General features: G+C 32.7%; 9 protein-coding genes across 16 annotated transcripts; 6 read left to right on the top strand and 3 right to left on the bottom strand.

The window, feature by feature from the left end:
• Window positions 1–7,582: 7,582 nt before the first annotated feature.
• On the top strand, window positions 7,583–14,815 carry LOC126839049 (sodium/potassium-transporting ATPase subunit alpha-like). Of its 2 annotated transcripts, none has more exons than XM_050573984.1 (2): window positions 7,583–7,994; window positions 11,194–14,815. In XM_050573984.1, exon 2 carries the CDS (start codon window positions 11,579–11,581, stop codon window positions 14,591–14,593), a length of 3,015 nt encoding a protein of 1,004 aa, XP_050429941.1. In that variant the 5' UTR covers window positions 7,583–7,994; window positions 11,194–11,578; the 3' UTR covers window positions 14,594–14,815. The 2 variants fall into 2 exon arrangements, with proteins under 2 accessions (XP_050429941.1, XP_050429943.1); XM_050573986.1 differs by lacking the exon at window positions 7,583–7,994 and adding an exon at window positions 8,590–9,045.
• A 1,404-nt stretch (window positions 14,816–16,219) lies between these two features.
• On the top strand, window positions 16,220–25,113 carry LOC126839050 (protein obstructor-E-like). Its single transcript, XM_050573987.1, has 5 exons — window positions 16,220–16,697; window positions 20,445–20,753; window positions 22,256–22,456; window positions 23,109–23,304; window positions 24,757–25,113. Exons 1-5 carry the CDS (start codon window positions 16,661–16,663, stop codon window positions 24,899–24,901), a joined length of 888 nt encoding a protein of 295 aa, XP_050429944.1. The 5' UTR covers window positions 16,220–16,660; the 3' UTR covers window positions 24,902–25,113.
• Window positions 25,114–27,338: 2,225 nt separating this feature from the next.
• On the top strand, window positions 27,339–29,970 carry LOC126838031 (protein obstructor-E-like). Its single transcript, XM_050572114.1, has 5 exons — window positions 27,339–27,472; window positions 28,300–28,494; window positions 28,983–29,189; window positions 29,298–29,511; window positions 29,732–29,970. Exons 1-5 carry the CDS (start codon window positions 27,418–27,420, stop codon window positions 29,787–29,789), a joined length of 729 nt encoding a protein of 242 aa, XP_050428071.1. The 5' UTR covers window positions 27,339–27,417; the 3' UTR covers window positions 29,790–29,970.
• Window positions 29,971–31,870: 1,900 nt separating this feature from the next.
• LOC126838228 (protein obstructor-E-like) lies at window positions 31,871–36,287 on the top strand. Its single transcript, XM_050572488.1, has 5 exons — window positions 31,871–32,006; window positions 32,120–32,338; window positions 32,422–32,625; window positions 34,888–35,101; window positions 35,435–36,287. The coding sequence occupies exons 1-5, from the start codon at window positions 31,964–31,966 to the stop codon at window positions 35,484–35,486; spliced, it is 732 nt and encodes a 243-aa protein (XP_050428445.1). The 5' UTR covers window positions 31,871–31,963; the 3' UTR covers window positions 35,487–36,287.
• Window positions 36,288–39,318: 3,031 nt separating this feature from the next.
• Window positions 39,319–43,284, top strand: LOC126838112 (protein obstructor-E-like). Of its 2 annotated transcripts, none has more exons than XM_050572250.1 (6): window positions 39,319–39,434; window positions 39,501–39,617; window positions 40,841–41,068; window positions 41,645–41,842; window positions 41,923–42,115; window positions 43,071–43,284. In XM_050572250.1, the coding sequence occupies exons 2-6, from the start codon at window positions 39,569–39,571 to the stop codon at window positions 43,093–43,095; spliced, it is 693 nt and encodes a 230-aa protein (XP_050428207.1). In that variant the 5' UTR covers window positions 39,319–39,434; window positions 39,501–39,568; the 3' UTR covers window positions 43,096–43,284. The 2 variants fall into 2 exon arrangements, with proteins under 2 accessions (XP_050428207.1, XP_050428206.1); XM_050572249.1 differs by having other exon boundaries at window positions 40,838–41,068.
• Window positions 43,285–44,576: 1,292 nt separating this feature from the next.
• LOC126838716 (protein obstructor-E-like) lies at window positions 44,577–54,268 on the bottom strand. The gene is made up of 4 exons (XM_050573369.1): window positions 54,126–54,268; window positions 48,325–48,558; window positions 47,684–47,872; window positions 44,577–45,750 (listed from the first exon to the last, which is right to left on the bottom strand). Exons 1-4 carry the CDS (start codon window positions 54,178–54,180, stop codon window positions 45,134–45,136), a joined length of 1,095 nt encoding a protein of 364 aa, XP_050429326.1. The 5' UTR covers window positions 54,181–54,268; the 3' UTR covers window positions 44,577–45,133.
• A 5,345-nt stretch (window positions 54,269–59,613) lies between these two features.
• Window positions 59,614–64,093, bottom strand: LOC126838908 (male-specific lethal 3 homolog). Of its 3 annotated transcripts, none has more exons than XM_050573688.1 (11): window positions 63,778–64,093; window positions 63,642–63,710; window positions 63,464–63,595; window positions 63,154–63,400; window positions 62,900–63,045; window positions 62,321–62,479; window positions 62,158–62,240; window positions 62,023–62,092; window positions 61,778–61,947; window positions 60,992–61,076; window positions 59,614–59,841 (listed from the first exon to the last, which is right to left on the bottom strand). In XM_050573688.1, exons 2-11 carry the CDS (start codon window positions 63,683–63,685, stop codon window positions 59,733–59,735), a joined length of 1,245 nt encoding a protein of 414 aa, XP_050429645.1. In that variant the 5' UTR covers window positions 63,686–63,710; window positions 63,778–64,093; the 3' UTR covers window positions 59,614–59,732. The 3 variants fall into 3 exon arrangements, with proteins under 3 accessions (XP_050429645.1, XP_050429644.1, XP_050429646.1); XM_050573687.1 differs by having other exon boundaries at window positions 59,616–59,841; window positions 63,464–63,573; window positions 63,778–64,092; XM_050573689.1 differs by lacking the exon at window positions 59,614–59,841 and having other exon boundaries at window positions 61,765–61,947; window positions 63,464–63,573.
• Window positions 64,094–67,180: 3,087 nt separating this feature from the next.
• On the bottom strand, window positions 67,181–106,626 carry LOC126838352 (uncharacterized). Of its 3 annotated transcripts, none has more exons than XM_050572705.1 (13): window positions 106,407–106,626; window positions 97,229–97,337; window positions 76,505–76,597; window positions 73,762–73,896; window positions 73,526–73,690; window positions 73,336–73,464; window positions 72,916–73,245; window positions 72,590–72,850; window positions 72,279–72,532; window positions 72,069–72,219; window positions 71,938–72,004; window positions 71,588–71,836; window positions 67,181–71,505 (listed from the first exon to the last, which is right to left on the bottom strand). In XM_050572705.1, the coding sequence occupies exons 2-13, from the start codon at window positions 97,316–97,318 to the stop codon at window positions 67,682–67,684; spliced, it is 5,748 nt and encodes a 1,915-aa protein (XP_050428662.1). In that variant the 5' UTR covers window positions 97,319–97,337; window positions 106,407–106,626; the 3' UTR covers window positions 67,181–67,681. The 3 variants fall into 3 exon arrangements, with proteins under 3 accessions (XP_050428662.1, XP_050428664.1, XP_050428663.1); XM_050572706.1 differs by having other exon boundaries at window positions 67,182–71,505; window positions 71,588–71,833; XM_050572707.1 differs by lacking the exons at window positions 97,229–97,337; window positions 106,407–106,626 and adding an exon at window positions 78,471–78,684.
• An 8,167-nt stretch (window positions 106,627–114,793) lies between these two features.
• On the top strand, window positions 114,794–117,573 carry LOC126838207 (sepiapterin reductase-like). Of its 2 annotated transcripts, none has more exons than XM_050572407.1 (6): window positions 114,794–114,811; window positions 114,941–115,200; window positions 115,342–115,773; window positions 115,841–116,007; window positions 116,260–116,486; window positions 117,142–117,573. In XM_050572407.1, exons 3-6 carry the CDS (start codon window positions 115,579–115,581, stop codon window positions 117,324–117,326), a joined length of 774 nt encoding a protein of 257 aa, XP_050428364.1. In that variant the 5' UTR covers window positions 114,794–114,811; window positions 114,941–115,200; window positions 115,342–115,578; the 3' UTR covers window positions 117,327–117,573. The 2 variants fall into 2 exon arrangements, with proteins under 2 accessions (XP_050428364.1, XP_050428366.1); XM_050572409.1 differs by lacking the exon at window positions 114,794–114,811 and having other exon boundaries at window positions 114,934–114,949; window positions 115,034–115,200.
• Window positions 117,574–118,931: the final 1,358 nt, after the last annotated feature.

The raw sequence follows: 118,931 nt of genomic DNA, 5'->3' as shown, positions 1-118,931 counted from the left end.
GCGGTTGGACCTAGCAATTATGTAAGTCTGAAATCGTACCTGAAAGGTACTTTATTGGGCCAAAACTTTAAAGAGTTCACCTCTTATCCTTCAAAATTCGGAAAAGCACTCTACAAATTTTTCAACTTAAAATTATGGCGCTCTATAATTTTTATTTAAAAACCGTCAAATGGATCGCAAGCTGTTATTATAGCTTCGAAGGGTTTTTAGTTTCAGCAGAGTAACTTCTATAGAGTCATATTAATTATTGTATTGTGAAATTTTAAGCATCGTTTCGATACGCGAATATGATTTTTCTGGCTAGTGGCTTGCTAAAAATAAGGTCATAGTTTTCGACAGTTTTTCTGGGACAATAAAAAGGTATGTATGCGAAACAAACCGGCTGTTTTTTTTGTACGGTTTAGTATTTTATAATTTTTTTTAGTTCACTACCACATGCGTTCAACTTTCCCTGTGGCCACTTTATTTCTCATTTTGCTTCATTATACGTCACTACTGAGCCAGTTCCGCGTACATCACACCCCCCTATAACAGTGTTGGGCTACCTTTCCCTGCGGTAGCATCGCTTTACGACCTCAGGGAGCTCACGATGATACCGCCTCCCCTTTGCGGCCACCGTTCTCTGTTTAGCGTCTGTACAGGGCCTCTAGGCGCAGATATACCTAAATACATTGGTACTTATAATATATTAGGCACGTTTTATTGTACACACACGTGGAACATTATTATCACGAAAGTCTCGAGTAATATGTTTGATTATTTATTTAGATAATATAATAAATAATAAATGCAATATAAATCATAACGTATTAACGTCTAAGCTTGTGGTGTTATATACAGGTGTACATGTCAATGAATGCAGTTATCAGCTATTTGACATGGTGCATTTCTTTGTACTGTTATAATATAGGACCTGGTGATGAAGCGAACGTCGAGCGGAACACTTTTGAGTTGATCACCCTGTATTTGTGTAATTTGATATAGGATATTATGTATTGCTTTTGGGGCCGACGACGGGTAGAAGCTGGTGCGCAAAGCCCTATACATGACCGTCTCGACAATCGTGTGATCGGTACTGGGCGCATGCGGTCGGGGCGTTAAAACCGTTTTGCCCAGCTCGGATATTTTATACTATCGATTCTTCACCCCTGCCGTCAGGCTCTTGGGCCACACCTGACTTCCCCTCGCGAGACCTGAAACCACGTGGGTTCTCACAGCGCGATTATGCAATGCTGTCGTGTATGCTACCACTCTACCATCGCTCCTCTTTGCGTTTGCGTGCGTTTTACACTGTTACGCGAACGATATAAAAGCCGTTACAGTTTTTACATCAGTCTGATAGATTGTATTTTATACTTACCGACGAATTGAGCTGCATAAATCATACATGTTACAAATCAAATTTTGTGTGTGTTTGCATTTGATGAATAATATAGTTATGCACGCGTTATTAAATTGGTACCTACAGGCTATTAATACGGCACCTATCCGTTAACTTAAACTAAAGTCACACATTATTATAACTTAAAATGCCGGTATAGCAATTGATTCGGACAGCTTGATAGTTAATACTGTAAATCGTCAGCTTACGAATTAAGCACATTATGCTCAGCATTGACCTTCAAGTTTAATAAACCCAAATTTGGCAATACAAACTATGATTTAAAAAAATTGGAATTATTTTGAAGTGGGTTGTTGTTTAAATACGATCCATACTGATCATACAACAATTAATATGGCGGAATAAGTTATTTTAATCATTCACTGCCATAGTTTTTTTTAGTTCGTCGTTCAAAAATATATATTTTATTTATCGTTGTAAGCCCTGTTAAAAAGTTTACTGTTACGATATATGGTATACACAATGTCTCACAAGAGATAGGTACTGCCCAGAAAAAAATATCTACTACGTGAATTAATTTTAAATATTATATTTTTCTATTTTTCTCTCTCAATACATCTACGAAAATGTTTAAAATTAAAATTATAAATCTATAATAATGGTAATATCTATTTAATTTAAATCGTTCTAATTAAATTAATTTTTCCAATTAGATAAAAAATATAAAAATATACAAAATAAAGTTATGAAGTGTAGGTACTCATAGTAATTTAATAACGTATTAAAACATGTTTGTCAAGTTGTTTTACACATATTTGATTTACTTATAAAACATGTAGACAAAAAAAATTTACTATAGTATATTTACTATGATACCCAAGAGGATTTTCTTTGATTGACTGTTGCGATATCTGTTACCTAAATGATACCGGTTCACGGCCCCTTAGGCGATAATTACTACAAATGTTAAGCAATTATTCTTGTCTAGAGTTATTTGCTCTGAAATGTAATGATCAATTATAAGTAGATCATAATTAACTTTTAGGCAGGCGACTCCGCTTAAAATGGTAAATTTATAATATTATGTGTTTATGTAATAATGAATTTTAACTTGGACATTTCCTGTACGTTGGTAATTGTTGTACTTACTGTAGTTTGCCTGTTTCCAAAATGCAGATTTTAAGTTAATCGGGTCAATCAATAGTACCTAAAAAGTACGCCAAGCTGTCCTAGGGATGGAGTTTTAGAATTGTTACAACTTGGTTTGGTATTTTATTTGGGAAAATATCTACTACTCTGAAATATAAACTAGTTTTTTTATAACTAGTTAGCTTGTTAAAATCGGGTATTGAATACATTACCAAAATTACACAGATACAAAACAAAAATTATTTCTTTCTCTATATACATTATAAATTTAGTAACGTTTTTAATACCTGGTTAAAAAGGTCTACCTTTATTTTTTTTTAAATATAAATTATACAAACAAGTGTATACACTATTTTATAATTATGTACGCATCATAAAAAGTATTCAAGTGTTAAAATAAAAAATTCATAGGTACGCATACATCATGTCTTAACTATTATAGTGGAGTATGTTAAAATCGTATTACGTCGTTTAACAAAATGCTGCACTAAAATAAATGTATAACACATTTTGTCTAAAAATAAATCAAGCTACACTACGGCGTCATTGACAATTTTACTTTTTACGTTTTAATTTTGATAATAATTATTTAGTTACCTATGAAATATTAAAATGATTTTTTCTTTTTATATAGTATGATAACAGAAGTAACAGTCTTACACACAAGTTCTACGTATAATTTACTTTGATTATGTATGTATACAGTATACACCTTTGATATATATTTTTAAAAATAATTGATTGTTTAATAAAAATACCTACCTTTTGTTGGATTGTACAACATTTAAAAAAATATTATTTTTATCATTTATGCATGAAGCATTGTGGTATATACCATATTTACATTTTTAAAATACTTATTAATCTTAGTTTTACAGATTTTCTAGCATAAAAATGATAATTCGTTTTAGTAATCATATTTAAAAACTGTATTTTTCCAATTTTGGTGTAATGAGAGTTAGATAACCTGAATGCTTAGTTTTATTAAATTATTTTTATTATTTCAAAAAAATGTCATTATCGGCTGCAGTTTTATTCCACAACTAATATAATATAGTATATAATTATTCATAATATAGTAATGTTATACATTTATTTATTAGTGGTGGTTATAAATAACCTAATAATAATCCTTTTATCTTTAAAACAACCTATTTTTATTCAGATCTAGATCTCTTTAACCACCTTTCAAATTAGATAAATTTCCATGATGTATTTAATTTTTATTAAAATTCATTATTATGTAACTCACAAAAGACATTTCGAGTGATTCGATCCGTGTTGCAATATCGAAATAGTCCTATGTGTTTCAAAAAGAAGCCATGTAGCTGCTTAATGATAATATTTGGTAAAGCCAAAAGTGATTGTGAGTTGTCTTATTTTTATAGTAATGAATGTTGGTTACGAGTTTCAACTTTTTTAGTTTACTTCAAATTCGTTTTTTTTGACGGACTCAAATTAATTATTTTATTATAACCTAATATCATGATATTACACGGAAGAGTTTATTTATATTGCACATTGCTTATTGCGCTAGACCTGATTGTGAGAAGTCCGTGTCGAGGTAACACATTGCATAGTATGCTTAGTCTATTGCACTTTGCGTATGTACGCGGCACTGTTCGGAATGGTACGCGCGCATTATATACAGTAATTTATTATTATAACATATAAAATACATTATTTTTATAAATAATATGTATAGTGTAAATAAAAACAGTCAGCGGTTTTTGTTAGGAATAAACTTGAGCTGAAGGGTCAAGTTATTAGCCTGGTTTTAGAAGCTGTATTGATTTTATGATGTCGGAATGTCCTTGTTGTTCAGCCGTACCAACCAACTACGTGTACAGCTGTTACTGTCTACGGCGGCTAACGTATACAATGCGTAATGACGGATACAAACAATATCGCTTTGGCTGCCGTTACTACGTCTGTCGGTGCAGGGTGAACAAGAAGTTGGGTGGAGTAAAAAAACGTGAATACAATATTTATCTGACAGGATAAGAATGCGCTTAAGTAAATGGTAAAGAGCATAGTGCATAAGCTCAATAATGCAAATGAAAACGATAGTGTAAAAGCCTCTCAGTTATAAGTGCATTACACAAAAAAATACACAAACTAAAAAAAAAAGCAAAAGTAAAATTTCTGAGAACGGTCATTTGAAGTGTTTTCTTAGAGCAAACATTTTGAATTCGTTTTGCGACACCACCGCGCTCCATATCGTTAAATTTAAAAGAGACTTTTGCAGATATTTACTCGAAACGTTTAACTTAATAGAGTTTCGTTTATGCAAACTTACAGGTTCGTTTAGGTGTGTAAAATTAACTGTGTGCTTCATTTTCCTCCTTTCCGATTACAATAGCATTTCAAAACCTATAGTTTACGATAGACATGGTTTATGACATAAGCTATTTTTTAAAACATAATCTTACTATAACTACCATCTTTTGAATTTTCAGAAAAATTCGATCGGTATTTAAAAGACAGCCGCTATATGTTTAGTAAAACACGAAAACTTGCATACAAAAAAAAAAGTAGTATGCAAAGATATTACATTTTTTCAACAAGAATTTGTGCATAAATTATGTTATAAGTTCTTATTTAATTAATAGGTGTAACGTTGTTTTAAAAATAATCCTTCAATACACATGTATATAAATTTACATTCCAATAATGGTGTTTTAATTTAATACGTTTCAATAAAATAAACTAAAATATCAACTTTACTTGTTATGAAAAGTTCAAATGTAAAATGTTTTTTAAGATATTTATATTCTGTGTCCTTTATACACTTAATCGTTTTACGAATTTAAGAATAATTAGTTATTATCCCTATGTTTCAATTTTACAAAAGCAAAATATTAAAATATCGTTTTATTAAATGTTTTACATATTTTTCAACTTTGGTGTAGTGATGGAAAAAAAAAGAATCTAGTTATTTTCTCCGCTCTACATAAAAACATTAAATCATGGATATGTTATCTCTTATTACTTATTTTTTATCATTTGTATCTTATCATTTCTCTCTTATCACTTTTATATTATTTCACATCATTTATCACTTATCTCTATTCTTTTACCACTTATCTTTTATAATTAATCACATCACTTATCTCTTATCTCGTATCACGTAAATTTGTAATGCGAAAATGGTGACATGAAATTTCTTGTTTCCAGCTCAAACACATATCCGTGTTTTAATTTGTGTGTCTTACAAAACACGTGTTATTTATATTTTGTGTATATACTTTGTTCTAGGATCTATTTAACACACAATTTTGTAGTATCTATTAAAATAGAAAATAATAATTAGTTGATAATTAATTCAATATAAAGTGATAAACAATTTACAAACTATGCACAAATCATAAAATGTTGCTTATATAATATTATGTAAATCAGATATAGATTAGCATCGACGCTTAAAAAATTACCACTATGAAAAAATGTATCTTTTTGAATCTTGATCCAAATCGTAATTTTTAAAATAATATTGGTACTGAATGTTTTCTGTAGATAAGTGTATTCGTTTTTTTGTCAAATATGCAACATATACAGTAGACATTTTTTGTTTTATTCGGTGGGACATATAATTTGTAATTAATTATAAATAATATTCATGAATTATTTTTGGTTGGAAAATAAAATAATTATTTCTGCAATTTATTACAATAAACTAAGTGACGTGTCACAAACATGCTATTTAATTTTATTTGCAAGACAGCGTTATTTATTCGTTCAGTTCAAAGTTATTTACATGAACATAAATAAACGTAATAAACGTAGAAACTATAAATAATGATATTAATTTATTTATTTCGAGAACATTACAACTATAACGATTTAATTTGATTTGATCCTAAAGTATTATTTTGGTGAACAAAATAATTGAGTTTATAACTTTATATTCGTTATGTTACACAGCCCTGGTTATTATTTCTCGGGATCTAGCCAAAAAACTGTTGGTTAAATACCAAAATGTATTACACAACACATTGCGTATTCCAACTCTTAATATGCCTATTGCGAGACGCGTATAAAAATAACTTGGAAAAAATATACAGTAGTTTATTATGCACCAATAAAAAGGAATTTCGCACGGCGCTCGGCGTATGCAGTTTAACGGCGTCGGTGTGTCCATCGACAGTTTTTTGCCTATCGGCAATAACGCGTTTAATGCTTTATTTGTTTTACCACCAGCAGTCTTATGTTCATGGCACTGCCGAGTATTTCGCATTAAACGTTATAGTTACGGTCTCTGTTCTCCAACATAAACCGACAAAATATGCAATTGGTCGAGCCGGAAAAATGGCCTTGCGGGGTTTTTCTAAATGAAATTAATAAGATAACTGAACGCACGTATACCATTCAAGAGTATTATACATTAGCATGCACAATGTGTTCTGTGTTTGGCGTGGCCACCGGAAATGCCAGTATAGTGTGGCGTTTGGGAATCGGTAATAAACATATAAAAATATACAACTGGCATAGACGATTCTGTCAGACTACCTTTCAACATTGCATTATTGTCTCCGACACCGCGACAATGACCGAAAGCGTCTTTGACACATACAAACGCACATACCTTAAGCGGAGCTCTAGGACATCAATTACAAACCCGATGACAAACAGCACGCGGCCGTTGTCTCTTATTCTCCCCGCTAGGTGTATTTACCTTTCAACGGTGCTGGCGTCTATTACGGATAGGTATTATTATTATTAAGAGAATTCCGCAGTTAAAACTGAGTAGACCTGTCCTATACCCTCCGGTGCCGCAGGAAGTGTGAAATATGTCTAAAAAAACATTGAGACGTTTGAAGCGATGAACGTGAGGCCGACAGGTTCGTGCAGGACGCGGTAAGGGGTGGTAGTGGACTGGTAGGTAGTGGAGAGTGTACGGACATGGTAACGCGGTAAGGGGCCGGTGCGCGATGCGGAATGGCAACCGCGCCTGGCGCCTGGACGCCCGACGGATCTATAGGATCGCCGCCGTCGCCTTTACTCCGACCCCGGCGCAGAAGGGGCCGCGCACGCGCGTCCCAGAATAGAACTTTACGGGACAAGCCCGCGTCGCCGCTGCCGGGGCCACCGGCCCGAAACGTCGTTCGAGAGGAGTTCAGCTGCTGCCGCCGTGAGCCGCGGGACCCGCGTTATTGTACCGCTCTAACGCACTGGACAGATTTTTCTGTCTTTATTTTAAAACCACCAGACGGTTTTTCTTTTCTTTCTCCCCCTGTTTTTGGTCTCCCTCCGTTGTCCATTCACTCTCTGTCTGCCTTTTCACCCCGATCCTTCTGTTCCCACGCCGACATCCAACCGGTCTGGTTTTCCGAGTTCGTCTTAAGTGCCTAAAAAACTCGTGAATAAGGCGTGTGGTTCACCACAGCCGTGTGTACATTTATAACATCAAAATTCGTCCGTCGACGACGACAACGATCATACGCGTTTCGAGTGCTCGCTGCATACATAAGGATTACATCCGTGTTATTGGATACCCTGCCAAGTGAGTTATACGTACACAGACGTTGCGAACTCAATAGTTTTATAATAACACGTAGTTATATTATGTAATAGGTTTGTGAATTGTGTGTAATCGCTGTGTGTCTTTTTTTACTTAGGTCATGCACGTTTTTACGTAAGACATTTACAGTCTAGAATCATCCGCGACGTGACTGTATTTACTACTATTATTATTATTATTATTATCATCATCATCATCATCACAATTATATTTATTATCATTATTATTATTATTACTATTATTAATATTATTATTTTAATTTTATTTTTCAATCTAGTATCCTTGAAGTTATATTGTTAAAAGTTGACGTGTTATGCGTGCGTGTGAGTGTTTGTAAAAACGGTGTGCTGTTATCGAACGGTGGGCGCGCTGGTGCCGGAACGGGTGGTAAAATAGGTCGCGACGGTGGGCGAGTGCGTAGAGGACGTGGCATTAGCAGAGTGGCAGGGCGGGGTGACGGGACTTTGGGCGGACGAGAAAACCGAGGGGATACGAGATAGAGGCGAGGCGAGCACGTATGGGGTAAACGTGCCGTGTAGGTCCGCACTGCGGCTGAGCCGGCGGTACTCCGATTAATTTAAAATATAGTTATACATAATGATCGTTTTTTGACGGTCGGCTTTAGTTTTCCGTTTCTGGAAAAAGATAAAAACCGCGAGTTGTCCGCTTCCGAACACACCCCGTTCCGTTATCGTACACGTTTTCAGTGCTCTATCAGACGGGTGAGCCGCACCACTGAGCGAGGTCAGGTCATTCGGTCACCAGCTACGACCACCGAATCCATATCGTAAACGTGATTTGACATAATTCGATTTAGTTTCTTCTTTAAAAACCACTTTCGTTCGCGATAATACAGTTGGAAATAATTACACCGACGTTTTCCAGGACTTCACCTAATACATTAGTCAACAATACTGAGTTCTTAAGAACAGATATCAATAACTTGTCCGTCGTTCGATTATTCTATTAATATTTGTTATGCGAAACTCTATTCTCTACTTTCATTACAACTAACTGGGAAAACAATTAAGGCGTAAGTTTTTGTTTTTTAACACACATTGTTTTCAATATAGAACTCGATTTCGGTGTTTAGTTATACATTCGTTTTGTTAACGTTCATAAAACTGACGAAAAGTTTATATTAAACTTTACTTTACTAAGCAATGAACTGCCCTATTGCGGGTTATCGCTTAACTCAACAAACCAAAAACCAATATGAAATACATAATAAAACTCAGAACTTTGGTTATGATAGTTTAAAATAATTGAATTAGTAAGCACATAGTGTAATATAATACAATTGTAAGCGAATCTAAAAAAAAAAAATATTTATAGATTTTATAAAACCAAATTTTTTTTTGGTAAATATCTTTAACTATTCCGTTATATCATTTACGCAGCTCTATAAATTAATTATATGGGCTTCCCTAACTTATTTTACATAATGATATCGGTTCAGCGACTTAGGAGATTAGTAGAACCAAGCAAAACACAAAAACCCATTATTATTAAAACAATACCTTCTCAGCTTAAAGCATTACAAATCTTAATAAAAATTACAGAATTCAAATGTTATTTGCTAAAAAAAACAATTATTTAAATATATTTTAAAAAAACTTTTTTCATTTATTTTATTAGAAATAAAAAAGTCAAAATGTAATAACAAAATTAAGTCACATTAATAAGGATATCGATTAACATACAATAAAATAAATAATTAACAGTTATGTGCCTACATACATTTTATTTTATTTAACATTATAAAAAAAGATTTAATACTTTTATTCGAAATATGTTTTGCGTATTTAAACATCTATTATACACAACTGTAGTAATATATACGGAAAAAATAAATTTCAAAATTTGATTTACGGCTTGTGAAATGTTCTAAAATAAAATCCATTTGATTAATACTACACTGTTATTTTTCATTTGTAATTTATTTAAGAATATTGTAAACATAAAAATGTGTAAATTTAAGACATAAGATATGAACTTTTGTCTTCTCCACAAGCTCAGGCTTTCAGAGAAACTTTATTCTTTTATTAATCATATATTGTAAATTTATGTATATTCTGTTTTGAAATAATAATAATAAATCATCATCATCATCAATTGAAGTGAAAATTCCATATGAGATATTTTATACTAAAATCCATCCACACATATTTAAAATAAATATTAGACTAGTTCAAAATTTTATTTTGCGCCTCCACAACAAAAATGCGTACACCTCGGTCAAAAATGTGTCTGATAAAAGAAAATTATTTTTCGTTTAAGAACACACAAAATAGAAATTTACTGGCGTTTAAGAGCTTATGAAAAGACCTTTAAAATTGGTTATAACTATAATTAAGTTTTTACTGGTAATTTAGCCGATAAAATTTTTAGAATATTGAAGACAATTTTATTTTTAAATATTAGTCAACTTAACTATAGCTGTAATCAATATTTCAAAAGCTTTTAAATAGCAGTAGTTAAAACCGCGTGTTTTAAAAATGTACAAAGTTATGAATGAATATGTATGTTATAAATATGTAATTAAAAAAAACATTGTACATCTTGTGTGTTTTTTAATGGAAAATATTTTCCTTTTACCAGACACTTTTTTGACCGAGATGTGTCTATTTTTCATTTTAAAGGTGAAAAGAAATGTTTAAACACATCTAATATAAATACCTAAGGGTGGTCCTTAAATTTGACAAGGCGTCGAATGACCGTCATTCGGCTCCAAATATTGAAAAAGTATTTCTCTAATTTTTTCAGATTTTTATTTGATTCCCTTGGTTCCCCTGTTTGCACATCAAATGTATGCACTTGATGTGGGCTGCCAGGCGCCATTAACCTCCAGGTGATAGTACCGCACTTAAGTATGATTTCGAGTGACAGTAATAAAATCTGAAAAAAATAGAGAAATATTTGTTTAAAATTTGGAGCAAAATGACTGCCATTTATATATATATAATTTATATGTATATGTGTATACTATTATATATATCAATACATATATATATAATAATAATAATAATATTATTATTATTATTATTATTATTATATGTATATGTGTATACTAGTTGTTTTATTTTTGTTGATTATAACATGAAAGATTAACTACTAGACAATGATAAAAAAATTTACTTCTTTATTTCATATTTCATATTTTGTTTTTTTTTTTAAACAGAAAAACATGATGCGAGACAAGACATCTTGAATCGCGCAGATCTGGGATAGCAACAGCACATACACATACACACTTCGGATATCGGAGTAAAACTTTTTTCTCTGTCTGTGATATTATTTAATTAACTTAAAAAATGAATCTTTTAGTCGTTATCGATTTCCTCGACCACATGATAGAGATAGAATCACCTATTTGTAATCAAATGAAACGATCGTTATAAGTAGTTTTTAAGTTGTTGATATAAATTCGTTATTCCAGTTAGTTAGTTTATTTATCTATTTTGTAAACAAATAATAATAACAATGAATTCCTACAAATATTTTTGAAACTATTAACAATTTTTAATTGTATTTTACGCTGAAAAGTCCCTTATACTCTGTCCAATATGGGTTCCAAAGAGGAAAGTAGTAACGCCAAAGCGGCCAAAATGAGTGATCTCAAAAAAGAAATCGATTTGAACGATCACCGGATACCGTTGCCTGAAGTGTATGCGCGTTACGAGACGGATCCTGAGAGAGGTTTAACGACTTCTCAGGCTAAAAGGTTACTGCTTAGGGACGGACCTAACGCACTGACCCCACCTAAAAGGACACCTGCGTGGATCATCCTATTGAAACACCTGTTTGAAGGATTTTCGATCCTGTTATGGACGGGTGCAGCTTTATGTTTTCTGGCATACGGTATCCAGTATTCCACTTCTGAAGAGCCCCAAGAAGATAATTTATGGCTGGGAACAGTTTTAGTGCTGGTTTGTGTAATTACAGGTGTTTTTGCATACAGCCAAGAAGCAAAGAGCTCTAGAATTATGGACTCATTTAAGAATATGGTACCTCAATACGCCAATGTTGTACGGGATGGAGAAAGAAAAAACATACTTAGTTCAGAACTAGTCAGAGGTGATATTGTGGAAGTTAAGTTTGGTGATCGTGTTCCGGCCGATGTCCGTATTATCGAAAGTCATAACTTCAAAGTGGATAACTCTTCTTTGACCGGAGAAACAGAACCACAACCGAGAGACTCGGTCGTATCAAAACTGGAAGTGTTAGAAGCCAGTAATTTAGCTTTTTTCTCCACTAATGCAGTCGAAGGCACTGCAAAAGCCGTTGTTATACTTTGTGGTGACAATACTGTAATGGGTCGTATTGCTGGACTGACTACGAGACTGGAACAAAGAGATACACCGATCGCAAACGAAATTCATCATTTTATGCATTTAATATCTGCTTGGGCTATTTTTCTTGGAGTTTCATTTTTCATAATGGCTTTCCTTCTCGGTTACCATTGGCTCGATGCATTTATATTCTTGATTGGGATAATTGTCGCCAACGTACCCGAGGGTCTTCTAGCTACCGTAACGGTATGTCTATCTTTAACGGCCAAGCGAATGGCATCGAAAAATTGTGTTGTAAAACATCTTGAAGCCGTTGAAACTCTTGGTTCTACATCTACAATATGTTCTGACAAAACAGGAACACTGACTCAAAACCGTATGACAGTTACACATTTAAGTTACAATAAAGAAATAATTGAAGTGGACTACTTCAAAGATCCAACAGGTGTGACCGAAGAAGCAAGGAATACTAAAGCTTACCAGTCATTAGTTAGAGCAGGATGTCTTTGCAGCCGAGCTGAATTTATATGTGGTCAGGATAATACACCGGTGCTCAAAAGAGAGGTTATGGGAGATGCTTCCGAAGCAGCCATAATAAAATTCTCTGAACTTGCCGTAGGAGATGTCATGGCGTTCCGGGAACAACACAAAAAAGTGGCAGAAATACCATTCAATTCTTCTGATAAATTCCAAGTGTCAATACATGCTTTGCCGTCCAAAGGCCAGTTGTTAGTTATGAAAGGAGCTCCAGAAAGGATATTAGCTCGCTGCACTCGAATGCGTTATGGTGACGGGGTTGTTGAATTGGATGAAAATATCAGACAAGAGATGGACGAAATAATCGAACAGCTTGGGAGTTACGGAGAAAGAGTACTCGGATTTTGCGATCTTTTTTTAAGTACAGAACAATTTCCCATTGGTTTCAATTTCACTACAGATCCTCCAAACTTCCCGTTGGATGACTTACGATTTTTGGGATTAATGTCTATGATAGATCCTCCGAGACCAGGAGTACCAGACGCTGTTGCTAAATGTCGTTCAGCTGGCATTCGTGTCATTATGGTAACTGGTGATCATCCAGTAACAGCCAAAGCTATTGCTAAGGCCGTTGGTATTATCACGGAAGGCTCTGAAACTCTAGAAGATATTGCTAAGCGACGTCGCGTTCCGGTATCTTCGTTAGACCCGAGAGAATCTACAACAATTGTCATTCAAGGCTCAGTGTTGCGAGATATGACATCAGAAGAGCTGGAACACGTTCTAAGAACGAATAGGGAAATCGTTTTCGCTCGTACTTCTCCAACGCAAAAATTGCATATTGTTGAAGGCTGTCAAAATCTTGGAGCTATTGTAGCTGTCACTGGAGATGGTGTAAACGATTCACCCGCTTTAAAAAAAGCAGATATCGGTATAGCAATGGGTATTACTGGTTCTGACGTATCAAAGCAAACAGCTGATATGATATTATTAGATGACAACTTCGCATCAATCGTTACCGGAGTAGAAGAAGGGCGACTCATTTTCGACAATTTGAAAAAGTCAATAGCATATACATTGGCCTCTAATGTCCCCGAGATAACGCCTTTCTTATTATTTATTGTAAGTGGTATACCATTACCCTTAGGAGTAGTTGCTGTTTTATGTATTGACTTAGGAACTGACATGTGGCCCGCTATATCATTAGCGTACGAGAGAGCTGAATCTGATATCATGTTGAGACACCCCAGAAACCCAGTTAATGATAAGTTGGTAAATGGAAAGCTTATATTTGTCGCCTATGGTCAAATTGGTGTCATTGAAGCAGTTGCAGGATTTTTCTCATACTTCGTCATAATGGCTCAGTGCGGTTGGCTACCGTATAGATTATTAGGAATTCGTAATGAATGGGATTCGAAGTCTGTCAATGATTTAGAGGATTCATATGGACAAGAATGGACATTCGTACACAGAAAAGAGTTGGAATATACTTGCCACACTGCCTTCTTTATAGCTATTGTAGTAGTCCAATGGGCTGACTTAATCATTTGCAAAACTCGATACAACTCGATTTGTCACCAAGGAATGGACAATTGGGTGCTGAATTTCGGTATCGTGTTCGAAACGTTAGCTGCTTGTTTCGTCTCTTACTGCCCGGGCATGACCGAAGTGCTCAAGACCTACCCAGTGAAAGCCGAATGGTGGCTTCCTGCTTTACCTTTTGCCGTTGTCATATTTATTTATGACGAATGCAGGCGTTTTTGGCTCAGGACTCATCCCGGCGGATGGATCGAACGACACACATACTATTAAAATATGTTAAATATAACAATAAATAAAAAATAATAATCACTATTGCGTCAATGTCCCTGTAAAAAACGAAAATCAATTAATATATAAACGTTTATCTTTGCGAAAACCTCATTGATTAAACAATTTAAATGTATAGCTGTTATTGTTATTGATAGTTTTATTAGTTATTTATAAAAGCGAATTTTTTGAAAATTTAGAATTAAATTAAAAAAAAAAAAAAAACGCTAAATTAAAGTGTCACATGAACGTCATAAGAAATCGATTTGTATAATTAATTATTTAATAAAATGAGTGTTCATTTACCATAGGCCTAGTCTATTAAATATTATGTAAGTAAAAAAATCGTTAAACAATGCATAGTGTTGAATTAGTTATTCATAATATGTTTTGTTAAATATTGTAATAATACATAGTATAAGGCTGATCAAAAGTCATAAGTCATAACTAAAAACCACATCTTAATTAAGAACTTTTGATCTTCCGCGCCTCTACATCTGTAAAATGGGCTGGTTTACGTGCAATTATGCTTTGAGGCTGAGCCATTATGTATGTTTACATTAAACACATTGCCTGTAGAAAATACAATGTATAGTATTTTGTTTTGAAGTAAAAAAAATTAAAACATTAAAAAAATATATAATAGTTATTGCATTTTTAGTTTTGTTATGAGTTTTAAAAATATTATCAATAAAGTTATGTGTTATGCGTATAAATAAATTACTAGGGCAAGGATTGGAATACAAATTACAAAACCAAAATCTCATTTCTCAGTAGACTACTATTTTGTCAACCCAAACAATCTTTTGATGTTGATATTTTATTTACTTCAATAGTTTAATAGCCTACTATTGTAATACATATTATATGTAAACGATTTGTTTTTGTTTTATATGTATTTTTTTGTAATATGTGCCTTATTTATTTTGTTTTTGTTTCCCGGCTAAATCATATTCTTGTATAAAGGTACTTTATTTTAACTATTTACAACTATATGATTATGATAAACATTACTCGTTTTATCTTATTATAGAAAAAAAAAAATGCTTTTCCTAGTTGATTTCACAAGGGCAACATATTTTATCTTTAAGAATAAACAAAATCGTATACTTGTCATTTAAACTACTTAGCTTAAACCACTAAAAAACTAAGTTTTTTATGTAAAACAAAATAATAATAATAGTAATAAATAAATAAATATGTTTAAGGCAGATTTTTTAGTTCAGTCGCAGGACGAAAATGATATAAAATAGGTGGTTTAAAATTGTAATATTATAATAAGCTTTTAATATCCGTTACGTATATTATTTGAATCTAACCATGCATAGCATTTGTTTAAACCAATTAAATCATTGTGAAACTTCGGGTATTTAGTTACTATGTAATGTTATAATTATTGTTCGGATTAAATGCTGTACGCAAGAGCAAAACACGCAAAGTCATAATATTTTCAGAGATTTTATGGTAATGTATGTTCCGAATAAAAGTCCTGTATACAAAGACATTTTATTCAGACTTTTATTTTACGAGGTAACCTACTGTCTTGCCAACTCCTGGGCCTCAGGATTATAATATTATACTGTACATTGTTATTATTATATTTTTACTCCTGCCGCCCAATTTCCAAGTGAAATTCCAATCTACTCTACTGTCTGGTGTTGTTGCGTCGTACTTTTAACGCAACAGTATAATGTTATACAAGTATGACAGGTAAAAGGAAATAAAAAATAAGGTTAGAAGATAAGTGATTCAGGCAGTGTACTGTATACCACAATAAAATTATTGTGGTCAGCTAAATAAAGAACGTTGTCGGCGACGATACTGCTTAAGAAATGGCGTCCTGTTGTTATGAATAATATTTGTTATAGCATCTCCGATGGCTTATAAAATCACGTTTGTATCGCCCAAAGCCGTTATTAATGACCGAGGTGGTTCTAAACGGGAGAACCGAGAAGTGGTTTTCTCGGAACGAAGGTGAATACATAACGCCAGTTTTTTTTTATGTTTGTACCTTCATCGTTCTCAATCATTCGCGATTGAAAGGTTCACAAACTGCACGTACAACACACCATGGACGTAAGACTCGTGGCCATTATTTTGTGTAATAGTAAGTAAATCATTTCGATCAATCATTAAGTAACAACGACTTGTTCAGTTAGTTTGTCTGTAATCAACGCATATAATAATAATACATACTACATACTAGATGTAAAGGTTCGACGATACTAAATATGTATATCTGTTAATATAATTTCTACGTTAGCGCGCGCACGCACACAAACTAGTACTAGTTACGTTATAATTATTTGATTTAGTATTTGTGTGTAATTTTTTAACATTTTCTTATAAAAAAAAACTATGTTATCAAATACTTTATGTTAATATGTATTCATTAAGTGTTCTACATTTGTACTTTATTGTGTAAGCTGAACAGCAAACTATGGCCGCTTTGCTCTATATGGATTCTACATTATACAACCTGGAGTTTCTACTTTAAAAATAGTTATAGATCAATATATAAAAGTGTGAATTATTAAAGTTTTATGAATTTTTTAATTATTTACAATTGTATCCATTAAAATGATGGATGCTTAAAAGTGATTTCAGAGTTCACGGTGATTACACTTTAGACAATAAACTCTACAATTAGTCAAAAACGATAGCGAATAACTGAACATTTGGATGTTTGTAAATATTATATAAATAATGTATGGGGTAGTGAAGTAATTAGATAATTTAGTTCTTTGTAAAATATAATAAATAATATAGGTAACTAATAACATTACATATTTATAAGACAAAAACAAAAAATGCATAATTATTATAACAATTTTTTGTTTTATAAAATGTATATTTTTTTGTCATTTTTAATTGAAAATAGATTAAATATCTTAAATTTATGATGTTTCTATGTTTTTTACAAACAAAACTTTAGTTCTTTTTCAATTTGTACGTTACTTACTATGAAATATTTGTTGTATGTATAAAATAAACATTTTAGTTATAATCATGTTATATATATATATATAGTAGTTTATGTTCAAGTAAAAAATAATTAATTTGAAGAGTAGATTTGAAAGGCATTTTCTAACATTTAATTAGTAACTTAAACAGTTTATTTGTTATTGAAAAGGTAATAGTGTATATAATGATAATAATGGTTGGTCGATAACCAGTTTTGTACACATACCTCTCAAGTTATTAGCATTCAATGGGGTATTAACTGGAGAGAGGTAGAATGTATAATATATTTTGTATTTATTCTCGCCTATAAATATATAGAAATATTTCTTAAAACTAGTTAAAAACCAGTGATTATTTAAATTATTTTTTGTAGTAAATGTTATAGGCTGGATTTCAGTAGTTATTCTCCAAACCTACCCCTTAAGATGATTTTTTTTTATAGAACAACAAAATTCATACTTAATCAATAAAAAAAAAAATTTTATATAACGTATTATTAATGATTGTTTTGAAAAAAATGATAAATATCTTTAAAACTAATGTCGTAGCGTATCGTATAATAATGTAGGTAAATTATTTTACACTAATGATTTCCATGCATAAATTATCTTTTACTTTGACTTAGATACAAAAATACTATAATAAATTAATTTTTTATAACTTTTGAAAACGCGTAATACGACCAAAAACAGATTGGCGACGAATGTCCCTGAATGTCCTGATGTCAGAACTCATTGTCTTATGAAATAACGGCCCGAAGTTCACAGTGTGCTTTTATATTAAGGTAACTATGGGAAACTTATTTCTATAAAAACTCGTAGAATAGGAAAGCCCTTTGACGAACCTATTCTTTTTTAGATCATATATATATAATTTTTTTATAATATGAATACGTTTAACTTAAACAGGCACGTGAATTCGTGACTGGTACCCGATAACTGTTTATAGTTCCCGGCCTTGTACTTTTTAGAAGAGTGAAGGCGCTTGTATACGTGATATAAATCACCTTTTTACTGAAAGAAAATATTAGAGTTGTATTGATTATATAACAATAATAATATTATGTACTCTTCTATAAGGGTTAGCCCGAGTGAAAAGCATAAGCGGTTTATACTATTTATTTTTCTCTTGATCGTTTGTTGAGGGTGTGGTGTTGAAACGTACAGTGCACTGTACAGAGCGAAGTCCATGTATTTTCTCAAATAATAATGAAATCGGCGCATAAATAATATGTCTTAAGGCGGTCAATTAACTTATTTTCACCGTACAGTGTTGCTTTGGACTTCGTCCAAGTAACGCGGCTTTGGAATTTAGGAGAACACTGTGAATTCCTAGCGGCCAGCCGGATGCGGAGGCGATTAAAAATACCTTTTAGACACGAAACCTAATTCAGCTCTGCTGGAGGAAATCGTAAAACGCTTAGTCGGTTACAGCGAATGATCGCGTTTAAAAAAAAAGGTTATACCTACTAATGTCCGACTACCCGAAATTGCTTATTATTTTCTGAATATAGTCGAATAAAAATACTAAAAAGAACACAGCGAATACAAAGAATACGCAGCGACGATGACAATTATATAGGTCGTACGGTATAAAGAGGTTATTTAATGCACAGTTGTAAGAGTATTGCTAGCTGTTGAGTAAGAATGCTTCTTCTGATAGAATTAAAGTACCTGCAAAGTATAAAATACTGTAGTAAAAAGATAAATCATTTATATAACATTGCACACAATTAAATATAGTGTATACACGCCAAGGTTCTCTTAGACACTTTTGTTCTCAATACTTTTAACACATTTGTATTGTACCGCATATGCTTGTCCCGAATTCATCTAGGCATTATTATATCATGTATGGAATTACTTTGTGTGTATGTGCGCGCGCTTAAGAGCGTTTGTTTTCCTCATACAATAAGACTATGCTATAGCGACCAAACAAAACGCTAAAACGTTTGGCGAAATATAATATTGGGTAATATAACATACATAATTACGTTATATAACGAAGGGAACCATTTAATGAACGACTTAGGGTATTTTCTCTCATAATAAGTAATTTTGTAGTAATAAAATGCAAAAGTAATGACATTTTTTAGCCTTTATTGAGCATATAAGCATAGAGAAAAGTGACGTTGTTATTTTGCATTATTATAAAATTAAAAATATACACCTTGTATTGATATTTTATACATCGCTATTAAGTTTTAAAACTGAGATGGTGACGTACAACATTTTATCAACTATAAATTAAGAATAATCTACAGTAAATGTAACATGATGTTAATTACTACATTTTATTTATAAGTTTTAAAGAGATTTATTGAGGAGTTATTAAAGTTTAAAAGTTAAGACAGGAGGTGAGTGGTATTTTAATGCTATAAAACACTAAAAATAATTATTCAAATCTAGTTATCGAACAGTAAATTATTCCTAAATTAAAACGTTAATTAAATATTGTAAAATTAAAACTATTGTATAATCTAAATATTAAATCTACCACTTAATTTTTAGAAGTTAACAATGTCTTATAAAATACCAAAAAAAAAAAATAATAATTTGGAGTTGTATAATAATGTAAAATAATATTAATTTTTGATACACAATACGAAATTTCAATTATTTTTCGAGGTAACGAGTAAATTTAACCTGTATACTCTAACAAGTATGATAATTTTTATATTACAAATTATTTTTACATACATTTTTTAAAGAATGTTGTAATATTTGATAAATCATATATTTTATAAAAAACATATGGGTCCTAGTACATACGCTGAGAAGGTTTTATAAAGTATGTTTCGTTTGAACACTAAGCAAAATTCTCGTCAACACATTAAACCTTAGGGATATATAATATTTGTATATTATTATGTTATGTTTTTCGACCATAGTCGTCCTGCTGAATGGTCAGTCTAACAGAAAACGACCGTCAGGCGGAGGACGAGAACCTACTACGGCCAGGCCACGGACTACCACGGCCGCAGTGGTGGCCATCGAAGAAGATCAGCTGGAAAACGAGTGCCCCGAACCCGACGGTTTCTTTGCAGACGCTTATCAATGTGACAAGTACTACGCCTGTTCGGACGGCAAAATCACGGAAAAGCTGTGCCCGGACGGCATGGTGTTCAACGATTTTAGTTCTGCACACGAAAAGTGTGATCTACCCATAAACATCGACTGTTCGCAAAGACCAGCTCTGCGTAAGTACCCATGCCCAATAATAGGAAGTTTTTGAACAACCTAAAATTATCTACAGTATCAGTTAGCGGATAACGCTAATGTTATGACGTACGGTAGAATTGGAAAAATAACGTTACCGTTCTTCTCTGGCCGATTCTGTACATAATTTTATGTTATGCAAAAACTGCCATACGTATATTGTCTACGCTATTGTCGCGTGTAAAAAATCATATTCGAGTGATAATTGTCGTTAATTAGAGACGTTATCTCACGTGGGTTGGGATGAAAAATACAACGGCCGTGGGGTATCGGATCGATTGAGTGCGACGTTACTGGCGCTCATCCGTCTTCTGACAGTCATCACTGTACAGCGCACGAGCTTGCCTATTTTGCTAAGAAAAAAGGACGGCCGCCGCCGCTTGTGACGTTGGCCATCATATACTTTTAGGCTTACCTTTTTGAGCCGTTCAACGTGATATATAATTATAAACGCGTCTGTCACTATTTTAATTCGGACCCGAAGGCCGTCTGTTATGGGAACAGACAAGTATTGCGTTTCAGTTTTCACATTCAATTTCCTAGTCGGCGATTGCTTATAATGACGTCTGATGTATAACGGTATTATTCATTTCGCCATTTTGGTAATTATTACATACTATCTATTTTGTATGAAATAATAAATGTTTATACGAAATTATGTAGTCATTTTTAATACAGCAAAATAAAATTAACCCCTATATTATATTACTTCATAATTCACTAACATATGTTTGCGAGCTATATGCATTGATACTGAGTGTTCCTAGTATCTTAGAATAAATACTAAATCCTTGAAAACTTGGCAGATATATTTAGCATTATAAGCTATAGCAGACCAAATTTAAATTTATGATACAGATAACTGTATAAAATAATATTATATAAACCTTCGATATGAGTTAAAGCGCTTTCAAAAAATGTTTTAACTTAAAGTTGAACATAACACGTTCCATAGAATATGTTATCAGAAGATCATTTTTTAGACCTTATTTAATGAAAACAATCTTTATGAGCTTTAACTTAAAATTGCTTTAATTTGGCGAAATTTTAAAATATAACAGAACTTCATGAGTAAATTGATGTACTAGATATTTTTGTTTTCGTGAGTATACCGACAGAGTTTACAGTTTTGAGATTTTTTTCCATGTAAATTCTTTCACTCTGTATCCAATCAAGAAACCTAACAAAAATAAAATTCTTCAGAAAAAAAATATTGGTGTTACCTTATAATTTATAACGCACTGTATGGAGTACACTGTACAACATTTTTTATGTATTTAATACTTAACGTCTGTTGCTTGTTGTGCCAAATGAATAATTGACATTATTACTTCTCACGCCATGCAAAATAAATATATAAATAACGACTTACAATATAATATTTAGGCTTCGTCTCATATAAAGTATTATTTGTTCTAAATTATTAACTGTTCAATATATCAAACTTATTGTTGATTAGTTTATCGTTGATTTTTATTTTTAGAGGAACCAAAACCTGCCGAACACTGTCGCAGGCAAAACGGGTACTTCGCTCACGAACAACAAGGCATTTGCGATAAATTCTACTTTTGCGTGGATGGCAAATTCAATGCGATCACGTGCCCGGCCGGACTAGTGTACAACGAAAAGACTGGCATTTGCACGTGGCCGGATGAGGCCAAGAAAAAGGGTTGTTCATCACAAGGTACAAAAACAGAAACCGTACGGGGTGCCACTACTTTCCCTAAGCGCATTAATGGTCATTTCTGTTTTAATTTAGTTTTACGACGTCGAGAAAATTTCCGGGAACGCGTTTTCTATTATATACTTGAGCTGCTATTATTGTCATTGTTCGTATTACTATCGCCGTTGTTCAACATAATGCCGTGTACCGTGTCCGGTAGTGATTCGGTTGAACGATCGCCTCTTCGCCTGTTATTCGAATATCATCTATGAAATGCAATAATGCGTTTGCGTGCGTCCACAGACGAAAACCACGCATAAAACCTCTAAGCGGCTGCGGTTTATAGCGACTCTATATATGCTAATATTTGCTCGGAAGCCAAAAAAAATAAGCAGGGGCAGGGGCCCGACGTTTTTGGAACGGTATCAAAACGCACGCTAAACTCCCACCGCGTCGGCAATTTATGGATTGCTTATTATTTTTGCCGCTCCGTTTCTATCGTGGTTATTTATATTTACGGTCGACCCAGTAATCACATGCGATTTGTGCCTGGTTCGGCAGCATCCAATCACCAACCCTCCCCGGACCCTCCTATGTTATTGAACAAAAATACCTAAACCCATTTGTTATATTATTCATGAATTAACCACAATGATTGTATTTTTTTATGCAGACGTTTTCAATTTCCGCTGTCCAAACGTGACCATGGACATAGCGCAACAGCATCCGAGGTACGCGGACCCGGAGGACTGTCAATTTTTCTACGTGTGCGTCAACGGCGAAACGCCAAGAAGAAACGGCTGTAAAATGGGGCAGGTGTTCAATGAGGCGTCCGGCAAATGCGATTGGCCGAGAAACGTGCCCGAGTGGTAAGAAAACAGACGAACAAAATTTATAAAAAAAAAACTAAATGGCACGGATGTAGGGTACTATTTATAGAGTACCTACGTGATAATATTATTATATTTATACATGCTGCGTCGGTCGGTATATACGTGAGCTTTATGAAACCTGTGACATTTTAATGTTATTTCTAGATTGTTGATATTTTTCTATTAGATAAAAGATTGGTTTAAAATCTTGTTATTACAATTTGGGTACTTTTATTATGTTTTCTTAACTGTCTGGCAATCATTTCATTAGGTACCTGTGAATTTTATACCTTAATGTCAAAACATCCTACGTATTAGATAACGTCCAGCAGTCATTTTTTGGGTTTTAAATAACGTGGTCACTGTTATTATTGAATTTCGTGATGTCTCTTGTCGGCATATATAATAACGGCAACTCAGCTACATATCCATGGGTCCTCATAGAGTATATTATTTTTAAAGATGACTTGTAAACCAAAACATTACACGGTGCTGATATTTTTAAAAATGACTCAACGATTCATCTGAATAGTGAAAATAAAACACTGATTGTAAAATATTTTAATAGATCGTTGTTAGTTGTATGATGTAACATTTATAAATCAGATTGAAATACCTTGTATCTAAAATGTATAGTTAACTTTTTTTTGTACCTCAAAGATATCTTTAATTAAACTATAAAATTAACTAACGGCCTATAATTTCTTTAATGTCTAAAATATTTTATTTATAAACATATATTAGAGTACGTTTTATTGTAATTGTTTTATGTAATAAGATTTATGAGTGATGTAAAATTAAATGTATGGAAACACATATATTTTTATGTGTTTTGAAAAGGATATGTAACTATTAAAGCACGCCTTCTTAGATGTTATGTTTAAAAAATGTGCTGTTTTACTCGTTTTTCTTGTTTGCCTTTTGAGCACAGAATTATCGGTCGCTCAGGAGTAGTGTTGTAATTATTTTAGTCTAGACAGTAGAGAATTCAGCGTGTATATTTCTTACGGGTACTGGCCATAAACACTCGGGATAGCTTTTGTCTTCAAATTATGGAAAATTCATAAAGTTTTTAATTAAACTAAGATTCTTTGTATTTGAGTTAGACATAAAAAGAAAGTTTATCACCATTCACCAGCCCCCTAATTTTAGATGAGAAATAGTCCTATACATGCTTACTAAAACGACTGTACAATAGACGGTTTTGTCTGTTATAGTATATTTTTTAATTCTTTTCGGTTAATCAACAAAGTAATTTTAAAAGTTCAAATACGTCGTTTATAAACAATCGATACATTGTCTTTGTAAATAAAAAAAACATACACAGAGACGCCCGTTTTGGCACTATAACAAAAGTAGTTTTAATTTTTGGTGCTTTGGCACCGTGAATAACAATAATAATAAACACGTTACGGTAATGTTTAACTGGTGGTTTATTGTTTCTTTCAGCACTGAATGGTACAAAGGAGTATTGACCGACGAACAACTTGAAGCTCTCGAAAACCCAAAGCCAACAGAGCCGGCCAAGGAGACGACTAGGAGAAAATCGAATAGACCCACGACGAAAAGAACGTACACGCGAGCCGACGAATAACTCTCATACTATTATTATTCTCAATTATATTTATAATTATACTATGATTAGTATTTTTAAAAATTATATGAAATATAAGTAGATTAATAATTAATAAATTAAATAATAATTGTATTGTATCAGGAAAACTGATCTCATTCCACGTATGGGTACTACCAAATGATGTACCTATAATTATTACCATAATGTGACATTAAACGTACTTAAATCAATTTTTTGTTGTAATTATACCATAATGTATGTATTGTTTATACTATCTCTATTACTATAACTAATGTCGTATATATTTTTTATTTTTAACTATTCGGTTACATAATTTTAAGTCGACAGGAAAGCAGTTTTTTAGCCAAATACCATTTCAATTGCTGTCATTTAATTTCTGTACTTTAAAATTACTTAAAGTACTAAAAGTTGTGTAGATACAGCGTACGCGAGCACTTGGAGGTTAAATACAGAGCACAATATGCATTGTATACAAACAAATGTAATTATCTATTACACTAGTCGCTCAGCAAAATATTGCACGTTATTTATTAACGGTTAAACGACTATAATTATTTTTTTAAAGTCATTGCTCTTGATTTTTTTTAGACCTGTAGAAGTATAAAGTTTGAAATTACGGTAGAAAGTATGGTAATTGAAATGAAAAAAATCTAGACTATGTAACTTTAAGAGCTTGTTGTAAATAGGGAAAAAAACAAAATGCTACATACACACTAAAATTGGAAAGATAGAATATATATAAGATATATCACTAAGATACTAAGCTATAATACAAAGATAATATACAGGTAGATCAGATTTCAAACCTATGCGGTATAATTATTAGAATTTGAAAAAAGTCACCGTGTTACGATCTTATGTAATGCTTAATTTTCAAATTTCTCTTAATCTATAAGATCTAGAAAGTTGATTCCAAGCTCGTTAGAAAGAGCTTGTCAAGAAGATACAGAATATGGACAAAAATAAATTATTTAAGTTTCTTACATTTTCTTATAAACAATTTTAAGCTATTTTTATTTCTACTTGCAGATCTCCAGAACCGATGAACAGATTTTGTTGTTTAGGGTTCTATTAGAAACACCTTGGCTGTATTAGTGCAGAAAAGAGTTTCAGAGCTTTATTTGATATAGTTCATTCACTACAGAGTTTTAAATTAGTATATCATAAATAAACAAATAAATAGTTGAAACGTATACATAAACATGTTTTTAATTAAATGTATTATGTTAAATCTTTTGCCAAAAGGGTCAACATAGCTGTTATTATTAGGCTTTTTCAACTTAATTGATTTTTTAAAAATGCTACACCCTAAGAATGAGAAGATATATACTTGTCTTAGCTTTTATATAAGATAATATTAATATAGGTAGGTTAGACTTCAATACCACCTAAATCCAAACCAGTTAAATACATCTACATACGTCATAAATTAATATCTACTAAATACAATTTGGTTAAATCTTTCTATAATAAAATGTATATTATTTAAATAATTCTCCAAAAATTAAAAATTAAGAAAATCTACCACCGACCTCAACATGGCAAGCGTTTTTTTTTAGAAAAGAAAAATAGTCTTACAAAAATATTTTTATTAAGAGAGTATATCAATTTATATTAATATACTTAAATGTTTGTAATATTTTTAAAATATAATAGTTGGTTTCTTGTAAACATATGAATTAAAATTTTTGTATAATATTGAATTATAACAACTTTTATAAAACATCTGGGATAGATACTAGTCTCTAGTCTAGTTTTGTAATTTACGCTACATATTAAAATCATAAATTGAAAATGTATGGTGAGATAAGATAGCACCAAATGTTTGAATATACCTATTTATATTTGAATGTTGTACCTATGCTACTCGCCAAACGTTATAGGGTATAACTTTTTTCTATTTTCTTTGTAGTCCGATGACAGGCAACACCTATGAATTACGAATCAGTATAATAAACTTAAAATATATTAATGCAGCTAATATTAGTATTAGTATTATATTATTAGTACAGCTAATATTTTAAATTAAATTTAAATGATGTAATTTTTGTATAACTTTTAAGGACCTTATATTTATTTATGTATCTTTGACACTGAGTTGAAGGTCAAGAATCTTTCTCCTATTGGCATTCTATCACGTAACTTTCCCAATCCGGGTAACTCGCATAGCTATGTGTCTAATTTGACGTTTATTTGTTTTTAATTGGTAAGATGTGGTATTTTACACGCACAATTGAATGTTCTTAGTTCATTTAAATATTTTAGTACGATCGCTAGAAGACAGTTCTAATTGACCACGTCGCAATTTCAATATGAGAAATCGATCGAAAGGACGATTTTTATTATTATTTTTTTTTTTTACTATAGATTTTCACGTGGCACGTAGTTATAGGAATACCTTCTCTATAGAATCCGGCTGCTTGGAGGGAGAATCTATGTAACGGCTTCCTGTTCTTCCGCCGAGACCACAGTCGCCTGCTCATGTTATATCATTGCGCATTAAGTTTTCAATTATGGATCACTCAATACTTTTGGTCACTATCATAATCGGAATTTCGCATTTTACAAGTAAGACTATATTCATTTTTATAAATAATACCGCTAGATGCGATTTATAAAACACCCCATTGTATATAATATACAGAACAATTATGTTGTAGAAAAATATTTTACGTTCTATCAAAGGCTGTGAATAAATATTTTGATGTAGGTATTCAGTGCCATTGTAAATAAAATATAACAATAGTTTCCTAACGGCTGGTTTCCATTTTGTGTCGATCATCAATATGCAATAATAAAAAAATAAATATTTTAACACCCACTGCATTTACTACGTACGGTAACAATACAAAATTATTATTTTTATACCTTCCCGAAGCAAGACAAATTCGACATGGAATTCACTTTCACTCTTCTCGAATGCTTTGGTTGGTCGTCTGCATTAAAAGCATCGGTATAGGGCCAATCGCCAACGGTTCAAACTGCAACATATTATACAACAATGAATAATACTATGTTATATATTTGTAATGTAATATTATGTATCTTGAGTCTAAAGTGTCCAGTTTGAATTTTTAACTGTATTAAATTTGAATATTCATCATAATTTATACTCGTATTGCTACTATATTATATTTTGTCCAAAATAATAATAAATATGTGTCACTTAATATTTAATAAAGTTATGTTCATTTAAATTTTAAAGGTATGTGCTGTTATGTAAAATAAAAAATTAATTATACTTTTTTTTTAAGTTTAGTCCAATGTATAATTGGCCTTTTTAGACCTAAAGGGCCTGAATATAAATTATCGTGTCTATAATGTTTTTATCATTTGGATACAAGGCCAAACAAAATATGAAGAAAAATAGTCATGACTGATTTTTGGTTTTGTAGACGGACAGTTTGATTGTCCGAAAAAAAACGGCCAGTTCGAGGACCCGGTGCAATGTGATAAATTCTATGACTGTAAGGACGGTGTGGCCACAACCAAGTTGTGTCCCGACGGATTGGTATTCGATCCATTAAACAGGAAGATCAACAAATGCGACCAACCATTTAGTGTAGACTGCGGCGATCGTACCGAGCTCCGTAAGTATTATGATCTGTATATTTTAGGTTTACGAGTAAAATAAACCAACTTAACAAAGTACAAACACATAATACGGAAACTGATTTCATTCATTCGTAAATGCCACATAATTGAGTGTAATTATATGTGTTATGAGTATGTATATCATATAGTTTAGTCTAAGGATAGTATTTGTTATGATATCATAATGAGAAGTGTATAAGAAGTAGGCACTGAATAACTCAGAATTTAAAAATAACCATGTTTTTTGCTTAAAACCACACGATGCGAAATGTTTAGAAGCCAAAGGGAACATTCTACATTGTTTCGCACTTTATAACTCTTGTTAATAATTATAAATTTGTTATTCCTAAGAATCTTGTATACTATACTATGTTGACTTTTACATCGACCTTTCTCATTTTTACCCAATAATAATCACAATCTCCTAGGTACATAAGTCTGAAATATTATTATTGTACTATTATAATATTTCCGACTTTCACAGAGAACCCACAGTCTAACAACTTATGTCCCAGACGTAACGGTTACTTCGCCCATCCCGACGAAAAGGTGTGCAACATATTCTATAACTGCATCGAGGGCGAGGGCACGGAAATCGTATGTCCCAACGGCCTACACTTCGACGAGTATGCGGGAACGTGCGCTTGGCCAGACACCGCCGGCAGGTCAGGGTGCGGCGATCCGGAAGAATGTACATATAAATATAATACATAATTTATTTTGATAAATAAATCTAGTCGTCTTATCCAATCTGAAATTACGACACGAATAACGCGTTTATTCATTAATCTGTCCGCAGTGAAACTCAAAGACGGTTTCATGTGCCCCAAAGAGAAAACGCATTCGTCTCGAGGACAAAACGTTGCCCATCCAGTGTTTGCGCACCCCGACGACTGTCAAAAGTTCTACGTGTGTCTTAACGGCATAACACCAAGAGAACAGGGCTGTTCCACCGGAGAAGTGTTCAACGAACAGTCTCAGAAATGTGATCAACCTGAAAACGTACCCGGATGGTAAGCATATCATATAAAGACGGCAGTAGTCTTGTTTTATATAAACATTAAAAAAAGGTTGATATAATAAAATGATACGTTCTAAACATTCTTATTATACAACAGGAAACAACAGATTTTTTTCAAAAAAAAAAACATTTAATATTGTCAACTTGGCTTACCGTCTATGACGTTTTAAACTGTATTATAATCGAAAATATTGTTTGTTTTTTTTTTTTAGTGAGGATTGGTTCAAAGACGATCCACAAGTTCAGAATAAAAACAAAAAAAACCAATAGACTTTAAAATAACTAATTTGTATGTATTTAATGTATAATACAACATAATATTTATACATTAAACTAAGTCATATTATTATTACATTTAACTAAAAAATTATGTTTGTATTTTATTTCTGTTTGATATTTTTTATTGATTCTTTTAACTATAAGTTTTCGTTAAATAAACTATCTTCTCTAAAATTATTTTTAATTATTTTTGCATTTGTTTAATAAGTATTTGTGTAGTTAAGAAATCAAATGATTTGTACTAGACAACATTATGATTTATGATACAATTCTGTTTAAATAGATAAAAAGGTATAATATATTATCATATAATAGTATTTTAATAATTTAATTGTTATTTTTTAGGTAATAAGTAATAACTAATGAGAATATTTCAAAAGTCATGACCAATTTTCAGCATGTATTCTAGAGAACATAATAATATTGTACATGTATAAGTTCATTGCTATTTATTTTAATGTTAATAATATCGATTTTATCGAATAGCATTATTTTTTACGTAAATTATAAAACATATCTAATACATTAAGCAAACCGCCATTTTAGTAACGTACTAGGGTTTAGCGAAAATGATTTTGGAGATATTTTAAAGTATTTCCAAAAGGCTATTCTAATGATAATGTATCAATTATTATTAAAACTTTTTTTAATAAGTTCAAAGTAATTAAAAAATAAATTGTATCAAAAATAATATAATGATGAAAAGGAGGCAATGTAGTTACTTACAGTATTTACTAATATTGAGTTAGTCATATTAGCATGAATTACATTGTTTAGCAAAACTAAACTAATGTCTTAAAAGAATTGTTGTTGTTAGTTTGTTGTGTATTGACTATCGTCTAGCTGCTAACAGTAGGTACAAGCGAATAGTCATTATCGATTCAAACAATACATTGTCAAGTATATATGTACGTTTACGAATATTAATGTAAGGAACATCAATATTACGTTATCAATAAAATTAACTGTTTTTTTTTAATATATGCATCATGTGTATGGAATTATTACTATTATTTGGTATACCTACTTCTGCACACCTAAAACTATGTTACTAAGCTTTATAACTAGATAATCAAGTTAGTATAATGCCTGCAGTCCAGTTTCTAATGCTTTCACCGAATTCGTATGTTACGCAGCAGGTTCGCTGACGTAATTATTGTATTATAACCGATTACTCGATTTTTATATAAAACGAACAAAAGTTTGTATAAACTATTTTTCTACTACTCGATAATATAATTCATATTATATAATGGAAATTATACCTATTTCCATTACACGGAGAGCACATGTATATTCTAAATAGAATGTATATGATTACGTATGTCAACACCGCAATTTGGAATAATTTTGTCTAACGTTTCAAAAACAAAATTCTCGACTACGATATTAACAAATTAAAGGCATTTCGTCATTTTTGTGTTGTTTTGCCATTATATATTCTTTTCTGTTAACAAGGGGCTACTACTTATGACACGAGTGACATTAAAAATTATAAAGGTATCGATCTGAAACAGGTATGTTCTATAATGGTCCTCAAACATTTTAATTGAAGTTTGACTATTTGGACCGACATCGTTAAGCAAAAATGACAAATATTAAATGATTTTTTCTTACGTACATTAAATATTTATTTAAAACGTTATGGTTAAGCTGAACAAATACAGGGTATACAGGGTGTCCGTTACGTTGATAATGCTACAAAAGAATTATGTGTACAATTTTCAACACAGCGTAATAAAACTACGCTGTTTATAATTTATGATAATATCCATAGGCCACAGACCATATTGTACCATGGCGACGAATGGACAAAAATATTTCGGCGGATCGGAAAAGTGCCATCCGCGAATATTAATAATATATGTTGTACACAATAAAGCATGTAGAGCACGTAACGCACGCTAAATAATATGATTATTAAGCAATGTATTTTTTTGGTTTCGTCACGTCGGCCCATTGTGAATCCTTGATTATATTAATAATATTTACGGGCTATTGAAAAATCACAAATGTGAAGTGGAGGAGTTCAAAAACCTTTTTGACAGCGCGCACAGAGGTCGCCTCAAGTCGTTTGCGGGGGCTCCGACTAGTTTTTTCCCAGACGACGACGGGTATCCACATGAAGTCTTGTCCATTCGTAGCCCGTTCGCCTTTTACCAACAATGCTTCTGTACGTCCAGATCACCGCTGTCGTATTGCTCGTGGGTAAGTCATCACCACATCGTGTTATTGTACACCAGCAGGTGAAGTTACACATACATAAACTAGCGATTAATTTTTTAACGTGCCTAACATTTATCCAAAACGATCCGTTTCAGGAGCTGCGGTCTGCCAGCAAGGGGGAGATTTCCAATGTCCACAAAAGTCCGGGTTCTATCCGGATCCGGTGCAGTGCGATCTTTACTATCACTGTACCTTAGACGGAGAGCTAGTGGAAAAACTGTGCCCCGACGGCCTACTGTTCGACGATGGCAACCCCAGCCATGAAAGATGCGATACGTCCGTCAACGTAGACTGCGGCCAAAGAACGGCGCAACGTAAGTCACCGGTCTGATTATTTCAATGTATATTATATTGTAAAGGTATTGTGAATTTGTATATTTTTTTTTGTCTGGTAAAGAGGAACCTAAACCGTCGAAGGGTTGTCCTCGAGCCAACGGATTCTTTAAGCACTGGGAAGAGGGTAGCTGTGACAAGTTTGTCCAGTGCGTTGAAGGGGTGGCTAACGAAATGCCATGTCCTCCAGGTCTAGTATACGACGACACGGCAAGCTCTTGTGCATGGCCAGTTGACAGCAAACGACAGTGCGTAACCACCAAAAAAGGTACAAGACATTACCGATTAACAGCATTAATAATAATTTAAAGATTTTAGCATCGCTAAACATTTGTTGTCGTAGTTTTACCTGAATTTCAAGTGTAGAATGTTATATAATAAGTATGTATAGGATAAAGCGGTGACTTAATGCATAAAACAAAACAGTAGACTTAACTTACAAGTTACAACGTATTAAATACTGTAGTTTGATATTATTTGTAAGCAAAAATATGCTTATCAGTATTTTAGTAACAGAATACAATTATTTAAATAAAAATATAAGTTTCAAATTTTCAATCGATTATTTAAATTATTAATACACACTTTCATTGTTACATTATACACGTCAATGCAAATTCCTTTGGTGGTAAATATTTAGTTAGACAGTGTAGTACTTAATTTCATTCACCTGCGTTTACTGATTTATTTGTACTTACCTATTTACTATTTGCAAGAATTAATTGTTATTAAGGGATTAATAATAACAATGATATGAATGTTTCATCATGTTTGTACACTTGGCACCCACTAAAGCGCGATTAGTCATCTTCATTTGTGTGTGATCGTTTTGTTTACAAGTTTATGATATTATATAAAAAAAAGTTTCTGGAAATGATGTACGCATTAAATAGCAAAATACTATTGTGTATTGGTAAATTGTAGGTGCCAAAACGATATGAATCACAAACTAGTTTTGGCTGTAATCAAGTTTTATTAGTAATGGAAATAAATGTAAATTTTATGCTTACGTTACAATTGCGTATGTTAAAGTACCTAAAAATAGGTCCATTGAGATTATTTCGTTTTTGATTTATGGTGGTAGTCACAAAAATATTATAATTTGTACAATTATAAGGGTTGGTATTTTGGCAAAACAAGAATGTGTGGTTCTATTTTCTTAAAATGTATAAATTCAAGTTTGACATTTTTTGGTAATTTATTGATAGAGATTAATAATTGTAAATAAAAATCCAACCTTAAAAGAATATGTAGTGCACTTTCAAGTAATATACTACGGTAGTCAATTCTGAGATATGATTTAGAAAGATAGTAAATGGAAATATTATTACTAAATAGGCAAAAAAAATAGAATGGCTAAGACTGTGGGGGTTACGACTATACTAGTCGTTACCAGAGGCAGATTTGAGGTGGAGTGTTGTTAAGTGACGTCGTCCACACCCTCCTTTCCATCTCCCAATTATCTCGAAAGAAGAAACAATAATAATAAAATATAATTATTCTATCATTATAAAACACATAATTTGAGTTTTTTGAAATCTTGCCGCTTTTTCTGTTGGAACACCTTTAAACCAACATTAAACGTTAAAATTGTATAAGAACAATATTCTTCTTCTGAATACTGAAAAAATTACATGAATCGAGAAATCCTTATCGTTTAGAATAATAAGCCAGTATTCGTCGCACAATGATTTATGAAAATGACTGTCGGAAAAGTGTAGCACACTGCAATTACTGTGTTTGTTTTCCTATCAAATTCAGTACATGAAAGGAACGTTGTACTCCTAAATAAGGTTACTTTCTTGTATAAAAACCATTGTTTAGCAACAACATTTTTTTGTACACGTGCTAGAGAAAAATATGCAGGGGATATTAATACATCATTACGAGTTAATTTGTTATTTTAAGGATACGCTTTTTATAGTCTACCTATACAATATACGTACTTAATTTAAATAAACCGGTCGGCGCTAAAATATTCTTATACTCATTTAAAATAGAAAGTGGTTTTTAAAAACAAAAACTATAATAGAAGCAGGAATTTCAAATGTTTTTACAAATTTTGTTAACATAATTAAAGTTAGGTAAAACTCAGCACTCAAGACAAGTATTTTTATTATACATATTGTTACTAAGAAGTTTGTGTTGACATTTAAGTTTTCGTACATATAATAATAAGGAAGCCAATATAGCTTTCATAATCAGTAAGTGTAGTATTTTTCGAAAGAAGCTACTCTGAAAGTTATTTATTCTTTATTTTTTATTTTTAGTTTATTATTATTACGCATTATCGATTACTATAATGGTCTTATGTTTTAAATTTTATTTTAATATGGATTATAAGATTATCTATGAAAACTACATGTGCTTTTTTTTCGCTCAAATATAATACTCTTAATTTTTTTTCCTCATACATATTCTTATGATCTTAGTTTATTAATTATAATCTCATGTTTTTATAAATTATGAGACTATATTTTGTATTTTGTTGGGTTTTTCAGTCAAATTGTAATTACCTAATAAATTATAGATGTTCTCACCGACGGGTTCTCTTGTCCGGACGGTGATGTGGTCGGACCAAATGGTAGAATCTTACCTCATCCCACGTTTGCTCATCCAGACGATTGTGCGAAATTCTATATTTGCCGCAACGGAGTTACTCCTCAGTATGGTAGCTGTTCCGCTGGTTCCGTGTATAATGAAGAGTCATTTAAGTGCGATGACCCAGAAAACGTGCCGGGATGGTAATTATTTATAAAAATATTATATTAAAAAAAAAATGAATGGTTTAACGGTGAGAAATCCGATCTTTAATATATCATTTAGTAGTGCTAGGGTACTAATCGGACTAAAGCTAATGGTATATAACATATAAACTCTTCTAAAAATGGTAAAACTAAATTTCTTATAATATTTTTAGATTTTAGTTTATACAAAACAACAAAAATTATCATAATTCCCAACAATTTTCAATTTAAAAGAATATAGTGCCAAAAATATTTTAAAAATTAATACAACTTTTACCTTTTGGGTGCTGCATTAAAATATGTTACATAATTACTTTTCATCTGTTTCAGTGAAAACTATTATAATGAAAACGAAGACGACAAGAAAGACAGTAAAAACTAACGTCTTGCATAGTTAAATACCACAAGTACTCATATATTATTGAATTGTATGTTTTTATTAATAGTAGCTGATAATAACGATCACATTATTGAAAACTGTTTATAAAGTTAAGAGAAAATATTAAAAAAAGTAACACTAGATTCACTAAACATTTTTCAGTTACCTAATTTTGAACCTTGACAATTATTTTAATTAGTCATAGTGAAAGTTCATCATATTTTAAACATTTTATACGAAAACTTCATTCTCCTCCATTTTATTTTTAATAAATTTGTATAGCTATATTTTTATATGCCATCAAAATCGCTCATACGGTAAAATTGATTATGAAAGGTAACCTCGTACTAGTTTCTACTGATTATTATAATAAACGTGAGCACACATTGCTAAGAAAATTAAATCATACTAATTAAAGTTACATCACATTTTTCGCATAAGAAAGCATTTAAAATTGTTTTAATGCTATGCGTATTTTTTATACTATAAAGAAACCGTTTGATATCCAACAAAAGTAAATATTTAGTTACTATACAAGACGCCTAAATGCTAAAGGGTACGTAGAAATGGTATCTAACCAAATTATGCCCACATCATAGTAATATGGTGACACTTCTTTTAATTTACAAAATGTGTAGTTTATCATTATTTGTAATTATTACTAAATCAAAATGTTATAAATTTAAAAAAAAGTTGATTGTATTATAATATTATGTCATTTTACAAAGTAAAATAATTTGTATAAGTTAAGTTTTATATAATTAGTTTTTAAATAAATGCACTGTTTATTATGCGTTGTCTAAATATAGTTTGTTTATGAATTATCACAAAGACTAATATTTATTTTATATTCTATTTTGTGTGATTACCGTCCAAATTCCCGAATCTAAAATCGATTACAAAAACAATCAACAATCTACCAATTTACAATCTATTAAAATTGAACATTAGAAATGTATTAAACAAAGTAGTAATGTTAAAAAGTTAGTTTTAATTTTTTAAAATAACCCAACTGCGTACTTTGTTTTTTATATTACATACTTATTATTTTGTCCAAATGACGATTTTTTTTATGTTATAAGTTTTTAAGTAAATGTTAGCTTATGCTTTATAGGATTACATAGGTTAAGTAAGTTCTATAAAGTTATTTTTCGCGGTAAAATAAAATAATACCCGCGGTTTGAGTATTTTGTTGGTTAAATATTGAAAATGTTTAAATGTTTCGCCTGTATTCATATAATAGATAATGTTAAAAGTTAAAAAGAGTGATTTACCAATTCCATCCGTTACTACCCTTACAGACTACATCAAATTCCCGCAAATATAATAATATTTTAATTATCTTGTATTCTATTGTAATTATAAAATATTTTTATTAGCATGGAACATGCTTTAGCCTTGGCCCACCCAGCTCAAAAACGACACAAAATAGCGTCACGAAAGTGTATAAAATGTCTTTTAAGTTGTTAGATCTGGACAATTATTTTATAATAATAATTGTATTCAATGCATGAAATACCTAAATTATTTTATTGTTGTATAAGCTAATTACTTACTTATTCACAGACATATTTTATATAATACATACATTTATATATATTCATATTGTTTTAAGTAAGCCATGAAAGGTATAAATTCATATATTGATATTATTTTTTAATGGGTAACCAAATATTCATCCTAATAAATGAAAATAATAATTTCACAACGAGCATAATTAAATTAATGGTTAAATTTATCCAAAATAACTGACCAAGTGAATGTTGCTATTAAACCGATTAAGGTCAAATATTAAAAATCTACTAAAAAACATTTGGTCATAACATAAAATGAAGACTGATAGTGTAGTCTTAATTTTATATATCGCAAGGAGATTATAGATCGGAAATAATCATTATTGAAGAGCCAACAGACTAAAGTATGTTCCATGTTTTATAATTTTAGCCGTCAGGCTCAAGTAAATTGTTACTATTTTATCAAGCCTAAATCCTAATTGACTCTTAACTAAGTTAAACAAAATTTGTGTACATAATTTTAAAAAGTTAAAAAATTATTAATATGCTCAGCATTGCATGTGTACACATTATAGTTTGCATAACATAGTACAAATACTTATGCATTTTCAAAAAAGGCTTAACTACAAAGTATAATAATGGTTTATATAGAGAGTTAAACATACGTATTATTTAAAATAATGAAAAGTATTTTACAACATTAAGAACCGATAAAATTGTTGTTAATTAATAATAATAATATAGAGAGTTAAACATACGTATTATTTAAAATAATGAAAAGTATTTTACAACATTAAGAACCGATAAAATTGTTGTTAATTAATAAAACATACATTTCCCATTTTAATAAACGATTAAATTATTTAATTAGCTTGTTGTAACTTCAGTCATAGTTAAATCAGTAAACATAGTTTGTATTATATTCTACATGGTGTTTTTGAATTGGATTATAAAATTTTTATAAGATTATTCACATTCTCCATCACGGCTTCTCAAGAACCTTAAAATAAGAAACTAGTTTTCGGGTTTTTTTGCTATTTTTTCTATTTAAAATTTAGGAGATTCCATTGTTACTGCTTAAATAATAAACATAAATAAAAGAGATTACTTGCAAAATGTTCTTACGCAATGTGGGATCATACTATGTTTTACCAAAATAACATTAATATTCCTTATAATGCCTTCCCTAAAATGTAATATTGTTGTAATTCATGATTTTGTGGTATAATAAATAAACTATAAATAAAAGTGAATATTTTGAAATAATACAACATAAATTTATATAGTATTATAAATTATTAATACAAAGAATAGCAAACAAATGTAATCTTTTAATTTTAAAGAACATAGAGCCGTTACACTTAATCAGCAGGTCTTTTAAAATGAAGACGAATATTATCATATTATATTTAGCTTTGTTTACTATTATTATTTTTCTTTAAATAAATAAAAAACTCAAGTTTCTTATAGTATATAATATTACCTTGATTTTATGCTAGGTATTTAATGTTTTATATCAAATTTGACTTAAAATGTACGATATTACCATATTGTTTATTATATCAGAGAAAACCATATTAATTTTATTCATAATAATAATCAAATAATTGTTTAGTTTTGGATTAGTTCCAAAACACTATTATAAAAATAACAGGTTTTCCAAATCGTCCTTGGAATGTTCCATGAAACGTTTTTGGTTAAAATCATTTTAATATATTCCTTAAAACCCTATTAATCGTCACCGTCTATCATTTTGAAATATTTACTGGGCTTAGCCTTGAGGAAAATCGTTTGAATGAAAATTCTTTATTAACGTTGAAACCTAAATAAATAAAAAGCAATCCACTAACAATGGTAACAGCTATTATGAGCAAAGATATATAAAATGTTTAGACAGCGTTTTTCTCAGAAAGAACTATAATTGAATGAACTAGGTGAAACTTCATCACAGTTTCCAGCCAAGGCTTTTTACAATATAATACTACACGAGTTCATTTTGTTTGTACAGACATGGTGTATAAATAAACAATGATATTTAACAGATAACCTTCACATAATCAAATATCCGATCTTTGACCACTTTTTTAAGTTGAAACACTTTTTGGTTCAAAACACACGCTTTGTATAAGAAACAATATCGAAGATTCTAAGTATTATAGTAGATAGTATGTATTATAATAATTCGTATAAAAAATTCCCACCGATGCTGCTGTAACGTCAGTCAAACCCATAATTACTAAATTAGCGAAAAGTGAACTCCAAGGAGAAGGAACAGCCGAATGAAAATACGATTTGAGATAACGGTCAATGAAAACGCAACACCGGGGTTCACACATTAGTCGATTGTATTGCAGAGTGGTTCAAGATCATTTGGCTCGAAACAGACGCAGAATTCGATTGGAGCGCTGTCGGTGAAAGGTACATACTGAACGTACAGGTAAATATTATATTTGTCACGTGTACTTTATTATTATATTTTATTATATTATTATTTTACTCGCAGTACAGTGTACCAGAAGTCGCCGATTGTCTGTCAGGTCGAGTAGGTTTACAGTACCCGACACGTGCACGATGGCCATAATCTGGACAATATTGGCAGTTTTTCTGCTAAAAGCTACAAGTAAGTGCATTTAAATTGATGACGTTTATTTTAATTTCTTTTAAATAGGTATTATAGTATACGTATCAAATCGAAAGAAACATCCGATAATAAACATTTTTTTTTTATATGTATCAATCAAATATATATTAGTTTATTAATAAAACACAATTATAAGGCATACTGCGAGTTATCGATCCGCCATGAACGTTTATCGTTTGGTTATAATATTTTCTAAAATAAGTATTATGATTAGCTATAAGAAGACGACATAATATTTTAAATGATGCGAACAAGGTTGTATGTATATAGTACAGTGCTTTTAATAAGTATATTATACTGATAAAAAATCGTATAAAATGTTAAAAGTCAATTTTCCTGGGATCATTTAACACTATAAATGTATAGGCTAGCTTAGAGAAACGTGAAAGGGTACGAGGCAGAGAGCTACGAATATACACTGTACATGTAGCTCATACTGTATTTACCGTACGTTGCAAGATATATAGATAAATATCACATCAATAGTAGTCGACTAGAATAGTTCTATGGACGTTACATCAGAAATATATTGTGTTCGTTTAGTTATGCAACACTGAAGTGCTGTACAGGTCCAGGACGTGTATATGACAGATTGGAACACAAAACCGTTTTGACTCGAGGCGTTTATAAATTAATGACCGCGTATAAATACGCCGCGCCGGAGGCAATGGAGCACGCCTTGGTATCTGTTAGTAATCGCAAAATAATAATACTAGTGCACGTAGCAAGGCGGTTATTGCTCGGTGAAAGTTGCATTCGTGTGCGGTTTTCAAATGTTCCTCCCCGCACAAACGAGTTTGAATACGACAGAAAAATTAGAGTAAAATACTCGTAAGTCGTAATGACTTAAAAGAGAATTCCACATCCAACAGACATTACAGTCGAATGATAAAAATAAATCTTAAAATCAGGCGTGTGAGACCGACCCCCACACACGTCATGTTGTAGTTGAGAGGGGAAGACCGAGGTGTACCCCGTGTTGTACACATATAGATTTGCAAGTTTTAACCTTTAGGCGTGGACTTATATTTGTAGCTTAATTTTAATGGTACCAATTGGTGGAAATGTTTGACTATCTTTGGCTTAGTTTAAAACTTTTAAGGTGCAAAAATTTTAAACACATCTGAGTTGGGCATCGAAATTTTAAAGTCATGACATACAATTAAACAATAACAATAAAGTCGAATATGTCTGATCAGCAGTAATCCAATGTCAGCAATATAGTGAAGAGCAAGCGTCGCGATGCCCGGAAAAGTACGGCGAACAGACATACCCGCACCCCGAATTGTGTGACCAGTTTTATCTATGCAGTAACGGAACTTTGACTCTTGAACAGTGCGGCAACGGTCTACTATATGACGGCAAGGGAGCCGCTTACCATCACTGTAACTACCATTGGGCTGTTAATTGTGATAAACGCAAAGCCGACCGTAAGTTATTTCTATTAATTACAAATTGATTTAATTGAATCTATAAAGAGGTCATACTTTTTGCGACACAAGTGTGTATTTGTAATGAAAGTTATTGTGAGTAATTCAAATTTATATATACATACATATATTTATATATATATTCACCGATTCCCGCATATACTAAAAAGTGCGTTTCATTATTGCAATTGTTTGATTGATTGAAACTTGGAATTTTTCAAATCATTTAATTGTAATTTTACAGAATTTAATCTAAGTATAATAACTGATAAATGATAAAACAATTTATTAAAAAAGTAACAAGAAGTATCCTTGGATACAAGTTAAAATTCTAAATGTGTAGGGTATACGGAAATAAAAATCACTTTTCTACAGAGTACGCTAGAGTATTAAATTAAAAACACACATAGGTTAAAAAAAAATTGTGTTGCATTCCGAAAACACAAGCAATACTGCTGCAATTGTTTAACTCGACATTTTGTCTTGATTTCTCGTTGGAAAATTCCTTACTCGGGGAGTAAACAACTAAAGTTTATTATTTCAGTTTTCAGTATATAATTGGAATTTGTCCCTTAGTTGTAGCTATCAGCTCTCCTGGATGTGACTATCAATTCGGTTTGTTTTCGGACGGTAGCGCTTGCAGCACCAACTACGTGAAATGCGAACACGGAGAAGCGTATTCTCTCCCTTGTGAACCCGGATTAGCCTATGACGACAGGATCAAAAAATGCAACTGGCCAGATGCGTTGGTCGATGTAGGATGCAACCCAGCAGGTATTTTCTGAATAGCATAGACATAAATAACATTGATTGAAATAAACTATACATCAATAAATTGTTGTGTTTGCTTACAGAAATTATCGGATTCAACTGCCCGGAAAAAGTCGACCCGTACTCGGTATCTGCTAAGTTCGAACCTTATCCGAGATTCGCTCTCCCTGGCGACCCTCACCGACTTATAACATGCGTTAATGGCTATCCCAGGCTGATATCTTGTGGCGAGGATAGCATTGTCGACGAATCGTCATTAACATGTGTGGAACAAGAGTACGCGTAGTATTAATTAATTTTACATAGCTACAAGTAGCCTGAATGACGAGGGTTTTTAAGAAACCCTCGGTGGACTTCCACCAAATGTCATATTGCAAAATAAGTCCAATGTTGTAACTAAATTTTGAAACTCATCCATTCAATAAATTATAAATTTAACTAAATATTATTTAGTTCAATATATTCCACTTAAATTTTCGAATTAGCTTCACTGCACTTACGAGGTAATCAGTTAACTACGCTGCAGCCAATTTCTCTTAAAATTATAGACATTTTAAATTTAATCGGCAACATACATGGTTATTTATTTAATAACAAAAGTTTTCCTAAAAAAAAACTATGACTGGTCGAAAACCAATTTTAACTAATTATTTTACAAATTAATGACATATTAAAGTAATGGCAGAAAGTATTGTATTAGTAAAAATAATTTAAAATGTGTCATTTAAAAATCAAAATTTATAAGCATATTATAATAATTTATTGGGGAATAATTTTGACACATTTGTCTTTAAATTACTCTAACCAGTCAGAAAACTCACAAAAAGAGGAGGGGATGTAAATTCCAAGTGGTGGTGTCAAACACATTTTGAGCTGGCTTCTCAGCTCCTATGTTTTGACTTATAGCACTTATTAACTTTACACTATACTTTGGAAATAAAATACAATTACATATAAAAGTAAAAAAAATATTTAACGATTAATACAATTACCTATTGATAAAATAAAATAATTCATTTTCACTTTTTCCCAGTTAAACGATAATTTAAGATTAAGTTTTAATAATGTTTAAATGGTTTATACTTTTTTCCTATATTAGACAATGAATAACATGATTATATAACATTTGTCTGGTCTCCTCACAAAAACTATACAAATATAATTATATTTAAAAGTATGGATACTATTATGTATTAAAAATAAAATAAAACATTCAATTTATATTTTACAGGTCTCGTTACAGAAACAGAAATTAAATCTTACCCTTAATCCACTTGTGCCATGTTTATAACATATTACATTCGACTCTACGGCGTACAAAATATTGTACAACCTTCGACAGTATGACATACAGCAACTCCCTTACTCATACTCTAACATTTATACATATATGTTTATTTTGGATTATTATACCTGAAAAATACATTTGATAAATTGTTTTTTAATTATTTTTGTTATGTCTAATATAAACTACCTATTTAATATCAGATTAGGTAAGCTAATAGTCGATACAACTTTGATGATGCAATTCTATAATACAAATTTTGAATTATAATGTTTATACACACTGTATCATGTATACTACCTGTATTATCTGTAAAATATAAAATAAGAAAAAATCAAGTTGCAAAGAAAGCAATAAAGTTACGAGTATTGAAAAAAAGCGACTATATATGTAGGTAAATAAAAGAAAATATGTATGTGTTTAATAATGACAACATGTTTCTTTTTGAGAAACACGAGTGCGTTAGAAACGTGGGAGTTTTTCTAGTAAACTAATTATTTATTGAAACCCCAACAATAGAAAAATTCATTTAAAAACAAAGTAAAATGAGCTAATTAATATTCATTTGACAACTACCTACAAAAAATGTCCTCTACAAAATGGTCGAGGTTTTTGCTACACATATATTATTTTTTTTAATTAAAATAAAAATGTACCAAAATTAGTAACATATTTTTTTTTTGAAAAATTATAGTAACAATAATCGATAGACGCAGTTATATTATTTACACCCCAAAACAAAAAAATGTTTTTCACCTATTTAATCGTTTATGCGCCATTTTGAAGTAATTTGCTTTTAGTGAAATTTTATCTTTTCTAATATTATCTTCTTAATATCTTCTTGTAATTAACCAGATAGATAATACTTGTTAAACAGTATAGTTATGTAAAATAATTAATTTACGTTTCATATTCTGTTACTGAACGTAAATTTCTGGATAACAAAAGCCAAACATTTACTTTAATGCTCTTAAAAGTATGCTAAACAATATTTAAGAGACGCACTGATTTTCATTATACATTTTTAAGTATTAAATTAAAAAAGTTGATAGCTTTCGATCAACGGTCAGATTGTTAAAAAAGGTAGCTCATCTTCGCCGTATCGAGTAAATTTATTATGACATTATAATTTATAGTTTTTAAATTTTAGGATATATCTGATTACTTTCTAAGTATACCAGGTAAAGCTTTTATTATACCATTTTAATTATGATAGATATCTGTATTTATTTACTCAAACTAATTGTAGATTTTCGTCAAATTTTTACAAAATGCTTTCTTAATTCTACAATGATTATTCTACCCATAAAACTTACCTTTAAAATGGCATTTATAAACAATACAAATATTGACTTATATTAATAAAAGAAAAAAATAGAATTCTACGTAGTTCATATGTATGCACTGAAATTATACGGAATAGTTATTATTATAGTATCAAGAACTAACAAATACATAATAAGATATTGTTTATTATTAGAAAACTCAGTCCTTTGGCAAGTAATTTCAATTTTGTATCGATAAGTATATAAACATCTAAAAATTACATATTCTTAACTAATTATAATTAATACCTACAAAATGATTCACAGAGCGTATTCAACTAAAATTATTTTTGGCTTTCCTTATTTTTAATACAAATTTGTTTTCTATGTGAATGTTTTAACAATAATTGCGGCATTTGATTTAGAGCGAATCGATTTTTTTTATAGAAAAATCAGTGAGCTTTTGACAACGCCATTAAATAAAAAAATGTTAAATGGTCATTATTTTTACTAAACAAACGGATTTTTTTTTACTTAATAGCGTTAAAATACAAATTAAGATGAGCACTGCTGTAAGCGAATTATTTAAGAACAAATTATAATTTATAACGGTTCCTATTTTACGATCGCGATTTGTTATTATTAAGTATTTATACCATTATAAAACAAAGGAACCGGAATTGTAATTGGTCATTTAAATTGCACTAAACGTAAACGTCGGCGGGATAAAATGGTATATAGATTTTATTGTTGTTGCGCCGAAGAGCTGTCACCGAAACTGCCGTCTTCTCTTCTTTGCGCATCGTGTTGTTGTTGGTCCGGCAACGGAGGTAGTTGGAATTGTTGCGGTCTCTGCTGATTGAATTGCGGTTGAGGTTGAGCTCGGAACTGCTGCTGTTGCTGCGTTTGTTGCGTCTGCTGCGGTTGCTGCAACTGCTGATGTTGCTGCTGCTGCTGTTGTTGCTGTTGTTGTTGTTGTTGATTTCTTTGCTGTTGAGCCTGTCGTTGTTGTTGTTGCGGCTGTGTTGGTCCTCGGTTTTGATGTTGCTGACGTTGGGGAACGTTGACTTTAGACTGCTGTGGTTGCAGAAGTTGATGCGGTTGAGCCGGCACGTTTTCTTCGCCGCCGTCGTCTTCACCGTCGTCATTGTTATTGTTGGCCAAATCTTCCGGAGACGGAGCAGGTGTTGTAGGTACTTCACAGTCCTCGGTTGGGGGCACTACGCACCTCAGGGTTCTCTTGTCGAACACCAACATGGCCGGGCACCGTTGCAACCTGGGGTATCCTCCTTGACACTGCCAGTACCTATTACAAGATTTTCCCAGAGGCACGTTTCCGTTGGCGTCTTCATTGCAAAGAGCTGAAAAAATAATTATAAAACAAATTTAGTATTTTTGAAAACAAAATTTGCTAGAGTACACATCACACTAAACAACCGAGCGGCTTTCGAGTAATCCTTGTATAATGTTTTTACCCACAAACCTTTTCAAGATCACAAGGCTCCCGGTAGAAAAAAAAACGACGCCGTTGTAAAGTCAGAATTAATTTGGTGAAGCGAAAAAGCTTAATAATGGAAAATCCTCCTTAGTACACTAAATGTTTGTTTGAACAAGTTAACGCGGTTAGGGTAGATCCCCAATGCGCAAAAACCACGCTTGCTACTTAGGAACCTACAAAATTGTATTCGTTCGGTAATTTTTATCGTCTCATGTAGTTAGACACACCGCTACATAGTAAACGTTACCCGGTCACGGTCAGATCGTATCCAAATTATTTACACAACGAGGGGAAAATGGTAAACATTTTACCCACGCGCTGCCCTGTGACGCAACGAAATAGTTTAATTTAAGTTTGTATGACTTTATAGTGACGCAACAACTGGTCAAAAAAAAACAATAAATTAAAGAACGAAACGCTTTTGGCTAATAGAAGTTTAATTAAGTCAACATTTTAAATCAATTATGATTTAAACTATGTTACGATCGTTATTACTTATTCCTGTTCGGAGACCAGCTATTTTTTTTACTCGGAAACCCGTCACGAATTCCTGGCTGATCGGCCAGCGTTTAAATAAGCTATCCTAAAGGTATGGTTGTTGACCATTCATCAATAACGATTGACTATTATATGTTTATGAAAGCATGACAACGAATCTTTTAAAATGAATAATATTGTCGGTGGTTTACATAACTCGTCGGGTTAACACATGATTTTAAGTTCAGTCGTTCCATAATTATTATTTATGATACTTGAGCGATTTCACTTTAATCACACATTCACCCAATAAAGAACAATACATTTGACCTATCTACAATAGTAAAATATAGTACAATAGTGGCGATTTTGTTTAAAGAATTTTTATTTTTTTATTTACTATCAAGTTGTCAGGATGATGTGTGGATTTTCCGGTTTAAATCAGCCTGTCCAGCACGCGATCACACCATTCTACTCTAGATATAATATTATGTTTGTTATTAATATTTTATGCACAACAACAAATGTCCAAATTCAATAACGATTTTCGTTACGGTCGGGCGTTTTTAAATACTCAAAGAAAACAATAAACAAAAATACATTTCCCTCGTTACGTGTACGAGACGGTTTTTTTAAGATTTTTTTTTATGTTTTTGTCACTTTTTAAAGGGTTTATGTAATACTTAACCGCATGTCCAGTATGTACAGCGTGTTACGACTGTTATGGCACATTTCACGCATTTTAATCGGGAGCGCGATCGCCGGCATCATTTCAGTGTGAGCAATACAAAATAACAACCTAACTAACGGTCGTATCAGGTTTGTCTGAAAATACCTGTATTATTTACTAACCCTCCTTCCCTAAAAAAACTAAATAAACGATTGTATAGTATACAATTGAAAAACTCACGTATGCTCCTGTACCTAACTTTCATCATAACACATTTATCATTTTGGACTATTGTAAAGGACAAACATTTTTAGAGAGCCAATGAGTATGATATTGGTTTTAACAACAGTTTTATCCGTAAAATATTATTTTTACCTTAGTTGACTCAAAACTGATTAATCATGCTCATTTCACTAATTATATAAAAACATTTCTTTTATATTTTTCTTATAAGTTTAGTTAATTCCGAAAGAGATTACAAAAAAAAAAACTAAAAAGTTAGGTCCATTTTTTCTTTGTGTCAAATTTTCTTTATAAAATCGATAGCACGTTAAAATCTATATCGAGCTTTCAAAGCGCACAAATAGCTAATAAGTCAGTTTATACGACCACAACAATATAATTGACCAATAATAATAATTGTACTAACGATGTTTTTGGCAACCCTCCACGTTCTCGGGCCAGTCGCACGAATGCGTTATCTCATTGTACAACAATCCACCGATGCACAATTGTTCTGTCGCAGTTCCGTTCCAGCAAGTCCAGTATCGGGTGCACGATGTCTCGTGACCGAATATGCCGTACAGCCAGTCGCAGTGCTCGCGAGTTATAGGTCCGTCTGTGAAAAAGTCAAATAACATTAACTGACACCGCGAGGTACAATTGCGGTCACTTTCGCTTGAGACACGGTTTGCTAACGAGCCTTAAGGGCTAACAGCCGGTCAGGTTTAATCAGCTTTGTATTATAAACAAATACATAGCAGAACAAAAGACTCGTCCAATTGAGACACGTAATCGCATATAAAAAAAACTATAGGTGCAAAATTTGAATAGATAAAGTAGAATATGTTTCAAAATAACACTGTCTGTCCACACCATGATTGTAAAGTAGAACTAAAAGCAATATTATAATTTATAATGGTACATAAAATACATATTAATACCATAGTATACATCCGAATTATAGGTTCCTAGAAGGGCCGATAAGGGTAAGATCTTCTATCCTGATTACCCTGTTTTTTTTATCAGACAGATATGTGGAATAGTAATCATATTCAATTCTTTACTCACTGGCTTGAGTTTTGCCGTCACAGTACTTGGCCCTCCACGGGTAGTCACATCCTTCGGTGACACCCCTGTGCTTTCCCGAGTACACCAATCCGTTGGGACAGTCATACAGTTCGGGTTGTCCGTCCACGCATTCCCAATACCGGTCGCAGTAGTTAGCGTCTGCCACAACTTTGTTTTTAGCCTTGCACGGGTCCTCTTGTATATTGGACGATTTCAGTTGCTGCTGGCAAACGCCTGTGAAAAACACAAGAAGATACTTCTTAAGTTAAAATTGTTTTTAAACATTTCAAATTAATAGCAGTACATAATGCGTTTAAAATGTAACTTTTTTGGTGATACTCGAGCGTGTACCTAATATTATAATACATAATAATAGTATTACACTACAATATTAAGTAATCAACAGAACATCCAATTCGACCGGTTTGAGTTTATCGGCGTCCGACTGTACTGGGCCGGTTATTCTGTCGGTATTCAATACTCATTACGCAATGGATAAATAACTTAGTAAAAATGCATTATAATACTAAATAGGCTGTAACGAGCAGTGTTTATTATCATATGTGACATCCTCGCCATTTTAAGAAGATATTAATGTCGCGCGTTGCTTATAAACATTTGATGTAGAGAGATCGCCTTATCAAAGATGTACACCAAAGTAGACATGATACGTAACTTGTTACGTGTAAATAAATAAGGAATTTATCAACAACAAGTGTGGACGTGTATAATAACCTGTCTTTGAATAAATTAAAACTATAAATACAAATACATAGTATACATGAATATTGTCAACTATGTATAAACGGAGGAAAAGTTTTATTTTCGGATAACTGTGAATCATGTAATATTTAAATGCATAATGGTTTAATGATAACAGATCTTTTAAAAATAATATTTCCTTCAAGAGGTATCTAGCATGACTGGTTATTTTCAGTGTTGGGGATTATATTATAGTACAATAGTCGAGATACAAGAAGGCTTAAAAACGCAAAGTAGTTATATATAATATAGCTGATAAAATAAAACATAAATACTGATAATATAAAACAATATGAATGTGTTAAAGCTTTCGTGGATTGATACCTATATCCGAAACTCTTCCAAATAATATAAAACAAGTTCTAATACTGCAAATTAGATAATAGTAATATTATGTAAAACTTTTTATCTTAATCGTAAATAACAAAAATTGTTGCCTAGTACCAAATAGTATAGATCTATTCTTTGTTCGTACGTTCAAATGCACGTCATATCTCTAACAGTGTCTCCTAGAATTGGTAAATATGTATTTTTAAGCCAAGTTCATAAACAATTTGTCGAGACAACCTAAACAAATATGACCCATTCATAAAAAAATATGATTTCCTAAAACGACTTAGTATCTATATTATCGTCTAACTTTTATCTGACACGTAAACTTAATTTGTACTAAGATTGATATAGCCATATTGGAGTTTGAGTTCATACATTTTCGTACTGCTTTGAACCTTGTTTCTTATATTACTTCTACTCAGCATATAGTTAAAGGTCGGTCACCCGGGGTACCAAACAAGTCACTACCTATTTATGTTTTATTTCTTTAGTTATTTGGGCGTACCCTCGACTTTGAAGCGTCACAGAGCTAATTATTACATAACGCTCGTTTGACCTTTATCGGTAGATGTAGTGATAGTGGTGGTTCAACATTTTGTTACGATTGCATAGTAATAACTCGTGAGATCCTGTGCGAGGCGGTGAAAGCGAAGTGTACCAGGTAACGTATGGCTATCGTGATCGGTGTGCGTTTTGTTGTGTGTATTTTCTTCTTTTTAGGAAGAAATTCTATGGGGCCGGGTTACGTCACCCGCGGGAAGGGAAGTAGGGACGGCGGCCACCTTGGTTCGGTTTACTTTTTATCCGTCCCGGCCGATTAGAAAGCGAAAGAAGACTTTGACGACCACGGACGTAGGTAGTGCCGTTGAACTTTCCGATAAACAGACGTTTGGTCGTCGAACGTCTGCGACTGGCATTCGGTCCAGATACAATGGAAGATACCCAAACAAGACAGTGTACAGGCACACACACACATTCGAAGATGACGCGACCGTCGGCCACGTTATGTACTATCCACTCAAGGCGTTAGATAATAATAGAAAGCTGACACAAAGCGAGGGCGGGCGTGGCGTGTTGTCGTTTTGTCGTCAATTTTTTTTTGTTGTGTTGTCCTGAGACCGGGCGCGTGTACTCCGATTTATCATTATAGTTATTGTTGTACGATTATTATCATTATTATTACTACTACTATTATTTACTGTATAGGTAAAAGCGATGGAGACAATTGTTATTAGTCATAGTTGGTACCCATAACATATGTAATCAACAACGGTTGGAAACCAAACAAATTGGAATTAAATTGCCTACGGGACGAGCGTGACGAATGGCTTTAGATTATCCAGCATTCTTATACGCTTTGACATGCCTGTATACGTGTTATGTACGTAAGTGCAGCTCTATTTTGTTATATCGCCGAAGTATCGGGTCTACCCCATAATCACCCTTCGTCCGACTGGGACAAGTACAAATGTTGGTTGAGATGCGAAGAAATCTTTTGAAAGGAAACTTTCACCTTTTCGCTTTGAAAATAAATCGCGTCTTACGTTCTTACGCCTGCTCTGAGATAGTTGAAAAACAATTATCTACTGAGTAATAGGTACACGTGTTGTGTAATAGCTATACGTTTTTATGTATATGAATTGGTACGATTTAAAAACGACATATAACGAAAATAATTTGACATTATTTTCAATAGATTTATATGAAACATCGACTAGTGAATACTTGAGAATAATAGAGAATTACTAGAGAATTTTTAAGCAAAAATGACGATTGACGTCGTTGAAAATTGGTCACCAAACCGGTTGACTCGAAACACCACAACAGATGGGACATTATTGGCCCGTCGACAAAGTTAAACATGTATTATTACAGTATGGACAAGGCCGCGCATAAAGAAAAATATCTATTGACCACTGCCAGGACAGTAGTAAAGGTCAAGGTTTTTCTAGAAGACGCGTGTTTGTAGTTGTCGATTTTCAGTATTCTAATCATACTCAAATATTACAATTCGCACCAAGCTGCTATAATATATTATTAAACCTGTGAATTGATAACCATACTCGGGTCGTGTGGAACAGGGTATTCTTTTAGCGCTTGAGGGTTGCGCAAATCTAACAACAACCGATGAAATATAAAATTAATAATTTATTTCGTTCGCACAATCAGTTGGACCCCCTCCGTAACGGCTTGTAAATAACTAAAACCGGATTGTGTGGTCGCATTCGATTATTATCGCTCCGAGTCCATCGCAATAATGTTGGCGATGCGCTTTAGCATTTCGTAACGTCGACCGACTTCTAATGGTCGCGGGAACCGCCAAGTGGTCGTGTACCCTCGGGTAGACAATAGAGAACATAGGACCTAGCATTAATTGTTACGCCAACGTTATCCTGAGAATGGCATTGTGCCGGTCGCCGCCAACCGCGGCTTCGGGGCCGAAAAGTCTGTGAGAAGATTCGCAGTAGTCAAGTCACGGGGTATTGTGATTGTCCAAAGAGCAACACAAGTATTATAGTTATTATATTATACTCTATTGTCGTCGGTTTTAAGCCTGTGGCACGTGACGCATAATAATTATTACGTTCAACCAAAATATAATCGGGTTAAAGTTCGAACAAATAAATATGTTATGTCATCAATAGACTGTAGTGAATCTTGAGAGTTGAGCGATGAATGTATCCTTTACATAATAAAATACACTTTGCTATCTCTTCTTTAAAAACTTATTAACCCATACTCGAGTATGTAGTACGTAGTAATTGTATAGGTATTGTTTTCCCAAATTAAACATAAAATGTGTACTCATATTCTGAAACCAAACGTTGAATCCGCTAGTGTATGAAAGAAGTCGAAAACAGAAAGAGTAGCTGTTAGCAATATTGTTGTCAGTGGCGGTAAACACTGTGATGAAATCGGGTGATCGCTTGCCTACATTTCGAAAAATATCTACAATTATTTTCAATTACGACAAAGGCGACGATCGACGTATTTAACGTGAGAAAAATAAGCCAAAAGCGTTATAAAGTTTCGTGCAAAAATCCCGGTAAATATATTATTCTTGTAACTAGTTTTTTATTCCGTAGATACTAGATAACTATTTATCATAGTCTTTTAAGACAAATGTTAACTACAATTTAAACCCAAAACTATTCGTCCGAATCGTCATACGTACTCGTGGCAAAATTTAATTGACTCAATTTGGTATGTCACTACAGTAAAATTAAAAAGAAATATTAGAGTAACGACATGGAAACCAAGAGGCAAGAGAAAGCTTAAATCTTCGACAGAATGTTAGACAGTAAATGCATTTTTAATGATTATTAAAAGAAAACACGTCAGATATAGAACAATAATCTAACATTAACTATTACTTTAATTGGAATCGAACGACGAAACTGCTAAGAGTAAAAATTGTTATGTGGCGAAATTTCTGTTGCTATTTAAATAACATTCATAACCCGATGAAAAATCAAGGTAGCAAAAGATTATGTTATATTAACCTTTTTCTATAACAGAGTCATTCAAATAATTGAATTCTCTAGTTCATAAAAATTAAATTTATCATAAAATATACATCCTAACAGGTCACAATATTTTACCATAGTGTTCAATAAATAAAATAAGATTCTATACCTTTCGGATTGCTTTAAACAATTATGCAATAACTCCATGTAAAATAGTATTAGCTAATCAAAGATTTCATTACAAAGACACAAATGTAGAAATATTAGGCATGACATAAGCATTGAAGGCATTAAATAATGTAGTAGAATATAAAAGAAGAATATTAGATATCATAGACACAAGGGCGATTTTGGACAAACGTCAAATATGACAAACTAAGTGTCACTTATAATTTTGTTTTCATCTTATTCAAAATTATGAATAGTCTTATAGTACTCTTCCTTTTTTATTGTTCAACTATTTGGTAATTTATGTACAAATACTTTTATGGGTTGGATACAACGTACAAGGTCGTAAATTGAAAGAATTTAATTTATAGACTAATTTAAAACCATACATTATACAGAGTTTGTTAAGAAATTGTATTAATCATTATATTCCTATATGTTCTGCATTGTAATGTAATATATTATACTATATCAACTACATAAGAGAAAATTAAGAATTAAAGTTGTAACAATTAAATAATAAATTTAATAGATAAAATAGTAACAAAAAATAAATCAATATTATATTTATAGTACCTACGTGCATTAAACGTATTATTAAAACATAATAGCCATACAATTTAAATTTGTTCGCGTATAGATGTAATTTTTTTATCCTTTGAAGGGAATATTCCTAACATTCCCTTGTTTGATTTGAACTATGTATTAGTCATTTTTAACTGATAAATGAATTTTCATGCTAACGAATTATTTATCATTAAACCTATATCTATAAATAAATAAATTATTCAATTAGATTACATAGATAATTATTTGGATTATAAAAAAAGATAAATCTAACACTTTAAAAGTTATGACTTATGTGTATACAAAATGTATCTGATGACTCAATGTAGATAACTTATGTGTATTGCAATTCTGCAGCCTATAAACCTTAGAAGAAAACCAGAAGACTTATTTTTTTCTAAAATAAATTTAATGATATTAAATGCTATTTATCGATCAGAACCCTATAATGTTTTAATAATATAATTATGTATTTTTAAAAACAAAAAAATCCTAGTTACTTACATTGGTGTGCGAGGTAAGTGGTCAAAACCACCCAGAGACATGCGTTGCGCTTCATCGTTGTCGTGGTAATAATAAACAGCAACGCCGGTCAGCGGGTTCGACGACGTCAACAACGTGGAGGCCGTTCTACCGTCGAAGAGAGGAAAAATAAAGTTGAGACAAAAAAAGGGGAGAGAGAATGGCGGATGAAAGTGGGCAAGTGAGACCTTGGTTGGTGGGTTCGCACAACGTTACATCTCACGACCCAGCTCTTGTACGGGATACAATTATTTTTTCAAATCTGAAGCCATATAGTGATTAATGTGTTATTATTTAACAATTAATAATGTTATTAAAATATAATAACGTATTTAATAAAACATGATTAAGTAAAATATTTTTTTTTACTATTTTGATACTTTATGTTTTAAACGTGAGTTAGGTAAGAGGTAATCGTTTTATATCATATAGGTGAAACCCAGAAAACTTTTCCTTCGTTGACTTGTGTAGTATGCCATTTTAACCCCGTTCCGACCATAATATTCTACCATAATAACTAATTTTATGAATATACGTTCAACTTTCCAGGTAATTTTATCAAGCATAAAAAAACTGATTACCTAATATTTCAACTTTGATACGATAATAATACTTATCTTACTTTTCATTCATATTACGTTGTCGATGTACAGATATAAATACATGAAATAGTATTTATTCGTAATCTGCTATTTTACATTTTATTTTGAATGACAAAAAAATAATATTCAAGTTTAGTTAAGAATCTATAAATGTTAAAAGTGTAATAATTTCTTAATATCCTAATTAAAATAAATAATATTTATTATGTTTAACTATTCATACTTTATAATATTGTAATTTGGTTTCTTGGATTATATAACACAAAGTTATTTGAGGAAAATATAATTAACAATTTGATAATAGAAGAAATGTTTAGTCTTCTTCCTTAAAATGTGTCAAGCAGAAAGCAAATTGGTATTCATTTGCCACAATGTAAAAATAGAAAATACCCATTGAAATTATTAATTTTTTAAGAAAAAGTTATACTACTGGTAAAACATGTCATTTTGATGACATATTAGAGGAAAAGAAATCTGTTGAATCGTCTAATATCGTAGAATAATACAATATATAGTGGTAACAAGTTTGCGCACATATAATAATTTACATAAAAATCACAGTGAATATGCATCTCTAAATAAAAGTGCTTGAATAATTATTTACAGTTTGTGACTAATGTCCTAAAATTACTTATAAAATAAACTTAAAGTGGTTTGTCGACGTCGTAATGTTTTAGCAAACGAATGCAAATTTGGCAATTTATATCCTTCCTAGTCTATTAAAAACGTTGTCTTATTTTTCGAGTGTAACTCTGCATTTGACGTTTTTTCCCTTCGCGTTGAGTACGGCCCGAGTGATGTCGTTTCCGTCTGCCAGCGGCTAAGTCAAAACAGGTCTGGCAGTGACGCAATACTACGTGTATTAGGAAGTTTCAAATGAAAGCATATTTTTATTTAACTTTAAGAATGTGTATGTTTAAAAATGCTTGACATTAACCGTATATCTACTAGCAGCTAATTGTTTTACATATTTTGCATAGTATTTCAATAGCATAATACATCTATAGGCGTTCTAGCACTCAAGCGGCTTAAGCTTTGTAATTCCTACCTCGGGTGTTAAAACGATTTCGAACGTTTTGAAATTGTGTAGAAACACAAGTTAATACATACATATTCTACAGCTATAGGCTATAACTATTACTAGCCGTTAGCACAGCCTTATAATTAGAGGCGGGGAAAATACTCATAGTTTGCTATTTAAAATACAGAAATTGTACTTTGAAAATACCTAATCATAGTTGTACCTAACTAATCTGTATTTTTAAAGGTGTCAATTATTTATGCAATCCATATTCATATATTTGTTTTAACAAATAAAAATGATAGAATTCTTAAAATAACATTTAGGTTCACTTTCAAATATCAAATAGCGTTGTAAGTAGATCATTTTCACTTATACATAAAATATCTGTGCTAATTATTAGCAGCTATTACAATAACGGAATTTTGAGTCAAGTTGAAACGTGCATTTTATTTTCATAAGGTAAACAAAACATATCCCGTCCCGATATGTAATTGACTAAGAAATCTTATCGTTAAGCTTTAATTTAGTTAAGCTAAAAAAAAAGCCAGCCCACTAAGATTTCTATAGCATAATAATTATTCTTATGTCATATTTTTAACCTATACTTACATACATTACATACATACATTATTCATAGGTGTTCTATTAGTACAAATTAACATTTTAAGTTTCATAAGAGGCCTCCATAAACAAACTCATAATTAATATATAGGACACAGCCAGTTTTTGTCTTTATTTTTATGTTGGTTTAATAACCGTTATTACACAACCGACAAATATGACATGTATTTACTGCATAATATATATGAATCGCTTCATGCAAAAAGGGCCTTAGTCCTTAACTTTAAACTGTTGGAAAAATTAAAAAAACGTTTGATATGTTATATAAGATTATATGTTATTTTATATTTAAGATGCTTGTTTACAATGGGTTCTAGTAATGGGACTAAAGCCGTTTTAACATGAATCGATGTGTCTAAGTAAAGTGATAACGAATCTGTATTAATCACGTTTTTGATCAAATGCTGACTTAGACCCTTTTGCATGAAGCATTCATATATAATAAGGAATAACTAATAGCTAACATTTAATTAATACATATTATTATATTAAGGTGCGTATATACATTTGCGAGCCGAACTGTTCGAGAACCTTAACGACACCGTCCAAATTTGGTTTGGTTCGCGTTAGAATTGGATTCTTGCGAGCGGTTCGACTCGTTGGTGTTTACCCAGCTTTATAGAACAAACGAATTTATATTTTGTACAGTGGCAACAATAGGCTAGGACAAGTGTACTCCTCAAATTTAGCTTTATCTCAGCATGCCTTCCAAACTTTAGTTGTATATACTCTTAGTACTTATTCTAGGTGTTACTCAAATTTAACCGTCAAAATCGTATCTTCCTTTTTTTATACCGGTTTACTTGGATGTCGCCGTTTTCACTAAAATGACCCACAAACGCTCTCTACTAAAGATTGTATTTCGATTTCGGCCAAAATAAAATAAAATTTGTTAAAAAAATCCTTATTTTTTTAGTGTTCTTAATTTGATTTACGTTTTTTTTTTAAACCTAAAAACCTAATTACACGGTACATCTCACACCGTGCAGCCTACCGTATATAAATACTTAATAATATCAACACGTCAGAGTAATATTACGCGATTATTTATTGTATCTGTATTTATTATTAATTAAAATGCGTTGTTTTTTTATAATTAAAAAAAATATTGATGTGATTACGAGCAGCCATATACAAATTACAAAATACAATTACACGGTTTAGTTGCTACGGAGAAAAGTGCTAAAATTGTTTACTAACAATAATTATGAGCTCGTTAGAATAGAAGAAATCATACGGCAAACCGTAGTTCTGTAGACAGAAAAATTAATAATTCCGCCGGGAAGCGTAAAGCAGTAGAAAATAATAATTTGTGGACTGTGGTCCAAAAAAAAATATTTTTGATATTTTATTGTCTTTAATTGTAATTTTTTTGTACATTTTGATATTTTATTTTATTTCATTCTGTTTTATTGTTTTTAAAATTAATTTCTGTTAACTATGTACGTTATATTGTTTGGTAAACTGTGTCGCAAGGCAACTCACGGGGTGAGCAGTCCGCTTGTTTTTTCAAAATAAAGTTGATTATACATGGAAAACTCGAGTTTAATGGAGATTAGTGTGTAATATATTATTTTCACTTGGTTTATATATAAACCAACAGCAACAGCGCGTATCTCAATTCCAAGTATTTTCAGGAGAAGCAAAATAAGTTATTTAAATGAATAGGTTTTGATATAAGCTGTGTTATCATTTTTATGATTTACAGTGCGACTACAAGTCTGATAAAAAAACACCATTCGGCGGCAAGCGATTTATCAATATTGGTAACAATCTCATTTGGCCAAATTTTGAGTTACGCGCTGTTGCAGTATCAGCGACGTTATGTCTTGTCTTTTAAGTACTTGCGTAAAAAGCCAACATGGAGCACTGACTAACGAAGTAAGACTCTACCAAGTTCATAGATATATATAATAAACTAGATTGCTAACTAGCGATAAGAACTGAAGCCGACGGTCCGCCATTCTGGTGGGATTTATGTGTGTTCCCACCAAGATAGCCGAAAGTGGCTGCTTCAATATTCTCTATTGGTGGCATGTACAGTTCGCAATCTAGTTTATTGTATATAACTGTACCCAAGCTCGACTATGGCATACGCCGTATAGAATTTAGCATTACGATTTTATAAATTTAAATTCAGTGGTTCCTAAAAAACTATTAGATAACACATTTTAATTTATTTTGGCCAGAACGGAAGCTTCAATACACTTATCTACCAAACGAGATACAAATGTAGGAAATACCTGTACTTCCTCTATATGGAATCAGCACTATAACTTATTAAGTTTCATATTAGAAACTTAGTAAACATATTTAATTATTTATTAAAAGCAAAATAACTAAATATCCAAAAGTTAAGCTATAGGTGGCCAAATAAATTGTAAAAAAAGGCCGCCATAGTTTATTGTTTACGGAATGTCGTATTCTTACCATATACCAGTTATATTGTTCACAGTATACCATGTTTTATTCACGAACCGCCCGCCGCGTATGTATCATCAGTATTCTTATCACAAACATATTTATCAGTTATCACGAATAACTTATGTGGATAATAATAATAATATTAGATTAACCATCATAATTTCGTAATTTGCTCGCCCAATTTTTATATATTATAATACTCGTAAGACATTCCTGAATCCGCATAATATATACAACTCTTTAGTCATTCTCTGCGATGGGTTACGAACGATCAGTGAAGCAAATAGATGATGACTTGGATGATATTTGCCTTCAAATGGTTCAGTTAATGAATGACTACTGTCATTCAATTGGACGTTTTGAATACTGTTTGCGCGATGGTTGTGTGCATTTAGCTAAAACTAGGTATGTTATAGGCAACAAAAACGTATCTGATCTTCAACTACCTACAAGTGGCCCTTTTGTTGCTCGTACTTCAGTTATCCGTCAAGATGATGAAACAGTAATGTTGTCAAATAATGATGATGGAAGCGATCCCATTAAAATGTTTGGAGTTCTTGTGCCAAGCAGTTTACGATTAGCTCAAGGGCAGTTTTGCAAATGTCTCGAATCTACTGTAGAAGCAGCGACCATAAAAAGTAATTTAGATAAATTACAGAAAGAGTTTAGAGATCTTAAATACAAAAGGATGAAATCAAAGGATAACTGATAAACAATAATTACAACTAGAATAAGAAAACCATTATATTATAATTATTTTAATAATACTATATTTATAAAATAAAAATAAATTTATGTTATTTAATATAAAAAAAAGGTAAAAGTAATTATATCTTAACAGTAACAATTAAATGTAAAATGAAAGTTCTATAAACATGAAAAATATAAGTGAATTGTGACCTTAAAAATTATTTATTTTTATGATTTCCTATGGCTTCGAACATGAGTACTCGGTTTCACTGGCTCGATAATTTCATTTTTGACATAATACTGCATCCCATAGAGATGGGTTTGTGAAGAAAGGTAACTGAAAAAAAAGATTCTAATAAAATGTATAAATAATAAGTGCTAAATACTAAGCAAGTCATATCACTAAGTATATACAATAAGTTATCAACTAATTATTTTTCAAATTGATTTAAATTTTGTAATTTTTGAAACCAGAGGCAATAAGATTGTGTTTTTGTGCATGTGTGTAGATTGAACACTCGATCCAGGTGTTTTCTTTTGTTTTCAACTAGTAATCATGCGTTTTAGACCAATAAGCGGTGCTAAATTAGACATACTTCCCAATGTTGGATATTAATTTTTAAAATATGTAAGCAATTGTTGACAAATTATCTAGGTTTCTTAAGAAGCCGATTTCCGATTTAAAATTTGGTATGCATAGAATAAATTCAAATGTAATTCAGGAATCATCATTGAATTTTCAAAAATAATAAAAAATAATTTTAAAGGTCTTCAAAAAATAAAATTGAAAATTATAATACTATAAATATATTTTATGCAATTTAAAAAATGTGTTCTAAAGTTCAAATCCCATACAATAGTGAGTAATGACTGTTAAAAATTAAAGTGGTTTAAACAAGTATCATATAAACAACTGTAATCAATTAAAAAAAATCATTCTTAATTTAAAAAGGTTCACGTGTGCTTTAATTAAAATAAAATTAATAAAAAATAATTGTGAAATTGATTAATATTTTTGCATGCAACCCCTAAAAAATGGAGTACTTTTTTGTAGCATAAGGTGACACCTCTTATCTAAGGCTTTATGTATTCAATTTTTAATTATAACTTTAAAATATATTATAATATTATTCGGAAATTAAAAAACAATAAATAACTAGTAATTCAAGCATTATGGAATTTTATATTAATTTTAATTGTTTTAATTAAACACATGCCATTGTTTTGTGAGTTGTTGTCTACAGCTCTGAAGATCAAACTCGAAAAAGTTTTTCAAAACGTGAGAACGAAAAGAATGTCGAATGACATTAATTTTGCAAAAATAAAATGTTAAGAAGTCATAATAACAAATTAGCTTAATTTGAGTAAGTTTTATTTATTTCATGTTAAGTGTAAACGTCACTTTACCGAAATTAGTATTTGTTTTTTGTACAATAACCTCTTTAATAAAACCTCTATGAATATTAGTAGTTTGTATTCATTCTTACTTCAATAATCCGTTAGTGTAAGAATAAACAGTTGAAAGTTTTTCTCCGTCAACTTCTGTATAAGCTAATATTTTTGGTAGATTTTCTAAAATAAAAATAACAACACAAATAAATAAGGGAATAGTATATTAGGAGTTAACTCTTAAGAGGACGTCACACACTCGTTATGTTCTTCAAAAACCCGCCTTGCGCGATTTAATTTTTCAAAGGCTGTTATCAAAACTAAGAAACCAAATTTTCACATAATATAGACAACAACATTGTCAGTGCTCTACCATCGCCCCTTTTTTTAATATATCAACAGTTAATAAATAATTAATTAACTAAGAAAGACTTTTTTTTTAACTTTTTTAAAAATTATGTAGCGTCAGTTGTACTAGGTATATTGAAAAAATACGGATGCTGGAGCACAGATAATTTTGTCATATATAAAATGTATGAATTTCTTTCCTGAGAAAAATTAATCCGCGTAAAAATGTTTTGATGGGAAAAAAATTATAATTTATCCTATAGAAATGACTGTGATAGTCTGACAAAAAAAATGACAATCAACAAAGTATACTCATTACTGTATTAAAAAGTATACATTATAGTTCAAACTCTAAATTAAAATTTTTTGAAAAATTGCCTATACTTTACTCCTTAAAAATGGGCAGTGTGGCGTCCTCTTAATATACTATATGAACAATTGTTTTAAATTTTTTCATTTTCAAGGTTATAACTTATAAATATATTTAATACTAAATTAATATTATTTTTGACAAATACCTAACCTAACTTATGTACCTAAAAGTCGTAGTAGGTGATAAGCTCCATAAACAATAGCTGGCTGCTTTATATCTTCATCATAAGCACTGTCTGGAACAGCTTTCCATGACTCAGCTTTTGACACATATTCATCGCGTACTTTTTCAAACATGTCTTGAACAATTTTAGAGCATTGTGATTTTGTCAAACTGCAATAATCATGCATAAGTAGTTGATTAATCAAATAGTTTATAAGCATTTTACATCTGGCTAGAATGAATTACCTGCAATCTGAACAAGTTTTTTGAGAGCTTGCATACTGACTAGTCGAACTTCGTGTATTTTCTCTTCTAGCTACATTATTAATTTTAGTTATAAGACGTATAATATTATTTAAATATTATACAAAATTTACAGACCTCTTAAATGATTTTTGTTTTCTTGTACATGGTTTTCAATCCCGCCATTTGATGTATGGTCACATTCTGTTCGTTCACCATTACTAAAATAAGGAATTACAATAATTATGTAATTAGTGGCATTTCTTAAAAAAAAATGATTACGTGTAAAAATTGAACATACGTTTCAGAAAGATTATTGTTTTTTACTGGTGCTTGAATATTCATTTTTAATGCTTCATAGTATTGTGCTTGTTCGTCTTCATTGACTAGTAATTGCTTGAATAAAAATGTATTAAAACATATTCGCAGGCCATCCAATACTTCAATGCAAATTTGGTAACTAAATATTTTTTTAAAAACCAATGTAAGTAACACTATTAAATACATTTAGCTTCGATGCACACCTGAGAAGGTATTGTTTTTACAATGATGTACTTTTATTTATTTATTTGATTTTGTGTATTGGGACCCACAATATCTTTTAACCACTAAACCGATATCTTCATGTAGCAAGTCTATATAGTGTATTTCCCGTTTAAATTTTCCAAACCTATAAACCTTAAATTTTTATACCTAATTTTCGAACATATCTATCACAACACTAAATACAGTATCATAAAATGAGGTTACTTTTAACAATGCCTAAGATATTACTTAAATATTAAATGACCTAAGATATTACTTAGTAAATTCTTTGTAAAATTATTAAGGCTCTATTGGAAATAACGGCATTTTACTGTAACTAATATAAAAAACCCACCGTTTTTCTATCTGCTGTTTAGTAAGCACTTCTTGTTGACGATTTTTTTTTTTTGTTTTATTGTCACTAAAATAGTTTCTAGCTAAGTACTTTAAATAATCTTCAAGCAATGTAACTACATTAGGCTGACACGGAAGTTGGATTAACTGAAATTAAATTAGAAACATTAATATAAATATATATACCTACATAATACTATATATCTTATAATCTTATATACAACCATACAAAATAAAGACTAATTGTATTTTTACCATATTTTTTTCATGCGCTAAATGGCAATTATATCCTGTATGATATTTTAAGTTTTCTGGAAACTCAAGATCGGGTAGTTTTCTTTTTGGTAAAAGAATACTGTCACTAGGAACTTGTATCTCATCTTCTTTATTAATTTCGTCCACTAGTGCTGCCTCTTCTTCTGAGTTCCTAACTGGTTCAATAACAGCCTTGGGCTCGACTCTAATTCTTTTCTTACGGTCTTTTTTATATAAATTTCCACCTCTGAAATTAACAGCAAGATTAAATAATGGTGGAAAGTTTTTATCGTGTACATCATAATTTTACGGTGTAAGTTGAGCTTCTTCAGCTAATTCTTTTTGAAGCTTACGATTTTCTTCAGTATCTTTAAGAATGAATTCATCAGTTACATATCTATCCCAAGTAGAGTTCCATCCCTGTAGAAAAAATTGAGTAAAACTAAATAAATAATATACATACTGTTACCTATATTATTAACTATTACCTGAAAATGAATGAGGAACTTGTAAAATCTGCGGCCTTGGTCATCTTTTTCAGGTACAACTTTTAAAACCTAAGAAAAACATAATTGTTTGGAAGCATTTGTAAAATGTACATAGGTACGCCGTATAAAAACATACCTTAGAATCATAGAGGACTTTTGTTTTTGCAGGATCTGGCTCGTAGCACAGTACTTTTTCACCTTCGTCAAATTTACATTTAGTCAATATTTTCTTTGCAGACATTGTTAACAATTGACATCGCCACAGTATAAAAAAGAAATTACTGCTGTAATGTAAACGTTCTTAACGTGTACAAAAATGTAAACGTAACAAATATATGAATCACAAGGTAAATAATATAGTATAACAAAAAAGTACAAGAACGACCTGAACGAGTATAGTAAAACTTAGTTTCATTAAATTATCGTCAATAAACAAAACTCAATTTTTAAAAAATCTGTTATCACAATCACGTTATATCGTTTATCATTTATATAAATCAGTGTAGTCATGTATTGTAACCGGTAACGCTTTTGTCGTGGATAATAGTTGTTCTATGTAGTTTTTAAACCATCCGAATAAGGTATCAATTATTAAAAAATAATTATTAATAATAGTTTGCAGTTCTAAATTTTGTTTAGTTTTAAATTAATAAAAAAAGGTTACAGATTACTTTGATTTTTCGTTGTTTATTGTGTGCAGCATAAATTACAGTGTAACCAACAAACGCAACAAATTAAATCCGTAAGGCGCACTCTAGTAAATGAATATAAAGTATAATATTTACACAATTTGTAGACAAATGAGTAATGGCAGTTGACACTAGATTTGACTCTTACATTACCTATATTTTCTAAAATTGTTGGATCAATTATGAATATTTTTTTTTATGTTTCTATAAGCTAGAATTTATTTCGTTCAGAATGAATAACTTAGGAACTTTTAAGATAGGTAATAATAAAGTATAATAGATACTAACGTATAAACTAACTGTTAAGTCATAGTGATTACTGAATCTTGGACATTTACAAATAAACAAAAATATTTATTAATTAATCATCAATCATCATTTCTCGCCTATGGTTTTATTATCCGCTAAAATAATTGTTGTCAAAGCCAGTTAGGTATTATTAAATTTTTATCGCTTTCGACAAGATTTTGTTGCCATATTAAACTAATTGTGACAAAATCTTGTCGAATTCGATAAACATTCAAGAATCCACCCCCAGAAGTCCGGAGACGTTTGATAGAAGCGACGCACCAGTTTGATGTTGTTTGTTTTTGTTTACATAGTGTACTGTATTGGTACACTATTCAGGCAATCAATAAAATAACAGTAAAAACACACTTAATCATTACTCTAATTACGGGATTAATTAGATCACAAGAAGGTACATCATCACCCCGCACCAATTATTAATAAATCATTAATTAATATTAATGAATTCGATTATTCAAAAAAAAAAAATCTACATCTGAATACGTAAACCTTGCTGAGTAGAGTAAATTTAAATACATAGTAAATAACTCAATGGAATAAACAACGTTATAACCATAGCCTTTTACTCAAAAAGTTAAAAGGTCTATGGTATAAAACTTGTGAATTATAAATTTGATGTGATAATACTGTTATAATTACTAACAACATATTTAAATATATGTATAATAATTAATATAAATATATTTGTATATATTAGTGTTTTTTTATAAACACAGAATGGACTATTTTGTGGTATAAATATGTACATTTCTCTTGTTATCACAAAATTATGTGTAGCACGATTGTATTATTTATTACTAACATAATTATTATAGTTTATAGCTTTAAGTGAAAAATATCCCACTCATTATAAAAAATTCCACTCTACCACTATAAATCACCTGAATCCACAGATATCCAATAATTCTTCTCTTACTCTTCCAAACAATCCTCTTTGTCGATTAAAACGAAATTGGTCACGCGACCTTCTCAATAACTAAAAAAAAAAAGTCAAAACATTTTTTTAAGGAATTCAAAACAATTATAATTATGTAATTAAATCTAGTTGAAGTAGTGTTACTGGACACCCCCTTCTTTCACGTTGTCCTGTCATTGTATTATATATTTTTTTCAAATTTACTTATTGTAACTAATATTACAGATTGTTAATATATTTTTAATAAATAAAAAAAAAGTGAAAAATACCAAAAAGCTAAAAAAAAATCGGTAAAAAAACATACGATTATTTCATTTAATTATTCCCATCACTAGTTTTAACAATGCTTTCAGTTTATACAAGTAAAAAAGTTTTATTCAACTCACCACAAGTAAATTAATCGATTTTGCCCGATGCTTAGTATCTAATTGAATTATGTGTTTTTTACAAAATTGGGTATTACAAAATTTACAACATGCTGAATTATGTATTTATCTATAAAAGAAAATATTTTATACTTTACCCTTGGTTAAGTATTTAGGCCCTTTAGCGGTAAATAATTATTTTATAGTTTTCATTAGTACAATTAAAACACTAATTAATAACTTCAAGACAAAAACATATTTTGGTCAAAACTCAACAACACAATAACATACGTTATAATTATAATACCCATCTATACGAACGACAGTTAAATACTTAACAGAATATAATTAGTATTCATTTTTGTGGTCAAGGGTTTTATAAATATCTAGTTTATTAATTTTATTTTTTTACTACATTCCTAGTGTTGCTAAGATTTTTCTAGATAACTATAACCAGGTCCGTACTAACTACCTCTATAAAATTCAGTGATATCTTCAGAATTTTCTTTTGAATTATTGTTTACTGCGACCTACAAATTGATAACAGTGATCGAAAGGATTATATTTACTGAGACAACAGAAATTTCAGAAGTAGAAAAAGAATTTGTTGGCCCATTTGCATATACGTTTAAATTATTATTATTTGTATGGTATTCGTTAAGTACAAAGTAGGAAACACTTCTTATAATACCTTTTTACGACCAAAAAGCAAATAAGAGCAAGATTAAATATATTTTATATAGAAATATGAGAAATAGGAATTTGTGTCAACCTCCTTGTGATCAAACCTATGACACTCCTTCCCTTTAACTCAGTATAATATGTCTAAATGTCCCAGTTTTTGTATATTTGACCTTACGTTAGGCGCGTGGGGTACAATTGTCAACCATCACTAAATTATTGATTAAATGTAAAAATATTCATCATTTTTTACTTAAACGAGAGGTACTAGAGATAACGACGACGTTAATTGCATTCGATAAGAGTTATCTAATTTTAAAATATATTGAGTGACAGTTGCCAAATACGCGCCTAACGCAGGGTTGAGTAAGATTTTGAATGAAATTAAATCAAATGTTTCGGACAATGTTTTATAGTGGAATTGCAAAATAAGGAACTTGAAGTCCTAAATAATATAAATAAATAAAACATTACTTAAAATACTGAAAAACTAGTTAATATTTTTAATTTAAAAAAACCGAATAGACGACTATATATAAAGTTAATTTATTTTCTAAAAATGGTGGGCTAAATTACACAATATAATGAATAATACATTTAATTAAATCGAACATGGCGCATGTCTCTTAAAACTAAAATAATATTTTTTCTATATAAAAAAAAAAAAAAGGTTTTATTATATTTACAATTATTTACGACAATTAAAAAAAATATAATAATAATAATAATCACATTATAATTTAATTAATATTTAAGTGAGATCACAACAATAACAATATACCTAATATAAATAAAATATTTTAAATTCAAAAAAATTTAAATATAATTTACACGAAAAACAAATATTATTACTGAGATTTATGTATTATTTATAATAAAATTCCACAAAATTAAAAAAAATATATTTTCGATATAATAAAAATATATATGATACATTACAAAAACGTATACAATAATGTCTTACAAACTATTAAATTTCACTACTACTAATCATTATTCTACGTTGTGTACATATCACAGACGCAAAACAGGAGATCTCGTCATTAGCGTATCCGCTGTTGGGCCGTTGTATGCGTGTCGTTAGCACGTGGTCGACTGAGCCTTAGGTTTGAATCTAGACATGTAGAAATCGCAGTCGGAACAATAAATGGACGGGTGGTTGACCAACTTTTTTCGACATAAGTTACAAGGGGAAGGCCTGGCAGGAGAAGCGCACGCTTTGTCTTGTAACCGAGGCGAGGGCGGTTGCTGGTAAACGGCGTACCTGTCGCCGACGACAGCAGCCACCGGTGAACTACCGTTTGGCGTGGTACTCCTGGGTTGTCCCACGACCGCATTGATGGGCCTGCCGGACTGTTGTTGCTGTTGATAAGTAACAGGGGGCGGTGGATGCTGATAGGGCGGCAGTTGTTGTGGAGGGGGTTCATACACGGTCATCGGTCTACGAACGGTATTATTCCGTTGCGCTTGTTGGGAGTTTACTGTTGGACGGCCGCTTCCGGCGTTAGACGGCAAACCGGGGTTGGCGTCTTGTTGCCTGTTGCAATTGGTGTACTGTTGTTGTTGATGCATTTGCTTGCGGTCGAGGGACGACGATGACGATGAGGCGGACGACAGGCTCTGGGTGTCGGGCTGAGATCTTGAAAAATTTGGCTGCGGCGAGTCTTTTTTGGGATGTGCGGGAGGCAAGTGGGTCACGTTATCTGTTCGACCGCCGTAAGGCATCGAATGGAAACCGTTTACCATACTTCGTTGTCTCTGCAACATGCCCGGAGCGTGCAGACCGGAAGGAGATGTTTTGTTGTCCACATTGTTCCGAGGGTATCCGACGGGTCGGCTGTCCGGTTGTTGACTGCTCGACGGCGGGACAGGCGAACATCGAGTTGGGTATCCGTTGCCTCTGGCAGTGTCATAGGGCGCCGGCGAAGACTGCTGCCCCTGTCCGTTGGGCAGGCCTTGTTGGATGTATCCCCCTGGCTTGCTGGCGTCATAATGCTGAGCCATTCTTTCTAGTTGTTGGGCTTGATTAGCCGTTAAGCCTTGTTGAAGATAGCCACCCGGTTTGGTGTTGTTATTTTCGCCAGTATATTGAGATGTAGTTAACCGTTCAAACTGCTGGTTGTTCGGCAACGATCCTTGGTGTAAGTACCTCGTTTTTTCGGCGCTCGCCATGTTTGGAGAAGCGTTCTGTCTATCGCTCTGTGGCTGCTGCTGTTGCTGTTGTACTTGATTGCCAGTTATTCCTTGACTGTGGGATAGCCGTTGGTCGTTGGTTATATTTGGGTGTTGAATATTCGTCTGTTGCGTTTGAACGGGACTGGGTTGACGCCCATAACACGACCGGCTGTCCAACGAATGACTTGAACTGTTATTACCCAATCTCTCGTGGGTTTGAGACTGCAAGTTTTGACCGGGTAGTCCTTGGTTGTAAGACCTGTTATCGTTGATTTGATATTGACTGTTGGGTTCTGTATTTGACGTGTTGGGTCTAATCGAGTTTTGCGGATAGTGCGTTCTAGGAGATCCCAGGTTTCCTTGATATTGGTTAACTTGAGAAGTCGACTCTAATAAAGTCGACCCTTGATTGCCTTGTAGTCTTAGTTGCGATTGACTATCGCCGTTGAAACGAAAATGACCGCTCCTGCCCTCGACCGGTGAATGTTGAGGATAGCAATTCGTCGGTAAACCATTCATTTGCCTGGCTGCTGGGTTTCTTTCTAAAGACGATTGGTTCGATCTAGGATTTGGAGAGCAGTTGAGTTTATTTTCGTTCATTGGTTGATAATTCAAAGACTGCGGCTCTATATTATTCGAAAATGGCTGTTTTTGCTGTACCATCGGTGAAAGGCTTTGATATTGCTGAGGATAATGATTGGGTTGCTGAGAATTCGGATAAAATCTTTGTGTTATCGAAGAAGGTACTGACTGAATGTTGTCAACGGAATTAATCGACAAATTTGACATGGTGTTAACTAATTGCGGGCTAGAAGATTTAAATTTTGATTGTGTAATTGGTGACTGAGCTAACGATGTGATTTGTTGAACAGGTGACATGCGATAGTTTTTAGCGACGGTTTCGACCGGCTTTTGGCTTTGTTCGGGCAAAGGCGCCTTTAGTTTGGGCTGTACCATGGGTGAATGCGGCTGTGGAATTTGCTGTACTGGAGACATGCGATACGATTTTGGCGGCAAATCTTCCCTAACTTCTGCATTATGCTTCTCTTCAGCGTTTTTTTCGAAAGGTTTTAAGGACAATTTACTACGATTGAATTGACCCGAATCGTTTCGCTTCAACGGAATAACAGATTTGGTTACTTCCCGGTTTGGCTCAACAGGCGCGTCTTTATGAAGAACCGATCTCAGCACTCTTTCTAAAATAGGATTGGGTATGTAACTGTCTACCTCGTCTTCTTCGGCTGTAGCAACTAAAACAACTTGTTCGCAAAAAGTAACATTCTTCTTTTTCCCCGATTTTCTTTTAAATTCGTTACTGTCAAACGGACATTTGCTTAAAGCTCCTTTAAGTTCTTTTTCGCATTTTTTTTCTTCGTCCGGAACGACTTCACAAACACTATCGGCTGGTAAATTGTTGATAGCGTGGGTGATTAAGTTATCGATCACTCCTCTTTGTTCGAATCTGCTCTTTAAATTCTGTACAGACGATTTACAATCCAAATCTGGATTTAGCTGTTCGTCACGATTCCACGTCGTTTGCTTGGAATGCAATTCTGGGACCCAACTTTCTTCGTTATTGATTTCCGACTTAACTTCCTCCAAGGACATGCTAGGACAAAATCCGTCTACTTCATCGACTGCCGGAGGTGGTGGTAATGGTGGAGGCGGGAATTCTTCGCTAGGTTGTCTCGAATGATTGACGGAATTTAATGGACTCGGATAAGGCGGTAATGGGAACCCAAGGTCATCGACATTGTTTACAACAATATTGTGTTCAGAGTTATGGTGTACTTGAGCTTGCGTTACCATAACATTCTTATTATCTCTATCAAGTAGTATCCCTCCGTTAGCATAGGTAACCTCTTCTTTGCGTGGGTGAATATATGGCAGAGACTGAGGTTCAGAACACCATTCGTTTTGTTGCTTGTTTGATTCTGCTTTACTCAACTGAGAAGAAGTTCGCATTGGCGGAGGAGGTGGTACTTTAGCGAAATGTAAAAATTTATTTGTGTAGAAGCTCTTTCTCATTAGTTTGCTCCTTAATAAATTGGGATTTCCTGCACTTTCTAAATGCCCTTCCGACAAATAACCACTAAGATTATTATGACTGGTAACAGAATCTACCATAGAATCGTCTTTAGAGATAATTTTTTCCTTAACCACGGGCGTATCTTTTAACTGTAATTCGTCTTCGCGCAAATCTGGCATACTTCTATTTTTTCTTCGAATCAAACCTCCCATTAAAAGTTTTCTGCGAATTTTATGTTGTTTTTTTCCTTGTTTATTCTCTTCAGTTTTTGGTTTTTTGGTTTCCTTCGTTAATGAACTCGATACGAATTCTTTAGTATTCTTAGTCCCACGTTCTTCACTCCTTGCCCTCTTTTCACCTTCCTTTTTATGTGCTTTGCTTTTAGCTTGTAAACTTCTACCAGGTCGTTCGTACATTAAATATTCTTCATCTTCAACAACTTGCTTCGTCTTGTTCGAAGACCGCGACAACAATCCTTTTTTATTTTTTGGCAATGTCGCATAAATCTCAATATTTTTAACAGATTTGTCTACAGGCGAAGTTTGTAAAGATGGTAACTGCTGTGGTATTGAAAGCAATTCTTTACTGTTCTGTCTGCTATGTTGTACCGTTTTATCCTTAGAATTTTGTCGGCTATGTGATCCTTGAGAACCCCTATTACTACAATTACTGCCTTCCCGACTATGTCGTCCTTCGCCATCTATACAAATATTGTTAAAATATTAAAACATTTTCTAATTACAAAATGTAATTTAATAGAAATAGTTGTAGATTCTCCTTACGTTTATTTGTAGAGTGAAGTGGTTCTTCAAGTCGTTTGTGTAAACTACGGGCTCGCATTACACACGTATTATGCTTCATTCTTGCAAAACTAGCCACTTGAGGATTACTATATGGTGCATCCATAGCTGCTCGAGCTTTTCCGGCAGCAGCGTTACATAAGGACAATGCCATAACTAAATCATCAGCCGCTTCAGATTTCCCAAGTAACTGATCGGCTTCGGCACAAAGTCTTTCAACTTCATCTACTGCTTACAATATAAACATAGTTATTATCTCCGGCACTTAAAATGTATTTACAAAGTTGTTATCAAAACAACTTGTTAAAGTTGTCAAATTTCAATGAACTTACTAGAATGTTTTGATCCATTTTTAAGAGTCGTGTGAGTAGTTTGATGTCCTTCTGGTATTTGAGCAAGCTGTGATATAAAATAATCATTTAGAACAACACACACACACACACATAAAATATAGTTCAATTACCTGAAGGTTGTGCTTAAGATTTTGTTGTAAAGGCAAACTATCATTCGAAGATAAAGAATAAGAATCGTAACCCAAATCAAATTGGTTATTTGTCGTATAATCTTTTGGCTTATTAGGACTGCGAGGAGCTCCACCATATGTACTTCCAGTTCTGTAAAATCAAATTGTATATAAATAAAAGATTAATTTTGATGAACTATCAATACCTACCTATTTTGAATTTTCCCAACGAAATATTGGTATGGATTTTCTAATGAGGTAGAAGACGAAGAAGATGCGCTGTTTCTGTCACCACTCCAATTTCCAGAATCTCTTCTGACCAATTCACACTTGGATGCAACTGATCTCGGTGAACCTGGTTGATCACTCAAATCATCCGCATTATATATTTCAGAAGCTTTAGCCATAATTACAGCTTGATAATGAGCTAAGTTTTGATATTCGTTTCCTGACGAATTCAACCCCTAGGTAAAACAAAAAGATTAATTTTTGAAAATCGATTTGAAGTTAATTTAATTTACTGCTTTAGTTATGGCGATTGATGGATCAGGATTTGGAGTTAAAGCTCTTCGATGGCTTTGGTTTGCAAGTGTTTTTTCTGGGCTAGGCGTAAGAGATCTACGACCTTGTGTTAACCCTTGAGCTGCATTCGTGCAAAAAGATAATTTTGTTGCTTTAGTAATGGTTTTGGGAGCAGTTGTCGCATCAATTGGTACACCTTCCGGGGAAGCGAATAGTAGTAGAAGAGGCTGATATCTTCCTCGTTTACATTTTTCAACCACCTAAACACAGATAATTATTATTATTCTATAATCGTACTTATTATTTACGTATTATTATTTCTTACCTGTTCCCATCTAGGCCCGATTTCTCGTACGTTAGCATCATCAAAGTATATCCAAAGCTTCAGTTTTGTATGATAAAAGAACGTGGAATAATGTTTCCCGTAATATGTTACTACTCCGACAAGTTGATGTTGCAATGGTAAACCTCCATCAGGCAAATCAAAAGAACCATGGAATACATCACATAAGCGCAACGACGTACGCAAAGTACTCAATAGAGCCATAATGTGATCTAGAGTTGGTCTGTCTGAGTCCCAAACTATACCCACAGATACTATTTCGGGTCTGTTCATAAGTGTTCTTCGAATTTGAATTTTAGCTCCACATGCACTCTGCAATTATAATATAACAATTTTCATTAAAATGATCGAGAAATTTAATTGGTATGCATAAAGGAAACATAAGTGGACATTTTCACTTACTGGACAGTCTCTTATATCACCCATTCCGCCAGCTTTCTTCAAAAGTTGCCCAAACAAGTCAGCTTGGCCTGTTGATGGAAATTGTTTTACTTGAGCAGTTAATGCGGACGCAGACACATAATGCACCATCTAATTAAACCAAATAATAATTAGAAACGAGTTAATGTTTAGTTCGAGTAATTGCACTAACCTGAGTGAATGGTAAAGGCTCAGACGTAGCTCCACAAGCACCGCAAACACTTTGTTCGACTAGTGTCATGGCAAACTTTTGATGTGATATACAGTGTCCCGCGTTACACATATCTTCAGCTTCTTCGTTGGCAATATGGTAGTGTATACGCAGTAAAATATTTTCCTGGTGGACACAGTCAAACCAGAACTTTAGTCTTTGAACATTTATATGCACTTGTACAAAACAAAACTTACAAAACATTCCGCCGCATCGTCCATAAAGCCCAATTGAAATCTTCTTTGGTCGTAAAACGACTGAGCAAGAGCTTTTCTCAAGGCATCTGGAGGGAGCGCAGTTTCAGAACTGGAACCTAACGCCGTAAATAGTTCCTAAAATAAACCAATCATTATGAATTAGTTGTAAGTTCTCGTATTTACAGTTAACAAAATTAGTAAAATAAATAATAAAAAATTCGTTTTAGGAAACATGTAATATCGTGGTACAGTTGGATCAATGTCGTGAGCTTGTATAGTTACGAATTACGATAGTTTCTGTCTAATAAGTATAACATATTCAGTCATACAACAAAATGAGTCACTGGTCTACACACAAGACTGTGAGAATATTTGAAACAATAAAATATCCGGTCGTTATCTCAGGTTTCCAACAGTTTTCCCATAATAAAATGTATGCATTTAATTATAGTTTTTTCGCTGATCGCGTAGGTTACTATGAAATATTGTATACAAACTATAGTTTAAACAAAGACTTGTGGTGTTTTACTTATGTTCATTAAAATCTGTTTTTTTATATATTTTATTGATAAATTTAGCTCAACGTTAAGTTATTATAAGCGACTGATTAATAACAAAACACCACACGGTAATATAGTTATTGAGAAATGAGTTTGTCACGAAATGTTTAAACAACTATTAGCTTTCTTCAGCCCACTACGCAATCGTAACCTGCACGACAAATTACTAAACGAGGTATAGCTTTATTAGAAAAAAATGTATTAGACCTTGGGCTGGTAGTCTGTAGTATATTTAAAAACACATTAGCAGGTTATCAATAAAAAAACCGAATAAAACAATAGAACGTAGGCAAAAAAATAAATTGTCAGCTGCTACGGCTTACATAGCCAAAAGTAAACCGACCAATGGACGAGAGTTACGATTTCTCGCTCAATACAATGAAAGAAATGAAAGATGCAGTTTCAGTATTTTACATTAATATGTGAGAATTCATCGAGTTCATTTCCATGAGTCACTGGAATCAAATACAAGTACTTTTTTTTTTATCCAACTAATTTGAAAGGTATTTCCGTAGAGTGCTACAATCTAGTTCAACGTTTTCAAATAAAAAGTATAAAATCTAAGTTTTTTACATAAGTCATGTAAATATAATTATTATTAAAACCATCAGGCGTACAATTTTTCTAAATACAAACGTGCGCACAAGTTTTAGTAGACAAGAAAGAATAATTATGACACTTACAATTTTCGTTCAAATAACCATTATTACTAAGTTGTACGGTTAGATTTATGGGACATAATGAAACGTCTTAGAAACTCATAATATACAACTATGTAATCATATAAATAACGCGTGCGATATTATAAACGATTGATGCTATCGGGCAGAGATGTTAACGTCTTTCGCTTAACCTTTGGTAAATTACAAAAAAATTACCAGTACGACATTGTCGACCGGTTTCACGGATGGAGATTTCTCCCGGCAGATACGGTTTGACAAACCGAAATCGAGTAATAACATAAAAAAAACCACAAACGTGGGTACATTTAGAGGGAAAAACAGCAAATATCTAATCACTTTTGGGAGGACGCTAAATAAAAGTACTTATATCATGTATGCGAAGACCTTCGGACGGCAGATCATTTTTCAACGCATGCATTTCGAATCACAAGACACACATAATGTTTGTAAGTAAAGTGAAATCTCTGTTCTCGCTATAATATTACGTTGGACGGTCATTTATCATCTCCGATGGATGATAATAATAATAATAGGATGTCGATCTTTGCTTTGGACGTCAAATACTTGATTACAAACCATTGTGAGTCGCCGCACGTACTCTAATTAAATACAACGGTATTTCGATAGGCTGTCAATATTATATTATTATATACAGATAGCCTCGTCGGTGCCCGCAGGGGGTTATAGGGCGTTCTGTTGTTAACCGGTTCCCCCGAAAAAAAACACACTCAATGCGCCACGTCGAAGACCACGTTCCCGCTTCGACCCCACCACCGACATCAACAACGATCAGTGTACGGACACATAAAATCCTAAGGCCTATCGGCTATCGGTGGAAAACAACGATGTAATACTATAAGATACGCTGTGTTTTGGCTCCAAAATCACGGTTTATGCGTCACGGAATTGTCACGTGTGAAGATAGAAATTAATATTTTGACATTTACTTGCTCCTTAACGTTGTACGTCGTATACGCGAAGAACCCGTCTGGAATAACCGTACTGACGACACGTTTATCGCTTTACACATATAGAAAAACACCAGCAACCGGTTTGTCGCTATTCCACTAAACTATATTATTATGCTTGCGATAAACACGCGTGAAACATCGGTAAGACGTACAAGCAAACGGCGGTGATCGCTGAATGGTTCGATATAGAAGGACCATATACAAAATCCGATCTCACATATACATAAATCGTAAGGATTTATATTTTACTACAGTACTTAATAAACAAAAAAATAAGTTTACTACTGCGTGACTCGTGAGTACAGACATATATCTTATGTATGTAGTACCTATATTATGTGGTGTGTATACTGTAACTGTTTTTTGCCTAAATGTTATTTGCTAAGTAGAGGAGAAAAAATAAAATTACGACATTTATACAGTGGAAAAACAAAGGACATTGACGACCAAAGATAGTATGGAAGGAGAGCGACAAAAAAATTCGCCGTTGTTCATTTGATATTTTCCTAAACTGAAATGTATCTCTCACCTTCAACGCGCAGAAGATGCACGATTCTTCCATACAGGCGTGGCCGTACAGCTCTCTGAAGCTCCGCCTGAATATGTCCAAGTGCCATAGTACCTGTAATACATAAAAAAGACATTGATTAATTACTATTCGAAATGCAATCGTTTATCAGAAAATAGTTTAGGTTCTAAACGCATCGACAAGAGACACGTTTAAGTCCCGATTGACCCACGCCACTTCGAAATGACTTTTTCAAAAATATTATACAACCATAATGAACTGCGCAATCTAACTCTCGATGGTTTATCATCCGTTTTGGTGACCATCAATCACTCGGTTAAATGACAAGGGAGAAAATACCTCCGGATGACTGTTATGGCTGTCATTATTTCACGGACACCTGTGTGCGTTGTTCACGGTTAGTCCGTAAAACGAATCCGGGAGGGTTGAACGGTTCGACAACAGGTCCTACCCAACACACGCCACATGACTCATCCGCCGAGATACAACCGACCCATTGTTTCCTTCTATGCACTTGTTGTAACGAGCGGCTCGTACCCTTCGAATGAGCTGAATTTATTTAACCTCGTATAAATAGACACCTTACTACCATGTTTTTTAAATTTTTTATTAGCCAACTCGATTGGGTTATGACGTTGAGACGTCTTATTACTCATTCCGGGGGTTTATTTTACTTTCATGACAATATTATAACGATACATAAGGCACATGATGATCTCGGTACACATTCATTCGGATCCCAATATTCGTAGGACACGCGAAATATTGAGCCCACTCGTCGTGACCGTTGGTATCATGACTTTCTTCCTGTTTACAAACAAAGAACACAACACTATACGGATCGCTTCATATGACGCTCATTGGTTCGGGGACACTTGCATCAGTCACGGATAACGCGACGTCACAGCGTCGTTCGTAGATAGTCTCTAATACATATACACACACAATAGGCGATATAAGAAATTGGTTTTTTTTTATTATTGCCGCGAACACGTGAAGACTCGTTCCGTTTTAATGTGCGAAATCTAATTACCCAGCGGCAATATGGCAATAGCCAATCATCGACAACACTTATGTTTAAGCACGTAAACTTCGGTACAGATCTTCAACCGCACTGGAACACGATTTCGCGGCACCTGGATTGGTCGCTGTACTATAATCTTGTGATTTCTATAGGCACGATACGACCAACGCACATCACGTTATGGATTTCATAACGATAAGCGACCTACTCGAGTACTATTGTAGAGTATAATGCACGAGTGTAATGCTTAAATAACATACAAAAAGGATTCGCGAAAAATAATAGCGACTAGGTGGACTTATCGTAAAACTCATATAGTACAACATCTAAACATTCCGTGTTGCAACTCGTTAATGTAAAAAGACCATAATGTGTAATCATATAACGTAGTTGCACGTATATTATCATCACTGAAATACAACTTTTCAAATGACTAACGCCGAACGAGAAGTGCAAACATTAACAGTTGTTTTATATTGCACGGTTTAAAATTGGCATATCTATATATATTATATATACATAACACATTGTCATAAAAACAAAAAATTACCTAGACAAAAAATACGCATTAATGAAGTATAAAATGACGTTTGCTTAAATAAAATATACGAATAAAACGATTAGCTAAATATTTCCAACGAAAAGTGATAAACAAAAGCGATAAAACGACCTTATTAGTTATTATTACGGGTTATGATGACGGATGATTAATTAAGTTGATAATAGATGTTATATCATACTCATACAACTCATAAAAAAGCCTAGATCGAATAGTAGAAAGTTGTTGGGTTTTATTTTATGTACTCTCGCGGATGCTGTAAATTCGATCGATGCAAGAAATCAAATCCGTTGATCAAAATGGCGGGCGTCCGGCGAGTGTAGTGACCGGCAACCAGATAGTGCGAGGAGGTACGGTGGAGGGTGTATACACGCTCCTCTTACCTTAGTGATTTGAAAAAGTGCTCGTCTCCTGTACTTGGACTGCACCCGGCGATGTTCCCCTTTATCCATGTTTGTACGATACAAGTCTACGGCCTTTTCTCTAGGAAATTCTGCACACTTACACGTTGTTTAAATGCGCGGAAAAGTGGAAAAACAACGGCATTTCGCGAATAAAGCGACGACAAACAAAACGGATAACCGGCCTAGTACCGCCATTACGATAGACTGGTTGCGCGCCGGGTAAAAGGTAATACAGGTGCAGAGACCTCAGCGCTCCTTCGGCGTCGACTGGTGGGGGAAGCGGTCGTCCAGTGTGACTTGTATACCTATAACGTAGGACCACCTGAAAGACGAACCGCCGTAGAAGGAGTGTAATGGTATAAGGATAGGACTTCTTAGAGTGCACTGCAGCGTATACACAGACGGCGGCGGTACTCCGGAGACACGTATTTTATAAAACGTATTTTTTTCTTTATCGAAAAAAATAATAATTTCCAAAAATCATTGAAACATAAACAAATATTATAATTCTTGAATTTTCATCATTTTTTTCTTGTACAGAAACACCCGTCATACATGAACTGGTGAAGGCATAATATTGTTGGATATATTATAATAAAAAATTGAATAAAAAACCCCCAACAATATATTATAATATATATATACATATGTATAATAGTAGCGATGTGGTGATAAATAAAATAAGGAAAACAATATAATAATGTTCTAGTATAAAATATGTACGAGTATACAATCGAATAACATAATAATAAATCGTGTAAAACGTATAAAACGAATATGGAAACAAAAAAAATAATAGTCATAAGCTGTTTGTAACGCATAAAACAGTTTTCATTTACATGGCAATGAGTTAGGTTCATTGTTGTTCGTGTACAAATCTTTAAATCACAGTCGTGATAAAGTCTTTAAAATTGTTTCTGTCGCAAATGTGAAAAGTCCATTATTTTTACTGCAAGCACAACTGTAATCACGACGGGAAATAAACATCATTTTATTTTTATTGTAAAGATTAAGTCGTTTCTATAATAATTACTACACTTGACGATGATGCGTAATCAGACAGCATTGCTCTATTAAAGAACGTCTTACAATTAAAAAAGATTACTTTATAATTATTATTTATTATCGTATTAACTATAAGGTATCGAGAATGCCGTATGTTTAAAGTTACAGTTGGATCTGTATAGTCGAGTATATAAATTGGATGGATGCAGAATGATATCTAAACAATATCAGTAAAAAATGATGTAGTTTATAGTTAATAATAGTTGTAATTGAATTTATTCTACGATAAGAGGAATCTTTATAGTAACCAATCGTGAATATTAGACGATGACTTGCGAAGGGTAAAAGCGAAACCCGAAAAGTCGTATAAATAACGGTAATGACATTATGGTTGTCGGTCAAATGAGGTAAGCAAATAGTAAATAAAAAAACCAAAACAAAACGACGGGCGAGGATCACTGTCCTGTCCTTGGATTTCGCGTCGCTGTGCGGAGGCGATCGAGTACGTTGGCAACCCTGTACGGCCGGTGCCGCAGAAACCGGTTTCCAGGACCCGCAGGGGATTTACTACGACTTTTACTACACCGTGTTGTTAAGAGATTGTGTATCTGAGTACGCGCGCAGGTAATAAACGTAACGTAAGATAATATTATATAGAAAATAAAAAACCCGCCATAAAAATACACTGCGCCGTACAGAAAACGTACATACAAAGAAACCATTGTTCTTCGTGCAATTCATTTGCATCTCTGCCTTAGTCACCCTCGCAGCAACACAGTCGTATAGACGATGTACCCAAAGCAATAACATAATGTATTGTAACCAATAATAATAATAATAATAATAACAATATGTATGGGTTTTTTACGGCACACAATAAACAATATAGTTACAATATAATTGTATATTGAAAATTTAATAATTACAATATAATAAATTAAATAGTTTAGATTTTTTCAAAGGAAATAGTCCGTTTTTTCTCAAAAAAACCTATATCGTATTATAGTACTTATTTTACTTATTATTTTCATATACAAAGTGATCATTTTATCGTGAACCGCTCAATATCTCATTGGGTTAATAACGGAATTTTTTTTCCATAGTGTTATTATGTAATGTGATCTCAGTTTTCCACAAATTTGTATGTTCCTACCCTCCTCCTAAACTAATTATTTTTATATCAACTTTTGAAACTTATGTGGTAACGCATACATTTCGGTAACTTTTTAAATTGTGATAACTTAGGTACTAACAATTTTGACCGGTCGATAATCAGTTTTGGATAACTATTTTTGAATTGATTGAAGTTTCGAATTTAGGGCAGGAGGAATGGTGGAGGGTAATATTGTTATTATCTGTGCGCACTTTCCAACCACATATTCCCTCCCGTCCTAATTTTTAAACTGTTAATACTTTAAAAATAGTTGTTCAAAACTGCAAACTAGTTATCAACCAGTCAACATTTTTAGTAAAATATTCTTAATTTAAAATGTTAATAAAAAATATACGTTACCTTTTAAGTTTCAAAAGTTGATAAATAATTAAGTAGTTTTAGAGGGGGTTAAAACAAAACAAAATTGTGAAAAAATTTAGCTGACATATTGTACAAAAAAAATAAAAATGATATTTCTTATTAAAACGTATGAGATATTGAGTGGTTCACGATAAAATGATCACTCTGTATTACGTTTGTTTAATTTTTATAAATTCTTAGTTTTTAAGTTTTTTATGTTTTACATCGTTCGCTGTACTCGAACCCTATGAGGCGTATATGTAATCAATAAATATCTGAGATTCAAATAAATAATTGAATCTAAAAAAGTAAATTTTTTTAGACCCTAGCTTTTTTTCTATATTTGTATATAAAGATTTTAATCGTGCTTCATTAAGACGCATACTTCAGAAGATTAAAATTAATGGGTTAATTTATTTCAACAAATTATACTTTATCAATACGATTTTGTAGTTATATAATCTATTTTAATAAAAGACTTCGGTACACTAATAATTTACCAATATGAACGGAATAGTGTACTATTACATCCTCCTAAGTTTTATTTATCATTTAAAAACAATACCAGAAATATTAAAATAAAAGCCATAAGTTTTTACTGTTTCCAGTTAAATAATACCTTTTGTGAGCGAATAAATAAATACGAGCTGACATGTTGTAAATAATCAAATATATGCTATCGTACTTTTAGGTACTAATATCAATCAAGTGATAGTAATTCCCATATGTATTATGGAAACTGGAAAAGAGTGTTTTGATTTTATAAATAATTAATTTAAATACTCAATTTTACGAAACTAGGATTATTACTCAATTTATGTATTTCTTAATATAAATTTTAATCACAAGATTTAATTGGGAGTAAGATGTGTATCACCTTTCCCCTCTTCACTGGTATTTACTATACCTACCTATAGTCGTCTATTCGATTGGGTTTTATTTATTTAGTATTGTATTAATGTGATACTATACCAAACTAGAGAACATAATATTTTCTATGCAAGTGAATCCAGGTGTATACAATGAACAAACCAACACAAAAATTATGACTTCTATTGATCAAGCATGGGTCGTTACTATAGTTATACCTAGCCAATAATAACATTTAAAAAAATAATCCATTCTTCAAAACTTAATGGGAAACTTTATTGACGATTTCTGCTGTCATCGATGGCTTGGCAGTCTTAAAAAATGAATTCAGTCTAATACGATGTAAAGTTTGGTTGGATGACAGCGGGGACGAAGCATAGTGAGGTTGATGTAATCACAGAACTGTAGGAATTATAACCGAGAGTGATGAAATTAAATATTAAAGAATAAGTTTTCACCCCTTACATAAGAAAAATTTCTTGATATTTTTTCTTGTTTATCAATGTATCGTATATCGTATATATTCAATCGATAATATTACATAAAAAAAGTTCCATACAAATTTACAACAAATTGTAATATTTTTTTAAAAAAAGTAACAGCGCGCCGTAGTTATAAGTTGAAATATAAGTATGTAACTTGGAGCAAGAAGAGCCAATGTAAATTTTGTGCTTAAACAAGTAAGTCCGCTAATTGCAAAAATTGAATCTTTCTTTATATACTGTGAATAAATCACACTCTGAGGCCAAAAAATGAATTACACATGAAGAGTTTGATAAAAAAAAAACTAACATAGAGCCTAATGGAAAATAAAAACTTCAAAGCTCATTTTCCGAAAGTTGCAAAATGTGACATTGGCCCTTCTTGCTCCAAGCCACAGAAGTAAAGAAATGGGTGAATTTTTATGACTAATCAAATTACCTTTAAGGTACGATTTTTGATTGCCACATGAAGACATTGGGCGAGCGATGTATTTGAAACATTAATAGCAGTTCATTACTACATATACTACAATAGAACATTTTAAGTACACTATTGAACCTCATTTTAACTGAATTAATCGTTAAGAGTGTAAACAAAAGTACCCAATCACTACCATTCGTTCTAAATCTTAACTTTATGGTGTATTATGATAAGTAAAAAATAGTATATTATACTATAACTGGCCAAAGAAACTAATTTCTATATAATACTTTCACAGCTTCGGAATGGAGTCATTCGAAATCATATTAAATATTCATACTTATGTATTTAAAAAGTTTACGAAAATTCATACTCCCTATTAAAAAGAAGCCTATAATTTATTTTAATGCTACTTAAGTTGAAATCCGGATAACCGCAAATCTCCTGTCGGTTCTGTCAGTATTATTTATATATATTTTGTTTGTCTAACAATCGTGTTATTAAAAACGGTTGTATGAACTTAAACGTCGGCTATTAAATGCGTTAATACGGACTTGTAAATAATCAATGGCTTGAATGCATAATACCGCAATTAGAAGACCGGTTTGTTTTTTTACATTGCATTGCCGATATACGTGCAGTTATAAGCCAGTTTTTACATTCTATGTTAAATAGCAGATACAAGCGGTGTATGCCTTAAAACTATAAATCATTCTGAAAATGTTTTGGTCTCAAAAAATAAATAAATAGAAGAAGCTAATAAACCGTGGTCTAGTCGCTGGACTATCGAACGTTCATGATAATGTTATCTGGATTACGGACAACGACTTAACGTACATATACATTATCGAGACCGGGTAAACGCACTCGGTGTTACTGCGTTTACCACATATTATATAGGTATGTGTATTCGGTCGACGACGACTCACGGGCTCACAAGTCACAATTATCTCCATAGAAACACGAACCCCGGTGTAATTATAATACACACACAGATCCTGCGTGCAACAAACCAAAAGACATAACACGTCGCGGTCCGTTTGGAACGAGCTAGGTAAGACGGCCAAGATTATTACCCCGGTCAGAGCTGAAACGTTGATCTCGGGCCGAAACCGCCTCTGTCATGCGTTCCATAACACCTCGTGTGTTCGGGGACAGCGGCGTGGGCTAGTATTTTAAATATTATGAATACAGTTCGACTGTGTCGCAACAAATGAACAGCGGCAAATAGCCCTCCCCCGGCGCGGCCACAAATATTGATATTCGGGGGCGACGGTCGACGTTTCTGCGTGGTGGCCGGAAAAGTCCTACGTGAAAGACGCGTTCCGCCCACCACCCGACCGCGTCCGTCTTCTTAAAGCACACCAATTAATATGGGCGCCTCCGTCCGGCATCCGTAGGAAGAGACGGTCTCGGATATATTTTTATTATACGGCCAAATTATGTACTTCCGACTATCGGCAGGGGTCAAGGACGAGACGGTGGTTTTGGGCTCGGGGCGGTAAACGTGATGACAGTTTGAACGTTGACCGCGCTCGCGAGTAGCCCGAGAAGACGCTCAACAAGTAATAACAATAATTATATTATTATTCTTACGACGATGATAATATCCGGATAAAAGCCGCAACGACGCGACGCAGCCTCGGCTTAATCCGTCGATATAATACCCGTTGGAAAACACTGAACACAGTATAATATATCGTACCAAACATATAATCTTCTATCGAACAGCCTCCCGTGGACTTGACGGCTAAGGCGGGGAGGAGAGGTCGGCGTGAGTGGCGTGCGCCCGCCAGAGTGTTGTGTAAAGGATGAAACCGGTTTGTTTTGGACGACGACGAGACGCTTACATAGCTGCTATTGCTACCACAACTCCTGCGAGAGGCTGTTGCTGACGACCGTCATGCATACACAAAAGGAGTGGAGACCGCGGCAGCGCTTTTTTAGAATACACAACGAGTCCGAGAAGAAGTCGCCGCACGCGTCCCCCCGACACGTTAATTACCCTTCATACTAATTTCATAACAAAAGGCATACGCACAACGCTCTCATATTGAATTGGTCCTCCGGTTGCGGGATGAAAAGAAATGTGTACACTTAAAAAGTATTGAAAATATTATTACATCAACTACATAATATAGAGACGTTATTATATTATGTTATGTTTGTGTGTACACTGTTCGATTAAGAGTAATTTTATTACAACAAGACGCACACGCGTGACAGAAGGTCAACAAGTGCACGACCAAACCCCAAGCACCCGGTGTGTGTAATGGTGTACACGGGTTAAAATTACTAATTGTCGAGTATAAAAGATAGTGTCGATAAATATATGTGAAATGGTAAAACAAAAGAACGACACTCTCCGAGGGGGGAAGAAATGTATTGTGCCCGAAGGATTTAGTATTGACGCAATTGCGACCTAAGGATCAAGCTCCGTAAGGTTCATAATTGCCGTCGAACGAAATAACTACTTATAAGTAAGTATTTGGGTCGGCCGAAATTTAATTTTAACTAAAACATTTTATTGTGACACTTTACCTATTGGTGTTCTAACAGCTTTCTTCGCGCCCAGCGGTGAATTCCTAACACATGGTACTACGACACATGTCTCTTTTTGTCCTATAGACTTTCTAATATGGATTTCTCTCGCGGTGCAGCTAATTGTTTATTATTATAATAAAACAATTATTGGTACAACAATACAAACGCTTTTATTTTGGGTTAGACTAATAATATTACAAAGACAATAAAAATAAAAATCTTTAGTACTAATAGCCGATAGATAAAAATAGTAACCAAATTAATTAAGCCCGTCAGACAACATGCTTAATACAAAATAAAACCAGAAAGGACATTAATAAAATGCACAAAAAGATACATTCGATATTAATTAATTTCATTTTGCCCCTAATACATAATAATAATGTGTATTTTAATATTTTAATTTATTTTTGTGATAACTAATTAAGTATAGTGGGTCCTGGAAAACCCTAAACATATTTAAAGCTTAATACAACTAAAAAACGAAATTTTTGCTGAATTTCAGGTTACGAATCAGTCTGAAGTGAAGAAAGTTTCAAACTGAACGATCATTGAAAAACAATTATAATTCAATTAAAATATATTAATTAAAATGAATGTGACGGGACCTTTGGTACATACTACACAATTGAAAACATTTTATATCGATCGAGCTAACACGGTAGATACTTATTAATATTTAAAATTAATAATGCGATACTGCTTTGTCTGGCCAAAAAAAATCTAATCTGATAGACAATATTATTAAAATTATGTTACATTTTTTGTAAATCGTCTAAAAGACTCAATTAGCTTTATTAGTTATTACGTTTAAAATAACTACCCTACACAGCAAATCGATAAGTGACAAACACTTACCTTTAAAACGTTTACGAGTCTGATAAAGTATATCTACCCCACCGCTATAATGAGTCTTAAAAAGTAATAAATAAGCGCAAAATGAAAAAACGTGTTTAATCAACGTCCAGCTTTCCAATAAAAAAATTAACATAAATTATAAATCATAAATCATAAATTAATTATAAAATACCTATAAATTAACACGTGCTGCATAAATTAACATGTATAATTAGGCGACCGATAATAATATTATTTATTTAACAACAAAGTAAGTAAAGTGTTTTCGGGGTCACCCTGTACATATTAAGCACTAAATAATATGATGTCAACCGTATAGGCAATTTAAACTCGTTTATGGTCATAAATGTCAAGGTTATTTAAATATGTAACGTCCAAACATTTTTTTTAAATAATACATATTTCGAATAAAAAACAGTGGGATACCTACTGATTTGTTTGTTTAGCTGGCGATATACACGGTTTTGGAGCGTAAGTATATACTATTATGTGGGTTTAGACTTATTGATGAATTTGCATTAGCAAACAACAATAAATATTTTAAAATTTTTATTTCTCACGGTAATACTTGAAATTCTCACGAAAACCACGTCTAAAAACGAGTGTTTTTGCAATTATACAACGCACTTAACTAGTAGGTATGCATTATTATGTGAATATATGGACAAAAATAATAATGGCGACTAAATAAATATCAAAGCACGAGACCGGTCAACGCGTTTTATTATTACCTTTACTATTAAATATTTTTGAGCTAAAAAACAACAAAGAACCAAATCACGAAATCCAAAGCTGTCTTGCGTTTTGGTTGTGCACGATGACTGTCTGTGATCTATCACTGACTAATGGTTCTGGCGGCGGTCGCCGGGGTTAAAACGTCATTGTGTTCGAGCATAATAATTTTCTTCTTACCTAATGCTATTATTCTTGTTATTATATTATTAATCCTATACGGTCCGCCACGCGTTATTTGTCTACCCGCTCTTAATGGACGTCAATAAATCCACATGAAATAATATATTGCTAACGCGCGCGTGATCGGAGCACTTTATTTTATTTTATAAGAACTCGTTCCTGGCGCGTGCGCGGCTGTTTTTTCTTAATTCCAATTAAATTCCAATTTTTTCTTTTTTTATATTTTGTTTTGTTAACAATATACAATAATTATTGTCTCGTGGTAGGTAAACACATGACTCGAATAAATAATATTCCCGGGACGGCGGTCGATTGTGCTGATGCCGAGCCGTCGATTTCAAGTATTGGGTTTCACTGTATACACGCAGACTCAGCCAAAGCATATGGATCTTCGAGAACCGGTAAACGGCTGTGACGCCAACAGCGGCGCAACAGATCGTTATTATTATTATTATTATTGTCGTGGCCACGTCGTGTAATAGGATATAGCCGGTTGTGTATTATAAAACCTAAGTAAAAACTTAATTGTATTGTTATTTTCATAAACGAAAAACGAAACGTCATCCGGACATACGATATATTTTTAAGAGAGTTGACGTAAAAAAAAAAAAAATAAAAGGCCAACTATTATAACCACTCCTAGGCGTCAGCATTTTTCACATAGGCGCCAAACAACAGGACACAGTAGACGAGCCCCCAGCACTCACGGTCAGCGTCACTAACCACACGGCACACCTTGAATAATGTTTTTGCGTTCATACATGAAAATGTAAAAATGGCCGAGTTCGCAGTTCTACCCTATCCCATGTCATTGGTGTTGTTTTTAAGTAAATTATTTAAATAATCAAATATTAATCAAGTTAATATTATTTTATGTTTAATGCAGTCGTTATCGACTTTTGGCCGTCACTGTCACCGCATTGACGGCGTGTCGGTCGTCGCGCTACTGAGCACAATGAGTAATATAAAAAAAAACAATATAATACATACGTTTATTTATATATATATATATACATGCATTACACCTTCAACCGTACTTCCTTTTGGTTTTCAATGTACCTATATTATTTGTTTTGTCGTAATTTTGTATTGCTCATCGGGCTATTAGAAAACGAAATAAAGTACTTGTTATAACCACCAACCAACGGCGCACACAAAATATAATAATTTTCTACTCACGACCAAAACCCAAATGTCAAGGGTTAAACTCTATAGACGTTCGACTCACGCTATATAATTTTAGTGTTTTCCGATTAAGTTTATTAGTTGTCCTCCATCTACTTGTTTGTACCGCGCAATTATACTGTCAGTTCTGTTAGGTCTTATGGCCATACCGGCGGTTGTCTACGCGCCTATGTCTGTGATATTTTATGTGCAGTAACATAAAATAACACAGATATAGGCGCATCTGAATCATCGCAGTAGATGATTCAGATTAATATGAACGTTGTGACGCACGCGATCACTGTGGTCCAATCTACTAATCAAATTAACCAAATAACCGTCCTACTTAATATCGGTCAGTCGATTCTTAACTTTTATGGGTACACTTAAAGTTGACCATTTTACAGGGACCGTTGTGAAAATCCGTTAAAGTTGTAGTGAACACAGACAGCGTACTACATGTTTGGAGCGGTGAGTACAATGCAGAGGGGTACGATATAAAATAAGTACACAGAGATTTGTTTTATTTACAGATAACATTAAAAAAAACAGACAATTTGAAAGCCTATGCACGGATTTTTTCCCAGTCATTATCATGTAGAATAGAATTCGTATATATTTTTTTTACCCAAACTGCACAAGACGGGTTTTTTTTGCTTTGGCCTTGTTTCTACCCTTATTTCGGCAACACAGGTACCCGGAGACCGTATCGCGCTAGTCTGATATAATAACCTCAACGAACCCTCCTTTTTTTTTTTTCTTCGGACACACCTGCACGTCCACACACAACGCATATGGCGCGTCGTATTGTATCCCTAACCGTATATTTGGTGCATATAGGTCTAAAACCGGCACACTTAAGGTTTCCGATTTCAAATAAAATAACGCGCAAAACCACAGTGCCCGGTGCCAAGACGAAGACCAAAATTACAAGAAGCTATGCCCGGCTATATATGACCGATCGCGTGGTTAATTCGGTTGGTATGACAGCCGGTAAATACCACAAAGATAGTTCGATAGAACAAGCGTGCGCGCGCTCCCATCTTACAATCACACTCATTGTTAATATGAAATAACATTTGTTTAATTCTGAAATATTGTGGCCGTTACAGGTTTATATGTTGTGTACACTTCCAAGGCTGTGCCTGTCTCTATCTATGTATACAAATATAGATTATATAAACGTCATTCTGGTAACCTATTGGAGTTCCTCGAGCAAACGCCCCGGGCACAACCAGCCATGTCCTTTCTCCTATGGCCCCCGTTGCGTGTGTACAGTATACACCTATTCACATACGAATAGAATAACAATCATTTAGCGATCTGGGTTAAGCGCGACCTCCCTTCCTCCATCTCACCTGGATAAACCAAAATCAATTGCATTGCCGTTACGAAACCGCAAACCTACTCTACGCAAGTGTAGATTAAGCAAATACCCGTGCACACAAAGGAAGCCGAAAAGTCATTTTCATCCGCTTCCAAGTCGGCGGCTTACAGCGATGTTTTCCCAGCATTAAGCATTTACAGAATAGGTAGCTTGTACACACAGGTCTACTACAATAAGCGTTGAATCACACATCAACGATCGATTTCAACGGCATCACGTACGGAAGACGCGTTTGAATGCTCAGTGGTAAATCGACCTCGATGACCAATACCATTCCATCACGCGTTAAAATCTCTCTGCTTTCGGATACTGCGGAGTTCACGGCACTATGAAGTATAAATTATACTGTCCAGTCGCTGTTTCGATTTGTACAATGCATCAACACGATCCCCATAACCACCGGAATCCGGAGTATACGGTATACCTGATCTTTGTCCTCGCGTTGTTATAGCTGTAGGTATGTAATTAGATTTCGTGACAAAATAGTTTTCGAGAACAAAAGAACTTCAAAAAAAAAATTATAAATAACTGATCAATTTGGTTTTTAGTAAGCAATCAATATCTGATGTTATAATCACAATATACATGAAAAATGAAATCTTTCTAACCTATCCAAACAAAACTTTATCCAACAAAAAAACCACAAACTAATGTACATTTAAACACTTTATTTAAGTAATTAATATTTTTTCTTAAGATAAATGTTGCTATTTGCACAGCGAGTTCAAAAATGCAGTATTACTTCTTCAATTTTAAATTTAAATTTAACTAAGAACTGAAGTTGTATTTTTATTATATCATATAATGGCGTACTTAAACATTTTAGAATATGTTGCAAAATTAAAAAAGAACTTAAATTATCAGTTATTCCGTTATTTTGTATGGTCATTTTATGCAGTCAGGATATTTGTTGTTTTCAGATAGAAGCCAGTAGCTATAATAAAATTATTTTATTTTAACAAATTTACCTACAAAAATCACAGTCAGATACGTCGCTTTTTTCGAACAAGCCGTGTTCCTGTGTGGAAGTACGGGATGAACACCTTATTGTAAGTCACCACGACTGACGGCTGCTGCAGTTCACGGTTCGGCAGTCCCGAAAATAAGAACGGATAAAAACGACCCCTCCAACAGACAACAATCAATTTTGAAAACGTATAATCAGTGTAGATGCATTTAGTTGTGTTGCCTAGATCACTGGGACCAGCACCGTCGCCGTTCAGGTGTTTGGAAACCACACCAACGAGGTCGTATGAGTCCACTATCAAAATGGTTCGACTGTTTACCATATAGGCGAGGTAAGACCTGGATTGTTTGTTTGACCTCTGTCGTGCTCAGGCACGAGCTAAACGCGAACGTATGACCTGCGCCGAGGTAAAACCAGTTTGAATGCAAATTATCTTGAATGCGAATCGAACCGTACAGAAAATCTCTCGCTGTTCGACCAAAAGACCTATAGATCATATTATAATAAAATAATAATATGGAAAAAACGAGATAATCCCGTTTTTTAAAAATATATTCGGAACATACATTTTATAAAACACCGACGGTAGGTACACGGCGGATATGCGGTTTTTTTACCAAAAAATTGTACATAAAAAGAGTTTCGATATATTATAATAATATAATGAATACACAGGAAACGATTAGGAGTTACACGCAGGGTGTCACGCATCGGTTGTTCGCCTTACACACACTTGTAGTAGGCTTCAAAGATATACACTACATATACATTGCAGCTACTACCTATAATACAGGTGGGACTTTTTGGTGAAGACACTTTTTCCCTCGAGTTAATATATGTGTGAGCGAACCGCGGGAACAATAGAATAATATAATACACATTACACCTGTTATACGCTGCCGTTCTCATACTTAAAAAAGCAAATTGGACTTGGTATAATTGTGTATTTATACTTTTGCTTTTTTAGATTTCCCGACTAATTTGTATTCGGAATATACTTCTTCGGGTTCTTCTTCTTCTTAATCTTATTGTTTAAAAGAACTGCACCAAAAACGTAATATACCGCCAACGGTTAACCGTAACAAGTTCAACAAACATTAACGCCCCCCTCAGATCTTATGCGGACAATAATAATAATTACTTTTCTCGCCTTATTTTACCGCTGCAGCGTTATCGCCTGAAGATCAACGTTTTACCGATATTTTAATGAGATTTTATTATACTCGACTGTAATATTATAATAAACAAAACGAAATTGACTCTGTTACGTTTCAAAACGACTCATCGAGCTGCGCCATTTAATGGCGTTTATATTTCGGCAATATTTGCGTCCCACATGCGGCACTATCGTGCTCACGGTTAACACCTATTTTCATACACAGAAAGTGAACACCAATACCGCGAGCTGCGATGAGCGACTGTATTATAATGTTATTATTTACCTGTAGTACAACATATTATGACTAGAAAAACTTCATCGAAGAGCGGTTTGTTGTTTGCTCGTACTGTGTGCGTAAAATATTGATCGAAGTTGCTTCCAATACCGCATGACTTAGACCAGTAAATAATATAAATTGCGTATAGTATTAATGTTTGACAAAAATATTTTATTTATACTGTTCTCGAAACCTAAGACATTTTAAAATTTTTTTTTATTTTAGTTAAGATCTTTGGCTTTTGTCTATACAGAGTATTTAAAAATCAAGCTTGAGAAACCGTTGGGTCGTTTGTGTGAAGTAGAATTTACTTCACGAGGCGTCTTATGAATATCATTAATATTCGACAATCAAAACACTTGACTTTTTCTCGTTAAAATAAAACACCGACAGATCAAGTACTTGACGATCGCCCAGACAACACTCGGACACGTTCCTAACGCTATTATGGCACGTAGGAAAATTAAATAAACTACCCTTTCGTCCCAACTGTGATCGATTGTTGCTATGATATATATTATACTATACACCTGTTAGCAGGACGCCCGCGCAGGAGATTTAATAGTTTATACAATATACACATAGACGCATTTATTAATTATTATCACGGCTAATAAACTGCGTATGGCGCATTTTAAACATACAGTAATGGCCGCAGGTTCTCACATAAGAGCGTTTCGGTCGGTAAACAACTCCCACGGTGCCCTTCGGCTGTATATTATATTTTCACGAGGAACCCTTATGTTTTTCTACGAGAAAATTAATTTTTGTTTCCTTTACACACCATTGTTAGCGTGCGCACACGCCGGAACATTAGTCGTAAGTCGAAATTTCGGATTACACACAATCAAAATAAAATACTACTACCATATAATATGTTAGAAGAAGAAACAACTTTGTACAGTGCCAATGAGTCTCTGCACACCTGTGCCTAAACTCTGTATGACTGTATGTATGGTAACGGGTGGCGTTTTTTAATATGATTTTTCACGCTTCACTTTTATTATATTTTATTTTTCATTCGTTAGCGGTCTAAACGGCCAATTGTCACGTTACCCACCAAAGGGCTATATGTACTGTATAACACTCAATCTACGACCCCTCGCGATGCGCTCCTCGAACCACCGTTCCGTGCTTCCTGCTTCCTGACGATGGCAATGAATCAAAATGTAAAAACAACACCTCGCCGTGCAATACTGTGTCAACCGCAACGATTTTTCGATTTGAAAAAAAAATGAAACCATTCTATTAACTAGGTTACTGTAGTCGTCGATGACCAGTCTACTAGGTCGTTGGTGGTTCGCAGTACTTGCATAGGTACAATTATTTTTGATATGTCTGTTCATAAAAAATAAATACGCTCGCGATACGCTATATTATTTATAACACCGGTCGCTCAGCTTCGCTATAATCTCGTCGCGTAATAGCCTTATACGTTGCGATTAACATATTATTAGTATATTATTCTTAAAAAAAAAACATCCTATAACCCGTTTGAAATTTGTTCCACCACGTAAAGCGTACATATACGTGTTGGATAATATTTATCTACCGTATTTCTATTTTATGTGTCTGAGCGGTTTTATCGGTCTGCTGAGCCATGTAGCACTTTTAGAATGCGTATACCAAATAAATATAATTACTCGTATACTACATACCCCATCTTACATATGTCCCACGCACTTTGTAATATGTAGTTACTTATTACTTTTGTATTATATAATCCTAGCGACACGTACCTACTCGCAATTTTTTTGAACGATAACTTTATTCACTATAAACGTATTTTCTTCTCGAATATCATATTAAATTGTTTATTATTCTAATTCTAGGAGTTGAATTTTTAACGCGCACCACATGATCGATGTTTTTTTGCTTACACATTTACACATGTGTCATGTATTGGCCACGTCTGCATTATAATGTGTTTATTGTTGTCAACGTCTGGTCGTCGTGAAAATTCGAAACACTCGACATTCGACTAATTGCGATTTATATAAACGGAACCATCTCTTATAATTACGGTTTTTTATTTTAGTTTTGATACAGTTGACGGTCAGCACGACGCATAAAAACTTATTAAAAAAAAATTATAATAATGATTTGCAATATTCCTAGTATAATGATAATATGATGAGTGTAATCATATTATTACTGTTTAGTGGTTGTGACTTTGACACGTATCTTCTTCTCAGAATAACTAGTGGACAATAGCCATTTAAAATCGATTGTAAAACTAATTACATTTTGTTTTTAATTTATCTCCCTATTTTGACTTTTTGTCTACTACCTCATCAAGAAGCGCCTTGAAATGTGTTCGGCCGTGTCCTGAAAGATACGATTGCGGTGACTTAGAAATTATAACTATTGGCTATTTGCCCGGCATTCGGATTGAAAAACAGTACACGCATATTTGTTCACACGCCGATTGCCAGCAGAATTTATGATAAAAAAACGCATATAATATAGAGTTTTCGAAATCATAAAGCATATAATATTATACTATAATAAACCTTTAGAATGTTGTCAGCCACCTGTAGCACGCCCTCCCTAGACTCCTGTGAAACTGCTGCTGGTTTTTCAGAAAACATTATTTTTACATCAACACCCCAATACCCCGCCTCATGCAGCGTACCTTAAGTACAGAGGGTTTAAACGATTTTAAAACTGGATTTACATACATAAACATCGGCTTTGAGCGTAATTATCTTGAACTCCAATTTTGTTTGTGTGCTGTAATTATTTGCTCGAGGGATCAAAATCTTATCCAGAACAGTCGGTCGTTTTAATTAAACTGGTTTATTTTATAAAAATCGCAGAAAAGACTCAATGGACGAAACCTGTCTAAACGTTCTCGCGTTGAGCGGATTTCAGAGGTTGATAAAACTCAGTGTTCAGTACACTAGTGACTAGAGAAATCTGTATGTGTATTGTGTACTTATACCGGCATTCATGCTCTATAATATATTTGCTCTCAGTGTTTTAAGTATTACATAATATCCATAGCGCTTGCGGATAACTTAGGTACAACATAAGTTTTAATTAAATCTAAACAAAATTCGAAGATAAAGGATAAGGCGAAAACGAAAATGCCGCAAAACAAAGACTGCAACAATACTACAGTTGTACTAGTGGGTTACTATATATTTTTTCTACTATGGTTTTTAATGGAGTCGGGTACGTTGTTTGTGTCATTGCAATAAACTACACCCATTGTGGTTGATTGTCACTCTCGTTAAATTGTTATGTTTTTTTCCTATTGAAGAATATTAAAAAATTAAATGCATATGTAATTTTTTTATTAAAAACAAGGCTACAGTCGTAGTTATTAATTCGAATCGACATTAATAAGATACCTATAAGGTTACAGCTATTATCGAGCAACATTTCATGATCACCTTACCGCATAATTGTAATGCATGACCGTGATTTTATTGAGTCGTCCTCTTGCTTGCAACGTTCGGGTATCAGAATAAATTTTGTGGTTTAAATTCAGTACTATAGAATACTACTTATTACCTAAACAATAATACATAATCATGTTGAAAAGTAGTTAAAAACAATTTTTTCCTTATGAATCTAGCGACTGACGACAGAATCAGCAATCGTTATGCGCAATAATAATATTAATTGGACCGGTAATAAGTATATTATTATACTCTCGAAAAATCACACTACCGTTTCTCCTGAAACGGCACACCTTATTATAACATTCTCACTGAATGGATAGTTTTAAGGGGTCACGTCGCTTAATTGGGCGGGTACGATTCGAAGCGGTCTGGAATATGCGAAACGTTATTATAATAATATATACATTTTTTTAATGACCATCGATCTCAAGCTATATGTAACCCCGTTTTATCGTCCGGGAAAACAAAAATATACTTCAAGGAACTATATTGTGCTTCATTCAACTTTTACCTAATAGCGAACAAACCGGAATACGCGAGGTGCTACTCCACTTCCGGTAATATACATATTATATTATATTGTATAAGCTGACCACTACATGTATGAGAACTTCCTTCTATTCAAAAAAGTATTTGTTTCCTGTCCAGTTTCTAATGGAAATGGCTAGGCCGTAGTCAGTAAAAAATATAACTAGATGCACTAAGTTTAAGAAGCTTGTGACGACATTATGATGCTAGTCGTGCTTAACTGTGCAAGCATTGACGCATGAACATCTGGCTTACGTTTAAACTCTTTTATGTAATATGTGTACATCACAGTAATACTTCTTTACGGTGTTGTGCAAAATGCTAGTCAGGCAATACGAGCCACACATGTTCGATATTTTTTCGAGAAACAAACGAAAACAGACCGAGAATTCACAGCGTTGTAAGCCTTCTTGGCACTGACCTCGAGTCGAATTTCAAATATTTGCATCGGTTATAACTTATATCACTTAACACCGAAACGAATTATTTGGCATACGTTCTACGGCAGAACTCATTTAAAGTTTAAACCATGTGTAAAGTATAAATTAACTTGTATAACTGAAATTTAATAGTATAAAAACAAATTGCAAGTATGTAGTTTTTATATTTTAGATTCATCGTAGATGTCAGAAGTGATTTATTTAAATGTAATCATTTATTACTGCTATTATTCTTTGTTTTGTGTTTGGACCCACGATAACTTTTTAGCCACTGGGTCGAGGTTATAGATCAGAAACCGTGTACAGGATATGATTAATTATTTTTACAGTTATTAATTATAAAATTCAACAACGAGACCCGAATGCATTAGACGTACATAATAAACGTATGTTTACTAAAAAAGACTGCATAATGCATCATTTGAGTGTCGGTACGTTATAAGCTATTATTATTTAATTTGTTAATCGAATCCAAGTAAAACCATAAATCTTAACTATTGTTTTTCTCGTCCATCGACTAACTATATAACATACTATATTATTATAAGATCTTCGTATTATCGTTGATGTTCTTATAGTTTTACGTATTGGATTACTACTTAATATATAGAAATTGAAAACCGTATGGCTACTATACAACGAACGTTGGCGATTAATTTATTTTTCCCACGCTGTTTCCGCGATTACCACTAACCCCTACGTACAGCCTACGTTATTGCGTTTCGACGACCGGTCCATTTTTAGAAACAAATCAAGTCAAATTCGATTGCACTGCATTGAAAATGTTGACCATTTACCTGTACGGCGCTGTTGAGGAAACAGTTGTTTTGACCGGGTCCGTTTAGCAGGCCTTTGGTGTAAGCCATCGAATCCCTAGACGGTGGCATCTCGGACGGAATAGTTTACCTGCAAACATTAATAAAGCACAAAAATTAAAAATAATAAGTCACGACACGTTTTTAATAAGTGTACAGCGTTTGACTGCAGCCACTGAAATAAATGCATTTTTTGACAACTAGTGATTTTTTCAATACTTTGGTCGAAATTCACATCTATAACATACAATAACTCGATAATTACAATAACACGTCCTGTGTGCCTATTGTCGAATTCCTAAAGGTTCGTGTTCGTGTCATTAACGACTAGTATCGAGGAATTCCTGACGGACATCATGCCAATCCCACAGTGTATATTATTATAATATGTATACTATAACTATACCTAGACTACTAGTTCAATGGATTAATTATATGTTTTTTTACGTCATTTCCTATATTGACGAAAAGTTCGGTTAGGTAATATTCTGTATAGAAAGGAATTTTTAAATATTCAATAAAAATATTTACTGCCGCCAGCCAAGACTGTAGATAGGTATATTTAGTTTTGGGCTGCGCACGGAATATCTAATCAACAAAATAATACGGTTTTCTTATTTTTTACTTCATTCTGTTATGCGTCCCTAACCCCGCTCGGTTCCCTTAAAAACAATACACAATGACATCTAGGCGTACATACGGCTACACATTTTTATGAGCATATTGTTACTCAACTATATGTGTATATTCTTTTTAAAAACACGATTCCTATGCACCATTAATAATATCAACCATGCGCGCGGCCATTGAGGGTACCGTGTGTCTGTTCGGTTTTAAAGACATAGTCTGTGTCGAGTACGAGCGACGACTATTGATGAAGGAAGGTTCGGCGTTAGGAAACACGAGCACGTCTTTGGTCATGGATATTAAACGGCCAATACTACACAAACTGGACACAGTGTTTTAACGATTCTATGTAAAGTACCTTAACGCGAGACATTATAGGCAGATTAGGACGACGCAACAGTTAGTATGGTCTTTTTTGTCGCCAATACATTATTTCGACATGACGTGAATAAGTATCTTCATAGCATGTCTTAAAAAATATATATTTTATCTCCTCACAAGCCGAGTTATCATATGGTCTTTCATCTACTTACAAACAGATTGGTCGAGGAGGATGACGCAGAACCAAATCAGATAATGCGCCGTCCCTATTTTCTTTTATATAATATATTAATATTATAGGTAAGTCTGTGCCGAGCTCCGATACAGTTCCTCGTAGATGACGTGGCGAAACTATAGTTAAGACCGTTTCTTAACAACTAAACTTATATAAATTATTATAATATGTCCTTTTGTCAACCCTTGTTAAGTAAAATCATATAATAACGTCCAGTCATCGCATCATCGGTCACCTAACTTTGCCGTCCGGATGACAATTTAGTATTTTGATTGCATTGCTTAAAAATACTGGTACGTAAATAAAAAAAATACTGAACTAGTTTTGTAATTGAATGACAATATTTAGTTGGTGCAGGTAATGTCGAAGTCGTAGTTAAAAAGAGTGATTCCAGATAAAACGCACACACTTACACGAATAATTGAACAGCTACTCGTTACGAACACGTAATCTATTACGCAAAGAACCTCCCTCAAGAGTCAAGTCCTACGTTAAAGACAGCATCCTCAAAATAAAATAATGGTTATTACTATAAAACGTTTAATTTACACTATATTAAAAAAATTATTTCTAATAAAAAAACTATTAACAACACTTATAGAATTATGTAAATAATTTAAATCTATTGTCAAAAGTCGAGACGAGAAGTAAAAAAAAAAGTTATAATTATTAATGGCATAGTGCCACCGCACAAGAATGCGACCAATATTACTTTATAGCCAAAACGAGTTAGAATAATATTTATAACGCTGTAATACGACATTATTATTAGGCTTTTATTTTAATTACTCAACGAATATGTACAATAATAGGCGAATAAATTGTGTTTGTGTATTATTTTGGGGTAATGTTAATGTCGTATATCTGTAGAAATATACCGAAAAAAACGAACGGTAGAACTAAAAATTGGACAGAAACAAAAAAAACTACTGAGGCCTATAATAAAACGAAACATTTTAATATTTAACGGTTTGTTAAAATATATAGATTTATTTCGGATTCCAATTTTATGTTAAGGATTCTTAACTTTTTACAGATAAACTCATAAAAATTGATAGTAAAAAGGAACCACACCACAAAAATTAAATAAATACTCTGATTAAGAGTTATCTTATATAAAGCCTACCTACCCATGAATACTTATAGGAAAATAAAAACTTTAAGTTGTTTATAAAATGTAATGTTAAAAAAAAACAATAGTAGCGGCCATTTCATGCACAGATTTCCATTAGGTATGGACATATCGTTATTACTTATTACTTATTATTTGATTGACAAACTTATTATAGGTACCAGTCTAAGCGGTTATATTGTATTAATACAACGTGCATATTTTCATCGTGACATTGTATAATTATTTCCGTATTCTACAAGTTCTCCGGTTTAGGTATAACAATCGTTTTTATTGCAGAAATTACAGCCGGTCAATTATGATATTAATTATTATAGTATTAATAACATAGCAGAGCTTAAAGAGCGTAAACACGTTAGTTAATAGTAATAGTACAATACGTTTTTAATAAATCAATTAATTTTTTTTTAGTGCTGCATGCCAACGTCTACTAAAATGCCACACATATAACAAACAAAAATTGGCCGATGAAATTTCCTGTGACCTTATGTCTAGCATAGCCCGAATTCGTGTGAGATTTTTGGCGAGTCACACGCAATTGTTAGGAATTTGTAATCTTCGAGGTCGATACATATACTCGATTAACATCGTTAATTATTTTATTTTACGGTCGACAAAACATAGCCACGATGGTCGCGACCTCATTAATGTTTTGAAAACAACAATAAAATAGTCGTTTTTTTAGGCGTTCAAGTAAATATAATATCGGCCAACGAATTTCTAAAATATACAATAATAATAATATGTAATAAAAGGATGAGTGATGACAAAAAAAAACATAAAAAATCGCTAGAATACTTTAATGAACAGTCAACGAACAATGAACCGGAACAGATTGTGTCAGCTATGTATGTTTACATGTTCTTACGACGCAACGGTGAAGAATGACAAACCAAAGGTACCGTTACCGACAAGGCTTGCGTGTGCGTTACACACCGTGAGGTGGAGCAGTCATAATACGCTTTACTATTATACAAAGTTTACACCGTCCACCGGTCTACGGTGTCCATAGACAATAGTCAGGTCAGACACTAATCAGATTGAGAAACACGCGTCCAATATTGTGTAGACAATTTTATTGCAGTAAAATTAAAACTTAATGTAACTATTATATCATAATACAATTATGGTAATAATATCTTTTTCGCAATAGTTGGACGTCAACATATTTTTGTCATTATTTGTTTTATATTTATTTAAGCTTAGGAAACAATAAGTCAGACATATAGAATATACATAAATATTTATTATATAATATACGTTATAACTCATATATTGTCTTTCGGTTTACATTTTATTTATTTTTATAATATTCTATTTGCGCATCCGCGCTCCTGAAGAGTACCCATTAGTCGCGCTAGGTAGACGTCAGTGTCGCCAGAGGATCCGTTACTGAACAGTCTAAACCAGCCGAATTTATAATATTTATGATAGCGAAACAAAATAATTAAGGATATTGACCGAACATGGCGCATGCCTAATTTTTGCATGATAGACACCCAAAACGAAATTACATCATGCAATAAGTCAAAAAAAAGTTGCGCCTACGCCTTACTCGACGAACAGTGCACGGGCGGTCAGTATAAAATAACTTTATAAGAACTACCTTTACATTACACGGTCATCAACATTTAAATTCATCAGATAATATTATATAGCACATAGCAACTATTATGATGTGTTCGTCAGAAAACATTTTTTCAATTGTTTCGTTTGCTTATTGATTGAAAACAATGAGGAAGAAGTGTCAAGGTTTAACAGCAATTTATTGGCCACACGCATAAAAAAAATACAATATGTATTGTTTGTATTTTGTACCGGCTAATTCTTTACAGTAAAAGTGTATATAGCTCGTGTACCTATTTTCTATCAACAGGAAGCCGCGTTGTATATTGTTTAAAAAATTAATTATTCTGTATTTCTTGGATACTCGGTACTACTTAAATTCAAAAGAATGGTATTTCGGTATGTCGGGTAATTTGAGTAGTTAACGTACGTAATAAACAGAGCCGTAAAATCGACCTTATGCACTGTAATATTTTACATGTCCGTCCCGCCGATGCGTTTGCTGACCGTAATCGAGTGGAGAGTTAATAAATAACACTTATATTAAGAACATTAAGGAAGCTAATCTCCTAAAAAAATAAAATGAAGAAACCGAAAAAAAGGACTCAACATGTTGATTACTATACGGAGATTACAATAATAATACTGACATGGTTCAATAATCAATAGCTTTCCTACATTCGAACACTCCCACATGGAAACGAACCACGCGCGACTAACACTTGAGTCTCCAAGCACCGTGAATTATTATTATTATTAATACCCAACTCTTTAAAAACAATAGAACCGTAAACGATGGCTGGTTGAGAATTAATTTGACATAAAGATACACATTGTTATTTTCTGTAATTTGTAAGGTAATACGGTTGAAGACTCAGCAACAAAACGCATGCTTATTAAAAAATTACTGAACATTATTACCTTAAAATAACTATTGGATTCATATTTTAATATTCATGATTAGTATACACATTTTGTACTCTTAACATTGTACAACTCACACACTGACTGTTAAACTTATTATTTTTCAATAAAATTGTTTAAATTAATAATGTGGTAAAATGACAACAGTTGATACACCACTTTTTGCTACTAGTTATTTTTATTAAATTTAGTATTTACCAAAAATAAGTAATACATCAACTTTTGTTGATCTTACCACATCTAGAACAAACAAATTGTTTAGAAGATCAAAATAATATACCAAGTTAATTTATTGTTATCACTTTTAAAACTATATTATTTTCTTACTTATGACTGTTGTCTTAAGTGCATTTTCTTACAATTTTACAGGAACAAAGTTTGAAAATGTATAATGCTACATCATTCCATGTTATAATGAATTTGACAGGGTCTTAAGCAGCAAAATTTGAGGTTTGTGTTCCCAATAAGTCTTTTTGAATAAGAGTGAACTATGCTATCGATATTTTAACGTTAGGTCTTATGGTATAAAGACAACAATAACATTTTTTTAAATCAAATACGCACTTTAGAAAATTCTATTTCGGTTATTTATTCGGGTAATGGAGTTCGTACGTGGTTTAATCAATGATTTTTTGTTAACACCGATAGCAACCGGTATATTGACGTGTTAATCTTTATCCCATACACGGTAACCATTTCTCCTCATCAATATCTACAACGTTAATCTCGCCCAATGTACGAGTAGCCCAGCAAAGATTAAGATACAGACGTACTATACAGCGGAGTGGTGGCGAAATCGAGGATAGGACGACCTACATCGAAAAATGCGGCCTCAGCATCGCCCGGAGACGTGAACAGCCTCGCGGCACACACAAGATACGGATAGGATTATGCAAGTAGCACACGTATATACACACACTCACGCATGCCACACTCTTATAAACTTACTATAATATTCATACTTCCATATCTATAATTTTAAAGACAAAATTGTTCTTATATCAATTTGTTTTCACTCCATCACTCATTCACACATATCTACGCTATGGCATAACATCATAGCTGGATCATAATACAGAGTAGTATGTTATACTTGTAGATCATTTCCAGTTTTTATGCTTAAGATTAAAAAGGTGTAAAGTTAAAACCTCAGAGAGTGAGTTATATTGAAGTCGTCGAAACTATTATTCTGCTCATCGCCTACAGAACCCACAATAAATAATATACGCCGAAAATGATTGAAAACCCATTAGGAGGCATGGTACGGGGGTCAATAGCATATATATATATAAAATATTATATTCTCGACACCTCGAGCATTTCGTTTCTACACACCGGCTAATTGTCTGAAATGAAAAATCTAACGAGCGAATAGGTTAGTCTCCAGGTACTTCTATATTAGTTAGGTACTTTTACAAGCGCACGCCGCGCAGTTTTGAAATTAAAACTAGCCCGGTCGTTTAATACCGGTCGTTTTACTGTAATTTAAACGATATTAACGGTGCACAAAGAAAATGGTTTTCTACCCAAAATGACACACACGCTCACACACATGGACGGGCAATGACGTTGATCAAACGATACACATTTCTCAAGACAATAGGCGTGTGCCATTATAAGCCACGAGTGTTATTAAGAAAACATCCATCGGTACAATATAATATGTAGGAGTTGAATAATACATACAGGACCTGTGTTACAGGTGGCTGCTGAAAGATGAAAACAAAAATATAGTTGTGTTTATAGGGGACCGATGTTCAAACATATATATTATACTTTTAGTCTATAATATATTTTGCACTCTACTTTCTTACCTACTTTATTTTTGTTTCAATTACAATAAATGTTGTTATTGTTTAATTGTTAACTCACGCGCCATGGGACGTTGTAGGCGTTTTTATTATTATCATACCGGTTAGGTTTTACGGACGGTGTATATTACAAAAAAATTCAAGGATAAAAGCGCATTTGACCCCACAAAAAAATTGACACGCCAGTTTTAGAGTTTATGTTTATCACAAAAATCGCCTTACACATTGTATTTTGTTTTACGCATTCAATTATTTTATTCGATTACGATAGCCTATATATAGAATGCAGTATGATTAGATATTTTGCAGAAATTTATTCATATGCGTTATAACAATATATCTGGTCGTCCTTAAACGTTCCTTTTTATTGGTAGGAGGAGACATCCGATTATATTTTCTCGAATATAGACTAAATATTACTATACATGTAATTTGACGTTTGGGAGTTTTTCGAAACGTGATATTTGAACTTACGTGACTGAACACTGACCGAAAGGCATTTAAAAAAACTACTAAAAGTAATCCTGGAAACAAACTGCCAAACAGGTACGTCTATTGTCGGTGTAGGCGTAATGGTTTATCACCTTAGTCAGGGTGGTTTTTACCTGGATTTCATAGGTCCGAGGACCGAGATTTGTTTATTTTTTCCTATCTACTGTTGTATGTTGTATATTCTCCTATACCGTCACACGTGCAAAATTGAACCCAACCCGAATCGACCTAGGTACGACGGCTCGTTGAAATTTAGGTGTAAATTTTCACTTTACCAAAATCTCTCGTCAACAATAATATAATATGTGCGTCGCCACGCTCGCCATGCACTATATAGAAACATCCGGGATATAGGTGTATCACGATAAGTGCCGAAGAGTATTTACAGTGGTAAAAGAGAATTTCAATAACCGTCGGCTGGTCGATGAATTGCGAGGGGACAGTAGCGATTTAACATCAGCAACAACAGACAATAACGTAATAAAAATATAATAACAAGGGAGAGTGAAAATACAATAATATCAAAAATACATATTTTTCTGTCGTCTCCTGTGTCCACAATTTATTTAAATAGGCGATCGACACAATACAAACGGATTACGCTTGCATATAAATATATAATGGATTAAGATCGAAGATTTCTACTTCAGATATTCATATATAACTATAATAATAAAACAATATTACAAAGGAATTCTACACGAAATTACATGACATGTCGTTATTCAACCAGTGCGTTGTTGATGGTGATGAAGGTGATAAGTACATATACGTTAATACGTACTTACAGCTTGAATGGTCAATAGCGATTGATTCTTTGCCAAAATTACAGTTTATCGCGTATTTTATAAATAAAGATGCACCGCAGAAATCAAGGCTGGTCAAGAAAATAAAAACGATTATTCACACTGATAATTCGCGTAATTAGGTTAGGTAATGTGAGATAGCGGGCTGTGTCATACCGTTAATTGAAACTTAAGTATATAAGACATAAGTACAAGACCACAAACACGGTAATTAAATGATTGTTAGTTCCGTCATCGTTGGTTGTCATCATCCGAACTGTACTTGAGTGTAAATCCGGACACGGCTTCAGTCTTAATAGTTGAGATATTATCGGTAATTCAAATAAATAAAATAATACAAGCGGAAAATGTAAAAAAAAAAGCTGGCGGTTTTGAAACTTTCAAGTATTTCACGGTAAACTGACGCCTAATCTACACAAGAAAATGACCTACTGTAAACAGTATTTATGGTTGACACTAATTTTACCCGATACAATGTTTATAGTAATTTTATGCTCGACTTACAAACACAATAGTGTTGACCCGCAAGTTTCGAATGGTACCCGCAACAAAAATATTGTAATCGAAGTACTAGCACGGATCATTTTATACAGGAAAGAGTGCATGACCGCAGGTCACGTTACACATTGAACCCTATAGAAAATATATCAGTTCCAGGGGCGTCTGTGAACCTCTCTTTTATTATATCACTGCGGGTCTAACTTGGGCGATACATTTAATTTGTCATATATGTGTACAATAACACGATTCTTAACGATTAGCTCCTTATATATCCTTTAGTTTAGATATCTAGATTGTCCAGTTCATGTTAGCTCTCGACTGATATTAGTAAAATCTTTATTATAACTTTTGCCATCAAATGTTTTGGATAATAGGTGTTTTTAAAAACCTCATTCAGTTGAAATTGAGTTTTAACTAACGGTTAACTGGCAAGTAGAGGAGCTATATCATTTCTATCTCATCAAAAATAGATAAGAATATGAACTATATGGTGATGACTTCTGAGATTTATTATGCCTACACATGAGAAATTAATCGAATGTTTAATACGCTTTTGAAAAGAAGGTCAATTTCGATTCTCCTTGTCCCGATCAGTGCTCAGTTCGTTTCTGGTTTAAACACTTGAATTAATTATGTGTAGCTGTTGATCGGTCGAAGGCCGAGATTACAAGACGGGCTGTACGAGTATGTACAATAATATATGTATATTAAATGATAACAACTTTAATTTCACTGGGGCACTTACTGAGAATTAATAATTATATTATCATGTTATCCTTATCCGATGCCGTGTCGAATGATTTCTTGAAGCACAACAAATCCACAAGCACTTTGCCCGGAATGACAATAAACCACAATATTTGTGTGTGTACCGGCGTTAATGTAGCCAAAAGTTTAAATATAATTCGTGTACGGTAAACAGGCACTCTAACGGCGGCAGCGATAACGTTACGAACGGCATGGTGGACGGTCTCCGACTAAACGTGGTGAACGTGAACGTCGGCCGGCCCATGCGAGAGAAATTGGGTGGGAGGTGCAGGGGGGGAGGCGGCCGAACTCGTTTCGACGAGGTTACCTGGCTGTGCAGTGTGTACCACGAACAAGAACAAGACGATGTGCTTAAAGATCAGAGACCATATTTTGTTGTCGTCGAAAACGACATACAATTCGAAATAATAACAATACAATAATAGTAGACGTATTAGTTTTATATTATACGGGTGCAACAAGTCAGATAGTTGTGCTGTCCGAAGATACCCTGCTCAAACGAGGTTAACCCGCCAGAGATTCATTGTTAATCGACGTTAAAGTTATTTATCATTCCGTCAATTTCGCGGCACTCTCGTTCCGTACTCGGTTGCCCAAAATTAATCACTTATATTCTCATGGTAATCAATTCACAATTGCCGCATTGCTTTCAGAAGCGTAAATACCGAGTTAAGTTTGTAAGTGCCAAAATAGATAAATTATTATAATAAATACTTAACCGGGATTCATATATCCTAAAGAGGATAGTAGTCAAAACAATTATTTCACACGAAACGATTAAAAGTGAATAATTCGATTTGTATGTGTATTTCAGTTATACAACCTTCTGACAACTTGAAAAAAATGACCAATTACATGAGTTAATTTTTAAATCCTAACAATATTCAAAATGTTTAGGATTACGTCGGTGGATTAACACTCAATAGTAATTTTTTAGTTTATATATATATATATATATATATATTATACAATCATGTATATATTATTAAATATAAAAATATTATTTGACATAAGACAGATTGTAATTGTATCGGGTTTTTAAAAGACATTATATGTTACAAATAACAATTAATTAAAATAATACATAACAGCAATATAAAGTTAATTTATTTGTATTTACACTACTTTGTACTACAAGTAGTACAAACTACAAATTAAAATAAATATAATTTTTCGTTTGTAACGAAAAAGAGTGTACATTGTAATAATTAATCGATACAAAATCAGGTTTCATTGTATCACAAAAGTATAATTTATTTTAATTTTAAATAACATTTACAATTTGTACATAAAGAAAAATATACAATAAGCAAATATGATAACAATGTAAATAAATGACTTGTAGAGTACGAGTAGGGAAGCTATCCAGTGAGATGACCCTTAAAAATATAATTACTTAACATAAACATATTATTTTAGATATGTTTGATTAATTATTATACAATTATTATTATTATTATTATACAAGGTGATTCTTTTATTACAAGCCACTCAATATCTCATAGGGTTTACTAAAAATTTAATTTTTTTTATATGTTGCTTTTATACAATGTGATCTCAAACTTTCACAATTTTTTTTGTTTTACACTCAGTTTTTTTGATAGCAACTTTTGAAACTTAAATGGTAATGCATATGTTTTATTAACTTTTTAAATTAAGAATAATATAATAAACATTTTGACTGGTCGATAATCAGTTTCGGATGACTGCATAGAGTGGTGCTAGGGGATGCTTAGCACCCCCAGGCTTCAAATGAGCACCCCCAATTACCATGAGTTTTTTATTTCAGTACTTCACAAATCATTTGTAAATTATAGTGGTTTACTGGTTTGATAATACAAATAGTTTACAATAAAAACAGTATTGTGTAAATACACGTTTTAGTTTGATAAAAATAACTAATTATTTAAAATATGTATTACATGGTTACATTTTTTGAAATACTAGACTGTTCATTGTTTGATATATCAGGATATTTTAAAATTTCAACACAAGCTAGTTATCAGCAGAAATGCTGGTATTAAAAAAAAGTCTACCAGCCAAGTTTGAATTTAAAGACTTGAAAAACCAATGTAACCAAAGTTCGTTTCCAAATGTCTGGTTTAGGTAGAACGGAGACAGGAAGAAGAAGACCTGCAAGCGGCAGAAGAGGAGGAAGAGAAAGATGCGTTGTGGAGCTAATCAGGGAAACGATAGACAGCATGAAGGTATTAAACCCAGTCCTCAACACCCTTAGGGGTGAGATTTGGAAGATCGACCAGGAGCTGTTAGATGCGACCAACCGGGAAAGGGAAAAGGTTTACTATGCGAGCAAAACAATTGATGTTGGGGTGTCCACAGATCCCATCACCGAAGAAGACAGAACAGAAGACTCAGTCACCTCCGGAGGTGAATCTCTGGATGAAGACATAGCATTTAGGATGCCAAACAAAGAGGCGTCTCCGGTCATACGGCAGTCAAGGAAGCGTAAGAAAAAAGATGACGAGCCCATTTCGGAGCCGAGCTTTGGGTCCTGCAACATACAGGACTTGGAGGTTTGGGTTTGGTTTTGAGTTTGGGTTAGGTTAGGTTTAGGTGAGGCCGATGCCAGCCAGGCTGCTCTTAAGCTCAAAGCTGCGGCGCAACACTTACTCGGATCCGACATCGGTATTCGAGCATCGTCCAACAAACAGGTTGTGGAGATAAGAGACATCAGCGCGGAGGACGGAGCCGGTGATGTATACGCTGGCATATGTCAAGAAAGTGCCAACATCAATGAAGTTAGTGTTCAGAGGATCACCCCTCATACGGAGGAACACAAAAGGCGATCGTTACGGTGACGGCAGAAGTTGCAAATGACATCTGTAAGAAGGGGAAAGTAAGAATCGGATGGGTCTTGTGCCGTGTTCGACCAGCAGAACGACTTCTGGACCGATGCTTCCACTGCCATGGCTACGGCCACAGGCAAGAGGGATGCAAAGGCCCAGACCGAAGAAAACTTTGCATGACCTGTGGTGGGGTCGAACATCGCGCAAGCGAATGCCAGGCAACCAGACACTGTGTTCTATGTGAGGAGATGCAAAAGAAGTGTTATCATTACCCAGGCAGCAGTCCATGTGAGGCGTTCCGGAAGGCCAAGGCTGGAAGGTAACGGCAACAGGACCCTTGGCTTGATTAAATAGTAGTTTTATTTTTTCAATATTGAATTTTCTTCATTTATTGTATTGTGTTTAATTATTTGTGTTTTTGTCATATTACTTATGTATATATTTTGTAATGTTATTTTGCCACAATAAACGATGTAGGCGGCCCCAAAGTAATGCTTATTAGGCGAGTTCTGGGGCCGCCTATAATTCTGACTTGAAAAAAAAAAAAAAAGGTTTAGGTTAGCTTAGGTTTAGCTTAGGTTTGGGCTACCGTCTGCTGGTGACACTGATCGTACTGTAGTATTTCGGAAAGCTGTAATGCGCAGATACAACTTTTGTGCGGTTAGGTGCCACTGCCACTGAAGCACAGAGTATATACCCCGGAAAGGATACTGACGACGGCATTAGAGAATGTGAGGTCCTGGCTAGCAAAACATGGACAAAAGCTTAGGTATTTAACTGGGCGCGAAGCTGAATTTTACTGAACACGCAAGATATATGGCAGTCAAAACAGGGAAGACAATAAATAATGTAGCGAAAATAATGCCGAACATAAACGCAGCCAGACCCAGAAGAAGAAGACTTAGCTAGTGTTGTACACTTCCAAATGCTATACGGAGCGGAGATATGGTCAGATAAGATGAGCAAAACAGGCTGGAAAGAGATGGGGAAAGATAAGAAGAGAGCAGCGCTTAGAGTGGCTTCTGCATATTGTAATTTGTAGTTTTTGGCACAAGAACTGTACAGGAAATTATATAGTATAGGTATAAAACAAGAATTGACGACATCGAGGATGGATAAAAATGCAATTATTACAGACTACAGCTGTTATTCTATGCCGTAATTCTAACGGGTAGACAATATATAAACGTCCATGTATGTGATATTGTGTATTGTATTTAAAGCCTAAAATTAAAATACATTTAATATACATTATTTCCATAATATTTTGTTTTATCAATATAAAGTACTCGTATTGTAAAATTGTTAAAAGTTTGCAATTAACAATTTATTAGTTTTTATTTAATGTAAACAATTGATTTTTATTTTATTATTAAATTCTTAACTTTTGAACCATTTTCTTTATGTAGGAAGTTTTTAAATCAGAAATCTTACCTGATGTGTAATTAATTGGGCCAAAAGTGTAAAAGTTCACTCTTCAAAATTGAGAAAAACATCCAAAATCCATCATATTTTTCAACTTAAAAATACGGCCCACTAAAACGTTTTTAAATTGTTAAACAATTGTACAAATTTGTATGTAACTTTTTATAGATGGGGTTCTTTGAAATCAAGGAATTTGACATCGGTTTTTTTCACTGGAAAATGTTAATTTTCGAATTTTTCTTAACTGGAAGGGGTTGATTATGACTTATGTCACTCCAATCCTTTTAGATGAGTACCAGACCCGCTGGTTATCTTACATTGTTTATAATACAATTTAAAAACTTCTGTTAGGTAGCTATATAATTTTGATTTTTTTGGCCTAATTTGTACACAATACATTGCTATTACAATATAAGTCAAATAGTTGTTATTTATTAAAGCATAGTAGAATGTAGACAATTTAAAAAAAATATGAATAATGATCCTACAAATAAATGTATAAACGGGTGAAAGCGCAAAATAAGTTTGATTTCTGAAGTAATTAAGTTATTTATGGTTTGCCTGAAATTTCAGTTTTACGACTTGTATAGTTTTGAAATGACCGATTAAATTGTACACTTTAGTTTTGACATAAAACTATGATAAAATAATATTTAAAACACCCTTAACATACTATACACAATAACGTATTTTGGGAACAATGTTGTCATTTACAGCGCTATCACTGCTATACTTCGTATACGCGGAGAGTGTATTATTTTATGGTTAAGGGTGTTTTAAATATTATTTTATTATATATAACCATGAGTTGCTCAAGTTTTTTCTAGATAAAGTTATGATTTAGCGAAAACCTATTAGCTAGTTTACCGACCATTTTTAATTAACAACTGGTCCATATTATGTTGTATAAAAAGTGAGACCATATTTGAAGCGTTTTAAGGTGGTGATCGAAGGACTAAAAGTTTAAACTTCGTTATTTTCTTACAAAGTGATATATAAACAATATTTTTGCTTATGCCTTGTAGTTCAAATATGAACCGGTAGATCGTGCTGGCGTTTATTTTTTAGTTGGTAAATATGTCTATGTTTAGGGCATTTTCACGACTTTAAAATGGAAGGAATACATTTTTTTCTTTTAAGCTTATATTGTTGTATCTCGATTATTCAACGATTCCAACAAAAATTTGATCCAATAGACCGGTTATTTAAAGAAATGTATTCAATAATTAAATTGTTATTGAAAATTTAGGTAAAAAAAAAATCGCATCATGTAAATCCAATACCTATTCTCAGCTAAAATCAAGATAAATTTGGCCTTGATAGCCAACTTCATCAGACATGTCATTACGTAATAATGTAGACAGTATATTAAACTTGTTTGTGGATAAAGAGTCTTTATTAAAGACTACTTCAGTGGTAGGGAGTTCTATAATATGTTATAAATTACATTTTATAAATACACATTAGTAAAAATATTAGCAGTTTGATGAAGAAGATAAAGTTATGATTTTTTTGCGCATCTTGTATTCCATACTCAAAAACGCTCTTAGTTCCTACCATTGTATAAGTACATGAATCGCTAAATACAGAAAGGGCACATGTGCGAATTAATTTTTTCAGAAAAGACAAAAGAAGAAATATATAATTAGGTATACATTTCATCCATATGTAATATGACATGTGCCTTTTCTGCAATTAACGAAATTTATCATCATTTTTTTCGGATACTTATACCTATAGTAGGACATGTGTCCCGTTTGCACATAATCATGTATTTATCGATATTACATATTTAGATTATGCAATAAATTGATTTTTGGAAAATATTGGACATGTGGCCTTTCTGTATTTAGCGATTCACATAGCTTCTAAGGTCGTGTACCAATATTGATTTAAAAAAAAACAGTTAAACGGTGCTTATGTTTTGAAAAATTAGTTTCAGTTATTAAAGTTTAAAAGTTAGAACGAGAGGAAAAGTGCGGTTGAGTAATGAGCGCAGATAAAAACTATTTAAAAAACTTAAGTTCATACGATTTGAACATTTAAGGAATGGGATAATATTTTTAAAAAATATATTAAAGTGATCCTAACTAATAACTATAAAAGTATAAAATAAAACAATTTAAAAAAGTCTAATATCGTCTAAGTTTTGATGTTAATTAATGACTGGGGCATAGTTAACCTATCACCCGGTACATCGGTTAAACAGTATTGATAATAATAACAATAATAATTATTATTACCCATCTCACTGTTTAGTTCTTAAAGAAGTACTACAACAACTATATAATATTATTGCAATGTTAGCAATATAATATTATTAACAGAGTATATTATTATATTATTATTATAAATTATTATTGGGCATTACCGGTATTGGTTATAACTTATAAAATATAATTTGTGTTACAGGTTACATAGTAAAAGTACAGGTAAAAAGTATCAACGAATTATGATAATTTATTTATACATATCATTACTATTATGAAAGGCGTGGCGTTTTATACTTAGATCATCCTTCGATTAAAATGATTATATAATAGTACGATTATGATAATTCATAATAGATTTATAATAATTTCTTATTTCACAAATGCCATAGATTTTAATAAATATTAGTAATAATAATATCATATTATTTATTAAATTTAATTTAATTTTTATAGAATACGTTTTATGTAACAATGAAATGGGTAATTTAATAGGAACATCATAGCGCGTTCGAGATACAGGTACTGTGCAGTCGAAAAAAGCACAGTTTTATTTTAATTACCTGAAATTACAAAGCTCATAAGAGCACACATTATCTGTAAAATGGCACACACCGCTGATCCGGGGGGGGGGGGTCCAAATTCCTCCAAAAATTAAACTTGACCTTCACATTTATTTAAAAACTATAAGGAAACTTAGGTTTGATCGTTTAAAAATAATAAAATAACCCACAGCAATACATCTAGAGTTGGATTTCGAATGATACTGACTAAGGTACCTGAGAAAATTTTACATAAAATATGTAAATTACGTACTGGGTTTTCCATATAAACGCTTAGAAAAACAAAAAAAAGAGGTAACAATTCATAGAAAAGTCGAAAAAAAGGGAAATTATCTTATTTTGACACATAATAATTATTTCAACTATTTTGGTTACTGTAGTTTTTTTCGAAATAATCATGTGAATTTTTTTACTCTGTTCAAATAGATCCCCCTCCTCAAATTGTATCTCTAGTTTTGCGCCTGCATACCAAATTATTATCCGTTAATCAAAACCAGTACATAATATTCAAACATTAACATATTATATTCTTGTAGTATTTTAGTTAACACATAACAAAATATAGTAAATAAAATAATAATAATTTAACAAATAAGATAATTTATAAAACACGAAATAATTAATTCAAAGTCTTTGGAAAAGATCCATTTTTCTCCCAAAAGATTTTAATATCTAGTTTTTTATTTTTACATTCTTTATAAGCTTAATCATAACATGATCTTGCCTTTTTATTTCATGTTTTCTCTGGACTGTGTTGCTTTATATTTTTGTAAAATTTGTTAATATTCAGTTATGTTGAAACATGAAACTTGTATGGGATAAAAATATTTATTATTATTGACATAATTGATGTAAGTGACATAAGTGTACTACGCTATCAATAATCAATATTTATATTTGTACATGTTCTTTTTCAGGCTGTATTTTCATGCTTTTTAGGGTTATATAAAAATAAAATGTATGCCCTTTCGGCTGTTTTTTTCGTACTTTTTTGCATTACTAAAGAGCATTTTGAGTTAAAAATTGGGTAAAGTGTGCTCCTTCGGGTAACGAATAGGCTATAGCCAAGGTACTAATAAGAAGAAATAATTATTATTGTTATATCTTATCATAATATATTGTCATGTCATAAAAAATATAAACTAGCCTTATCCAACCGTGGAAATCACGTATAACAAAGTCTAGTCGACTCAAAATCGCAGTCAAGCTGTTATGCCTCAATACAAAGTCCCTCGCCAGCGTTTTTAACTAAATTTAACCGATTGTTATAAACGATTTATACTGTAAAATTATGTATTGAACAGTAATCTGTTATTGTGCCATAACAAAAACCTACAATAATTGTGGGCACTGGGCAGACTGTATTATTTGTACAACGTATGTTGCATTCAGCATTATTATTTTTTCAGTTGAATAATATATTTTGTTGATAATAGATAACATAATTTAACGTGTAATATTGATTATCAAAATTATAATTAATGTGTAAATGTTTCTGCCTTCTAGAACGCGCAGGTATGTTCACTTATTATTTACGTTACGTTACTGCTTAATGCAGTAATTTGTTAAGAAGTTGGAAATGGAAATGGAATTGCATAGAAATTCTTCAGTTGCGCTGACGCCAGATCCATGGTCAGTACACGGTACGACGGCAGCTGTGGACGACCCAGTGGACATTCAGTTTGAAAACGATTTCACTACTTATCCACCACAATCGAATTATTTCCAACCTCTACCCGACACTAAAGAATACTTACAGCGTTTAGGTATGTATGACGTTATGAGCCTTCAGATATTGTATTACATGTGCACATTTATTATGTAATATGATTGAACTTCCTATTGTGAGGTATTACCTATGTATTATGTTACAATTGACATCGATATTGTTTACACTTATTATTTAGAACATAAACTAGATAAGTTGAAGAACGGATCACAGTCTGATCAATCAAAACGTAAACAGATCATTGATCAGTTGTGTGACGCACGCAAAGCTTGTCTGGAGAATTTAGTAGATTCCAACGACATTGTGTTTGATTCAGAACATTCAATAGAACCTTCTGGTTTGTCTTCTTGGATTAACCCTGAACAACCGTTATCTTCTGTCGAGACCCAAAAACTTATTGAACCCGACACACAAGATGAATGAATTTTGGAGTAGACGAACTTGTGTAATATTAACTGGTGCGAGTAAAGGTATCGGACAAGCATTGGCAGTTGAAATTAGTAGATTGTTGGTGCCCGAATCGGCTATGATACTTATGGCTAGAAATACTAATGGTCTCGAAAATACCAAACAAATGATAAGTAAAGAAAATAAAGATATTTTTGTTGAGGTAATTAAAAAGAATTTGCTCAGTTATTAAATTTGATTTGTTGAATAATACATTTTTTTATTTTCAGTATTACAGTGTTGATTTATATAATAGTAATGCATTAATGTTTGAAAAAATCCTTGAACCCATTGATCAAACAAAATATGAACTTATCTTGTTAATTCATAATGCTGGTTCCATAGGTAATCTAGATCACTTTGCAGCCGACATGAATGATCCCGAAGAATGGAATAAGTAAATAATACATTTTAGTATTTTGATAATAATGTACTGTAGTATATTGCTATTTTAATAATAGTATTTGCTAATATTATAAATAGTATAGATGGCAATACCCATAATATATTTATTTGATGCTTCTTATTTTACCATGTCATGGTTAAATATTGTTTCATAAATGTTGCCTATAGTATTCTTAATTTATGCTACCATATATGTGTTTAATAATTCTATGTTAATTAAATTTGTCCATATTATTTCTTTTAGATACATGTCTTTAAACTTGTATTCGGTTACATGTTTAACAAGTGTGTTTTTAGCCATGTTTAATACTGATAATGTGGAAAAATGCATTGTAAATATGACTTCTTTATTTGGAATTCAAGCATCACATTCAGTTGGATATTATTGTGTCGGTAAAGCCAGCAGAGAGATGTATTTCCGTGTTTTAGCTATAGAAAATCCAAATATCAATATTCTCAGTTATTCACCAGGTAATTCAAATGGGGGTTTTATATGCAAAAAGCTGTCCAGACCCGGCATTTAGTTTGCCAGGGCTGTATAAAATAATTACAAATAAGATAAAAAAAAACTCAGTACTCCAGGTTGTGTATTATAGAGCTTTAGCATACCCCGTCTCGGTTTTTTTTTGGATCTACATATGTACATTACATTATATTGTTTATGTCCCTCTCTTAATCAATGGTACCAGTCCCGGTCCTGGTCCAAGTCCTAGATCCAGTTCCAATGTTTAATAGCGTCTCCAGAATCGGCCTGTTCCTTTAATCATCACCTACCATTCGCTCGAGTACCGTGGTTACCATGGTTACAAACAAAGTGTTTATTTTGGATTAGCAACGAAAAATATTTTGTATTTAAAGTACAACATTTGTGTTTAAGGCCAACTTTAGGGGTGAAATTTTCGAAAAGTACTATGTCAGTTAACTTCACGGGAGTGTACTCAACAATTTCACAAAGTTTCATGGCGATCGGATGAATGGTGTACTAATGCATAAAGGACATACAAACACACATTCATTTTTATGTATATACAATATAGTCTTAAGGCAATTTTTTTTATATTGGGGATAGTGTAAAATATATGTTTTTAAAACTTATTGATGATTGAAATAATAATCATAATTCCAGGACCGGTACTAACTGATATGGTTGAACAAATGTCAACCACTAAAAACGACAAACTTCGTAAAAATATGCAACAATTACGTCAGAGAGGTCTAGTAAAAATTGAAGATACTTGTCAAAAACTGGTCAATATATTAGCCATGAGAAACTATCATTCGGGTGGTCGTATTGATTACTATGATGCTTAATTATTTTACTTTGTATATTTATTATTAATTATTCTATTTTTTTTTCTAAGTAGATTACAATAATTATCTATTTTAATAATAATTTTTATAAAAAACTATGCATAATTAAATTAAATTAAAAAGAAGCTCAAATTTTTTTATGTAAATGTAAAACAGTACAGTATGAAAAACTGTTTTTTATTGGTAATTTTTTTAGAATTTAAAAATATATGATTTTATAATTAATATAGATAGACATTCTATTTTATGTTGCACTGTTTCAGTGTTTTTTTTTTTGCAAGATTGATTTGAAAATATAATTTTGATGATTCTTCTGAAATTATTGTCTTAAAATAGTTTGTATATTAGTTAAATCAGGTGTTGTTTATAAAAGTATAGTTTTAAATTTTATTAGAGAAGCATACATTGCATTTATTATGAAAACAAGCTTTTATGCAGCATATGTATAGTTTTTTTGAGGTATATTTATAAATAATATGAATGACAGTGTATTTAATTTTTACTTCTAGCAACAGTAAAACTTTTTCTTACGCCAAGAGAGAACTATGTAACTTTATGCATTATAAAAATTATTTTACTAGTTGTTAACGAATATAAATTTGTATTTATCTCTTAACTTTATTTTTTATTCAGCTTCCAATTTCAGTAAGAGATATCTAATTTAAAAAAAACATTGGTTTTACGTACTAGTGCTATTTTTTTTCTTAAAAATATAAAAATTAATTAGAATTATCAAAAAATACTTTGTACTGTTCATCACAGCTACCGTATTTCCATCTATTCCGCCATCTTTTGTTGATTGTTGAGCAGTTAGACTGTGGTTTGCCTATTCTATTGTTAATTTGATTGTGAATTCAACATGACCATTTTGCCAATGATACTTGAGTACTGGTATCCGGTGGCTCGGGTGCTAATGTTTTCTAAATATCAATTCTATGACACTAAATCTAGCTTCAGGCTATACAGGGCCCGGCAAAAAAACCTCCCTTGTTTAGAAATGGCGCTGCGTGAGTTGTGGTGGTACAACGGAGGAGGTATCGATCGATAACGGTATATACGCCATTTCCTCCGACCTAACCTAAACCAGTTTGCTAGGAGCCATGATGAGAGAGAAGTCTGGTTCTAACAAGACGGAGCCACAGCTCACACTTCGCGGCGTTCACTTTTAACTTTCGGGAAAGGCCATAGCTCTTCGTGTCATGGCAGCCACTGCCTGGGTGATTGCCTTCTTAAGTCCCCAAAGAAAAAAATCACAAGGTGTTAAATCGGGTGACCTTGGTGGTCAGGTGATGTCTCCTTGCAAAGAGAGAAAGAAGACGTCCAGGAAACAATTTTCTCAAGATTGCTAGGGAGAGCCGTAAAGTGTGATCTGTGGCTCATCATAGTTCCTAGCAAACTAGTTTAGGTCAGGTCGGAGAAAATGGCATGTATACCGCTATTGCTCGATACCCTCTCTTCCGTTGTACCACCACCACAACTCACACAGCGCCATTTATAAATAGGGGAGGTTTTTTGCCAGACTCTGTATAATGGATAATTTTTTAATTTACATAATTATAAATCCGTACAAACCTTATCAAGCATTGAAATTGACATTAGAATGAT

This window comes from Adelges cooleyi, unplaced genomic scaffold (assembly GCF_023614345.1).
Source record: "Adelges cooleyi isolate 19-005CV unplaced genomic scaffold, UGA_ACOO_1.1 ACOO_flye_CR_arks_rails_tigmint_CR_PRNA_30, whole genome shotgun sequence".
Lineage (NCBI taxonomy): Eukaryota > Metazoa > Arthropoda > Insecta > Hemiptera > Adelgidae > Adelges > Adelges cooleyi.
The sequence above is the reverse complement of the archived record's forward strand: the minus strand, read 5'-3'. Positions and strand labels throughout refer to the sequence as shown.

Bases quoted from the DNA above. Each gene is read 5' to 3' on its own strand.
- LOC126838207 (XM_050572407.1), top strand. From the start codon at position 115,579: ATGAATGAATTTTGGAGTAGACGAACTTGTGTAATATTAACTGGTGCG. The intron at 115,774-115,840 runs GTAATTAAAAAG...TTTTATTTTCAG, and splicing joins ATAAAGATATTTTTGTTGAG to TATTACAGTGTTGATTTATA. The intron at 116,008-116,259 runs GTAAATAATACA...TATTTCTTTTAG, and splicing joins GATCCCGAAGAATGGAATAA to ATACATGTCTTTAAACTTGT.
- LOC126838352 (XM_050572705.1), bottom strand. From the start codon at position 97,318: ATGCCACCGTCTAGGGATTCGATGGCTTACACCAAAGGCCTGCTAAAC. The intron at 73,897-76,504 runs GTGAGAGATACA...GGTTTATTTTAG, and splicing joins GCATCTTCTGCGCGTTGAAG to GAACTATTTACGGCGTTAGG. The intron at 73,246-73,335 runs GTAAGTGAAAAT...TTATAATTGCAG, and splicing joins GTGATATAAGAGACTGTCCA to AGTGCATGTGGAGCTAAAAT.
- LOC126838112 (XM_050572249.1), top strand. From the start codon at position 39,569: ATGGCCATAATCTGGACAATATTGGCAGTTTTTCTGCTAAAAGCTACA. The intron at 41,843-41,922 runs GTATTTTCTGAA...GTTTGCTTACAG, and splicing joins TGTAGGATGCAACCCAGCAG to AAATTATCGGATTCAACTGC. The intron at 42,116-43,070 runs GTACGCGTAGTA...TATATTTTACAG, and splicing joins TTAACATGTGTGGAACAAGA to GTCTCGTTACAGAAACAGAA.
- LOC126838228 (XM_050572488.1), top strand. From the start codon at position 31,964: ATGCTTCTGTACGTCCAGATCACCGCTGTCGTATTGCTCGTGG. The intron at 32,007-32,119 runs GTAAGTCATCAC...GATCCGTTTCAG, and splicing joins CGCTGTCGTATTGCTCGTGG to GAGCTGCGGTCTGCCAGCAA. The intron at 32,339-32,421 runs GTAAGTCACCGG...TGTCTGGTAAAG, and splicing joins CGGCCAAAGAACGGCGCAAC to AGGAACCTAAACCGTCGAAG.
- LOC126839049 (XM_050573984.1), top strand. From the start codon at position 11,579: ATGGGTTCCAAAGAGGAAAGTAGTAACGCCAAAGCGGCCAAAATGAGT.
- LOC126839050 (XM_050573987.1), top strand. From the start codon at position 16,661: ATGGACGTAAGACTCGTGGCCATTATTTTGTGTAATA. The intron at 20,754-22,255 runs GTAAGTACCCAT...TTTTATTTTTAG, and splicing joins TTCGCAAAGACCAGCTCTGC to AGGAACCAAAACCTGCCGAA. The intron at 22,457-23,108 runs GTACAAAAACAG...TTTTTTATGCAG, and splicing joins AAAGGGTTGTTCATCACAAG to ACGTTTTCAATTTCCGCTGT.
- LOC126838908 (XM_050573687.1), bottom strand. From the start codon at position 63,882: ATGTCTGCAAAGAAAATATTGACTAAATGTAAATTTGACGAAGGTGAA. The intron at 63,711-63,777 runs GTATGTTTTTAT...TGTTTTTCTTAG, and splicing joins AAGTCCTCTATGATTCTAAG to GTTTTAAAAGTTGTACCTGA. The intron at 63,401-63,463 runs GTAAAATTATGA...TGTTAATTTCAG, and splicing joins GAAGAAGCTCAACTTACACC to AGGTGGAAATTTATATAAAA.
- LOC126838031 (XM_050572114.1), top strand. From the start codon at position 27,418: ATGGATCACTCAATACTTTTGGTCACTATCATAATCGGAATTTCGCAT. The intron at 28,495-28,982 runs GTAAGTATTATG...CGACTTTCACAG, and splicing joins CGGCGATCGTACCGAGCTCC to AGAACCCACAGTCTAACAAC. The intron at 29,512-29,731 runs GTAAGCATATCA...TTTTTTTTTTAG, and splicing joins CCTGAAAACGTACCCGGATG to TGAGGATTGGTTCAAAGACG.
- LOC126838716 (XM_050573369.1), bottom strand. From the start codon at position 54,180: ATGAAGCGCAACGCATGTCTCTGGGTGGTTTTGACCACTTACCTCGCA. The intron at 47,873-48,324 runs GTGAGTAAAGAA...ACTTTTTCACAG, and splicing joins TGACGGCAAAACTCAAGCCA to ACGGACCTATAACTCGCGAG. The intron at 45,751-47,683 runs GTTAGTACAATT...TTATTTTTTCAG, and splicing joins GGAGGGTTGCCAAAAACATC to CTCTTTGCAATGAAGACGCC.